Source organism: Anguilla anguilla, chromosome 9 (genome assembly GCF_013347855.1).
Source record: "Anguilla anguilla isolate fAngAng1 chromosome 9, fAngAng1.pri, whole genome shotgun sequence".
NCBI classification, from domain to species: Eukaryota; Metazoa; Chordata; class Actinopteri; order Anguilliformes; family Anguillidae; genus Anguilla; species Anguilla anguilla.
The window spans coordinates 20471105-20593000 of NC_049209.1; the positions used below are offsets into that span (position 1 = coordinate 20471105).

At 43.5% G+C, this 121896-nt stretch overlaps 4 protein-coding genes and 1 long non-coding RNA gene across 9 annotated transcripts; 4 read left to right on the forward strand and 1 right to left on the reverse strand.

The window, feature by feature from the left end:
* The first annotated feature begins 32953 nt into the window (after nt 1-32953).
* Nucleotides 32954-34008, forward strand: LOC118235042. The gene is made up of 2 exons (XR_004766781.1): nt 32954-33140; nt 33618-34008. It is a non-coding gene; the product is annotated as an uncharacterized LOC118235042 (long non-coding RNA).
* LOC118235041 (zona pellucida-like domain-containing protein 1) lies at nt 33788-42445 on the reverse strand. Its single transcript, XM_035432002.1, has 10 exons — nt 42325-42445; nt 41863-42089; nt 40745-40932; nt 40406-40478; nt 39638-39735; nt 39411-39494; nt 38899-39070; nt 38647-38749; nt 37889-37921; nt 33788-36063 (listed from the first exon to the last, which is right to left on the reverse strand). Exons 1-10 carry the CDS (start codon nt 42416-42418, stop codon nt 35906-35908), a joined length of 1230 nt encoding a protein of 409 aa, XP_035287893.1. The 5' UTR covers nt 42419-42445; the 3' UTR covers nt 33788-35905.
* An 11294-nt stretch (nt 42446-53739) lies between these two features.
* On the forward strand, nt 53740-68574 carry hoatz (HOATZ cilia and flagella associated protein). 4 transcript variants are annotated; one of them, XM_035432015.1, is made up of 9 exons: nt 53749-53958; nt 54743-54873; nt 56887-56927; nt 57067-57189; nt 58571-58609; nt 58714-58784; nt 63475-63534; nt 65460-65512; nt 67660-68573. In XM_035432015.1, exons 3-9 carry the CDS (start codon nt 56906-56908, stop codon nt 67724-67726), a joined length of 435 nt encoding a protein of 144 aa, XP_035287906.1. In that variant the 5' UTR covers nt 53749-53958; nt 54743-54873; nt 56887-56905; the 3' UTR covers nt 67727-68573. The 4 variants fall into 4 exon arrangements, with proteins under 4 accessions (XP_035287905.1, XP_035287904.1, XP_035287906.1 ...); XM_035432013.1 differs by having other exon boundaries at nt 53746-53958; nt 56887-57189; nt 67660-68574; XM_035432017.1 differs by lacking the exons at nt 53749-53958; nt 54743-54873 and adding an exon at nt 55427-55551.
* Nucleotides 68575-69029: 455 nt separating this feature from the next.
* layna (layilin a) lies at nt 69030-76893 on the forward strand. Of its 2 annotated transcripts, XM_035432837.1 has the most exons (8): nt 69030-69364; nt 70067-70087; nt 71002-71299; nt 71914-72071; nt 72205-72249; nt 72961-73047; nt 73900-74002; nt 74088-76893. In XM_035432837.1, exons 1-8 carry the CDS (start codon nt 69289-69291, stop codon nt 74434-74436), a joined length of 1137 nt encoding a protein of 378 aa, XP_035288728.1. In that variant the 5' UTR covers nt 69030-69288; the 3' UTR covers nt 74437-76893. The 2 variants fall into 2 exon arrangements, with proteins under 2 accessions (XP_035288728.1, XP_035288729.1); XM_035432838.1 differs by lacking the exon at nt 70067-70087.
* An 829-nt stretch (nt 76894-77722) lies between these two features.
* LOC118236418 (serine/threonine-protein kinase SIK2-like) lies at nt 77723-121390 on the forward strand. Its single transcript, XM_035434780.1, has 15 exons — nt 77723-78237; nt 88010-88126; nt 91809-91872; nt 99039-99200; nt 107077-107201; nt 107706-107829; nt 110552-110778; nt 111117-111269; nt 111584-111742; nt 114526-114763; nt 115202-115486; nt 116354-116514; nt 117391-117504; nt 118252-118343; nt 118865-121390. Exons 1-15 carry the CDS (start codon nt 78100-78102, stop codon nt 119397-119399), a joined length of 2694 nt encoding a protein of 897 aa, XP_035290671.1. The 5' UTR covers nt 77723-78099; the 3' UTR covers nt 119400-121390.
* Nucleotides 121391-121896: the final 506 nt, after the last annotated feature.

Sequence of the window (121896 nt, forward strand, 5' to 3'; positions counted from 1 at the left end):
AAATATGCTAATGTGACATTACTTTACAGACAGTTAGCAGACGCTCTTATCCAGAGTGACTTATACGACATTTTAGATAACATTTTACATTGCATTCACTTATACAGCTGGATATATACTGAAGCAATACAGGATAAGTACTAAGGGTACAACGGCAGTGTCCTACCTGGGAATCGAACCGGTGAACTTTAGGATGCCAGTTTCTTATCAATCACACTACACTGCTGTCCGTCAGTGAATTTGACGACTGAAGTATAGCTGAATAACAGCACAGCAGGAATACCAATGAGTGCAGCAGTCTATAGAATGCAGACCAACCTTGATTTATGTTTGAAAGTGACAGATTTGTAAATCCTCATCACCTTCTAATACAAACACACAGATTATCTCCTCTCTCTCTTTGACTAATATCCCCTACACGAATACATACACATTCAAGCAGTCAATATTTGCTGTCGCCACACAACGTAGTACAAAAGACTTTTCCCTTACGATGCAGGATTAACTTTTTCTACAGCTGCTGCTTGCTGACTAAAAATATTTCTAGCTTTTTTAAGTTGGAATTTTTAGGGACTGGTCAGCGTGCCATCCATTTCTGTAATGCTATGTCCTTTTGATAAGACGACAGCAGGCTAGAGTCCGGCTGTTTCTTGTAATTACAGAAAATATATAACTCTTTCGCCATGCTAACAGGCAAATCTAATCAGTTTATGAAACGAATGACAGATTGTGAGACATATCATAGTCTGTTTCTGATTCTTCTCCATTCTAGGCTGTAGTGACAGAGCTGCAGCAGAGAAAAGATCATCATTAATTATGTCTCTTCTGTTCTTCAACGGAAGTGGAATACCACCCTGAGCAGCGTGCCACATGACAGCTCTTGAGTGCATCCATTTTCATCAACAGTTTGTTCTGTCCTGAGACACATGCAGCCCAGGACTGGATCTGGTGTGCTAACCCGCCATTCAATAATCAACAGCTGAATTTATTACACTGAAATGAGGACTGTAATGAAGACAGAGTTATCTCCTAAGAGTGCTTGAAAAATATGGGGCTTTAACCAAAACACAATCTACACCTTTCAGTTAATCTGCTTTGCATCTCAGCTTTCTGTGTCTTAAAAGGAAGTAAAAGGATGTTATAACATGCGAGGATATCTACTGTCATAGGATGGTCTTGGACTGAAAGCATGCTCAATACAGAGACTCATCAATGAGACCCACACTATGTATTTACAGATTATTCCCCCCACAAGCTCTGCTTCCATTGGCTTACAGGTACTGCTTCAAAAAATTCCCACGTGTCATTTTCACACAGATTCTTCTCCCTATTTTTCCATTGCGCTGATTCATTTAGGTTAGCAATATCAAAAGGGATCTTTCCATTCTTGTATCTACAGCCAAAGCGGGAGAAGTGAGCAGTATATCATGTGTGTTTCCAAGACATAGCAGATCGAGCATAATTAAATAGAAACTGAAGCAAACCGGTCGCCCTTCCTCTCTCACCACCAGTCTGTCCTTTATCACAGACCCAAATCCAGCTTCAGTACCTGACTGAATCAGCCATCCCTTAATTACTGATCAATGCCTGATTAAATAAATAAATTAATGAATGAATTAATTAATGGTTTGTGCATCATCCTTTTCTGCAAGCAGGGCAGCCTTGTCTGCTCCTTGGAAACAAGTCATCCTTCTTTTGAGGTAATTGTGGCTCGACCAGTTGCATTCACATCCTGTTCTGCCTTAGCGATGTGTTTCATCTCGCATGCTGAGTGACATTCTCCCAGCGGATGCATTTACCGCTGCTATTCTGAGATCAGAAGCCTAGCCCTTTCATCATGTACTTCCGGTGTCCTGCCATGCGTCTTTTTCCTCCCAGACCAACGTGAAGAACAGGCCCTTTCTGACACAATGTAAACTCCAGTCCTGCTTGTGTCATTAGCCTCCAACAAATGTCTACAGCGGTGGGACAAAATTGGCTTCCTAGTGTGGGGTCTGCATGTATGAATATTATACTGTACTGTGAGGTCTACACATATTAATATGATGCTTTACTGTGGGGTCTACACATATAAATATGATGCTGGCCCAGGGGGTCTGCATGGGATTATGAGACTGTACTGTGAGGTCTACACATGAATATGATGTGGTACTGTAGGGTCTACACATATTAATGTGACACTGTGCTGTGGGTTCTACACATATGAATATGATACTGGACTGTGGGCTATGCATATGAATTTGCTACTGGACTGTATCGCAACAAGATGAGCCACCCAGCAGCCTCCAAATAGTTGGATCTGATGTGCAATTGGCACTGAGTTCTATGGTCAGGCCCATTAAGGAAAATAATATTATAATATATTATAGTATTGTAAAAGGAACTATGCAGAAGGTCATTTTCGTTGCGGAAATAAAAAGTCTACTTTTCAGCGTAATCAGAAATAAAAACAGATCAATTAATAAATGTGCAAACACAATGATTAAATCATCAGTTTGAAGAAGCATCATAACAATAAAAATGAAAAACATTAATCCAGCTCAAAAGAAGTGTTTTTGCAAGCTGAGATGGTATAGCGCAGCTGGAATGTTGTCATAGACACACCTCTTCACAAAATTGTATTTCTTCGGCACGTCACAATGTGTGTAGGAAAAGGCATCTTTCGTCATTTTCTTTAAAATAAAAGTACATGTGTTGCATTCATGGTCGTTCCCACCCAGGCCTGTCCATGGGAAAATAAAACTGAGTGAGTTCAGTGCGTGAGTGGCCGTCGTTTCTCCGAGTGGAATCTCATTCTCATGTAAAATTGCGTGGTGCATGTGTCTGTGCCTTTCCGAAGGAGCTCGAGGGGAAATGTTCCATTAGACAGGAGGTCAGCCCCTTTATTACAGTGGGCTGTGAAAATTGCAGCCAGGGTTGGTTCTGCTCTCCATATGCCAACCTGCAGGAGCTTAATGGTACCCATCAATCCCTCTCTGTTCTCTCCTGGCTCATCTAAGTACACAGCATGACCTCCAAAACTTTGAAATTTTGCCAGGAACGCTGACCGGGTGAATGAGCAAACTTCAGGTCGCGTCTGAGGACGATGCATTTTGGCAGTGTGGATCAAGGCAGCGTGCTGTCATTGTTATGATCAACACAGGCCAAGGTCGAGACATACGAATAAGACCGCAATCTTTACACTGAGCCGGCTAGCTAACAGTCGGTCATTTACTGTCGTGTAAATGTTAAAAATGTGAATGCCTCTCCTATTTGCGGAAGGAAATTATAGAAAGAAATTCCCTGTTTGGCCATGTTTTACTGCCAGGTACTCGAGCTTGTGCATTAAAACAACCTGCACTGTAAAAAAAACAAAAAAAAAACTTAGGGTAGTGGGATCAACGGAGACAGAGTAGTTTGAGGAGATTTGATTTCTTACACTCCATGGTGTCAAATAGGGATTTAGTCCAAGATTTTAGGACAAATCTAAGCTGAAACTAATTGGAACTTTTTAGTACTAATGATTTTTCCCTTTCCCCTGCAGTTACTTTACATTGCAATCACTCACTTCTAGATAGGTGTGTTCTCAGTAATTCGTTTTCCTTATGCTCTAGTGTTGTTTTATGTCTCTTTTAAGAGATTAAAAATGTATTATAGCAGCCATAGAGGGGTAATGTTGGATTTACATCTGCTTCCCTTTGGCATTTTGGCAGACTAGATAGGGCCCTGGAAGGCACCCAGAAGCCCATCTCCATCGCACAGGAGCAGTCTCCCATAACAACTCACTGACAGCAATCCAGTCGTCCCCAGAGGGAGCGATCAAGGTCCATTGGCAAATGTGGGAAGAGTTTGCTTTACACATGATAAATATTTAGTGCTAAGTAGGCTCTAACAGAGTTTATGAGTCCATTAGGGACTCTTAAGAGTTAGTTAAACTTTTTGCTGTGCAGCTGCATATCCGCGCTTTCAGAAGGGATGTGGTGATAGTCACTGTGATTAAACTAAATCTTTCACTTTGCAACTTTAGACCCCCATACTTTCTATGCACTGTCACCAAAGCCAAGTTTGTGTGTATTATCTCTGGTAATTCAATCAGCTGTCATGTCATGTTGAGGAATATTATTTCATTGGTGATCAAAGGTGGCTCAAACCTCTGGAGAGACTCTTATGAGCCCTCAACATGCAGCACTAAACCAACCCCGGGGTAGGGCAGGAACTTTCAAGGTAATTTGGGCCCTAGAATAGCACAACATACCCAATACCATGCACAAACCAGATACCCAATACCCTTTACAAACCAAAACAGATATATACTGAGGGACCTTAGACATTGCTGCTGTAATTATTTGCAAATAGTAATTGCTCCCTCTTGGTAAAAAAGAGTTTGTCTCTCTGTCTTCCCCATCTCCAAATCTTGATAATCTAACCAAGTATTTATTTACAGCATCCATCAGATAAAAATGTCACTTTGAATGTTTACAAGTTACTAATGACTGCATTGCTATCTAATACAGGTTATAATTAATATGCCTATAAATGTATAAAACCCCAACGTTCATCTTTCCATACATATGTATGAGCAGACTGAAACAAAAGAAGGTGTATGTTAATCACCCTTTTTCCAGAAGTACAGAAATATGTATTTCCTCAAGACATAAATTAAAGGCATAAGGCATAAAATCATTGAGTATATAAGAACACAAATTTAAATATTCAGTGTGTCTACAGTCATAAAAGTTTGCCTAACAGAAGAACAGAATGTCCAACAGTAACTCTTCTTCTCTGTCCCTGTTCAAATAAAAAGGCCTAAAGTGATTTCTGGTTCTGTTGTGTTATAAACAAGCTCTGTTACTCAGCCCCACCCAAACCGATGATCTCAAGGTGTCCTTATATGAACTCTAGACCCCATTTTCTCAAAGTCCTCCATAGCTGACTCCAACCTGACCCCACCTCACACTACTAACATACTGTACATCCATCCATCTATTCATCCATGATCTGTACCCGCTCATACTGGTCAAGGTTGCAGGGGGTGCCGAAGCCTATCACAGCGTGCATTGGGCGAGAGGCAGGAATACACTCTGGACAAGTTGCCAGTCTATTCCAGGGCATGCTGTACATGAACACACATACAATACAAGTCTGAAAACTCAATGCCCAATGCCAAGGATTCCTGTCTGCCATCTACTGGGTAATATATTTTTGGGAGTTTTCCTCCTTTTCATCCTGGGTGAGTGGAAGATTTGCTTAAGGACTCTGCTGAGTTGTAAAAAAGGATGGGGTGGGGGGGAGGCTGCACAGGACCTGGAACAGCTGCTTGCCTCAGAAAACCTTGAAAACGAATCCATTTGAGAATCTCTCAGTTCAGTCAGGACAACTCACTTATTTAAATATTTTAATGAACACACAAAACAATTATTTCAGTTTGGTGCTGAATGGATCTGCTTTACAGTAGATATTTCTTGTGCATGCACCAGTAATAACTGTGGCGACAGTGCTATCCACATAGTTATATATAATGTTAATTTATTTTTATTTAAATTGTTATTGTTTAACATAGTTTTTTATCGTTTGAATTGGTTGCAGTTTATTAAAAAACTGTTTTATTTAACCGTTTCAGTTCTCTGAGCATATTTTTGCCATGTTCTGATATTTTTATACATTATAAAGTAATGGTATGCCCTATTGACATAGCTCTATGATGCGGTTACTCCATACAACCTATTCTTTTAAGATGATATACCTGAATTGACACTTCTGGTTTTGGAGATATACACAAGCGAACACATTCATAGTGAACGAAAATGATTTTTTCCTCCTATAATAGGACCTACCTACTAATCCATATCATACCCAGGCCTAAGCTTGACATTTCCTGATAGGGACACGTCTTGTGAACAAAATGAGGAGTTATCTTTTGGACACACCTGTTTATTCTGTAAAAAATGGAGGGTAGTGAAAAAACGTCAAACATCAAATTCATCAATTAATAACTGACACAGAAGAATGACTTTTGTTAATGATATTGACTGCGGCTTCATTGAAAGAAAAACAGAAAACTGATCCGTTTCCTACGCCAGTGATTGCCTCAGAAAACACACACAATGGCAAGTTCCAAACTGCACTGTTGATTTAACCTCAGATAGCAAGGATTTTTTCATCAGGCCGCTCACCCGCAAATCTTTGCATGAACCCCCAAAACCGCAAGAGGAAGCCACGTCGGTGGAGGTTTGGAAGTTTCGACTAGATCATAAGAACAAAACGCCATTTTGGTGATTAAGCAGCAAGGCTGAGAAACTCAGGTCCAAAGAGCATCCTTCATTTTAAATGAGATTCACCACAATCTGACAGATCGCGGAGTCTAGAGATAAAGGTACGTCATTGGGGAATTACTCTCATTGCAAAATTCGATAGCCTAGGAGAGAAAGCAAATTGCGTTTGGTAATACTCTTGGATGCCACATGGGCAGGGGAGCTTGTGTGAGACTACTATTGAATATATCCAGGAACGGCATGAAGGTATCAGGCCCTATACATCTTCCTCAGATAAAGGGACATTTACCACGTCAAACATTCTTTTGAGTACGACAACGGACCTGGCAGGTGGCAAATTACAGAAATCATCAACAGATGCAACATAAAAGGCAATTTGCAGGTGTTCAGTAAAATCCAGCACAGTGCCTCAGACATTGTATCAAAATGAGGGTAATACTGTGACAACCAAAGTTAAATGAACCGAGATATAGAATTGTAGCGATTTCAGTGACTAACAGACCAGACGGATCTTTGCACGAAGCCACCAGCACATTTATTAACAGCTGAAGAGCAAAGACTCACCAGACAGACAAGACTGCCCACGAGCAGGGGCTGTGAGCACTATTTATACACAACCTGTGGCCCTTATACAACTTACTGAACATTTACTGCCTACAAAGACAGTCCCATAAGATAACTAGACCATAACCTGGAAATAAACACTATACGTGGCAACTGAACAAACTGTGGCATCTAGCTAACTATAGCTAAGCCACCACTACAGAATTTAGACTTAATTCTGAAAGGTTAATTTACACAGAAATTGTTTGTGCAGCAGAAAATACAGAGAAGCACAGGCAATGAGCAGCATAGGAGAGGTCTGAATCTTGATTTAAAAAGGGTGCACCATTTATGAAGTGTGTATGTGATTGGCTGAGTACAAGAACATGTGGTTGCTGAGGCCGACCAATGGTCAGCTGCAGAAAGAGTTTCCTGATCGAGTTTGCTGTGCGCGTTTCATGCATGTTGCTCATTTGTCATGACACAATCAATTAATCAGTCCTTATTTTGATTAATTTGTGTAGCACAATCCACAGTAAGGTTGTTAACACAGTGTTTTAAAACCCCCAATGTCAATGTAAAATCCAGAAATTACAGCAGCAATGCAATATTCTATGCAAATAAATGTAATATTTAAATACATGTAATACAGTATGTGAAAAAATCTTTTTATTTCACTCTACCTAGATTTGTGGGAATGTATCTTTCTGAATATGACCCATTTTCTGTTTGAATTGAATTCATTGTTGATAGCCTCCATCATTTACTGGATAGGGGAGTACACAAAGCATGTGTATGTTCCTTCAGGGCCACGTACTTGTTGTGGGTTTCAGCAAAGTGCAATGCTCACTGAGCCTTTGGTACATCATATACTGAACTTCTCTCAATATTTTAGACTTCATGCATTCAATTTTGTTTCCAGTACAAGATTTATATCACATAGTTCATGTGTCCACGTGGAGATAGGAATAAATCAGAAATTGAAAAAAGTCCCTGTTCAAATATTTGAGGTTATCAATTTTTCATCTGACATTGTCAGCCCTGTGGGGCCCTGTGGGGCCCTGTGTCATGAGCCCCAGTATTCCCATTGTATCTCTCCACATGCAGCCTCCTGGGACAGAGCAGGAACAGGATGAGGAACAGATTCCTGCTCCTCTCGTGACACAGATTTTCAGGTGCAGGGACTTGACTGTGTATATACATGTGTCTGTTCTGGTTTTGTTTTGTTTTGTTTTGGCCCAATGATAATGGTAATCTGAATATTTTTGGCACCAGCAGTGCAGTATAATAGGTTACCGGTTTGATTCCCAGGGCACTGCCATTAATACCCATCAACAAGGTATTTAACCCGGGTTGCCTCAGCAAACGGCTCTCTATTTGGAGTGTAAGTCAAAATGTCCATTTCTCTTTGAGACAAGCCAAAGGTGCAGTGATAAAGGAAACCTCCTCAGCATGTTTGTCATTGTAGCTCAGAAGTCCATCAATAGCATCGCAGGCTCCTTCAGAACAAACAAGCCTGCCTGTTTCACAATGCACAAGAGGACTTAGGGCAGACTTGTCTATGAACTTTCCTTCAACTTTGTTTTGGCAGAGAGATTGACAGAAATGAGCACAGAGACAAAGGGACTTGGACCAGAAAATACTGCAACCATGTTGTTTTATTTACATTAATCTTTAAAAAGTTTCAAGGTTAGAATACTCAGAGTTGCTATATTGCATATATTTATACACTCATCTTAGCAGTGACCGGTGTCAACCTGTCTATCAATCTGGCTATCATGGCTCCCACCTGACTCCTATGTTCTGTGTTCTTCTTCTTGTTATTATTATAATTCAATAAATGGTTTGTTGTAACCAATATATTATTAATAGTGAACTTATACTTATTATAAAAAATATAATGATACTGTAGATGTATTTCTCTGCAGTGAATTGTTTTACTTTTTTCCCCTTCATCTCCAATATTTGGAATGCCTAGTCACACAGCAAAACTCATTACTGGATCTTCAGCTATCAAATCGGGAGACTGCAGACAAGCATATGTTCTCCCCAGAAGTATGCAATGGCAAGTGTCTCTTCCTGGCACACTGCAGCTTACAGGTCAAGCTTGCACAGACATGAGTTGGGGGGAGGACACTTCACATGTGGCTTAACAGGCAGACTTTCATGTGTCCAATGGACTAGGGGTCACTTAAACCCATCCTACTACGGGTGGGACAAGGACACCTGCATCCCACCCCTGCATGTTTCTTGTTGCAGGTCTCTGTATAAATTATTCAACAAAATGACATAACCAAGGCTTCAACCCTAGCTTTAGCAATCAACCTGCAATTGTGAAGAGTGCAACCGCGATTGGAACGGTTTTTATTCTGGTGCCTGCAAATTTAAAAAAGACAGAAGAAACACTGTTTCTGAAATAAAACAAAAAAATGTTTTTTATAATTAACGGTTTCGTGATTTGAAGGTATAATTACATTCTCAGGTACCTGGTCAGCAGGTGTGTAAAGCAAAGAAAACTTACTGTAATGTAATTACATCTGTTCACTTTGTTTTTGTCTTTTGCAGGTGAAATGAAACCTGGAACACAGATGTCAATATTCAGCTCTTTTTTCATTTTGGCAGGAAATTTTGTAATGCTGCTCTTAAACATTTTTCCCAGGCAAATTTGATCTTGCAAATAGGTACTGTATGATAACAGTTTGGCTGAGTGATTAATCAGTGCCTGACTCATTTGTTGCAGGATGCTGTAGAGAATCATTCTGTCATATGTGTCATTTTTGTCTTCTGTTATACGATATAAATAGGTTATATTGTGTGTTCTGGGACAAGCAAGTAACAACATATTTAAAGATAGCCTCTTTTATGCATCTGTCTGCACACACACTGCATAATCTGTCCAAAATGTGTAAATTAGATTTGGTGACAAAAAAGTAGATATACAGTACAGGCCAAAAGTAATAGGCTCCCTATGATTTTTATTTTTTATCTTTTTATTTTAGGTAGAGAATAATTCAGTTAATATACATGTATATGCATTTATTGAATGACAAATTTAATTATAAACACTTTTTTTTCATTTATACCTACAATAACACAAAAAGATGAGGTTTAGCAAAAAAAATTAATCTTAGATGTGACTTTCCTCAGAAAAAAAAAGAATATGGTAAAAGAAGAAGGAGGTAGGCTCGGATGTGCGGTGCTAAGTAAACATATTGTGGCAAGAAGGTTATTCCCAGCAAGAAATTGCAAAGAAGCTTGGGATTTTTGTGTTATTGTAGATAGAAATTTAAGAAAAAATATTTGTACTTTGGTTTGTTATTCAATACATATGCAGAAATTAACTGAATTATTCTCTATCTAAAGTTTTTTTTAAACAACTATAGGTGGCCTAATACTTTTGGTCTGTACTGTATATAGATATAATTTCCCATTAAGAGCAGTTTAATGTGTGTTCTGTAATAGGCTACCAAGGATCAATTTTTGTTGTTTGTTAATGGTTATGATGCAAATATTTGAAAAAATAAAAGAATTTAAACTGTCCAGTCACTAAACTGTTTCAGATCGATTTCAGCCCAATAGGAAGTCATTTATATTATCTCTACCTGTAATATCTGTATGAAATACATTTGTTGATAAGGAATTCTCTAGAATTGCTACTTGGCTCGTCTCCACAGTCTGCAAACACTGAATGCATATTGACATTGTTTACCAAATGTTTTCTGCAACATTTTCACCGTCTTCCTTATTAGAGCAAACAAACAGCAAATTGCCGTTATCTTTTTTAAGCACCTGTATAAATTTAGTGCACATAGCTGCTGATTTATAAACTGAGCAACCCCTGTTCTGCATCATGGTTCATGTGGAGAATCGGAATGGCTGCTGGCTCGCAGGAAGATGGGAGGGAGGTGAGGCCTTGAGGGCAGAAAGCCTTATCTGGCATTTGTTTGTGATGAGCCCTGGCTTCTCCAGCGCAAAGAGAATACAAATGTAACCTGTTTAATATTTAAGGGAATGTATGGGGGGATCATGCAGGATAAGGTGCACTCAGGAAAGCACTGGAGCAATGGCAGCGTTCATCATCTCAGATGAAGAAAAAGGGGAAAACTTATCTCTGCCTGCATTTTCTACCCAGGATCGTGCATTTGCTTATTACATATTTTGGCATGCACACAAGTATTTGGAGGTATCTTGTAATGCCTTTTGGATTCTTCAATTTAGCCCAAAAATGTGCCACTGGCCATAAAACTTCCAAAGTTCCAGTTTTTGTGTTTTTTTGCCCACAAATTAGCTTCTGCTATGTACTTTAAGGGTTTAAAAAAACATATTCTTTAATTACAAATATACGTTGAAAAAGTGTCAATGTACTCAGTCTGTGTCCACAAACAAATGAATGTGGGTGAAGATAAGACAGACTCCCACAATAAATTCTTCATTCCTATCTGAGTACGCAACGCACCCTGGTACTACTACATGAGAGAAGGATAAAGAGACAGACAGAGCAGGAGAGAAGAGATAGAGTAAGAAATTAATTGAAGGAGAGGGAGTTGGACAAAGAGAGAGTAGCAGAGGGATAATTAGTTTATGCATTAGAAGAGAAGGCCAACAGAACTTCCTTTGAAACAGAGGTGGAGGCTTTTCTCTATGCCATGTGTATCATATACTGTGGCCTTACATAGCCAGTCATGTTTATGTGAACATGGCCTCAGACAGTACTGCACTATTTTTGGCAAGGGATGTTTGTAAGCCAGTTAGGGGCTACCTTTCCTCTGAAACAGTCAGAAAACACCCCAGATTGAGAAAGTACTTTCTGAGATGCCTTCTTACGTGAAGCGGAGGTCCCCATTAAAGAATAACATAACATTTATGGCAGCAAGTAAGGGGTTCCCTGGTGTCCTGACAAAATTCACTCCAAAGCACTTTGGAGTTGCATGAAGGGTGTTATATTCTCCTAAGACCCAGTCAGACCCACTGCTGGGGGGTTGGGGGGGGGGTCGAATTGGGTGTTCACACAGGGCCTCGCATATCTCCCAGGTGGCCCTGGACCCAGAAATTCTTTTTTGTCCCCTGTAGGGGACCTTAATCTGGTCTTAATCTGAGGAACAATATATTCTACTATACTGAAAGCTTCATTACAAAGGACATTCAATAAAAAGAAAATAATATCTTTGAAAATTGATGCGGTGATCAGCACCCCAGGAATTGAGATTCCAATGACAGGTTCAATAAGTGACATTCATTGACCAATGTGCACACAGGGAGAGCATCTCATAGGCGGTCCTAGAGAACTCTGGAGAACTGTCTGAGACATCCATCTTTTATTGGCAACAATCAGAATCCCTACACATTGGACACGCCCTTAGAATGTATCCACCAATTACTTCTCATCACTGTGGTCTTCAAACACAGCTCTCCGCTGATTATCTCATCTAGCCTTGAAGTGGCTCCGCCTCTCTGCACAATTGGTCATAGGATAGAGAGGAAAGAATGATCGCAAAGGCTAATACATATGACATTCATGTACCTCTTTACTACTCCAGACCTCTCGAAAGCATTCTCTTAGTTTATATCGGGTCTTCCTCCCTCTCCCAGAGAATACCCGGCCCGCTGCAGCTATGAGTCTCCTACTTCTACTGGGAGGCCTAAACCATCCCCTCAGTTTGATTTCAGTAACTGCACCACATCAGTCCCCCCTTTAGTTCAACTGACCCATTCTCTGTTAAACTAACCTTCATTTGGATACAGTGTCCAATGTGGTAAACGTCGGTCAGAGATAAGAAAGCTATATAGGTATAGTTAAGAGATGGATAGTTTTGACTTTGAAGGTTACTTAAATATTCTAAGAACCCCAATCCTCTCATTGTTCCCCCAAAGAAACCAGACATATAGCGTTCCCTCAAATGCCACCTCCTCTGCGACATACTGTAGCATTTTTGCAACACCTGCAGCGTTGTCTTCTTGAATTTTAGCTTGAGTAGTGGCCTGTATTTTGTGTATTGAGGAATCCCATCCCCCTTATAGTCACCCCTAATTTCCCACATATAAGCCCGTACGTTAAATCGTTTCCCCAGCATTCACCTTTTATCTGAGTTTCACCATAGCCAATTTATCACAAAGACTTTAGCACAACACCAATCTATAGGTATTGGTTGTAGGTGTTTTCCAGAAGTTTCCGCCCCTGATGATCAACAGGCACTTGTGTCTTAGCCTTCAAGAGGATCCAGAAACCCATTTCTCCGCCAAGGATGTGGAGAACAGTACACATCATCTGAATAAGAGAAGACCTCATCTTCACGGTTAGGAGAGGATACTAGCACATCACTCACCTTTTGTTGTTAAGGGGCACAAGTCTATCGGGCCCCTGCAAATTGGTTTGGCCAAGGGCTTGTCCAAATAAACTGTCGAGGTTCACAAAAAAGATGTTAACGCATCCAAAAAATATTAGAAGGGATTTCATGCTAAAAATGCATGCCTCATCATCCATTTCAACAGTAACAAATAGAGTTATAGTACTGGTCTATAATTCTCTGGGTAAGAAGCAGGCTTTAACTGGGAATGGTAAATCCACTTGTCACATCCCTCAACCTTCATGTGCCTCTTGATGTAGACTCTTGGCTGTGGTCCAGGGATTAAGTCTTCAGGCTCCCCTTTTTGGGCTGCTGTGACCTTGAAAAGTGATCAGTGATTACCAGTGCACATTTCTTTCTTTACTTTGCCTGTGAACTGAGCCTTAGTAAGAGATTATGTGCTCAGGCACCCCCCACCGTGGGATGATCTCTTGTGCTTGTATCCGTGCTGTACAGTCCTTAGTACTGTCCCCACATGTGCTTGTCCATGGCAAGCTTCCAGCAGGCCAGCCCGGATTCCCTAAGGAGCCACCACTTTCCCCCCAGGTCCCACCCACCTCCCTCTATTCTGAGTTGCCCCACCCTTTGCCCAGGGTTCTATTCCCTGTTTATCCTCTCTACGCTGCAACTCTTGGAGGTTAGTGATGTTAGGGCCTACGCTGGGTTGATCCTGATGTCACGCACCGCCCTCACACCCGGAGGTAGAAGATTAGCCTCCCACTTTGCTCCCCTCTGGCCTGTAACAGAAGACAACCTTCCAGCGTTTAGTCCTTTGACAAGAGTGTGTTCGGGGTGATACACAACCTCACCTCCCAACACAATGGGCGCTGCAGCCTCCCCTGCCCAGCTTGCGCAATCGAGAGCCTGCAGGCAGCGAAGCAGTCCAACAGCCACAAAGTCCTGTCGTGTTGACAGGTTGGCCTCAGGCCTCGTTCTCCCCCCATGTTCCTGAGTAATCACAGCTGCATAGTGACCCCCCATAGATATTACGATATATGAGAAAGGGCTTTTCACCATTTGGGATTGCCAGGGCTTGTGCACTTCTCAGCATCATCTTCAGCTGAGTGAAAACTCCTGCTTGCTCCTGCCCCACTCGACCACCTGTGTGGTCCCTATGGGGTCAAATAAGTGAGAGACAGTGTAGGCCAAGGCTTTGGAACAACAATTAGCTCATCCTGCATCAGCCACAATCATGCTTATGTTTTGTCCATACGTCCTCAAACTGAGCAACAAATAATCCTATATCGCCCTGCTGTCAAATAACTTTAAAGCCCTGACTGGCTGTTCAGGCCTAAAATAGAAAATATTTTAGATTGACAAAGATTGTGCCACTGCACACCCGCAATTTCGCATGTCAATTACTGCTCCCAGCTCCAATAGTAAATCACAGCCCAAAATGTGACCCTCTTTCACATCACAGATTCAAATTCCTGCTTTAATCCGGACATCATTAATTTCAATCAGCTGCGGATTACTAAGTGCTGCAATTATAGTTTCGCCACTAATTCCCGAGATATTGTTCGTCAGTACCAGCACTAATGTCTATTAACATTTCACAAGGGTGCCCCCTGACCCTTTCTGCAATAAACATTCTTGGATCTGATGCATGTCCAATCACAGGGGCCTCTGTTCCCTTGGTCTTGCAGAGCTGCTGAACCAACTGCAGCTGCTCTCTGTATGAAATAGCCTAGATCTCATCCCTAGGCCTAGCCTCCCTGCACCAGAAGCATTCCCTGCCCGTCTTATCTCCCTATCTGCTCCCTGCTGCCTTCTTATCCTTTTGACCAGCACTCATTGGCCTTGGGGGCTGGCTTCTGACACACATAACACATAACACCACATAGCCCTCTCAAACACAGAACACAAAATCAACACATTCTTTTTCTTCTGTAGAATTCCTAAGATCCCATCCATCCTTCAGCATGTTTTCTTGGACCTTACTGTATTTTGCGCTTATATATTGTGCCAATTTAAAACGCTATACTTCTACATCTGAATCTGCCTGATCCTCTGTATCAGAGGTTGCTGAGCTTGACATGCCCTTGGCCATGTCCAAACTTAATAAAGACTCAACACAGAACTGCACAACAAAGATGTGTACACACAACCGTAAGCTTTGTTGAATTAAGTTTTTTATTAGCCTCCACACCTTCACTCCAGTTCCCCTGCTTCCATCCTCATGGGACCACCCTTATTGTCAGTGGAAATAGAGATAGGGAAATGTGCTTGCACTTGGGCCTTCATTTGTTGTGCCAAAAGGTTGTTTATTTATTTCCCCGTTATTATCAGCTGCTGCCGGTTTATTCAGAGCTCCGTGACTTATGTATGACACAGGAGGGCGAGGAAGGAGCACAGGAAGCTCATCTACATTAATCTGGTTATTTCTTTATTTACCAAGGAAATACTCAGTCCTTGAATGATTCACACTCTCTGCTCAGAGAGACACTGCCTCATACTAAATACCCAAGCTCCTAAAAGAATGCGTGGGAGGGGCCCACCCCGCACCCCGCGCCCCGCATCCCGCTCCAAGCGCTCTCAGCCTCAACCCAAGCCAAATACCGCTGTTTATTCAGTTTTCCCACAAAGCAAAAATCACTTTGTCAATTTTCAGCTTCAACAAATTATATCAGTTCACTACAGACCACAAATTATTGTTGTGAGTCTAAGCTACTCAGTCAATTCTGTATATGCATTTGAATAACCACAGCACGGTCAGATAATGGTGACCCCTACCCACAAATTAAGTAACATGAGTAAACTGCAGATGGTTAATTACTGCTCAGACCAACTTCCCATCCCTATCTTACACACACAAAGGTAGTCCTAGTTGTGTAATCAGAGGTGAATCCAGCAGGACTATAGCAGTTTGTGACAAATGCAGGTGCACACTCATGCAGCCTGCACTACACAGACACATTCCTCTCAGCAATGTCAATCACCAAGGCTCACACACTCTTCACACCGTATGTGTCCAGTTCCTGCCATTCACACCGCAATAAGTGCTGACCTACGTCAGCTTAACACAGGTGCTCCCTGCACCCAAACCTGTAGTAGTCCTACCCACGGTCCTAAGCGAGGTTGTCTCTACCGGGGATCTCTGACCACTGACAATGCCAGCTGGTCGCACAGCAGTGCCTCTGCACCTAGCCTTTCCCTAGTCTGGACGAACGCATGTACCTTCCGGGGCAAAAGGGAGGAGTTGCCTGCCGCTGGGAGCCGGCGGCGGCTTCCCAATTGGTTAATCAAACTGTCTGTCTCAGTGTGCCAGTTCCCCCGAGGAGGAGATGGCAACGGCAGGTTCAATAAGTGATATTGACTAATGTGCACATAGGGAGAGTTTCTCATGGACAGTCCTGGGGTCCAAGAGAACTCTGGAGAATTGTATGATACATCCATCTTTTATTGGCAACAATCAGAATCTCACACGTTGGACACGCCCATAGAATGTACCCACCAATTACTTCTCATCACCTCGATCTTCAAACACAGCTCTCTACTGATTACCTCATCTGGCCTTGAAGTGGCTCCGCCTCTCTGCACAATTGGTCATAGGATAGAGAGAAAAGAATGATCTCAAAGGCTAATACATACGACATTTATGTATCTGTTTACCACTCCAAACCTCTAAAAAACATTCTCTTAGTTGACATCGAGCCTACCTCCCTCTCTCTGGGAATATCCAGCCCGCTGCAGCAGTAAGTCTCCCACTTCTACTGGAGTGCCTAAACCATCCCCTCAGATTGACAGCGAGCCCCAACTGCAGCACATCAGAAATATTTTCACTGCAACATGTTTTTGTCATCCAAGACACTTGTATTTTGTCAAAGAATAAACTACTTACATTTTTTTCTGCCTGGTCTCAGGAAGATATGAAAATGAAATTTATGTTATTAACCATATTTCCCTCAGGCTCAAAAGAAACTTCCATTGTGTCTGCTCTTTTTGTTGTGTTCAAAGTGCCCTCCTTCTCAATGTGAACTTCAGCAACCAGACAGTCATCACATTAATCAAGTAGGAAGCCATAGTGCCTGGGAGCAGGCAGTACAAAGCAATTCTCACCAGTCTACCATTATTCTTGAAAATTAATCACATTTATTTTTGTGAGCAAGACTGCAGGTTCCCAAATTAACTTCATTTGAACTTTCTCGAGCCAGACTCATCTCTGATGGCATATTTCATGACACCACAACAGGTAGGCAATCATCAAGAGATATCTATTTACAGTAAGCGCCCAATTAACACCTTGATCATCCCAGGCAATAAAAAGCTTAACAGGGACAAGTAACAGCAGGCACACCAGGGTCCCAAAAGCAAGATTTGCGTAATGGCCAAATTACATCTTCATTATTCTTTAGGATACGCGGCATATATAAAGCTCATTTGGAACATTTGAAAGCTCCCATGACAGAAAAAGAGCACCAATTGCACCTGTACTTTCCCTCACAAACATGTTTAATATTGCTTATTGCAGATCTGCTGTGCAGATCATTGAAAGGGAAAGTCCATCAATGTTTTGCTCTCAGAATAATTGGTGTGGCCATTTGGAGTTATTATGTCAGTGGGATATAAATCCTTTTTTTTATTGTTTAGAATAACGGAGGTGTCTTTTGAATAGGAGGATACTGTGGACAAATATATTGTTTTCAGAATATTTGTGAAGTCAAAATCAAAGTCTTCTTTTAGTTTATTCTGAACATCAGCCTCCAATCTGAAGGAAAGGGGGGTCTTAAATTAGGGCAGCACTATTTTTTGATGTACAATTCTGTATATTTCATTTGTTGTGGGCTAAAATATTAGGGGTATGTTGAGCACTGCTCTTAAAAGTGAGGTGGGCCCTGGGCTTTGAACCATTTCCATACATCATTCAAATGGATCTTCCATTGATATATCTCAGCAGTTATTTACAGGGAAATGCTACCTGAAAGGGTGGATATAAAAGCAGGGCATGTTTTGTCCATTTCTGTACAGTAGCTCACATATCTGTGTGGAAATAGTTCAACCAGCTTTTTGAAGACACCATTCAAGGTCAAGAGAGAGCAGAGAAAACACAATATCAACCCAGGATTTGACTAGCGTCTGCTTTGTTGGGTTTTTTCTCTTTAGTGTAAAGATGCAGAGAACTCAGACGCTTGTTGAAAAACGGCAGCTGATCTGACACTGCAGACAGAGGGACTCAAATGAGAGACTGCTTGTTCTTAACAGGGGACAGACAACACTCGGGGAGGTTGATTTCTCTGTTTAATTTATACCTTGCTGCCCTGAAGCACTCACTCTTTTGAGCTCCACACTACAGAACATTGACATGGGGAAGAAAGTGCAATTTGGCACTGACCTGAGGGCCCTTTTTTGGTCTTAAGGAGGGCAATGCAAGCATATTTGAATAACTGCAACACTCTCTCTTTCCATCTTTCTGTCTCTATTACCTTCTGCTTTGCCTCCTGCTTGCTCTCTCTTTCTCTCTCTCCCACTCTCTAAATCTTTTTCTCTGAAACTGAAATTTTGCCATTTTGTTTTTGAGTGTTGGTTATTGTTCGCCTCAGACGTTCAAGAGTGAGTTTTCTCAAAAAAGAAAAACAATAGATTTAAGTTATAGTTTTAGAAATAGTTTATGGGAAAATAGTCTTTAGAAATAACTGCAATTCTTGTCAAAAGATGAAGCTCTGTCACTCTTTTGTAACTTTATCACAGCTTATGAGCTTATGTGACACAAGGTTACATGAAACTGTCTCCTACAATGTCAATTGCCACTACCCACCACATGCTCCATAGCCTGCACCAGAGACCAAGGACGTCACACGTAATGATGTGTATCTGGTGTCACATTGAAATGACTCCCCCCGGTGCACAGTACCATGCCTTGACATCTCCTGTATCCAGGAGAGCCCTCAGGCATCGAAGTCATTGAAGTCAGTGCCTCGTGGCATTGTTTGAACCAAAATAACCATCAGACGCAATACCAGTCCTGCCCACAGGGGCAAGCAGAGGAGCAGCATGTGTGTGTCATGAGTGTGGGGAAATGATGAGAGTCTGTATGAAGCGATAAGGGATAAGCACTGAAGCACCAAACGAAGCGGCAGGGTCCACAGCAGAATGAAAGGTGCTCACTGTCTGTCATGACCTCTGACAATGCCTACATTCCTACCACCCACTCTTGATTTTATACATTTTACATTTTTTCCATAGTTTTGCCTGCTTTTGTCCCTCTTCTTTACACCTCACTCTCACAGAAGGACAGCTTGTCCTCTAGTTTCACTCATATGCACTCTGAATATATAGTATATAATATATAATATATATATATATATATATAATATATAGTATAGTATATATATAGTATAGATTTACTTTACCTTTTTTGATTGCCACCGGAATATTGAGGGTTTTTTTGTGTTTTGTTTTTTGTAATCGGCTTTGTACCCATGTGCCATGTACCCAGTATGAATATATATTTATATATGTAATTTTAACCCTAATTTGGCACACCTGATTCCACTTAATATCAGCTGGACAAGACCACTAGCTGTTGAATGAGGTGTGCTTTCTTAGTTGGAGTGAAAGCCTACAGGATGATAGGTCTCCAGCAACACGGTTCGGCAGCCCTAGAGAACAACATCTCTGTAATTGGAAAATAATGCCAGATATTGTGGCTTTTGGGTTCTTTTAAGATACTTTCAGGAAATAAAGAAAGAACATTTCAAAGACTGACATCCAGCAGAATGATCACAAGCTTAATCTGCCCATTTCAGCCCAGGGCAGAGTCTGTTCTGCAGGATAGAAGAGCATGCTCTTGCTATGCGCTCCTTCTCAGACTGACCACAGCTGGAGACATGTGCCCACAGACACACCATTAATGCTCATTAAGGGAAAAAACATTTCCTTTCACTTTTTAACAAAGGAAAAGCAGGAAATAAAATCCAAATAGGCACAGTTAAGTGACTTTACTGCCTCAAGTGGTGAACTAAGTTAATGCAGGAGCTGCTCATTGGTCTCTCAGGAAGCAAAGGTAACTGCCATTTAAGAGCGGCTTTCTTCAGCCACTGTTATTCTCCATTTAGGATTTATTGATTTGTTGTTGATGTTTGTTCTCCGTTTTGTTTTGTTTTTGTGTTTTGATTCTGTATAAGTTGCTTTCCCAAAGACTGTCGTTGTTATCTTTCCCCCTGGCCTTGTTTCTTGTATTAAGCCACAAGCTTTGTTTTACAATAGGTTTTTGTATGTCTCTCTGAATCATTTCCTTATGGATTCTGTGAATAGTTCTTCAACTCTCTTCTGTATGAATAAATATCAATGGTGAGCTTGTCATTTCGCTGACATTCTATCAGAATTTACTGTTAGAATATAACTGTGAGTGTGTGTGTATGTGTGTATGTGTGTGTGTGTGTGTGTATGTGTGTGAGTGTGTTTCTGTGTGTGTCTGTGTGTTTCAGTATCTCTGTGGTGCAGGATGGATGTCTTTCTATTTATATGTGTAACATGATTAGTGTTTATGGCATCACTAATCACCAATGGCATCATCTAATACAACAATACACTGCAAACAAAGAAATGGTTTAAATGTTGTTGTTTTTCACCAGTTTTTGAAATACACCCCCACACTCCCCCTTGGGGAATATGTTTTGTGCTAATTTTCAAACAATAAGCCATTAACATGAAGTTTTACCTGAACAAACATTTTATTATATCCTTTGCTCTGTATATGTATACAAGATCATAAAAATGTATACAAAATCAAAATGTTTTAAATAAGAGATAAGGGGTCATTAATTAAAAAAATAAAGCATGTATGCACATGCATGGCATGGACACACATAGACACACGCATGTACACACACCCATACACGTACACACACACACACAGGCGTAAAAGGTGTTTTGTCAAAATGGCATCAATTTTTGGATTATGCATTTCCTCTCTTGGCTTCCTCTCCCTTGGAGCATGGAACTCATTATCTATCTGGTACATTCAGAAGCCAGGGAATTCATTTTGACCTCAGTTTTGAGGATTAGTAATAATGTGTTAGGTGTGTAATCTTAATTGTTATGGGAACTAAAGGGTTCCTAGAATCCAGAGAGGGAGGGGTGACTTTAAACTTCAGGTCTGACTCACAAACTGAATTCTGATAACTAGTGATTTTGTGACCTTCCTGGGGACGGGAATCATGAAGCAAATTCATTAAAAGAAAATCTCCCACTGCAGAAACTTTGCTACGATGATAAGTGTTATGCTGTGGTAAAACGTGATGGCATATTGTGAGGATAACTCTAAAATGATAACTTCATAGAAGCACTGAAACCACCTCAGAGTGGATCTGACTAAAGCAATTACTTAGAAAAGAATACCACACACATTTGTAAGGCTTTACAAGAAAAAAAAACTCCATTACTTTTGTGGTGTAGAAGCAGTGTGCGATGCCAAGAATTGTGACAACTATTGCATTTCTATACTTCTTTGAATTAAAAAAAACCTGTAACTTCGAGGTAGTCGAAACATACATGGCTTTAATTATTTCATTTAACAAGGTGACTGGCAAAAATGAGTGAAATTGGCAGAAATTCAGTGACCTGCACCAGACAGTCTGAGCTGAACTGGTTTGAGTGGCGCAGGCGTTTTTTCCCATGAGCACCCACGCATTAATGCACATAGGGCAGCAGAGCACTGCAAAGAAACGCACCAATGCAGGGAAATGGAATTTAAGGAAACAGAATGTAATGCCATTGTTTCATTTACAGAAATAATGATGTGCACTGAACTAAAACACTATGCCGCTCAATCAAGTGAGCGACTGCCTTCATATGAAGAGAACATGAAAATAAATTGCTCTTATTGTGCACATCTGCTCTGATTCATGAGCTAGTGGCAGGGATGAGTGGGCACTTTCATTGGCCTGTCTGTATAATTTAAGTAGACTAACAAAATTTGATCTAACACCTTAACACATTAATATTTTCACAGCAGGTTTCACATAACTGTGCAAGCAGCAAATATTGCAATACCCGGGCATGTATTCATAAAACCGGTGAAAAATCTTACACCCAGCCAATAAAGGGAAGATTTTCCTCAAGAGTGGGAGTAAACTCAGTTTCAGGTGAGATGTTAAATCTCTGGTATCATTAAAGATAGTACACGGTATTTACTGAAAAATGTAGGCCAGGAATTACATTGTTATACCCCTGGCAGAAAATAATTCTTCTTTAAAACTGAAAATCCTGACTTGTCCAGGCTTCAATGCACAACGTCAAACCAGCACAGCACTACGTCACACCAAGCTACCCACTGCCACATTTGGCCAGTTATATCCCTTGTCACACCTCCTATAATTATCCCACAATTAAATATCATATAATTATCTGAACCAAGAGCCTCTCCCATTTGGTGCACAATGGTCACAGATGTCTGTGAGGCATGACAGAATCACATGATGCAGCAGGGCGATGATATAAACGTGGGCACATAAAATTGTGGTGATAACTGATAGAGCTTTCAGGGCTTTGTGAGACAAGCAGGCGCTCTAGCAGCACCCCCCACCCCCCCACCCCCCCCACCCCCCACCCCCATCCAGGCCCTTTCCTTCTGAAAAGCCAGCTGAGCCCTGAGTGACCCCCCCCCCCCTCCTCCCCCCCCAGCCGCCAAGCTCGGAGCTGAGAGAAACAGTAAGGTAAAGGTCACAAAGGTCACCCCAACAAGTGTAATAAAAGCACTGGATGATTTGTTGACTTCCACCGGAGCTGAGGTGCCACAGTGGCCAGGAAAACCTACTCTGTACAAGGGGGCAAGCAGCAGAAAGCCCTGTCAGATCTGGTCTAAAGGCACAAGAGTCTTACAGTCTGTGGTACATTTCGACTGGTGACAAGGGGTCAAAAGAAATGCCACTCCGTGTTTGGTCTCTGCAACCCCTGAGAAGATGTCATCCAGAAGACTAGACTATGTAGCTCTAAATCCAGTAGATGCCAGTTGTGTCCCCTGCCACTGGGTGAGTACGATGACACAATCTGGGGTAGGGTCAGGTAAAAATCTGTTACTGGAGAATTTGAGAGAAAAGGGGAGTTTCACATTGCATATCAAGACACTTTGGAATAATCAGTCCAGGCAGGAATGAACAGAAAGGGTTTTGGTTATAGGACAAGGAAAAACCAAAAGCCACTATTAACCATTCTGTTCAGATGGGACAGAGCAAACGGGTCAAAGCCCCATCTGTTTTTCAGTAAAAGCTAACCAAAATCTTAAATCTTAAAAAAAAACTATCGTAAAAAATTTGTATTGATTTTTCTTATGTTTTGCTGAAGTATTTTAAAGTAGTTTGACACATTTTACCCATAAGTGTTTTGTGCAGTTGCTTCAGACAGAAAAGGTTAGAATGACATTTTGAATCATCAAAGTGTTACCATCAAATTTATTTTTAAATATTGTCTTTTTTTGATCAGCTTGTGTGTAATGGTTTAGATCTTTTTCATTTGTTCACAAATATATTTTCTTTCTGTAACATGAAAAAGCACGGTGTTATGCTATTCTGAGAACCTCATGTCAAAGTACCTTGAAAATTCTTGCCTTGCCCTGAGGGTGGGCTATGGCTGTGTCTTGAGAAAGTCCTGTGAGCCTCACAAAGGATTTGAGCTGCCTCGCTGGTGAAATAATATTCCTCATCAGGATAAAATAAATGATACAGTCACATACCATATTTCAAAACCTAAACCATGCATGTATTATATCAGTTTATCAGTTCAGGTTTTACATATGGCAGAGGAAGCTTGGTCCTGCTAATCTTCGGTGCAGGTATTGGATATTGTTATCTCAAAATGGCACACATTGCTTTTTGGTTTCCTTTTACATTTCTTGTTTTTAAAATGTGAGGACGTGTTTGAAACTCATAAAGGATTTGAAAAAATGAAGGACTCAACTTTATCTGGCATTTATCTTTTAAGCATTTTTTTCAGTTTTTTATAAGTGGTTCTTTTTCTACTGGTTTTCTCTGTCTGGTCTCCTCTATCCATCTGTGGTTTAGTCTTCCCAGGGGCCTGTGTTACCCACTCCAAGACCAAAAACTCTGAGCTCGACGTGCTAGCTGCTGCATAGCAGCTCCAGCTGTGCATTTTGCTGATACATTTTCACATTTATCAAAACAATAGGACTCATTTTTGCAGTTGTGACCCAAGGAATCAACATAGGTAGATAATTCAGAGAATGGTGTAGAGCGTGATTAGGTGGTAAAATGTTCAGAGCCAGGATAAAATGTTCAGAGCCAATTTGACCAGGACAGTGTGGCCAGCACAACTACTGTTCTGAAAAGTGCCCATTATTCCGCAGCTGAACTGGTGGCCTGTGGAGTGATAAGAAGTGGTGATTGGCAGTTGCAATTCTTCATGGAGCACATGCTTTTCTGAGCCCTCTTGAACAGACAGAGGATTTGGTAGCGATTAGACAGATACAATTGGGCATATCGAATTAAGAAAAAAATTATGGGTTTAAAATTGATTTTAAAAAATAAACACAATCTTGTAAAGCAAAATAATGAAAAATAATCAAATGAAGAAAGCTATTCTTAGGTCTTGAGAGGTTCACAATGATATGATTCTCAAACTATTTTTGAATTCTTGAGGTTGTGTTTTCACGACTACAGTCCTTGTGTTTTCACCTCCCACTGCAAATAAAAATGTCTGCCTGGGCAGTTCAATTTATATTTGTGCTCTGCAAAAGTGGAGAATTTCTAACAAATCTCAATGGCAAATTATATATGCATCACTAAATGAGGAGGAAGGTGTTGTATATGCCTCCCATCATATGCTTGTAGATGAAATAATTCAGTTATCTGTGCCGCTGCATATTCTCAACCAATTCTGAATACTATGAAAAGACATTAAATGCAGTTAGTCATGTTTTAAGCCTTATTCATTCGATATGTTTTAATAACCCTTCAGAAGAGAGAGACTGTTAATTCAGGATTTTAGATTTTAGCATGCAAGACTTGGCATTTGTCTAGGAGGACTGGTTCTCATAAGGAGCCCAAAGGAGAGACACTGCATTCACTACTGGCTCTTGCAGATACAACAGTGCCCCCTCTTGGTAAGTTATCAGAAGTTAACATTTTAAACCTTTTTATCAGAAAATTTCAGAGAATATTCTGTTTAATTATGAGTACAAGGTTTTAAAAATAAAATTGTTTTTATCTATCATAGTGAAAGAAACCTCAACTTTGTTTTTTGTTTTTGTTTTTTTTTAAGCCACATAACATACATTCAAATGTAATTCAAAACCAGTGACTTCTCAACAGAATGAACAGAATCTGAATCCCAGTTACCATAAACAAGCACGTGTCCCTCAAAATATTCAAATGGCTTGCATTTAGCAATTATATTCCTCAATTAGACAAAAATTGCTTGAAAGTCTGCATACTGGAACTTGACACTCATACGCATAGATGTAATTCACAAGTAAATGTACATTTGTTAACATTCTCATTTTAAGTAAAAAAAAAAAGAATACTCCAATGTGTGTGTTTGCAACAAAAAACACAGTAGGTAATTAGCAAAGGTAAAGCAGTACCACCACCAACTTTTGCTAATCATGCCTTCCATTCCCTGGGGGAAATGATGCCATTGGATGGAAGGTAAGTCTCTACTTCTCACTAACAAATCAGCAGCTCTCACATTTTCTCACGTTGGAACGCTTTTGCCACCCCAGAGTTCTGAATTGAAATGGATCCTTCATCACCATTCAAGTCAGCTAAGCTTTACCTTTACAATTCTCTTTATCTCTCCTCTGCAGTGTGTGCTTTCCTTACTCTCCCTCATTTTAAAAAATGGCAAGGTGAAGCAATTAAGTGGGCTGAAGGATTTTTTCCTTAAAGAATAAAAACATTTAAGCAATGTTTTGGGAGCAAGTGAGCAGTTAAATGGCAATGGACTAGCAGCCATGTGCTGTACTTTCATGTAGCCATGCAGGGCTGAAGCTCAACTGCTTATCCCAGTGTTGGTACTCAACACAAATGTTGCCATCTTCAGCTCCAGTTTCTTTACTGTTCATGCTGGGTGGGCGTATTGGCAGCAATGGAAAGGGTGTCTTTATTAAAAGATTTAAAATTCAGAAGTAATATCATTGCACCTTATGCACTTGTAAGAAAAAGAAATATTCAGCAAATATTTTACAGGCATTCACATAAGGATACTACATAAAATGTTTTTTTTTATATTTTCTTTTTTTTGTTGTTGTAAGAATCCATCCAGATTTCTTGTAAAATCTTAACCAACCTGTCAACTTTACTGTGGCTAGAGCATAAATAAATTGAAACTGGCAGCAGTTTTATTTTTTAATAGCCTTGGAATTTCACATTAAGTCAAGAACCTTTCAAAGTGTTGTTCAAATTATGAGAACATTTCTCCGTTCCTGCACTCAATATCCCTGGGGCAAACTGTATTTTAAAAGAAAAAAAACATACAGTATTCCATGGCTGAAACCAATATATAGGCCAGGGTTCTGCTCCTGAAGAGCCACAGGGTCTTCTGGCTTTAATTGCCACTTTGGACATAACTGATAGTAGTTTATTACACAATTAACTTACCTATGTAGCTTCTTAAGTCAAAATTTATATGGTCCCTATTGAACTCAGTTATAATTTACTAAATACCCAACATTTTGCTGTTTAGGGGGCTCTCCAGCACCAGTACTGTCTAGTCTAGGCTACAGAGCTCAGCCTACTGATTTGTTAATTAACCTTTTTTTTTTTTTTTTTTTTGGAGAAAAATACATGGAGACCTGAACAGTCAATTCAGTTGTCACTATGGACACCGATTTCAATTCAAGGCACTATCAATTAAAATAAAAGAGGGTGAATTGAATGAGTCAAAATATTCAGAAACAAATTACAATTAGCCACTCAGGTTAGTTGACACAAATACTGACTCCACCCAGAGGGAAATTTTACTGCTCAAAGTTTACTCTTCTATGGCTCAGGAAACAAAATTGTGATTCTCATTTAGGTGTCAAGTTCATCTGACATTTCTTCTCATGAATTTTAGGAGAAACATACACAGACAAAGAAAAGACATAAGACAATGAGCAAAAGGAGTCATATTTGAGCTCTAAGATCTTGTAAAATGGAGAAATAAGAGATTTCTTATCTTAGTTAAATCTCTTTTTTTTCTCCTTTGGGAATGAAATAGAGCAATACTACTGCCACGGTAGAGTAATATGGCAGTCTCGACAGTTTGTAGTCTCCCCATCACTGCACTGCAGCATTTTTGACCAGAGGGAAGATCTCACCCTACACCATTTCCAGCAGCAACTTTGTTCTCCCAGGAGGTCTCCCATCCAAAGCATTAACCAAGCCCATTGTAGCAGTACCGCTGGAACAAGTGCACGGTGGTATGTCTGCTCGCAAACTGTCTCATGACAAGTCCTACTTGCAGCTTGTGTTATTTGTACATCAGTGGCTATCCCACACAACATGTGAGGCAAAATGCACACTTGCATCAATCTATAAAAAAATATGCTGTAGGCTCATTACAAAAGAATGAAAAGTAAGCACAATGTAAAGTGTGCCTAAATGCAAGTCATTTAAGGGTGGATGAATAGATACATGATTGACTGCAGGGGGACTTACCTGAGGAAGCAGCGAAAGTACAAAGAAGTATGAATATACAGGCAAATATTCCTACATTATGTATCAGAACATCTCATATTTGGTATATGCATGTAGTATGTCCATATGCAGTGAAAGGTGCACATTTGTACATACTACATGCATATACCAAAAGGTCAGGAATTAACGTTGTTAAAGCCTTCAGAACGGACTTGGCTTTAAGTGAGCGCAAAGGGAAAGCTGCGGGATAAGTGCTTTTGCACATTACAGTTAACAAGTAGCCATTACCTGCTGCTGAAAGTGGCTATGGTCCAACACGGCGATTATTGGATGTTCAAAGCGTTTTTCAGCAGCGGAAATATGATACAGTGGTGTTTTTTTTATATTGTTTGGTTTTCCTGTTAACTGGGCTTTCTCCGTGAATACGCATTGCAACATTAATATGTGGTCCACTTCAGGCCACTGTTCAGAGGGAGCCAGTCGTTTAAACAAGGTAAAAAAAAATTTTGTGCCTGGAGGAAAAAAGAGCAGGACAGCAGGCAGTGACTGATAGGGACACCTAAGCTGCGACTTTTTGTTCTATCTTCCTCCAGTCGTGGTCACACTTAATTTGCTGAGCAATGTCTTTTCGGTTCCATCTCTATTTTTATTTTTTTTTCTCATTTCAAAACCAATTCAGCTTGCTGCGGTTTTACAGGTTCCTCTGAACCAGTCTCACTTTCGGAAGACCTCTCCGTTTTAGAAAAAAACACTAGCTACGACGAGCGCTCTCACAATTTCATTCACTTTTTAACTCTTTAAATCTGCCAGCTGGTCAAGTTCCTTATAATTCATATAGTCTGCACACATTAACGAATAAGCTCACCACACTCACTTTTATTTTTTTATTTTTTGTAACCCAAAAGTGTCCCCAGCCAGCAAAAAATGTATTGGGATCCCTCCGTTGCTACCAATTATGTTCCGGCCAGAATTCAGCCACAACATAGACACACAAGTTTCATAAATTAAAATGGTAATTTTACAGTACTGGGACAGCAACAAGCCAACAGAATAATGCTAAAGCCAAGGGTCGGCTGGACAATGTCCAATCTTAGAGGAGGCTTTGGTCCTTGTCCAACCTAAGCCCTTTTCTAGAGCCCAGCCAGGTGCTTGCAATTACAAGCCACGCCCGTTCAGTCTCACCCCAGCCAGCACATCACCTGTGAGCCTATGAAAGGGGAGGGATCCAAACAAACAATAAAAAAAACAATAGCTCTATTTGCTTAGTCTGAGATCATTATGAGTTGCATAAATTGGGTTAAACTGACAATTATATCGGAATGTATTGAGATCTCTTTTGAAACTCATAATGGGGTGAAATCTGAGATACACCAGGTTTATCAATAAAGGATGGGATGAGAATTGATTGAGTTCATTTGGAGAGCTCTGTGATTGCTCAGCCTGAGATCAGTATGAGATGTATGAGTTGAGATAAGCAGAATTATTGCTGAGAGTGTGCTGAGATCTCTTCTTAAGCTCAAGAGGGCTGATTTGGGATTTTGCTGGAGGGCATTTAAGTCCACTGAAAAAGCAAGTGTAGTGTGCTCTTTATTATTTCTTTTTATTCCACATCAACATTCTGTACGCCACTCATCCAACAGCTTTTCAGAAAGACCTAGCAAGTTTGGCTAGTAGGACAACTAGTTGCTTGTGCTTTTTGTGTTAATAGCGCAGATATTTTCTTTATATGTTTAGGATTTCACATCGGATAATATTCCATTGATTAACGCGTTCGGAATGTGAACAACACACTTGCAGACGCAAGCTCCAATTGTTGCTTAGGTACATAGGTACAGACCATCTCTCTCTCTTACAAAGCTTCTAATGGACAATTTCTCTGGCAATTGGTGGATACGCTGAGTCTATAAACTGACAGCAGATTATGACGCAAACCCCACTGTTACAGGAAATTAGTACACAGAAAATGCTTCCAAATCAACTGTGGAGGCTGTGAAAAAGAAGTACAATATGCATACAGATATACAGCCCACATAACTATGAACATTTTCATATAGGCACATGCTCGCACACATACGCACATATGTATGCAGGTATACTGTACACACATTTTCACATGAACACAATGCTCAAACACCCACACATAACATTCACATAAGCCGTTATAAATAAAGTGGGCTGGAAAAGGTTGCACCTCGATTTTCTGGGTGACAGCCCACCTGATTGTGTTAGTAAGATGACATAGTCCATTGTCTATTGTGTCATGTGTCAAATGATATATTGCTGAACCATACCCAAAGGGAGGATGACAGGCATTTATTTTTCACTGTCCCATTGGACCAAATCCCATTCTTTCAACTTATGTAGAACGAAAGGGGTGAAAATAGGTGCTATGGCTTTTCTCACACTGTGAAGCAGCTCCGTGCTTCAGTCCCAGCTGCAGAGAAGATTTCTGTAGTAGAGAGAAGTAACCAGATCTTGCTCATCTTCATGGATAGCAGTTCTCACATGTACTTTATAATCACAAATGAAATTTTAAAATAATTTTAAAAGGACAGAACCTTATAAATGTACTTCATGATCACAAATGGAATTTCGTATTAAAAGGACAGAACCGGCAGTAGCATTTCAGAGGGAGAAGCAGTTGGCTTTGAGAAACATAAGGAGTTTAAGGCAAAACGCTGTGGTGCACTGATGAGCTCCATGGTCTTGGATTGAATCCGGGCCGTGCCAGTGCTGACTGTGGCCAGTAGCTCCATTAGGAGATGGACTGTTGTCAATTTCATCGCCCAGGATGTGAGATGGCTCAATCCATTATGGCCCCACGTTTCATTGCTATCTAGCCACCCCCACTGGTCAATTAGGTCCCCGTGGATTGCACATTAAAGCCACAATGAAAGGTCTTCTTCCAACTTCACTCTGTGAAAGTTTAGCTGTAGTCAGTTGCAGGGTGACTAAGCCACTTATTTTGGAGAACCGCAGATGAGCTGCAGCTGCAGATAGTAAGGCATTCCAGAATGCTCAAGTCCAAGTTTGGGTCCCAAATTAATAAAAATAAATAAATAAATAAATAAAACTTTCTACTCTGTAGAGGAATTTGATTTTGGCCAATGAGAAAGACAACATAAAACAGAGGAACATCACTGGCTCATCAGATAGTAACATGTTTTGTTATATATTCAAAAGACATTGCAATTTCTTCAAATGTTTCCGTCATGGTTCCATATTCCCTTTGCTACTCGGCATCGTGGTTTGTGCTAATCGACGCCTTTTCGTGCTAATCGGCTACTCAGTATCCCTGTAGAGGAAACTGAGTACTTATTCAGGTAACTCAGAGTGGTAATCTTCAGGACTGCCTGAGGGCGATCCGTAATTGCTTTTGATTATGACCAATTGTTTGCACCTGATTGAAAGCGCTTATATACGCTCACGTGAGATCTGTTCTTTGCTTTAGTGTCTACTCACGTTACACGAAAGCCGGTAACAGTGAAAAGCTCTCTTAGCGAAAAGTGTGGTAAGGAAAAAAAATATAGGATTTTGAATATAGCTTTTTGTTTTGACTAGTAGTAAGAGTTTGGTCCTACTAGCCACTTAGCTTTATTCTTTATTTTCCTTAATACACCTTTTTTGCCTTCCTCATTACGAGGCACCTTTTCTTTTGCTTTTCTCCAGGCTGCACTGCAGTCTCTCCTAAAATTCTAGTCTCTCCTTATGCCTTAGTTTCATTCTCCTGCTGAGACATTTACTTTGTTCGGATATTCTCCCCTAGGAGTTGAGTCATTTCTTTTCGTTACCCCCTCACTCTTACCGAGACCTAGTGGTTTCCACTTCGGTGGTTAACTTACAGAAACCCCCCTTTTGAATTCACTGTAGTTGCATGTGGTCATTAACACTTCCTCACCCTCACAGTTTCACAACAGAATTGCAAAAGATTGGAAAAAATATGAACTGTAAATGGTCACGTTTACATAAACCTTTCACAAACCGCAGTTGTTGCAAGTAAGCAGGTTATACAGTTCTGATGGTTGGGAAAACTACATTTCTGCAACCACATGGTTCTCTTTTCTGGCCATTACAAGACTTTTGTTGTGTTTTCCCACAATTAATACATCTTATTGAGGTGATTAAAATGTATTATGTGGGCTTACAGATTCATTAAAAGGTCATGTCATATGTGGATATGGTAATTCAATTACAGCCTCCAAATTACTCACTGATGATGTCATTTTTAAAAACATTTTTGCTATTTCAAAGGGATTAAAGCAGCTCCTTCCCCAGGATTAGGAGCAGGACCTTCCTCAATCATAGATATCTATGAATATTATTATTACTACTACTACTATGACTAATAATAATAATAATAATAATAGTTCCAACACTATTTTAAAACTATTTTTCACCCCAAATGGGGTGAAAAATTTTATATGATAAAATATATCTTTATTTGTTCTCTCTGAATCACGTAGGGTAATACAGACAGTGACAAATTAAAGGAAAAACCAACATAATCTTAATAAGGCGTTGCGCCACCACAAGCTGCCAGAACAGCTTGATTGATCGAATCAGAAGTGGATTGAATCCAGCCCCATATCAGAAATCGGCATGCATGTTCTGACTCAATGTCCCTGTTCATTTAAGGACCTGCGAACAGGTCAGTTCTGAGAGGTCAGTTCTTTTTCAGTGGGCTCTGTGACAAATTACAGCTTTTGGGCAATGTGAGGCATAACTGACATTGATAAAGGAAAATGGCCCTGAGTGACTGTTTAAGTTCTGTATTTCCTCATAAAGGATGTGAAGATTGCAAGAACAGCAGTCATTTTGCCATCGGAATTACACAATGTATCACCCAATTGCACCGTGTAACACCAAGACAAGCGTTAGAAGTAAAAGGTAACAAATTAGAAGGAATGTGTTTTGGCTTTGTATGAGTAAAAAAAAAAAAAAAAAAATTGCAAAAGAAAGTTTGCTAGCACATTAATTTCAGAATCAGTTTATGCCTCCAAAGTGTGCTGTTTTTATTGTGAAACCACAGAACAGGTGTCAGAAGACCTTAAATTACAGCAGATTGCCCTTGTAGACAGCCTCCCGCCTGGAAGTTCTGCAACTCTCTGCACCATCCTTCTCTTCTCATCAATTGCATACAGAGCTCTTCTCTCCCCCCCCCCCCCTCCCCCCCCCCGCCCCCAACACACACACACACACACACACACACACAAACACACACACACGTACGCATGCATTATAAAAACAGTCCCTCGTCCCTCACCTGCTTACAGCTTCTCTGGGTTCTTCTTTGCCTAGTCTTTGGTTTTGAGAACACAACGATGGACCAAACACGCTCAGTACCTTCGTCGTATCTGGCCTGGTCAATTTTCAACACCCTGTGCTGCTGTCTTCCACTTGGTGTGGTTGCAATTATATTTTCCACCAGAGTGAGTAAATCATCAACTAATTAATATTTAATTAATATTGATATGTTAGAAAGTATGCTGGAACTTGAAACTGACAGTTGTGATTTAATTGCTGTATTTGTGTGTATGGTCAAATGCGTGTACATTTTATTATTTTTTATTTATTTAAATGCAGACCTGGATTTAAATGTGTGCTTGAAATAGTTCATCCCTTTACACTCCAGGGAAACTCCATTTTTGACTATTTTAAAAGCAGAAACCGTTTTCAACAGTATTTTTTAAATTCATTTTTTCACCCAATTTTGTGTTTTGCTTTGAAAAATTCTCTGCAATCTGCCACTGAACATTTTGACATTTGATAGGTTTCTAGAGATTCAAGCACTTCAACTATGTATTCAGCTCAGGTCTGGTTATAAGCTGTTTGTTGCCCTTTCTATTTACTGGACAAGTCACATCTGATAAATGGGAGACCTCTGACTGGAAACATGCGTGTTGCAGGTGAATAACGCAGTCGCCAGCGGGGACCTCACGACAGCAGAATCCGCCTCACGGACCGCCAAAATTGTGAACATCGTCGCCCTGGTGATAGGGCTTATTTTCATCATCACAGTCGTCTCGATCAACGTAAAGAATCAAAAGCACTGAAGCAGGCGCAGAATGGGAATGCCGGGGTGTTTTTTTTTTTTGTTTTCACAGTCCTGGAGAATTTCCATGACATTCCCAATGGCACATTTCCGTGCGTGAATGCACGCTTGCTCACCCCTTGCTTGCCAGAAAAGTGCATTTGTGCGAACAACACCAGAACCATGAGGAGGTTTTGCTTGTCCATCAGATGCGCTTCACTCCTTGTGCATTAAACTGATGCTGTCTGAGCACTGTTTGAGATCCATCCTGTCTCTGCTTGTTTTTTCTTGCATACCCATAAAATATACTATAAAACATTGAACTTACACTAGGTTGTGTGTTAACCACACTCAGAAGACTATTCAAGATTACAACAAGTCAATAAAACTAATGCAGCCATTAGCTGGGGCTGCTACTGCCGATTAAGCACTGCACTGGTCTTTTGCCCTCACTGGCACCCATGGTGCCTGACCATGGGGCATATTCTTAACTAGATGAGTCACCCAACAGCTTTTTGTTCTGTGTTGGACTGATTATTTCAATTAGAACATTCAGAGTGAGTGTTCCTGAAAAATAAAATACCGCTGTTGGGATTAGACTTTTAATGCTACTTTTACTGTTTGCAATAAATCTTAGTTACGAAAACAGCCAAGATACCCAATGCAATCATAAAAGGTGTAAGTATACACTGTAAACAGATAATAGACAACGGTACATTCAAATTACATGCTGATTGGAACTTGAGGGTGAGTTATAATTGTCTCAGCTTGAACTTGAACTTCACCGTCAGAACCTTAACATCTACATTCAAGACATTTTTGAGGAAAGTACATTGTTTAAAAATGAACATCACGTTCAAATAATCCACATTTATTGGTAATATACTTTACAGGCAGTGTATGTTGCCCATCCCTTCAAAACACCACTATTTTACCACACTTCCACCATTAATCAGATGCTTTATGCTGAGTAAACTGAAATTGATACATTTTGCTACAATTGCTGTTCACAAATCAAAGTTGCATGCCAGAAACTGGTTGCCATTTTATTGAGACCACAATATTGTAATAATAATAATCACAATAAAATATTTTATTCATACAGTACATCAATTGCAATGTGCTTAGCTGGAGTTTAAACCTCAGGTTTATACTTTGACACAACACAACTCTATTTCAACTGGAACAGCTAATCCTTATTACATGGCATTATATCATCAAACTCAAAGTGCTCAATATTATAGCACTGGAGGATATATGTCAGTAAATAGTAAACCCATAATAACAATAACTTAGAAATAAAAGCAAATAAAAATGCAAAGAAACACAGCAACAAAAGAAGGAAATTGTGTTTAATAAAAAATATATGTGGAGATTCAATGGCATTTTTTAAAAAGATGACTGTCTGAGCAGGCTAGAATAAATTCAAAATTAGATTGCCAGCCAGTCCATATTACAAGAACAAGGGTAATGTTTTGGTGGTTCTCAATGTTTGTTTACAAACAGGTTGCAGGGCTCTCTACATACAGAATCTTGCAAAATCTAGAATCTAAAAAAGTGCACTGCCACTGAGAAAGTTTCTGTACTCAAACCAAGAAGTGAAAAAAGGGGGGTATAAGCCTTTAATAAAAATGAGAAACTGGAAACTTTTTTAACCTGGGTGTAGAGTATTATTGAACATTGTTCTTGTCTGGGACCAAATAAAATGATCTCAGGCTTGTTATAGGGAAGCATCAGGAGATTCGGAGTCATCCAATATTGCATATCTTTAAGGCTATCTGGGTGTAGCCTGTCTCATAAGTGGAAATCAATAGGAAATCGACCCCCAACCTGCCCCCCATTCCATTACATATTCATACATACATATGGATAAATAGAGCATAGTCAACAGCCAAAACATGCTAAAACAATGTTAGCTAAGGAAGGTACCCCAAGCTGTATCCAACTTTGTCACAAATTATTATCAGTTTTTGCACCAGACATGCAAAGGAGGTAACAATATGTGAAGTGACCATTTTGTATACAAGTGACAGCTTGTAAAAGAAACTACCAATTACATTATGATAGGCACAGGTGTAGTGAATACAAGTCTTCAAAGGGTATTTAGAATTTTTTCACCAATAGTTATCCAAAGCCTCCCAATTTGTTTTGTGTGGGGAGGACTCAGTTGAAGGAACGCAGGAGAGTGCCCCCCCAATGGAGCTTCTTGAACACCAACCACCCTCCTGCACCCACCACAGCCGTGCCTGCCGAGGCCAGGGTCAGCCCTACTGCCAGCGCAGTGTCGCTGGACTGGTCTTCTGTTAGCTGCTTAGCACCACCTACAGGACAGACGGGAGAACAACATGTACAGTACGGTTCCTACTTGTGCCAAGCATGTCTTTCTCAAAAAAATAAAAATAATGATAAAAAATAAAGAATCCTACGTTAACGTGACCTCTGAGTCTGATATTAACCTCTTGACCACAAGCCAATAATTGGGCATGTGCATGAAAATAAATGAAAAGACTGGGTCAATGATCTTGAATTAAAAAATACACAAAGTAATGCAGGCCTATACATTGTATGGCCATACACACTATGCCTTGAATAAAAAGTTTCCCCCCCAGAAAACATCTGTCTGCCCCCCCCTCCCCCCCCCCCCCCCAATCACAGCACTCTAGATCCGAGCATGGTACACAAGCACACAAGCACAAGCATGCACTCTTCAGAAACCACATACAATAAAAGCCAAAAGTATTAGCCAACTGTGATTTTTTTTTTTTTAAATGTTAGGTAGAGAAGAATTCAGTTAATATATGCACATTTATTGAATAACAATCCTAATTATTTTTTTCAATTTCTACTTATAATAATACAAAGATTAGTTTTACTTAATATAATATAATAATCTTAGACACTACTGTCCTCAAAGTAACCTCATTTCTCTTTAATTACAATTAAACAAATTAATGGAAGTCTATCCAATAATTTTGAAAATGGGGTATGGGAGGGAGGTAGAGGGGTAGTTCAATTGACAGAAATCTTATCTATTTTTTTTTAAAACCGCAGGTCGTCTAATACCATTGACCTGTAGTGCAAATAAAATAGGCACTAGAGCTAAGAAATATGGCAAAGAAGAAGGCACTAAGCTTAGATGTACAGGGCCAAGTAAACATTGTGGCAAGGTTATTCCCTGTGAGAAATTTCAAAGATGCTTAAGATTTCCTGGTGTTGTGTTCAGTGCAGGGTCCAGCTGACGGGCAAGAAAAGACCAGGAAGATCAAGAGGCAGTAGACAAATATCTTGTGGTGTCTAGCAAAAGAAACCATTGTAAAATTGCACCACAATTACAGGAAGAAGTCAATGCAGCAAGAGAAAAACCAGTTCCCCTGTCTATAGTGAAACAGCAACTATGATCTGCTGGTCTAAAAGAATGTGCATCTGCCTTTTCCCAATCTCTTTGGTCCAGTGTTGATGGTGCATGGACCACTGGAGTCTTTTCCTCTTGTTAGCAGCACATGGCAAGGGCTCTTTTGCAGAGACATACCTCAGCCTTTTTTTGCCATACTTCTGCCAATTTTAGTGCGTATTTTACTTGCACTGCAAGATAAAGAAATTAGACTACCTGGGGAATTTAAAAAACATGAGGTAGATAAGATTTCTCTCTGTTTAATTACCCCTCCAACTCCCTCCCACCCCTCCGCCTCACATTTGGAAAATGATTGGATAGACTTCCAATTTTTAATTAAATTGTAATTAAAGCCATAAGAGGCTATTTCATGGAAAGTCATGTCTAAGATTACTTTTAGGTAAAAGCCATCTTTTGTATTATTGTCAGTATAAACTGAAATGTCTATACTTTGGTTGTTATTCAATAAATGTGCATATATTAACTGAATACTTCTCTACCTAAAGTCTTTTTTTTTTTACGAAACTATAGGTGGCCTAATATTTGTGTTCTGTACTGTACTCACATGCACACAAATGCACATCCTCATAGCCACATACAAAAAAAATCACATATAACTACATACAAACTCGCAGATGACCACACAAACGCACACACGTGCGCAAGCATGCACGCACACATACGCACACATACGCACACATAAACTGTGCAATGAGAGCTTTTCAAACCAGATTCATTCAAATAAATCAACGTACCTTCTGGAGCAGAGGAGAGCTGGTCAACAGCGTCTGTTGGGAAAGTAGGAAGGTAAGAGAGGAATGGGGTTTAGTAAGGTACAGTGGACATGGTTGTACAGTAGGATTCTAACTTATTTTGACTATTTGCTTCCTCCTTGAGTATGCAGGTAGACTGCTTCTATACTACATTAATTTACTGCATGGGAGATGCATTTGCTGTTTTGTTAATATAAACAAGCCAATAAATCCCATAATTTGTGTTTAATAGTAATATTAATAATTATAATATGTTGCTTTGTATTAAATTTCATTGTATTATTATTATTATTTTTTATTTTTTTTGCAAAAAGAGAAGCAACAATACAACACAATACTAAAAACAACTCCGCTCATTTAAAAAGTCTATATACAGAGGCCCAAAAGCTACATTTCATTAAAATGCACTTGAAAGTCAAAGAAAACAAAATGACTTGGGCGTGGACATTATCCTAACTTTTGTGCTTCCTAGGAAATCAATAAACCCACTGGTTTTCCTGGCTAGGGTTCCTCTTTCTTCATTCCCTTTCATTCATTTGCCCTTGAACATTTCTCATTGTTTCTTCCACCCGCTATTATTCCTGCGTTAATTATCTGATATGTGGCACAATATCACACATTTCATTTGTAAACGTTCCCAATTCTCTCTGCAGGTCCCTCAACGTTCTCAGCAGGGAAAACGCACAGCGCTGTGTCACATGGCACTGGTGGCGCTGGCTGCGTGCTGCTGCAGATCGTACCCAAGTCTCTGGTGTAGATGGGGCCCACCGAGATCAAGGTGGAATCGCTGGCCTCGGACCCAAATGGATCCACGTCCCTCCTCCTCCTCCTATTGCTGCAGGCCTGTGATTTTTTTTTTTTTAAAAAGGGGAATCTGGATCATAACCAATGTAACATACGGTGTGTCAGCGTACGGTCAAATGTGAAATCTAACAGCATCACCTTTGCTCAGCCCGAGTTAATGAATCCATCTGCGTGCATGTTCCACTCACGTTCACCAGCTCCTGGCATTTGCTGGGCTCACAGAGCCGGACGATGCAGTGCAGGTAGAGGCTGGACTTGTTCAGTTCACGATGCTCCACAAAGCGGAACGCTTCAAACAGGAACCTGGCATTTGTGCCGACCCCATTCTGTGCCACCGTCGTCCTCTGGTCCACATTACACCTGCAGGGGCAAAAATAGAGCCGCCCATTCGAAAAAGCAACACAGGCAGAAATCTTAGACCTAAAGTGTTTATGTGAATAATTGTCAATATACAGATTATGCAATTAGAAGGAAATCTGTAAACGTGAGTATATAGTAAGTATCCTTTATCATATATATTCAGAAAAATATGCATTAGATTAATGTGTTAAATAGGCAATAAAGTATTTTCTGCCATTGACTTTATACTTAAATTGTTCATACAATTTTTTTTGACATGTGCTTGAAATTCATATTTTTCTTTTACTTCAAATAAACGCAGACTATATTCCTGTCGGTTGTCGAAAGCTAGTCTCCATACCCAATGAAGAAGTCATGCTTTTCAGTGCTGGAGGCGTTGAAGGCCGAAGGGGTGGCAAAGCAGTGGTCTAGCAACAGGTGAAAACTGGAAAGCAAGAGGGCGTGAAACATCTGAGGAATCATATAAAAGTCTATGGCTCTAGGTCTGCATTATCCTGCTGCTTGATTTGATTGTAGTAAACAGGCTGGTTGAGTGTAAGATGAAAGGTGAAACTCTGAAATGCTTACCTTCCAGTCAGGTTTGTGGCTTTGACCTCCACGTAGATCTTTGTACGCAGGGAGAGGCCTACCTCAGGCACCACCAGCGGATGGCCATAATCAGTGTCCTGAAAAAATAGAGAGAGAGAGAGAGTTTAATCTACAAAATAACAAAATACTATGAACAATAATAATAATAATAATAATATCAAATTTGTATTTTTGGTTCTGAATGTATTTACCATTTTGGGATGATTTCAGATCTTTCTTCTCATTACTTACTTTTTTCTCATTACATAACATTTGTCTCAAATATAGAAATTTTCCATAGAAAATTGACAGAGACACACTTGAACCTCCAAAATAAGAGGAGTAAATGCAAAAGATGAGGAACACACTCTACACACACAATATGACCACTCCATTCAAATACATGCACATAACAGGGGACTCTGCCATAGCCTGCGGAACAGTAAGTGACAAACACACAAAGCACCTTTAACCACAGTCCTGAAATATAACCCCCTACTTCCTGCTGACTGTCATGATACTGTTCTTTTGTTAATTCAGTGTACATTATCTCGTATTTCTCATTTCTACTTCATTATATTTCATTATTGCTTACCATTGCAAATGCATTCTGGAACATGAATAAATGCGTCGTGCAAGTAAAGCAAATTGAAATTGGTACAGAGATATTTGAGAGGTTAAGAGGGAAAAAAGAAAGAAATGAAAGAGATTGTCTTTTCGGCCAGAGTTTATTTCCTCCGTTTGAATGGTATTATATTACCCACTCACGTTGTACACGTTCATGCTGAGGGTGCTGAGGAAGCTGCCATTGTTGCCGTTGGTTGCCACAGAGACTGAGGACCTGTGAAAGAGGAAGCAACACACAGCGTTTAAATTGCATCATACTGCTGTTACTCAAAGAACAACTGTTCACTGTTCATATTTTACTGACATTATGCCATTATTCTTCTATTCTTTCATTAATGGCTTACATAATTGTTTATGTATAAATGTTAAACTGCCTTTTAATTTTTATTTATGGTTATGTTCTATTTTTCTTTGATATTATTTAAGGTTATTTAAGATTCATGCATCAAAGGTGCCCTACAAAGGTGGCTTTTTACTCACGCTACTATTTGAGTGTTGTTGAGCAGGTACTCCAGAGGGTAGCGGCAGGAGAAGTGGTAGTACAGGTCAGTGGTGTAGCTGATCAGCCCAGAGGAGGAGCGTGGTGTGTCGATGAAGCCTGTGATGATGACAGACTGGATGCTGGAGAAGGAGCTGAAGACCCCAGGACCAGGAGTCTCATCCACAATCTGTCCCCAAACAGAGACCACAGCACTGTGTTTAATCCATCAGTTCCTAAACCGAGAGACCAAAGTGTTGTGTTTAACACAGTCCCTGCCTAAACTGAGAGACCACCGCACTGTGTTTAACACAGTTTGTCCCTAAACTGAGAGACCAGAGCACTGTGTTTAACACAGTCTATCCCTAAACTGAGAAACCAGAACATTCAGTTTGATAGTCTGTTCATAAACGGAGAGAAGAGAGTGCAGCGCACAGTCTGTCCCTAAACAGAGAAACCAGAACATTGTGTTTAACACCGTCTGTCCCTAAACTGAGCAATCAGAGCACTGAGTTCACGTGGACCGACCCTAAATTGGAAGGCCAGAGCATTCGGACTGAGAGCTCTGAGAGCCTGGAGTTCTGTATTTAACACAGTCTGCACCAAGACAAACAGCTTCTGCTGCCAGTGCTTTTTAAGCTGCTTAGCTGTTTTTAGCAGTGTTAAACCGAATGCTCCCATACTGATTATACTGTGCTCTACATTCACCTTGCAATACATTTACATGAATACAGCACAGTCACAATTATCATAAAATAGGTCTGAAAAGAAAATAATTGCAAATGTTTTGCACCATAATTAGATGTTCAATTTCTGGCTTGTATCTTAACTTTACCAGTTCAAAGATATTATGTTTATTTGAGCTAATGATATACCGGAACTTTCAAGTCAAATCAAGTCTGCCATCATATTGCCAAATCCTTCCATAAATGTATGACTTACATAAATTACAATGTCACTAAATTGTTATTTTGTCATAAAAAGCTTACAGTTTATTGATTGCTGCCAAGATAACGCATATGAAAGGAGGGGAAATTGTGAACATTTTTTTCTTCTTTCCTTTGTTTCTGAAGAGCACCTTCAGCACCATCCGGTGGAAGCTGCAGGAAGTGTCACCCACCTGGAGGGACTGCCGGCAGGGGTTTTCTTGGCTGTGATTGACAGGCAGCTGGTAGCGGATGACGGGCAGGTCTCCGCTGGTGTCCACCGTGCCCTGGCACTGACTTTCATTGTGCTGGCCGTTCAAGGATAGGTCAGCGGGATCAAAGCCCGCCCACTGCGCTGTGCACAAGTTCACCTCTAGACTTATCAGGCTGGTCCCGCAGTCCACAGTCAAGTCATTATTATCTACGCACAGAGACAAGAGGAAGGTCAGGTACAGCTGTCTTTCAGCATAAGAGAAGCCCTCTCCTTTTACCCATTTTTATCTACTTTATTTAGTCATTTCCAAAAAACAATCTACTTTAATGTTATATACTATTATTATTATTATTAGTATTATTATTATTATTATTATTATTATCGTTATTATTATTATTATTGTTGTTGTTATTATTATTATTATTATTATACAGAGACTTACCTGGAATCCTTTCATATGTAGAGGAACAATTGTACACCACTGCACTCCCCTCCTGCAGGACCATAGCCACAACGGCGAGACACAGGGACAGCATTCTTTCACACTGCCACAGAGACAGAGAGAGCACAGTCACGCACTGCCATAGAGACAGAGAGAGCACAGTCACGCACTGCCATAGAGACAGAGAGAGCACAGTCACACACTGCCATAGAGACAGAGAGAGCACAGTCACACACTGCCATAGAGACAGAGAGAGCACAGTCACATACTGCCATGGAGACAGAGAGAGCACAGTCACATACTGCCACTGAGACAGAGAGAGCACAGTCAAACACTGCCACAGAGACAGAGAGCACAGCTACACACTGCCACTGAGACAGAGAGCACAGTCACACACTGCCACAGAGACAGAGAGCACAGTCACACACTGCCACAGAGACAGAGAGAGCACAGTCACACACTGCCATTGAGACAGAGAGAGCACAGTCACACACTGCCACAGAGACAGAGAGCACAGTTACACACTGCCACAGAGACAGAGAGCACAGTTACATACTGCCACTGAGACAGAGAGAGCACAGTCACACACTGCCATGGAGACAGAGAGAGCACAGTCACACACTGCCATAGAGACAGAGAGAGCACAGTCACACACTGCCATAGAGACAGAGAGAGCACAGTCACATACTGCCATAGAGACAGAGAGAGCACAGTGACATACTAACACAAAGACAGAGAGCACAGTTACACACTGCCATAGAGACAGAGAGAGCACGGTGACATACTAACACAAAGACAGAGAGAGCACAGTCACATACTGCCATAGAGACAGAGAGAGCACAGTCACACACTGCCACAGAGACAGAGAGCACAGTTACACACTGCCACAGAGACAGAGAGCACAGTTACACACTGCCACTGAGACAGAGAGAGCACAGTTACACATTGCCACAGAGACGGAGAGAGCACAGTGACATACTACCACAGAGACAGAGAGCACAGTTACACATTGCCACAGAGACAGAGAGAGCACAGTCACGCACTGCCATAGAGACAGAGAGGGCACAGTCACACACTGCCATAGAGACAGAGAGAGCACAAGTCACACACTGCCATGGAGACAGAGAGAGCACAGTCACACACTGCCATAGAGACGGAGAGAGCACAGTCACATACTGGCACAGAGACAGCGAGAGCACAATCACACATTGCCACAGAGACAGAGAGAGTACAGTCACACAGTCACTAATGCAAGAAAATGGTCTTTTTAAAGGGCACCTTCAGGTCTTTCAATGGAAAGTGATCAGCGCAATACGTTTAAACCAGTTCTCTGAATTGAAATTTGTAATGACACACCACTTTCTTTAAGGAATTAAGTTTTTAACTTTTCTGGGGAAGGGAAACTTCAAAATAATCAATACATTTTGAAAATGAACCACAAAGTTTGTGGATACACCAAAAAAGCGATCTGTGTGTCCAACCAAAGACCTTCCCTGGGCTCTCGTTTTTATGAAATTTATGCATTTACTTTATGTAGTTCTAAAGAAAAGAGACGATGGAAAGACGGGCATCCTACCTTGTGGAGTCTGAAGCAGTGTCAGTGATGGTGGGGTGGAGGGGTTTAGGATTATATAGTGTCCCCTGGGTACATCTCCCTTACATTGGTGACATGGGGGTGTGTGTCCCTTAGCCCACCTCTCCTTTGGCTGAACACAACCACAACACCGTCCCACTCTCGAATTCAAATGAAGCGCAGGCCCCCCACTGACGTCAGACACCCACAGTTCATATGCTGTCAGACGTCCTCCTTGGGTTTTTACTGCCATTCTATAGCCAGTGTCACATGTCACTTTTCTATGCATTTGAAAAGGATGAGTTATGTAATGAGAAAAAAGATCGCAAAACAGGCCTAAATGGAAAATATACATTCAGAACGTAAAATACAAATGCTTTTATTATTATTATTATTATTATTTTTATTATTATTATTATTATCTATCCATTCATTCATTACATATACTCGCTCAGGGTCGTGGGAGGTGTCGCTGGATTCTCTGTCAAATCAATCTAAGTATGTGTCCTTGCAATCAATCAGGAATCTTCAGATCTCTACTGTCTGTAATTCACCAGCACAGTGTTTCTCAACAATATGCAATGTGTTCGTGTGACGGTACGGGTGCTGGGACCCAGGCGCAGAGTGGAAAAAACACGAAACTCAAAGGGGAGAAAATTAACAAAGACTTTACTTACAGAAAGGCAAACACACGGAACAGAAAAGGACACGAAGGGCAAAAACACAAACTCAAAAAATCTAAATAAGGCAAACAAACAGGGAACAGAAAGGACACGAAGGGCAAAAACACAAACTCAAAAAATATCTAAATAAAACAGAAAACAAGAGGAACTCACAAACATGGGCAGGGCAGAACACAGGCAGGTAGCAGACAAGGGCAGGTCAAACAAAACACAAGTCAGAACAAACACAGGCAGGTACATACGCTTGAAACCAACAGATATCGGGAACAAACACAACTCGGGAACAAACACAAACAGGTAAAAAAAAACGCAGGCAGGTATAAAAGGTCTGAACATTCATCGGCAACAAACACAAGGAACCAGCACCCGAGTCAAGGGAACAGAGAACTTAAATAGACAAGGGGTAACAAGACACAGGTGAACTCAAAAAACAATCAAACCAGAAGGAGGGGATAACAAGACACAGGTGGGAACAATGATGGGATAACGAGACAACCAATAATACAATTAACAGGGGGGAACAGAACACAAAACAGAAGTGCCGCCATCTGGCGGCCCAACAGGGAAAACGCAGACAGGAACACCGGAACATGACAGTACCCCCCCCCCAAGGGACGGCTCCTGACGTCCCAGGAGGCCGACCCGGGGAGGGAGTCAACAGAGGGTGGGGGCTGGAGACAGGACTTAGGACTGGACAAGACAAGAACAGGGACAGAACATGGGAACAAGACTCTGGACCGGACTCTGACGGGGGAACAGGACTCAGACAGGAACAGGGACTGGACACAGAACTGGGGCAGGAACAGGACTGGACTGGACAGGACAGGAACAAGACAAGAACAAGACTCGGGGCTGGACGGGAACTCGGGGCTGGACGGGAACTCGGGGCTGGACACAGGACTCAGGGCAGAAACAGGACTGGACAGGAACAGGGCGGGACTCAGGACTGGAACAGGACGCAGGACTCGGGACTGGAACCGGACGGGGGAACAGGACTCGGGACTGGACAGGACCCGGGCAACACGGGGAGACTCAGGGCTGGGCAGGACCCGGGGAGACTCAGGGCTGGGCAGGACTCGGGCGACACGGGGAGACTCAGGGCTGGGCAGGACTCGGGGAAACTCAGGGCCCGCACATCGGGCAACACGGGGAAATTCAGGGCCCGCACATCGGGCGACACGGGGGAAACTCAGGGCCCGCACATCGGGCGACACGGGGGAAACTCAGGGCCCGCACATCGGGCGACACGGGGGAAACTCAGGGCCCGCACATCGGGCGACACGGGGGAAACTCAGGGCCCGCACATCGGGCGACACGGGGAAATTCAGGGCCCGCACTCCGGGCGACACGGGGAAATTCAGGGCCCGCACTCGGGCGACACGGGGACTCAGGAAACCAGGGGGGACTTGGACAGGGGCAAGGCAGACATACAGGACTGGACTGGGGTGAGGTGGACACAGGACTGGACTGGGGCGAGGTAGACACAGGACAGCAACGAGACGGGGCACGACAACACAGGACTGGGTTGGACAAGACTGAGGGGAAAACAGACTGCCAGATACTGGCACAATCGGGAGACCTACAAGGACAGACACAGGGACAAGCAGGCGGGGAGGCACACGGCGACACCGACGGACACACAAAGGGACAGGCAGACAGGGAAGGCGAGGGGGGAGCCCAACAACTGACATAGGGACTGACACACAGGCAAACAAGACAAAACACACGCGGACTGGCACACTGACAGACAGGCAGACAGGCGGGCAAACACGTTGGCCGATGGGCTGATGGCTTGGGGGGCAGACAAACAGGCCAACAAACTGGCTGACACACATACGGGTAGACCAACAGACAAACAGGCGGGCAGACAATTAGACAGGGGGGCCGGGGAACACACGGACACACGGTTGGGAGGACGAACACCAAAGGGAGAATGGACACCAGGGGGAGTGACGAGGCCGGGGGAGGGACGACCACTGGGGGGAGGACGGACTCCGGGGAAGAGACGATCACTGGGGGAAGGACCGACACCGGGGGAGAGACGACCACTGGGGGGAGCGACGAGACCGGGGGAGGGACGACCACTGGGGGGAGGACAGACTCCGGGGAAGAGGCGACCACTGGGGGAAGCGACGATACCGGGGGAGAGACGATCACTGGGGGAAGGGCGAACACTAGGGGGAGCGAGAACACTAGGGGAAGCACGAACACCAGGGGGCAAGGTGTGGACACTAGGGGGAGCGAGAACACTAGGGAAAGAACGGACACTGGGGGGCGTGAGAACACTAGGGGAAGCACAAACGCCAGGGGGAGCACGAACGCCAGGGGAAGCACGAACGCCAGGGGGCAAGGTGTGGACATTAAGGGGAGCGAGAACACTAGGGAAAGAACGGACACTGGGGGGCGCGAGAACACTAGGGGGAGCACGAACGCCAGGGGGAGCACGAACGCCAGGGGGCAAGGTGTGGACACTAGGGAGAGCAAGAACACTAGGGGAAGAACGGACACTGGGGGGCGCGAGAACACTAGGGGGAGCACGAACGCTAGGGGGAGAACGAACGCCAGGGGGAGCACGAACGCTAGGGGGCAAGGCAGGCGGCTTAGCCTGCGGGGCGGCCAGAGCAGTCTGCGGCGGCCCCTGCGGGACAACACATGGGACCGTTGTCCTCTCCGGGGCTCTGGACGGCTCTGGAGGCCTCTCCGGAGCTCTGGACGGCTCCGGAGGCCCCCCCGGGACTCGAGGCGGCTGCGGAGGCTCCCCTGGGGCTTGAGGCGGCTCCGGAGGCCCCCCCGGGGCTCGAGGCACAAGTACAGCCCGAAACTTGGGTGTAGCAGGCGGCCTCCGCGGAAGGGTCAGAGCAGGCGAGGCCTCCGGGGCTGGAGGCTGCTCTGGGGGCCTCTCCGGGGCTCGAGGCGGCTCTGGGGGCCTCTCCGGGGCTCGAGGTGGCTCTGGGGGCCTCTCCGGGGCTCGAGGCGGCTCTGGGGGCCTCTCCGGGGCTCGAGGCGGCTCTGGGGGCCTCTCCGGGGCTCGAGGCGGATCTGGGAGCCTCTCCGGGGCTCGAGGCGGATCTGGGAGCCTCCCCGGGGCTCGAGGCGGATCTGGGAGCCTCTCCGGGGCTCGAGGCGGATCTGGGGGCCTCTCCGGGGCTCGAGGCGGATCTGGGGGCCCCTCCGGGACTTGAGGCAGAGCAGGCCGTGAAGGCCGCTCCGGGACTTGAGGCAGAGCAGGCCGTGAAGGCCGCTCCGGGACTTGAGGCAGAGCAGGCCGTGAAGGCCGCTCCGGGACTTGAGGCAGAGCAGGCCGTGAAGGCCGCTCCGGGACTTGAGGCAGAGCAGGCCGTGAAGGCCGCTCCGGGACTTGAGGCAGAGCAGGCCGTGAAGGCCGCTCCGGGACTTGAGGCACAGCAGGCCGTGAAGGCCGCTCCGGGACTCGGGGCAGAGCAGGCCGTGAAGGCCCCTCCGGCACTCGGGGCAGAGCAGGCCGTGAAGGTCCCTCCGGCACTCGGGGCAGAGCAGGCCGTGAAGGTCCCTCCGGCACTCGGGGCCGAGCAGGCCGTGAAGGTCCCTCCGGCACTCGGGGCAGAGCAGGCCGTGAAGGTCCCTCCGGCACTCGGGGCAGAGCAGGCCGTGAAGATCCCTCTGGGACTTGGGGTGGAGCAGGCCGAGGGCCCTGCCATCTGGGCTGGGCAGGGGACAGGAACACAGACCACAGCTGTAGGGAACCCGGCTGGGCAGCCGGACGGGACCGGCGGGACCCCCGCGGGCCGGACCCTGGGAAGATTGCAAGCCGCGACCCCTCAAAAGGGTCAGGATCCGCCGGCTGATCAGCTGGAGGTCTGGCCGACCGGGAGGCAGCCCGACCACGGCGCCTCCGCGACCGCCCGCCCCGGGCACTGGGAGGTTGAAGCTCCCACCACCCCGATGGCATTTTAAAAAAAAAAAAAAAAAAAAAAAAAAAAAAACCTTGGGCAGGGCAGAACACAGGCAGGTAGCAGACAAGGGCAGGTCAAACAAAACACAAGTCAGAACAAACACAGGCAGGTACATACGCTTGAAACCAACAGATATCGGGAACAAACACAACTCGGGAACAAACACAAACAGGTAAAAAAAAACGCAGGCAGGTATAAAAGGTCTGAACATTCATCGGCAACAAACACAAGGAACCAGCACCCGAGTCAAGGGAACAGAGAACTTAAATAGACAAGGGGTAACAAGACACAGGTGAACTCAAAAAACAATCAAACCAGAAGGAGGGGATAACAAGACACAGGTGGGAACAATGATGGGATAACGAGACAACCAATAATACAATTAACAGGGGGGAACAGAACACAAAACAGAAGTGCCGCCATCTGGCGGCCCAACAGGGAAAACGCAGACAGGAACACCGGAACATGACAGTTCGTTTGCCTTTAATAAGGATTAACTGAGCTGTCCATGAATATTGAACTTTTTAGATCTGCATATTTAACCTGTGGTAAATTCCCCATGAAGCAGATTTACTTCTGGAGAAATCCTTACGCTAGTGGCATGATAATATAAGGATGTTTACTCAAGGGTTTTCACCTTGAAAATATTATAAAATAATTTATGATGCACTGGCAATCTCTGTCTTCATGCGGAATTTGTGCACCTTTACCTGTATTTCCTATTCTAAAATCTTTTCGGGACGTTTCTGGGCGTGGCACTTTTTTCTGTGTGGGTGTGGCTACAAAGCCTGTGGTTTGGAATCCAAAAAATCCCAGATACAGCAAAAAGACAAGGTGGCAGGGCTCATTGAAGAACTAGAATTAACCTTGATATTGCTTTTCCTTGGTGGCGTCAGCTGAAGTTCACCAAGGGGATGTAAAGCAATGCGGAGTTGGCTTGATTTTTGTTGGATCTGTAAGTAACATTAGTGCAGTCAAGCTAGCTAGTGACTTTCGGGTGGATCTGAAATTTTAAAAACAAAAGTCCCAATGATGAGACCTCTATTATGTTCAACATGATGGAATTAATTAAGCTAATCTAGTCAAATCTGCCATCTTATTGTCACTCATTCTACTGTGTTAATGTTATCTCTGGTTAGTTAGCTATGTTATGTTGGTTACTCGGGGTGAGTTGGCGGGATTGACAATGGAGGAGGAGACTTCTTTGATTATAAACACAGAACCACAGCAAGGCTAAAAAACCACGCATAGTATGCCTTTAAGCTTAATTACTTGTTCAAATAGTTTTACTAGGTCCCAGTGAGTAAAGGGGAAAGCAGTGTGAGATCCCAGGAGCAGATGTCAGAAACATTGGTTAGGAAAATTGGAAATCTCAAAAAAGTAGAAAGAGCACAAACCTTGTATATTAAGAAAATTATAGAAAACTTTAAAACTACAGTATGCAACTACTGTATACAAACTTGTGGTGGGGTATGGATTTTCATTCATAAACTTCATCGGGGTGAGTAAAGGGATTGCCACTGGTGCATTCTGGTTACATAAGCATGTACTTGAACACATACTCCTGTGGGTAAATCAGTGTTGCTGTGTCTGCTGGTCCCAGAATGCTTTGTGTCATCCCTCAGAAGACAGGGAGAGAGAGTGTAAATTGTTGTGTAAAGGGTAGAACCTTCTCTTGGGAATGACCCATTAGGAATAATGGAAATTTGATGACACGGACCACAATGCATGTCACTCAGATCATCGGCAACCAAAAACAGTCTTTGTTAACATCAGTTGTATGTAATCCTACTGGTCCATTGTTAGACTGCTGGTGCATGTCTGTCCATCATGGGATTCCAGACTACTGCTTTTTTTGTACTGTAAATGTACTGTAAATCGCTGAAACAGCCCCTTTGGCAAAATAACACGTTTTGTGACATTATACTTGTCCAGTGACTGAAATCTGTCTTCCGTGAGATATTTTTCCCAGAGATACTGTAGGAGATTCCATCATTGCATTATTTTCCCTGAAGTAAATGTTAGTGAGGTTATTTAGTCATATCTGTGCCTGCTTGAGTTTTACATTAATCATTTTCCATGTTGGAATGGCTCAAAAAATAAATGGCGTAGATGAAGATGCATTCAACTCATGTGGCCTGTCTGTGGGCAAGTCTGAAAGTACAGGATGCAGAAACTAGCTGCCCTTTGCAACTCATTCTTCTTAATTCAAGCTTCAATGGATTTGAAAATATAAGGCCTGCACTGTATTAAATGTAATTGTCAGCTTTACTTTGTCTGTGACCCACCCTTTGGTTTCCATTTCAATTAACACCGCTGCCATTAGAGAAATAAAATATAAGCGTTTTGTGTCTGAAAGACTCTGTCAAATGTACAATGATATAGACGCGGTGGGTGTGCTGGGCTGTTGTCCCAGAGAAAAATAACATTGGTATCACTTTCATGCCCATTTGCTCAAAACTTAATAGAGTCAAAAAAAAAAAAGTCTGCAGTGTTCTGTATTGGCGACAGTAAATTATAATGCTATACTCTATGCCATTATATGTCAACACTGCTCTTTCTGGAAGTGACAATGGTTGAAAGGTGAGCACGTACCCCTCACTGTCACGGCCAGCAGTCATGGCAGCTTAAGATGTGGATTTAATTCGGAAAGGAGATACACTGGGAATTGTCACTCAAGAGAGGAGAGGAATTATATGATACCGCTCTGTAAAGTACTGAAGGGTGGCGATTGTTTCTTCACCCACAGGCACAGAAGGATTTCCTCTAAATCCCACATGCTCACTCCCTCTCTCCTCTTTGAAGGGTTCTCACTCTTACCTTACGCTGTCAAGTCTAGGATTTTTCAAGCCCTTTCAAGATTGCATTCCATCAAATCAAGACATAAAAAATTAGCATGCTGCAGAGCACGCCATCATGGGCTAAATATCCCTGAAAATGAATGCATTAAATCCAAATCAACCCCCCAGCCATCGTGATTAGGATGTGCGTTCTGAACCTGGATCAGTTTCAAATGCCATAATTTATGTAAAATGTGGAAATAAAGCTTTTTTTGAAGGTAATCTCCAGTAAATCTCAAAAAACTTTTCCAAGCATTTTAAAATACTTACCATATTTTTGAGAACAAGCATTTTCAAAGAGGGCTAGGAACCCTGTCTTTGACACAACTGTCTTCTCTTGTCAAGATGCTTCAGATCCTTTGGACTGTGCTTATGGACTGCCCTCTTCAATTCAAACCACATATTTTCAATTGGGTTCAAGTCTGAGGACCTTAGATGGGCAATTATAAACTGTTATTTTCTAATCAACTAACCATTTCCTGGTTAATTTTGAGACATGCTTGGAATCATTGTTTCTGGACAGAATGTCGTAGTACTTGCTGGAGTTCATGATTCAGTTGATCTTAACAAGTTCCCCAGGATGCAAAACAATTCCATAACATCAAAGTTTTATTGTCCAATTTCATACTTATCATACATAGATTTCTGATGGTGAGACACTGTGGTTCATAATGTGTCTATCATTTGATTGTCTTTTGCAGGATTTAGCATTTTTCAGCATTGTGTGGACTGCAGGGCCTTTGATAAGACCTGGATTGATCTTATCACTCATCAACAGTGTGCCAGGTAATGGTAATGGTAAATGGACTGCATTTATATAGCGCTTTTATCCAAAGCGCTTTACAATTGATGCCTCTCATTCCCCAGAGCAGTTAGGGGTTAGGGGTTAGGTGTCTTGCTCAAGGACACTTCGACATGCCCAGGGCGGGGTTTGAACCAGCAACCCTCCGACTGCCAGACAATCGGTCTTACTTCCTGAGCTATGTCGCCCCAGGTGAAACAGGAGACTGTAGGATGTCCCATTTGATCTCATCGCATCTCTCTTTCCTCATCTGGTCATATGTATTTCACCAGAAGATACCTGGGGATATCCATAGGAGATATACTGTATGTTTACAGCCAGTAAAAAGATTGGAAAGGTCTTCCATGAGGCTTGTAAATACCTTCTCAAGGTAATATAGATGTACATTTTACAATAAAATTTGAATTTTTAATGTTCTGGTTCAATGGCCACATTTTCATTTGTATGGTGTTTATAATGTTCTGTTGGAGTTTTATAATCAGCCAGCTAAATCAAGGTATTTTGAGAGAGCCTATGTGGACCGCCTATGTACTGCTGAGCTTCAGCATACTGTACCGTGAGCCACTTATTTAGAAATCAAATAGGGGGAGAGTTCTTTTCTTTGAGAAAAGATTGTAGTATGATAGGAAAGGATGCACTGGATTAGTGCAGATTCACTAGTTATAATGCTAGAGAGCAGGGGTGCATGAGACAACCCCACCAGGTTGTAAGTTCTAACACCATTTGGTGTCCCAGTGGCATTGACACATTAAAGAGGTACTTTTGCTACTGGAATTTGAGCACAAGATAGAAAATTGTACAACAAACAAAAACAGTTTAAAAATGTAGTTGGATATTCAAGAAGCCACACGGAAAAATAGGCTAATATCTTTTTTTGTTTGTTTTTTTTAATGTCAACTGACCTGCTTGATTTTCATTAGTCTTGGCTGCCCTCTGGTGGGAATTATTTGAAAATGCTGTTCTATTCGAGCAAAGTTTGCAAACCACTACTGTTACTATGAATTCAAACATCCCTTGCTCAACCAGGGACTCGGGGAACAGTAAGGAGTGCTTGGAAACACAAAGAGGAAGTGTCAAAAGAAACTTAATACATAGTAGGCCTAATATGTATTATGGTAATTCAGTATGTGTTGGAAGACCTTCCAATAGTCTCTGATTACAATCTACAAGCTAATAGATCTATAAATTATTTTTCCCCTGCGAACAAATAGGTTTGAAATAGTTTATTATGACCGGTAGCAATTTATTTATTGTGTTTGATCCAATGACCCATTACTGAAATTTCACCATTCCAAAATTTAAACAAACTGATTCCTCCCGCCATATCATCAAAACTTGACTTTTGGATGACAAGTCGTTGAATTTCAGCACATTGAATTATAGGCATTATGGAAGGCGGTAGATTAAGTAACGTCTTGCGTGTTTGCTCACATAATTGTTCGAACAAACAAACACAGTGCCTGATTAAATTATGGCCTGCCAGTATTGCGCTCTCCGGGCAAGTCCAGACACGACTCCGCGGAGGCAAAGCGTCCGTTCCACAAACACGCGTTTCTCTGGAAACCCCCAAGGCCAACACATTTGTCCACTCGCTAGCCTTAGCAAAATCCGCCCAAAGACAAACAAAAATGACGACAAATAGCGCGGAAGATAGCGCAGTGTAGATTTATTGTTTTATCTTCTGCAGAAGCCTAATTAGTATTGTTTGTTCATCTTTTTTTAATGAGTGACTAGACCTGGCAATATATTCCACAGGAATGCTGGGTTGGCCATCTGGCTTTGGGCTTCTTGATTGATGTGACAGGTAAGAATGATGCTCGCCGGCGGACGCCAGGTCTTAACAAACTCGTCAGGTAACTTGACTCACGGTCCTTTTGTCTTATTAGCTATAACGACCTTACCGACCGATTCGTAGCAGCCATACATTTAAACAGAGCAGAGCCAATACATTTTCTTTTCTTTTCTTTTTCTTCTTTAGAGTTTGCCCAATGCCCAGTTAAAATCCACACGTCATTTTCCAAAGACAAAGATGCTTACGTTAATGTCAGTTCGCAGAATAAAAACGGTATTTACAGTAAGACAGTAGCCTGTGACTGTTCAGTCAACAGTTGTCCGTAACTTTGAAGTAGAGCGACGCACACATTAGCCTACAATTATGATGTTTGTTTCGTAGTTATATATATATATATATATATATATATATATATATATATATATATATATATATATAGATGAGTGACGGGTTGTTTCTAAATTAAAAATACTGATTTAGGGTTTAAAAAGAAGAGGCTTTATCACAGGAGGTCCGGCGAGGGTGGGTCATTTTTGACCCCGTGAGCACGATGCATAGCCTAATATAAAGGCAACGCAAGGGTTAATTTTTGTAGTAAGTTTTCTTTTTTATCAGGGTGAAAATTACGTTTGGAAACGCATTTGTTAAGTTGGAACGTGACGGTTGCCCAACTGTGGCCTGAATAAGAAAAAACATTAGATTACTTCCTTCTCTGTCCCCTTGGTAACCCCATGTAACATCCCTTGTTCCCACCGCCGCCGATTTTCCCGCTGTCTAATGGCTCCCGCTTCCGCAGGCGCTGAAATTTGAAGTTCAGTTGAGAGGCGAAGCCGCTGCTCTCCCTATAAAATCTGCCTCCCTGCAATGGAATGGATAGAGTCGAAGCACGGGATTTCAACGACAGTTCAGAGACTATGCTACCGAGAGGTATGTGTGCCATAAACTTGCGCATTTTCATGTTCTGCCGAAAGTGTTCTTGCAAAACTACACATGCCCAATTAGTATGCTGATCATATAGCCTATTCAAATAGTCTGAGTATATTTTAATTGTAGGCTGTTAATACTTTTTTATTTTTGAGACTAATCTGTGTTTAAAATTGAAAGTGAAACGTTGCCCACCATTGTGAGACGTTTGTTTGCCTGGATATGATTAAATGTAGCCTATCGTTTTTCTTTTTTATTTGTGGTGAATAAGACGAGTTAGCCTACTTATTTGAATCCCATTAATAGGCTCACCTATATAGGCTATTCAAGTCTGAATATTTGCGGCCTAACATCACATGCCACAAGATGAATGAACTGTAGCCTACCTACATGTCAGATCGGAGGCCAGTAAACTTGACCGCAACAAAGTTAAACACGCCCATTTATTTCCATGTTGCGTTAATTCGTAGTGTTTTTTAAAAAGACACCACTGGAACTCCACCTGGCGTTGTGACGTCAGTAGGTCCATGACTACAAGCTAATGTACACAAAAAGTTTCAATTGGAAAACTGCAGTGCTGAATACAAATGTGATGGGATTTGCTTGGTCGTGGAGTGCACTAATTTTTATATCTTAATTTAATTTATCACACTGACTGAATTAATATTTCTTCCTGCGAAGGTAAGATGTTATGAAAAAAACTATTTTGCTAATTGCAAAAGCAACTTGCTGATTTTCTCATTCAATTTAACTAATACATTCCTGGTACATAGCCTATTTGCCATATTATGTTTGTAATGCATGACATTTAACTGAGCCTTCCACACTGCTAATGTGCATTTTCTTAGCATAGCTAGCTACTACTTTGAATCAATACTAAGAAAAATATGTAGGCTAGCTAAGTAATTAATGAGCAGGTTTTTAAAATGATTATTTTTACACCAATGTGGTGTTATGACTTGTTTCATATTCTAATTATAATGTTTTCCCAATATTCATATTTGTCAGGTGTCCTTTGGGGCATGGTGGCTGGCCACCACTGTTGGGGCTTGGTTTGTAGGCAGTGTAGTTAGCTGATTGTTTTTGTGCTAGTTGCAATCACTAACCATACTGCCAACACAACAGGCTACAAGCAGCCACTTGCCTTTCATCATCTTCCTGCACTGATCCAGTGGAAAGGAAACCTGGGATTTTAATTCAGGAATAATTGTTAGTCATTCTATGTGTCTATCAAATTGAATATTCTGTTTGCTACATTGAATTGGGCATTGCTTTGTGAGTCTGGATGGGGTTCAATGTGTCTGTGTGGTCACTAGGCAGTGTAGTTAGCTGATTGCAATATTCAGTAATCACTAACCACACAGCCAGGTGAACAACAGAAAAGACTGTCCACTGTGAGGCTTTCAGGCAAAGCAGGCACTGAGGAAATTTTTGTAGAATGTCTGGAATAACATATGCTTTCAAAAATAAAATGCTTGATTAATTAAACAAAATGTGATTGTGATCTTTCTGTTGTTATGTTTCCATGCATGTATTTTGTGCAGAAGAAATGGTTAATGTGGAATATGAAGGCATACATAGGCTAAACATGCAGTTGTCATGAGTTAGAGCAAAGTCTATGTTGGGTTTATTCAATGTTGCTCACAATATTTGTAGCCTACCATTTTATTCAAAATGAGTCCAGGTAGGCCATATTTGTTGTTTGAGTTATTGGTTGTTTGATCAGCGATATGACCATAGCCTTTTGTAACACTGGCCTAGTGCATTAGTAAATAACCATTATTATGCACAATAATAGTAGCTTAATAAGAAGAAGAAGAAAAAGAAGAACAACCGCAAGAAGAGCAACAAAAACAGCAACAACAATAATAATTATAAATAAATGTATAAATAATAATAATAGTAATACTTTATTAATAATACAATTCATTCTGAGTCGCAATGAGCGCATTCGTCAAGCAGATTAGGGGGCTTATAACTTTGATGTTAACAGTAAATTGGTTTTCTGAATTTCAGTGGCAGTGACTGAACGCCAATGTGTCCCGAGCGTCTCCATGGTAACAAACCACGCGCGTCTCTCTGTTGATTTAACTTCACTTCCTGGAGCTGCAACAAAAATGTCCGAGACCCAAGATAGGCACGGTTTGGAACATGCTGATTTAGACAATTATTTTACTGTTTTTGCTGGATCCTCAGAAGAAGATGTGTCATACGCCAAGGTCTTCTGGAGTTCTGTCACTCTACAGCCACCTCTGGAGTCGCGCCTGGTTTCGGCCGACATCAGTCAGAGGTTGAAAGTAGCCGGGAACCCTCAACATTGTAAGTGTTACTACTAGTAGCTAATAATTTTCTAGACGACTTCGTATATTTATAAAAACAAATAAAATAAAAAAAGATCTGCACTTGAAAGTTTTCTTTATATGTATGACTACCAGTTTTGAGGGCTACGCCTCGTTTAAAATCCGATTTGTAAACGGGAAAATTCGCTGTAACCTTTTTTGCGTGGGGGTGAAAGAATGAGTTGATATGTAGCTAATTTGCATGCATATATTTCTCTATTTGTACAAAATGTTTTTGAATCACTGATACATTCAGTAGCTTACGATACATGGTCTACATCCCTCACGTACATAAATATAGCCAATGGTAAAGTGAAGTAAGGAACTGTTAAGTAATGCTATTTTTCATATAACTGGATATGTATGATGAGTTTCCCTCTACAAGCCTTTAGATAACACTGTGTCACAAACGGTTATGAATGCCACAAACACATTACGTCCCATATTAGTTTAAGGTTAAGGACTTAAGGTTAATTACACTGACTAGGTCACAGAAATGATTCATTTAATTATTAGAATGCCATATGAAACCACGGTGGATTTCTACATTTTGAAAAGGAGTGTAAATCAGGCTACAGAAACATTAACCAGTGCTGTTCAAGGCTTAGAAAATACCATTCAGCCAAACCTGCGGTATGTCAAAATCAGTTTAAGGGTAAAATTATGGGAGCAGTTAATCATGTTTTTAGTAGGCCTATCTTTCATTTATCAAAAAATTGGTCAGAATGAGAACTACCAGGACAGTCAATAGGACCACGTTTAAGATGGCCCAAAACAAAGTAGTTATGATAGGATGCTGCATTCTAATTTTACATTAAATACAGTTAATAAATATAATGTATTTGGGAAGTGGGGTGTGTGCTGGCGATGCAAGAAAGAAGGAAGATCTACAATTTATGTCATTCTGTTTTCCAAATTTATGGAAACACTGGCAGGGAATGCTTTTGCCAATTAGCAAAAATGTTAATGATAACATTGCCTTTGGTCCCAGTCTAGCTCTTCTTGTACAGAACAATAAACTGGTCAATCGGGTGCCCACGGACCGCATGCCAAAGCCACATATGAAATACCTTCCTCCAACTCAGTTCTTTGCAAAATTTACTGTGGATTGCAGTGTGAAAATAAGCAGGGTGGTAACACCATGTTTTTCAGAGGAGAACCACGGATGTCTACAATCTCCAAAACTGGTAGTGGGGATCAGAGCTGTGGTTGCAAATAGTTGGACATTCCAAATTAGGGTGGGAATTGGATATGTTCAGCCCCATTTTGGGCGCTAATATTTGTAATAAAAAAAGTAGTTGTGCACATTACTCTGTATGAGGATATGTAGTAAGCCATTAAATGTAATGTTCTTTCCTCAGATGTGAGTACTGGCAATGAACCCCCTGTCCTGGACCTAAGTGAGTATGAAACCAGATCTGGATTCATACTCATTCATACTTGTACGTGGAGTCAGTGATGTTTGCTGCCCCACGTTTGATGTCAGGCACTGTACCTCATATAGGAAGTGAGGAGAACCTCCAGGCAGCGTATCTGAAGGAACGGGCAGAGGAGAAGAAGAGATACCTGGAGATGGTGAGATTAGTTCTTACATGACACCAGCACATACTGTGTAAGAGCAGTGTTTACCTGACACCAGCACACACTGTGTAACAGCAGCAGTTCCCATTCCATCCCAGCAACAGTCAAGCTCCTTGCAACATTGCCCTCGTATCTCGTGTCTGGATTAATTTAGTTGACCATTGCCGCCACAGCTGGAATATCACTGTCTGTCGGCATTATGTTGTTATTTCCCCATATCCTTTACATTGCAGGCATTTAGCAGATGCTCTCACCCAGAACGACTCAAACAACTTTTTTTTTTTTTACATAGCATCCATTTATACTGCCGGATATATACTGAAGCAATGCAGGTTAAGCACCTTGCTCCAGGCTACAATGGCAGAGTCCTACCCAGAAATCAAACATGTGACCTTTAGGTTAAAAACCAGTTACCCATTATGCTACACTGCCATCCCATCTACTGAAGATAATCACTGCACGAAACAGGAGTTTTTTTAACTGTGCCTTTTAAGCTCTGGTCCATACGTTCATGTGATTAGTAGGCAGTCCCATTCCCTTGTTGCGTAATTAGCTGTAGCCTTAGTAAATAAGATGTTAATTTCACACAGACTACGACCACAGCAACATACCCTCACCAGGCTGCTTTTTGCCCTGTGAGTTTTATGTACGTAAATTGGGCCCACAGTGTTTAAGATCAGCTTTTACCCGATGAGCCTTTACATGAAAGCCTAGCCATTAGGATCAGTGGGCAAGGTTTTCCTTTAGTTAATATCAAGTTGTAGCCATGTAAATGGAATGTATATTATATTGGACTTACAACAAAAAATCAGTCAGAGAAAGCATTGCATTGAAACAGCATGAGGTTAGCAGAAATTACATTGGAGTTTAACAGCTATTCTTAAAGGTAATAGAGAGGAAATCACCCAGAATAACAGTATTAGAAGCAATATGCTTAAAATATGCTGGCCTGGGATTTGGTAGTTAGTATAGGGTGGCGTTGTGGTGCAGTAGTTAGCACTGTTGCCTCACAAGATGGAGGTTCCTAGTTCAAGTCCTGGCGGGTTTGCTCATGAAAATGTTTGTCACAAAAAATGTTGATGGGGGAATCCCCCACGTTTTACATAGATAATAACATTTACATAGGCAGTTGCATTATACATAATGTACTGTGTCCCATTTCAATAGTTACTTTTAACGGCTGGCAGGGGCTATGTGAGCTGGACCAGAGTGTGCTGTGGTTGTAGATGCAGTACGTAGCTGGCGAAGGATGACACCAGATCATCAGTTTTGAGCGTGAGGGCCTGGCAGGCTGGGGGCGGGAAGGGTTCAGCATAAGCTCCGTATCGCGCATTAAGGAAATGAGTCTGGCGGCATCACCCACCACTTTAAGATCCCAGTAGTAAGCTTGATAAAGAGAGAGAGAGAGGGAGAGAGAGAGTGGCAGAGTTAGAGAGAGAGAGAGAGAGAGAGAGAAAGAGAGTTAGAGAGAGAGAGTGGCAGAGTTAGAGAGAGAGAGAAAGAGAGTTAGAGAGAGAGAGTGGCAGAGTTAGAGAGAGAGAGAGAGAGAGAGAGAGAGAGAGAGGGATAAAGCTCCACTGCAGTGCTCTGCATCTTAGATGAGCTGGGGGTGGGGGGTTCCTCAGCAAATTTGCTGAGCTTGTGTGCACATTTATACTGTAAATGTGAGTGCCCTCTCTTATTTTAAAAAATGAAAAGCTTTTTTAAAGCTAAAATCAATTATGATTAAAAGCTATTGGACTATACCATTTACTGCATGTGTTACATTTGCAATCTAACTGGCTGAACAATCCATTGCTAAATAATAGAAGCTTTGTGATAACCTGGTCTTGTGATTTTCACTTATTGTGAAAATATTTTGCGGCCAATATTTGTGTTTTGTCTTCCAGGAATTTAATGGGCAGGAGACGTGCTTTTGTGCTCCCCTTCGCTCCAGCCTGGTTTCCTTTACTCTGGAAACAGCAATTTAAAGAAGAGCCACAACCTTACCCTCCCTTTCCCTCCTCAATCAATCGCTATTCCCAGCAAATGACATACGGCCTCACCCTGTAATAGCCATTTTCACAGAGACACCCCCCAAGATCTCTCATATATTATACAATATCTACATAAAATTGCACATTTGACAATGTTAATAGCCAGTATTTTTGGTGTATGTCCAAAAGCGCTTTCCTGGAACGTTGGTTTTCAAGTCCTGTAATGTATTGTCGCTGACAAATACATTACGTTGTGAGCATGATTAAAGAGAGTGGGTTTTCTGTGGTTACACCGAAGGAGTCTTCCGGCGGAATGGCTGCTCTAACCGGCCCCTCACACCGAACCTGCGTGACCTCATGAGAAGTGGTTTTTGCAGATAGTGTCCCTGGACTCAACCCTGCCCCTTTTCTACCCGTGATTAATGCGTCTGAGGAGCCTCTCCTGAGTCCCACCCTCCCGCTAGCCAACTTAACTAATCTGATTAGCTGGGCGAGGCTGTGTACTCACAGATCAATTCATCTGAAAGGGGTTATGATGATTAGGGAGGCATTGATTTATCCCCCCAGTGCGCCCGTTACCGCCGGCCCAGGGAAGCGGCTCATCTTTCTCCTGAGGAGATGTGACAGTTCCTGCAATAGACTAAATGCTTCCTCGCAGCCATGGCCAGCCCTGCCTTATTGCCGCTAAACCAATATACTAATTGCAAGGCAGGAATTTAGGTAATCGTTGACCTTACTGACCCCTCCATCGTCCACATTACCTCAAGACTAAACGAACACCATTGTAGTTTTTTAGTGGTGCTCTTGTAAAAATTTTCCTGAGTCAGAGACCATCAGCCCCCTGGTCCAATGAAGCATCTGCCCCGTGGGGCCAGCCCACAGGGCGCCGCTGCGTCCAAAACCTGTGATCAATCAAGAGCCCCAGAAATGCAGGTTTTTTTATATGAAAAGTGCTTTTGCACACTGTCTGCAAAACTGTGTGAACTTTTAGTCATTTAATTTTATTATGTAATAAATGGTATGCCTTAGTTAGACCATCCTCATTCCTCCTACTTCTGGATCAGTCTCAAAGGGGCCTCCCTCCAGTTTCTGGAATAACTGTGTGCCCTATTTTCCACATACACAATATACTTATTATATTAGGTGTTTTAGAAAACATACAGGCTATTGTTGTTGCTTTTATATATCATTGGCTGCACTTCACATTATTATATAGCCTACTAATTACGCAAATATTGTGAGAAAGTGTAGTTGTCCAATCTAGGTTCTGCAACTCAGTGTGACATCTTATAAGCAAATATACAGTATTTTGTATTGTATTATATATTTATAAATTATATATAATTAAAGAAATTGGAAATGGATTTTCCAATTTGATAATCCACAGAATATTTGCTGTTTTCATGTAATTCACGTAATGATATGGCCCTTGTATTTGGGGTTTTATATTGTGCCATGAGTGGGCCAGGTTTTCCTTCAGGTCAGAGTTGTGGGTCAGGGCAGATTGATGACTGTTTCTCTGTTCTCCCATTGAGAGCAATCATCCTGCAAGCCGGTAAAGGGTAGTCCCCCGGAGAAGGGATCAATTCAGCCAGAGTCCTCTTAAGTAATTAACCTTCTCCTAGGGCTCTGTGAATCACACCATTCCACAGAGCCTTCTCATTTTATACAAGCAGACCTTTCTTTGGAAAGTCTGTCTGCTCATAGAACCAAGGACACAGAACTCTCCCAAATGTTCATGTATTGCCATATGCTAAAAAAGAAAAAGAAAAAATGCAGTTTAAATGCAGATTTCAAAGTTGTGCTTATTTTAATTTTAAGATGCTTTTATTTGTTTTCAGAATGTCAGTCCAGTCCAGTGTTTCTGCAAAATGGCTTCAGACAAATAACAATTAATGAGGCACAAGGTTTGTGTAAGACTGCACAACCTGATATAATTATAATTCATTATGGTCATTAAGTACATTTTAGTTTGCTAACAACTCATGAAAAAAGAATGTGAATGATTGAAGATAATATTTTGAAAATACAAAACAACATTACAATAACCAATTAACTTGCTGTACAAATGCCATTTGCTTGTCAAATTTGTGTCTTTATAACAGATTAATCAGGCACCATTGAACGTGAGTGTCCATTCTGTCTGCAACCCCCAGCCAAACGCTAAATCAGATTTATGAGGCTCGTTTAGTGACTTGAGGGATTTGATTGGCCCAGACTGACAGCTGCTCACTTCTCAACAGGGGGTCAAATCAGCCTCTGTGTGCCTTTGAGCTTCACTGAAAAACAAGCCACACATTTCTTTTATGAAGGGGCATCTCCCTGTCTCTTAGGGAATTCTTTATCTCCTTCTGCTTCTTCATCTTCTTCTTCCTCCTGTTCTTTCTGATTTATCATCAGGCCACTCCCTCTGAAACTGGCTGCTGGTTGTAAGTAGGAATTGTCATATGATCAATCTCCTCTGTCACATGTCTCTAACAGACCTGGGTCAACTACATATTTGTTTTGGATTCAAATACTTCTCTGTGCTCTATTGATCTTTCCTGGTAAAATTGAGCCTGCCAATATGACCAGAAGGCAGGGTCTGCTTTTTCTGACAGTATTTCATTGGTTCCAATACATCAGACAAGATCAGTAAAGCTTAGAAAAGTATTTGAATCCAAAACAAATACGTATTTGACACGGGTCTGGTTCCTAATCTGTTACAGGCCAAACATCGAGGCGAGGTCATCGCCCTTCTCCGAAGACAGAGGGAGGAGCGGATCAAGGTAGAACATTTTGTGCCTAGTCAGCCATTGCAAGAAAGAATAAATAAAAAGTTTTAAATGAGGATCAACGCAACTCTTTAGCGTAATCTACTTAGATAATGAATTCTGGTTTTGAAAGATAAAGCAGCGAGGTTAAATCACCGCCCGGTCTTCTGCTAATACAGTCATTTCAGATGATAATGGCGGAGGCAGAAAACCCCATTTCCTCTGCGGCAGCCAAGTGTTTCATTTAACGTTCATCCATTAGAGCGTCCATCCCTAGCCCTCAGCACTTTTCCCTGAGGGCTCAGCACTTTGAGAAGACTGTGCGTGTGTGTGTGTGGAGGGGGGAGGGGGGTCAGTGAATGTTGTCATGAGGGAGCCAAATTAAATCTTCATTTCCCCTGGGGCCCTGGCTCCTTCCCTTAGGGATTGTTTTCTGTTGTGTGTGTGTGTGTGTGTGTGTGTGTGTGTGTGTGTGTGTGTGTGTGTGGGAGGGGGGGCAAGGAGGGCAGTGTCAAAAGGGGCTAGCAAGGAGATCAGGGTGAGCCAGACCACTGGCCTGCACGTGTTTCTTGTTCCTGCATCTGCCATAACTGGTGAGCGAATGTGACTGAGTGGACAGGGTGCTGAGTGGGCAAGCTAGCTAAGCAGATGTGTAAAGATGAATGACAAGGCCGGAGCAACGCCTGTATCATGGTGGTGTTTTGCTGTAACAGACATCCATGCTGCATTCTCAGCCCGCTAAGTCCAACTGGCTATGTCCAATCCGTCACATTAGATTATTTTGAGAAAAATGTTTGATATCATTTTAAACAGTCGTTATACTGTTATACTTATATAAGCGTAGGCAGTGATATTATTTAATTCTTTGTTTGCCCATTCAATGTGTGTGTGTGTGTGTGTGTGTGTGTAACATGAGCGTGAAATGAAAAATGTGTTATTGGATTTTTGTAATCCAATTCACCTCTCAGTTAGGTGCCATTACAGGGATTCTGTTTCTGTTGATGCTTTGCATTATCTGTTATACACATCAAGTAATACTACCTGATATTATAGATACACTAATTTGCTTTTTCCCAGAGAACACCCTTAGGTGACATTTACAATCCACTGCAATAAGTGATTCAAATAACACAGACATCAGTGCATCTGCAACAATATCTGAAAGTAGCGGATGCTCTACAGTCTGCCTATAGACACTGTCCTCGTGTTTATTTAAGACATGCTGTATTTACTGAAGGTTCCAAACAGAACAAGACAGCAAGTGTGAATGCAGCCAGTGATATTCTACCGTCATTATAAAATAATGAGTTAATTTAGTTGTAATTAACTTAATTCTTTCATTTTCAATAATTTTCTCATTTAGCGCTCAACCAGAAAGTAATTCATTCAAATTTGTATTTATATCATTAAATACTGCTCCGACAGATGTATTTTCATTTTCAGAAAAGAAACTTATCGCGAAAAACATGGTCAGTGTAGTTTTTACCTAATTTATTTCAAAATGGAGCAAATTGTTCATTTCGATGGGGACTATTTTCAATGTCGATGCCACGCATTTGGATAAATTTGATATTTTCACATATTGAGAAAGTAATCACTGTCACAAAGTTGTTTCAGTAAAAAGTACAAAGGCCAGGTCCTTTGTAATGAGGAATTATGCTGACCAAAGCAACAGTATGTCTCTGACTTGTTTTAATAGTTTCATGCACAACATTTGAGTTCCATGATTACTGGGATATTGGCTATATCTGGCATTTGCTAGATAGACATTACTTGTTGGTAGGATAAATTCATTGTATGTTTTAGTCTTTTCATAGGAAAAGTTGATCATAAGAAAAATATAAAATTACACCAGCTTTATCCTTCAACCAAATTTTTTTAATTAATGATGATAATTACTTCTTTTTTTTGACAGCCAAAATATGTTCTTGTTTTTTCAGAAAGAGATGATATCCTTGCCGTATAAACCAAACCACTGCAATGTCCACAGGAGGTAATTCATTTGAAATGTGTAATTTTAGCAAATAGTTTTTTTTTATTTTTTTATTATGATTCTTCTTTCTAAACATAGGCAATGATATTATTTAATTCTTGGTTTGTCCTTTCAAAGTTTATGTGTTTATGTGTGTGTGTGTGTGTGTGTGTCTATGTGTAACGTGAGCAAGAAATGAAAAATGTGTTATTGGATTTTTGTTTCTGTTGATGCTTTGCTCTCTTCAGATTTACTTTATTTGAACTCCAGGCAAGGTATCATAGGGGGAGGAAGAATGCGGTTATAAAAGCATAGAGCATCTTTACAGAAAGATGGAGGGGCCTGTGGTGGTCATAAAAGCATAGAGCATCTTTACTGAAAGATGGAGGGGTCTGTGGTGGTCATAAAAGCATAGAGCATCTTTACAGAAAGATGGAGGGGTCTGTGGTGGTCATAAAAGTATAGAGCATCTTTACAGAAAGATGGAGGGGTCTGTGGTGGTCATAAAAGTATAGAGCATCTTTACAGAAAGATGGAGGGGTCTGTGGTGCACAGTAGGGCACGTATTGATCTGTTCATCAATGAGGCAGTAACCCTCACCAACCAATAATTTACCACCACGCAAAGTGTGGACATCGCCATTTTGCTGATACTGCTGGCATAAATCAACAGAAATTAAGGAAAAAGACACAAATAGGTCTTCTTACAAATTCCTGGCAGCGGATGATATAATCATGTGTGTGAGTGTGTGTGTGTGTGTGTGTGTGTGTACTAGCATGCATTTCAGAGGAAGAGCAAGAGAATGTGTATGCGTGTAAGTATATTTGTGTGAGTGAGAAAGACTGTGAGTGTGTGTGTGTGTGTGTGTGTGTTGGGGGGGGGGGGGGGGGGGGGTGTTTGTTCAACTGCCCATGAGTTACAGAGAGTTTATGTGTGTAACTTCGAGCACACACATGTGAAAGAGAAGGAAATATTGTACCAGTCTAGTGTTTTTTTTTTTTTGTGATTCTCCAAAGCACTGACATCACTGCGGTAAAACCGAATAGTTTTTGTTGGTTTGTTTGATTGCTTGCTTTAGTCCTTAAACGATCAATGTGGCTTCCTTTTAGCCTCCCACTTATCTTTATTAAGTCTTACTGCAAACAGTCTGTTGATCCGTTTAAGGCAGACAGGAGCGAGAGCAGCCGTTTGTCCGGGCCAGAGAAAATGGAGAGATGCGGGGCGTTCTTGTGGAACGGTGTTGTCCGCTTGCCCGTGTTTGTCTGCGAGCGAGCGGTGTAACGCAGCTAATGAACTTTGGATAGATTGGGCTGCGGCTACACCGGAGCCTCCCGAGCGTTGCCTGGCCGACCACCGGGAGAGACCCTCCAAACAGAGAGTGGCTAGCCGTCCTCGCGGTGCACTCTCTCTGGAGACTGCAGTAAATGGCCTGTTGGCGGAGTCGAGGCAGGGCTGGTTAAAGCGCATCGATTTGCTGCCACGCCACATTAAATAGAGCCCCCGTCGATTACGGTGTAGGCCCGGCTAATTTAGCTTCATTGCTGGGTAGCTTTCCCTTCTCGTCCGTCATTCATTCATACTTAATGGCCTCTTTGTGTTTGTTTACGCATAGCGGGTAAAAAATGAAATACAAATCACAGGCTGCAGCTTAACTGCTGATCTGACACAATATTAATGTGTGTTGGCCAGTGACACAGCTTGCTGTTTGGGGAGCTGGCAGAGAGAGTCGGAGTAAATCGTTGTTCAGCGACAGGCCAGGGGACTCCTGCAGCGATTATTACTAATGTAACAATGAGAGCAGCATGCGCCATGCTCCCTATGATGTGCTTCGGACAATACCATTTACACCACCTGTTTGTCTTCTGAGTTGCCCAAACCACGTATGCATAACCTGGTTGGTCCATTACGGCTGTCTAACAAACGCTAAGCATTCTTGTTTATTCTTTGAGTTGCCAACACGCCAACCTAACACTGGCTTTCTGATACAAGTGAAATAAAGCCTGAAACAAGTGAAATAAAGATCACAGCTAAATGGGCTTCTTTATGGGAATGTACACCAATGCTTTGGGTTTTTTATGACAATTTGTGCAACAGGCGTAGGCTACCTTTCCAGTTTGCGTGGTGCCTTGAATGTGTTCCCACTTGATTGCGCATTTGTGTTGCACCAGGCCACCTCCGCTCAAGCACCCAGAAGACATCCAGCAGGACATCGAGGACGTTCGAGGGCTGGTCTAGTGAGTCTGCTGTGACCGAGGGACACGTTGCCAGCCCACTGCTCAGCAACACCGGGAGAAACACTTACACTGCAGCATAACCGAAGAAACAGAAAGCATTCCAAAGTAGCATGCTGCGCTAGAGCTAATAGTCCAAACAAAAACAACAAAGGTTTTCACTGGTTCCTACCAAAACACAAATCTTATTCACATTTAAGATACCGCTGCGTAGACACATCAATGAAATGGAGATAATGAAGTCGTGTATGAAAAAAGATATACATTTTAAAAGGAGGCAGGCAGCTATAGCCACATTCATCGGACCAAAAGCACAAACAACAGTATCGTTCTGCCAAAGAAACGATCACAACATTGCACAATGGCCTTTCTAACTGTACAGAAAAGTGAGCTCATTCTGGCTCTCAAATGGCTGAATCAATCCAATGTGTTTTATTGGTCAGGTTAGATCCTGAGTGATGTATGTTATGACTGCGGCCTTATTCGGTTACATTGCTGAAGGTTTCATTTGGCTGGCACCCCCTTGTGAGCGGGAAAGAGACAGTGCGAAGAAGAAAAAGCCATACAGATGCACAAAGTTATTAGGTCATGATTGCAGCCATTTCTCAGTTGTTTATTCAAGTAAATAAGGGGCCTTCTGGTAAATGAGGGGACTTTTGTTATTTTCTAAATAGCTGATTTATTTTTATATTTAAAAACAGATCAGTTTCTCACAACATTGTGCTCATTGGCATTTGAACACAAGACATTGAGTTACTTAAGTCCATTGCTTAGATGTCATTATTATTATTATTATTATTATTATTATTATTATTATTATCAGAACTCTAATCCACTCCCTGAAACTTGCTGTTGTTTGTGACTGGAAAATTTTTCATGTTTTCTTTTAAACTGCATTTTTCAATAAATACATTTTTCAATAAACATATGATACGTTTGTTGTTCTTATTATTATTAGTAGTAGTAGTAGTAGTAGTAGTAGCAGTAGCATATAAAAAATCTGAACGTTTTGTAAATGCATCCGTTTTCTGGGTATTCATAATGACATAATTTCATATTAAAAAGTAACTTAGAGATCAATAAATTGTATGTACACAATGGCCGACGTTTTTTTGTTTTTTTTTGAATGGGTGCGGGGTGCTTTTCTTCATTGTTTCAGAAGTCATATGAAGAGACCGATGACCGTGTTCTGCGAGATTGTCAGCAATACAGATTATAAACGATCACTTGTTTGATTGTGCATTATCGATTGCGGATGAAGTGTTCGCTCTCTCTCTCGGTCAACAGAAAGACTCGCTGCTGTAATGGATGACGCTGTGACTTGATCCCACGCGGCTGTCTGGCTCCCCTCTCTCGCCTCTTTTTCTTCATTCCAGTCTGATCGGATGTCCGCAAACAGGTCCGCAACTTCTAACGGGAACCACAGCTGCTTCTCTGTCTTTCAGATTTCTTTTTTGTGTATTGTATACTTTTAATGACCATGGCTAAAACGACAGTTGTCACTTTTCATCGCATATAATTTATATGCGCTTTGCTGGCATCCTAGAATTATGAAAATATGAAGAAATGGATTTTATGAAACTACTCGGGACTGTGCTCTCTGTATGTTGCTACCCAGGCACCGCATTCAAACTCCTCAGTGGTAAGAAGCAGCGCTTTCAGGAGTCGCTACAGAATTCGTTGTATAATATTGTGTACACTGTCTACCGCTGTTGGCTAAATTTGAAAACTTCTATTATTATTTATTCTGTATTTTCTGTACAGCAGCTAACCCAGCAGAGGTTTTTGATTTTGGGTCTATGAAACATTTGTGTTTTCAATTTTCTCAAAATCTTCAGCTTTAACGTTTATTTAACAGGGCTCCTTGTGGCAGTGTTTTGTGTGTTTGTGTAGCCTACAGAAATATAATTTTCTCGGCAACAGTGGAATCTTTAATTCAGGATAACCTCTGGGGTTAAAATTAATTTAGAAACTTCGCCACTGAAATTCAAGTTAAAACAGGCTAAAATTGATTAATGTGTTTTTTACAGTTTCGCCACCAGCTTACTCTCCCAAGCTTTGCCCAGCTTTGTCCAGCTAGAGACCAGCTTTGACCAGCCACAGACCAGTTATGACCAAATAGACGTGTTTTTAAACAATTCTTAAACCCGCTTAGAATCCTAGGTGGTCTTAGCTGGATTTTTTTAGCAGGGTTCTTGTCAGATCTCTTATTTTGTTGTTTCGTAAACTCCGAAAGAAAGCACGAAATTTGTATTTTGAACGCCGAGCAAATTGTGTCTCTCGTTTTTATGTCCGTACTAGTTTGCTAATGTGTCACTTGTCACCTCCTGTTCTCCCTGTGAAGCGGACTTTTATGAGCCCAAAGGTACGTATAGGCTACTTACATAGAAGCTCTTGCGGTTTGAAAGTGCTACATGAAGTCGAATCACTGTCTCTGAATGAAGCACGGGGACCGCATTCTTAGCACGTGGGATGGGGCATTCCAGCTGCGGATAGTGGAAAACCATCAGTGAAATGCTTATTCGTTTGGAGCAAAAATGCATGTGCGCAGTAGCCTATTCTTGGTCACTGAAATATCAGTTCCCTCAACAATTCATTAGTGTAGGCTAAGAATTGTTGTTTTTTTAGTAGTGGGATATGAACGTTTGGAATTTCATATTTCAAAATCATTACATCGTTTTAGATTTAAGTTTATGTAAATATAAAACTAACACAAAAACGATGCTATGATTTTGAAATAGAAAAAATAGTTCGGCCCCAACATTTGTCCAAATTCACGCGCCAAAATAATAAAGCAGTCAGAGCATGCAGCCGCAGCACGTCAACCAGCTGATCTCCCAATCAATTAAAGATAATACAAATTAAAAGGCCCCAGCATGATAGCTAGTCCCGTACTGTCTGTGCTTCATAGAGCCGTCTACTGCACAGGTTTGGTGTTGCCATATGTTCTGCCTATAACATTAATGGAATACCAATTTGCACATAATCTCCCATTTTCTTTTAACTCGGTTGTGGTCAGTGTCATTGTTTGCGGTGTGTGTGTGTGTGTGTGTGAAAGAGAGAGAGAGAAATAGTCACACAATGAAATGTTGAAGAACAATAATAAATAATAATAATAATAATAATAATAATATAAACAGATCGGCTCCCGCAGAACAGACTGGCCCACCAGGAGTATTCCCGCCCTTCCCGATGGCCAGCCTGCACCTACTAGGTATCATTCTTCTTTCAGCACCTTGCCAGTCAGTCTCTCCTTCCCTCCCACCCCCACTCCCACAGGCCAGCGCATCTGCCGGCGGGGCACAGAGAGGCCCTGCTACAAGATAGCGTACTTCCAGGACATTCAGCGCAAGGTGAACTTTGAGGAGGCCAGCCGGGCCTGCCACAGCGATGGCGGAGAGCTCCTCAGCATCGAGACTGAGAGCGAGCAGCGGTTCATCGAGAACTTCATCCAGGAGCTGCGGGCCTCCGACGGAGACTTCTGGATCGGGCTCCGCAGGAGCCAGGGCTACCAGGAGACCAGCAGCGACTGCCCCGCGCAGTACCACTGGCTGGATGGCAGTCAGGCCACCTTCAGGTGTGCAACGGAGAGCTAGCGAGTAGCGCATAGCGCCAGCAGGGCCGAGGCACTCCGTCCAGCAGCAGGGGAGCAGAAGCATGTAATCGATATGTGCATGGCTCTTCCGCACTCTTCTGCAACAGAATTTTAAATGCCTTACCTGCAGCAACTAGGGCCGACAACACTGGCAATTGGATTAAGAGTCAGTGCTGTATTGCTGTGTTTTCTGTGTCATAATACACCCCTGCTATTACCCTCAGAGGTCAGACCAAGTCCCTGGTCTAAAAGCTGCTAATTTGAGTGGTCGAGATAATCCAACTATGACTTAATAGAGGACTCTATATGGAGTGCAGTAAATGCCTCATGGTGGACCTTGATAAAGCATTTGTATTCGGTGCAGTGAAGCACCATGTGATCCAGAATAGAGTACCTGACCATCCCAGTACAAAATAAACCCAGTGCTACTGCTGGGTGGTGCATAATTGGTAATAATGTCACCCAAGTAGAGAAGGCTTCATTCAGCAGCAAACCTCCCTATGATGGGGATTTTTTTTTTTTTGCTTCTTCTCCAGGCTTTTCATGGTTTATACAGAGTGTGTGTTTATATGTGTGTGTGTGTGTGTGTGTTTTAGGAACTGGCACTGGGACGAGCCTTCGTGTGGGTACGAGGTGTGTGTGGTGATGTACCACCAGCCCTCTGCCCCGCCAGGCCTGGGGGGCCTGTACATGTTCCAGTGGAATGACGACAACTGCGACACGAAGAACAACTTCATCTGCAAGTACACCCGCGGTGAGCAGCCGTCTCCTCGTCACGTCTGCTTATGCTTCTAAATTGTTTAGATGATTAAAATGATCTGTTTAAACGTTTATTCATATTTGTGAGAGTTTAACTTCCCTGCGTAAGCTCTTAATCTTGCTTTCAGAAAAACAGCCAGACTCCACAGCAGCAGGGAACCTCACACAAACAGGTAAACACCTGCAAAATCTGAGAAGGAGTCCTACTGGGCCTTCAGCGAAATGTGAAGAGTATTTTTCTTTTCAGGGATATTTTGTTAATAATTCCATATTTCATAGAGTTCTGATGTTAGACTATCAGGTAAAATAAACCTTGTCTGGATTACACATTCTTGGTGATATTGTGATATGATTGTAGTTATTATATTTCCATGTTGTTCTGTATGGCTGCATGTCTTGTGTACTGTAGAGTTGTGGTATAATGATGATTTAGAGGTGCTTCCATGCAGTGCGGATAAACATATAGGGTTAGCCAGGTGCCAGGTGCCAGTCTTCTGCCACAGAGTTGTCATTTTCAGGGAACCTGAGATAGAAAGACATTTGGAAACATTTTTTGTATCTGTTTCTTGCCTTTGTAACGGCACCAGGAATGCTGACTGAGGGACTCCCAGAATTGCTACAGGATATATATTAATGTTTCCTTGTCCATATGTAGATTTAAAACTCTTTGGTCAGACCATTATTCTCATTGAAGAATCGGTTGTTAAGCAATGACACCTAGTGGTTATAGAGAGACAAAATGAATTGGTTCTCTCTCTCGCTCTCTCTCTCTCTCTCTCTCTCCCTCCCTCTCTCTCTCAACAGTGGATTATATTATTGTAAAGCATTTATATGTTTTGTTTCTTGTAGTTGCAAAGTGGTTTATGCTTATTAATACTTTTTAGATTCTCCAACCGTATCTCTGAGGCCAAAATACCCAGCAGTTACTGTTGACGATCCCAAAATCAAAGTAGAAGTGTCTCAGTCCAAAGGTACTAAAATACTTTTTACTTTTTAAATAAATTGAATGACAGAAACATTTTGATTTGTTCCTGGAATACAAAAACAACATACATAGGTAAGCCATAAAGCCTTTTGAAAACATCAATAATTGTCCATTTGAGACATCAAAAAAGGGTCAACTATGAAATATTAAGAATGTGTTTTCTAACATCTATGTTTGACTATTATGTACATAATATTAATTTATATTTCTTTCAATAACATTCATATTTTTTACTTGTGACAATTTCCTTTTTAAAAACTGTTTTGTGACAATGTCAGATTAAAAGTCAAAGCAATGTTAATAAATGGTCAAATATGAAATTCAAAATATTAATGTCTTTTCTGACATTTTATTAGAAATTAAATATATTTAATATCAATATATTCCGTTTTAGCTCTGATATTGTATTTTATCATATATATATATAATTCATCTTGGTCACCCTTCTTTTACTTGAAAATATGATTGTGTTCATATTTAATTTTTTTAATTATTGCATTCAAAAACCGCATTCATTCATTTACTAAGTCACACATTCACTAATTCACTCATTAAATAATTTAGCTTCTCTCTCACTCACTCACGCTTGTGTATGTGCCCACTTACTGACTAATTTAGTTACTGACTTATTTACTCAGTGACACACTCACCTAATCATTCGCTCACGTACGCGCTCAATGACAGGCTCTTGTATTATCACTGTTTTACCACTAGAGGGCACACCTCTTCGGTTAATTCTTGTAATCATTTTTGTGATATATATAACAGCTCATTTGGCCACACAGGTACAGATACAATTCACCTGAGTCTGATTGTGCGTCTCACTCCCACCTCTCAGGCAGTGCCCTGAATATTGCCTACATTGTCCTCCCCACCATCCCTCTGCTGTTGCTGTTGCTGGTGGCATCGGGGGTGTTCTGTTTCAAGCTCCTGGCCAGGAGGTATGAGTCACCTGTTTTCCACTGTCGGGGCTCCAGCTGCCTTCCGTGGGGCACGTCATGTTCACTGTGTTCCCTGTGTGAGCAGGAAGAAGGAGCAGACCGAAACGTGCCCCAAGGAGCCAGGGTACTGGGTGCCAGCTGACCGCTGCAACAGCCCCAGCCCGGACGTCTACAACGTCATCAGCAAGCAACACGAGGCGGACCTGGCAGGCACTCGCCCGGACATCAAGAACACATCCTTCCTGGGCTCGTCGCCCGACACTCCGCCCGGCGATTACGACAACCTGGCGGGCAGGGACACGGAGAGCGGCTTCGTCACGCTGGCCAGCACGGAGAGCGGCTTCGTAACCAACGACCTCTACGAGACCTATCAGAGCCGCGGCCGATACTACCGTGAGACGGGGTGGGTGGACAATGACATCTACGGCTACTGAGGCACTTCCAGGGACCTCCGCTGTGCCCCAAATGTGTCTGCTTCTCCCCAGACTTCCGCCCCACTTTGCCCTGTGGACAGGTTCACAGACATGGCCGAAGATAATCGGACTTGCAGGCTTGCCCGCCCATTGGCTGGGCCCAGTGCCTCCAGTCCAGCTCGCCCAGGCTCACGGCAGAGACCATCTTCCCTGGCAGGCATCCTGTGTGGAGGCTGGGGGCTGGAACTTGGACACGCTAGCAGGAAGGGCAACACAAAAAGCATGATACCAACTTTGATAGTCCTCTGAACAATACTTCTTCTTTCGTCTCCCTCTGTGAGCCTTTCTTCAAAAATGCACACAAGGACACACACACACACACACACACACACACACACACATGCATGCACGCACATAAATGCACATTCATAAACTTTCTTGTATAGCTGGATGGCTGGACATGATTTCCTACTTTGAGCAGAACTGCCAGCAGAGACCTGCCAATCAGCGTGCTGTTTTGCGCAGGTAGCACGGGCAGTACTTTTCTTTCTAAAAAAAGAAAAAAAGAGGCGTGTAAAATGTACAGTAGCAAGCAGGCTGCCAGTGAATCATGTGCAGTTTTGAACACTTAACATAATTTGGACAGAAAAGGTGGTAGCACGACTTATAATGGGTTTGCATGGCTCAGTTATACTGCTTTTGCCTGTGTTTGGACAGGTGGGGCTAAGGGTAAGATTGTGTCCACCTTTACTCAACCCCGATCCCCCCACCCCCGTAGATAACTTGTGCCTGACCAGTTATTTCCCAGAATCCCTTATGCACTAAGCTAAACTGGAATGCATTTGGTATGATGCAAGTCATGTGTATGAAACATCAATAAACCAGACAAAAAAAATGATTGTGATTTTTATCAATTTTTGAAAACTGATGTTAAAAAGCTGCTGAAATTAAGAGTCATAGAAAACCAAGAATTGCTAATTGAGGCATGCAGGTTTGTTCCAGTACTGCATTGAGTTACAGTTGATTTTATGGAGGAGAATGAAACAAAAAAAAGTGGTGCAATTGGATTTAGAACTAATTTTCTAGCAAGCTTGAAAATTGGCATAAATCAAAGTGGACTGGTGTCCCCCATAAAGGCCTGTCCAATTTAAATGTGCCACGGACGTGTAAAGTGACATATTTATCTTTCTTCTGAGTCAGGCATTGAACACCATATGGCATATTTAACGTCAAGTCTTCATTTTTGTGTACAGGTGGTATTGATGTTACTACTCAAGGTGCATGTCTCAGAGATTTGGTCATAGCAAAATCGAGGATCTTCCTAACTTGTGCTGTGTGTGAGTGCTGGCCAGTCTATTCTTTCGGTCTGGAACAAAGAGGCTTGCACTTAATTCCATGCAACCAATAATATGAGACACTGCATTCTGCTTTGAAAATGAATTTACATATTGTCAGCATGTGGAGCCAAGGTATATCATCCAAGTACTGTATACCGTTGACCAAATATAGGAGAGACTAGCAGCAGAGAGTATTCAATACTACACAATGTACTGCGCTGACCAATATTTAAAAGGATTCCTATGAACGTTCTATTCATAGGAAGATTCCTCCTGTGAATAGTAAATTTAAATTCATGAAGGAAAGGCCATTAAACATCGACTATAATTTAGATATCGATGTAGAGACCAAGTTTTGGAGAAGAATGTTTCAAATTATCCTGAAGAAACAATTTCCTTAGAAATCAGGAAACCATAAATACAGTTTCAAGACAATACGAGCCTCCAACCGTAGGGTCGCCGAATCCTGACGCCAACTAATGAAACATTAAAAGCCTGTACAAAATGAGCCCGAGCGCGCGGGGTTAAACCCACTCACTATGGGGAGCCCAAGTAGGATATATCCTTTATTGTCTTTCGTTTCGAACTTTTGTGCGCACGAGCTTTGTTTTATGACCTCATGATAGAGCTGACCAGCCCAACATCTGCGTTCTCGACGGTGAAAGAAATTGTCAGTTTTCAAAAAAATAAAGAAAGAAAGGTCGACTGTATATTACCGTGCATGCAAATGCCCAACGCGGACATTCTGATCAGGTTGATCTTTAGTTTTATGGTACCTAAACGTGGATCGCAGAATTTTAACCGTTAGTGTCCTTTGCACGCGGCTTTGGAAAGGAGTCTGAAGCCTGAAAGAAGTGTTGTATTTGGCTGAGACCAATCAGAGATAGCGGGGGCGACAGAAGAAACAATTAATGTCAGGGGAGGATGCTAGGGGAAATGGAAGGAAGCACATCTGGAACACGCATGCAGGAAACGGGTCAATGATAAGGGACTCGCCGCGCACCCAGCCATGCTGTAGCTTAGCGCCAGGTCTATATGAATACTTAATGATGGCAAAAGCAAAACTGTGTGAACGATATGATCTATAGCTGAGGAATCGCTTTAGGTCTTATTACATGAATTTATCACATTAATTATTACATTCATTATTGTATAGGCTATGTAACTCTCTGAATAATTTTATATCTAATAAATGTTGTGTTTATAAAGAGCCACTGTGTTTGATTGAAAATGCCTTCTTTTCTTTTGTGCTCTGTACAGCTATCAGAAAGGACAGTAGATGACGCTGCTCTACTGCTGTAGTGTGGTAAAAGCAGTCGACTATTGTACAGACAGTTACGTCGACCCAACCGTCACGCTAATCAGAAAACATTTACTGACGTGACAAAACATGCATGCATTCTTTATTTGTCGCTTGCGATTTTTTATTTTGTTTTATTCCGTTTTTAAATTTCAAAGTGAATAAAATATTTCACATATTAGCTGACACGTATAGATTATTTAGGCTTCAATGCGTAAATGTGGCTACATGGTTAAACACCAGCCAACGTCAGCTCGGTAGCCTATTGGCTGTCCAGCGATTTAGCAAGCTATTTGCTTTGTGGAAGTCTGAGATGATAACTTGTGTCTCATTCGAAAGGACAATATAACGTTAGTTATAGGCTACCGAACTCGACTGCATATGTTGTCGGATCTCGACATTCTTAGCTGAACAGTCCACATAAACCATGAGTTCATGCAGCTAGTCAACACGTGCGTATTTTATCTTCCTCCTATCTTTCACTTCAAACCCTACAACAAAAGCTTTTTATCAAAAGCTCGAGTCGGTAATAGTCATCATATCAGCGCTGGTCGAGCAAACAGACTGACAGCTGATTGCAATAGCTGGCGTTTGACGTAAGCGGTGAATCTGGTTGTCTTGGAGACGAATTGGCACTGGACTGTGGAACGGCTTCAAAGGTCCGCCCCCTGTACAAATACCCCCAGCAGCTCTGACGTCAATGCACGCCGAGTGGAGAGAACACGATGCCGTCTGCAAGAAGTCATCCCGTGCCCCGACGCTAGTAGAACTGCAGACCATACTGTCAGCCTATAGCGCCTTTGTACTGGAAGGAGCTATGTGACTGACCGCGACACTCGATAATGCCGGCTGTACCTCTGTTGCACTGAATGCGCCCTCCGCAATGTTCAAGCTGGCTCGCGAATTGAGCATTTTGCATTGTCTGTTTTTAAGAGGCAGAGTTTAGCGGACGGTCTCTTCCCCACTTCTGTTGCTTGCAAGACTACAGTCTTCAGTAGTGGGTCACCCTTTCCTTTCTGAAACCCTCCCCTCCACCCCCAATACAGCATGGTCATGGCGGACTGTCACCAAAAACCGATGCTTCGGGGTCCAGTTCGAGTGGGCTTTTACGATATCGAGCGCACTTTAGGAAAAGGAAATTTCGCTGTTGTGAAGCTGGCGAGACATCGCATCACTAAGACAGAGGTGAGTATAGTTACCTGGATAGTCGGTGAACTACGACTTGCTATCTAATGTACATTTCCACAGCAGCAGTGTACCACTTCTTTCACTTGTCATACAAATGTTACTGACCGGACTGGATACAAGTCAGCAACTATCTAACCGGTGTCACCTTTCGTAAAATGCGCTAATAGCCCCAGTGCACTCTTCAGCGTTGTCCACAAACCTGACCGTGCCGTATATAATTTTACGTTAGTATTTATTATTGTATTTGCATTTCTAAGTCGCCAGTGACGCACATGTCACGGCAACTAGCTATCCAACTGTATCTTGCATGTTCACTAATGGGAAATGTTGCGCCTTGCAAAAGTTTCTTTGTTACAACCTTGCATTCGACACATGGATCTGAGTTTATGGTCCAGACAGCAGTTGCAGTGCGTTGACATTGTCAGTATTAATTTCAAAGTCATCAGAATATACTGTTTAAGGCAGTGTAAAACCAGATAAGCAATAATTCTATAATTATGCCTGAACAAGAACAGAAAGGTAGCCTATAGTTTGTTGATATTAAAGATTATGTAGTGCAGTGTGGTTGACAGACAAGGTATTGTTGTAGTGAGGGTATAATAGCATAGTGTGCAGGAATGGTTGGCAGGCACTTACTGTTGGTATGCTTGTGAGTTGGATTTGCATTTAACTGTGATTGTAATTCTCTCCTTTACTTTTTAAAAATAAAGGTTATCGGGTATTGGTTGGTCAAGATTTTTTTGTAATGACAGTGCAGTACTATTCCTCAGTTCAGGAGTGTAAGGAGAACACAGTACAATTTTTAAAAGTGTTCTACACTGTATGTACTCATCTGTTTTACCCTTAAATATTGGGCAGCTTCGGATAATGTATTTTCTATCGAGTTTATTTCATGTAGAATAAATAAAGGAAAAGAGGAGGTCGCGCTCCTCCATGGTGTTCAGTACACATGTAATCATGTTAGCTAATGCAGTCCGAATGACAATGGGCAATTTCATTTAGAACGAAAACTCAAATACATAGGTTTTTTTTGCAGCTGTCAGCCTGCCACTTCTGTGCAGTGGTAGGGATTCATTTGGTAAACAAAAATAGGGTGTCATTGTTCAGTAGCTGGTTAGAATTCAGATGAATGCATTATTTGTAAGGGGATCAAAGGAACACAGAAAGGCCAGTCATAATGTGAAAGAGCTAATAATTGGTGGTGCGTGTCAATTAAAGATTTTCAAAATCGATACCAAATATAGGCTAGAGGAAATCATGGCAGCAGGGGAAGGCATGAAGGGTGGCATTTTATGACATTATATACAATATTACATTACAGCATCTGTACCTTGCCCTTCACAGGCTGTAGGTGAGATGAGCGTACCTTATATCCCAGTTATCCAGTTGTTGTTTTTTTGTTGTTGCTCTTATTAACCTGGCTAACTATTGCCCAAGTCGGTATGTTGCAATGCATACATATTATACATATTACCATTGTATTTATTTGCTCCTTTTTTATTGCCGTTGTATTTCTTTGTTCTTTTTTTAAAACTCTACTTTGCTAAAACAGGTTCTGTCACAAAACAGCCATCCAGATTATTCAGTATATTACATTTGTGGGCCTGTGTATCATATATATTTTCCCCTACTGAAACGCTAGTTTTGACCACCTGTTAAACCACTACTGCCTGGATTGTCTGCACATTCCAGTTGAGACAGCCTCATTAAGAGGAGAATCCATTTTGTGGTGCTTTATTGGTTGGGGAAAATGTGAATGAGGTTTTTTTTTTTTTACTATGGCAATCTAAACACATTTTTACTCAGTTGAAAGCATACTAAGGAAAACATAATCTTCCCTAAATTCTTGTAGCGCCACTTTATTTTACATAATTTTGGTGTGCGGGGAATAGTATTAAAGACTGTGCATATAGCAGGCTTAAGGCTATGTGCTGAAATCTGCAACTTGAGGTGTGTGCTTGTGGGCCTCCGTGTTCTGTACAGTGTTCAGTTCAGTGTTCTGTACAGTGTGTCACTGCACTTTTATCCATGCCTATATTATGGTTTCGGTTAGCTAGCTTGTCATTATGGCCTTTATGTATTACGTAAAGTACTAATCAGGACGTCCACGACAGCCTTTCTTTCAATGTTTGTACAGCCCGCAGCCTTTAAAAGTTGTTTGATTGATTATTCAGTTGCATGTATTACACTACGTGTTAAATCGACCTCGGTGCCTAATTATTTTATGCGCAGTGTTTTAGACTTATGTCTTTATTTTCGAGACACAGACCAGATTAGCCAATAGGATTTTAAAAGTCTTTTTAAGCGTTTCAGTATACATAACAAATGTTAACTTGGCTAAAATGGCTTTAATGGCTTTAATGTTACCACTATTTTAGTGTGAATTTTAACAATCACGATTTACTATTCTTGTCGTTGAATGGCTAAAATAAACTGTTCAGTCTCACTTCTCAAATTAAACTGTTGAAATAACAATTACCTGTTAGAATGTATTTTAGATTTATTAAATGATATGTTTTTATATCCTGAAGTAAATATTAGGGCTGTTAACTGTTTAATGAAGTGTTTGAAAATTGAATGTATTCTGGGGTGGGTTGATCATGATTGGATATTGGATGCAAGGCATGTTGGGATATTAGTTTTTACTTCAGTGACACAAACATGTAAAGTTAATTTGTAGCCTGTTACTTGCATTTCCTATTTTTTCTGTGTCACTGCAGTAGTTTCGAAAAAGTCTTGTTTATGTGTTTCACCTGAGAGTCCCCGGAGTATTTTAGCAATGGAACTTTAAATGATTACAACTGAAAATCTACCAATTGTAGGTACTAACAGAGCACATACACTAAAGATCAATATATGGAGGACAGTATTCTCAGTGATTTTTTTTGTTTTGTAGTACTTTAAGGAGTAGATTATTCAGAACGGGCATATTGTGATACTAGGATATTTGTTCCAAGCACAATCTAAAAAGGCAATAGAAACAGGCTCTGATTTGTGGTTGTTGTACGGAAATGCATTGTAAACAACAGGCTTATGGGGCTGGCTTGCGTTTTTGTTGCCTGTGGATGGGTTACATAACCCCACCAACAATAATCTTGTGTGTGTGTGTGTGTGTGTGTGTGTGTGTGTGCACCAGTTCAATAATAACCTTCAGAGTATTCTGCAAATTCCAAACACACTGCAACAGAAGGGCAACAGGCAGGTATTCAAGGTAGTAATTCAATTTAACAAACGCTTTTCATAGCCAGCTACAGGTTTACTCTCAAACAGACTCAACAGCTCTTGACCTCTCTGTTACTTGAACCTATCATAGTATTCTGTTATATTGCATTGGGGAGATGGTGGCTATCACATGAAAAGACCTCCATTAGCACATTCAACTCCATTCAATTTTAAAAAAATCAATTTCCTCTCTGGTTTTTCATAATGAACACTAAGACTTCATTCTTCTTCTAAACAAAATTCTGCATGCACTTGTCATCATTCAATTTGATTTCCCACTGCTTACTACTGTCCTGGTTGATACATTCAGGAGTGTTCACATTTGCACCTTCATGTATGCTCAACTATAATGAATGGCAGCGATGTAGTCACCGAACTGTGGTCATGTCCGAAATGGCTTACTTGCCTACTATTGAGTATACATTGAGTACACAGGATGAGAAAGTTGTTAAGTAGGCAAAATGTTCTCTACATGTAGTGTAATTAAAATCCCCGGTTGATATACTTATGTCTGGGGTTTTACGGAGTGTATTCAGAAGGACACTTTTCAGGAAGTACTTTTCAGGAGGTCCCACAGAGAGGAAGAGGTGAAAGCCATCTTTGGGTCTCATAATTCAGAGAGGAAGAGGTGGGGCCTTTTTACTACAAGGGCAGGACGTCTTACAACACTTAGTACAGTTGGAAATAGCATGGGGGATATTTTTTGCATACTGCCCATTGCATACTCAAAAATACCTGCTAAACAGCAGGCAGCATGTTTAGTAAAGGGTACATATTTTGAGGACACAACGGTTAGGAGGCTGTTTCAGACACGGCCCGTAGCTCAATGGGGACTGAAATGCGGAAGGCTGCTTTGTTTCTAAAGGAGAGATTCAGTTCTGATTAGGCTTCCCCTATTGGAAAGGACATGCTGCTTGAATTTTACAAGCCAGACCTGTGTGAAGGCTCATTGCCTGACATTTTTTTGTCAGACATCAGTTTGAGAGGACTGTTAACAGATCTTATTTTTCACGGATGCTTAGTGCAGTAATCCGTGGCCGTTGTTGAACACACGAGCACTGCACACGCATTCAAAAATCACACAGGGGCTGATATTTCCTCACCAGAAAATAACTAATCATACAAAAAAATCATTACAAAATAATAATCATTTTGACCTTTTGACCATACGGGTGAGCTACACTGGACATTGACTCTTGCACTTATTCTTGCGCAGGCAGATTGTGTCAGTCACTTTGGGTGCATTCATTGTTTTTTTTCCCCGAACACTGCATTTCAAACATTCAAACAACAGTAGGGGTCCAACTTCGTTTAGATATTCTTTATCCATAAGACACTTCAATTGCTCCATTCTTACTGTTCTCAATTTCTTTTTAAAATCTTTCCTTCTTCAGCTTCCCAATGATGGAATGACCTGCCTACCACCGAGAAACAATTTTAACGCTCGCCACCTATTAAGAATGCACTTATTTCAAACAATAGCTCATCTGATCTGAATCTTCTATTAAACCCATTGGTTCCTGAATACCAACCATTGGCTGTTTTTACATTTTTGCTGTCCTTTGTTTCTTTGTGATCGTTGTTGCGGTTTTGTTTTAATTTCTCTACAGAATCAAACAGAGGCCACCACATTAGCAGAAGGATTGTTAGCCATCATCCCCCCTGCTTTTTAGAGGACAGTGGCAGCATCGTAATATCATAGAGCTCCACCACATTCGAGGCTTGTTGACGTACGGAGACTGTGTCATTTTAGGTTCTGTAGTCTTTTCGAGTTCTGTAGTCTTTTCATGTTTCTCCCCCTACATGAATGCCATCATTAACACCTGAATGTCATGGCTACACGCATCTTATATCTAGCATATGTTTAAAGCACTTGATGTAGCTATATTGTGTGAGGTTTTATGTTTTGATTAATTTTGTTATATGCATTTAAATCTATTTTACTGCTGCCACGCAGGCCTGTAAGATAGGCTGATAGGCTTTAAAGTCCAGGGTTTATTGACAGTACTGAATCCACAGATTGATTGTTTGGTACATTAATACTAAATATTTTGCCATTTGATTTCATCATTATTTCCCAGATAGATAGATACCAATATATAGTAGTGTTCATAGTAATAATGGTAATAATCATCATCATGATAATCATTATCATCCTTAAGAATATATAATAATAATAATTATTATTATTATTATTATTATTCTGTATTGAATATATTGAACTTTTCTGGGCCTCACATTTTGTCTGTTAAATTGATGGGGGATGCTCCCCTTAGCCACCACTGGCACACCAATCTGGGTAAAGCATGACTGCCTTTTAGAGCAGAACACTGGCCACTGCAATGGGAAGTGGGGCTGTGTGCTTAATGTCCAGTGTATGACTGAGGGATTGATATTCACTACTTTTCCTATGCTATGAGCAGTAATCCTTGGTATTTCTTAGCTAAGTTTATTCAGGTTCATGGAAATGATCCTTCTGGCATCTCCCCTTCAGTGCGATCTAAGCATCGGTCAGGTTTGAAAAAAAGTTGAATCTACAACAGAGGTTAGCACAGGAAATCCAATATGCGGTCTTTATGTAACTGCCACTAGATAAGTGACAGTTGATTAAATGAGCAAAATGTGTCTATTGAATATGCCACCATCAGTACACGTAACATGCTCAAAACCTGTTAGTGGAATAATGTATAACTTATGTTGTATTGACTTCCTTTGGTTCCTGGGAGCTACACTTCCCATTTTTTTGATTTCATAATTTTGTTAGACCCAGCTGAAATGGAATCGGACATGTTCATTCTCTTTCATTTCATCAGACTGGGTTTGAAACCAATACTTTGGTATAAAAAGAATTAGGTAAATTAAGTAAACAAAGCGGTGTGGTTAGACACCCAGCCATGTAAACCAAATTCATTTCAGGGTTTATTCCCTGATTACTTCTTGCTTTGCCAATGGTGCGTCCCATAGCTTCATCAATAAAATATCCTTTACACATGTAAATATCCTATGTCTGTACAAGGGGATATGTGAAATATCAGTTACCCTGAATAAAGAAGCCTGTAGATATATATTAAGATGCAAAATAGTAAGCACTTCCAGGCACAGGAGAAGGTTAAGAACATTATGGGCTATGGTGTTCCTTTATGGGACTAATGATGCACCAATCCTGGTTATCATACAGTAAAGAAGTTGTCACAAGTGAACTCTGGAGTTGGAGGAGGCTGAGTGGCATTGTTTTTAGGCCCTCTGTTTACTTGTTCTGTTGCTTTTATGCTGTAATGCTTAACTTTTATTTACATATATTTGTAATGGAAATGAGCGCGTGACTGCTGTCTCTTGAACAGGTCCCTCTCATAAAAGAGCTTTTAATCTCAAAGAGACAACCTGTATAAATAAAGGATAAATGAAATGAAAATAAAAACTGACCTGACAGACGGAGGAAAGAGAAGGCAGGCGTAGCCCGGCTGGGGGAGGCGCTGGCAGGGCCCCAGTACTTGTTTGGTTGTGAGAGACGAAGGTTGTTCTCCCTCACCTCTCCTCCCCTCCTCTTCCTCCTCCTCCTCCGCGGCTGGACGCTTCCCTCCGGGCCCCTGGACACAGTGTCAGGGATTTCACATTCAAGTTGTATGAGAGCTGAGAGGTATTGTATACTGCACAGTGCAGTTTGCAGGCTTCTCCTTGGCTGTGTGTGTTTGTATGCAAGTATAGAATATAAAATGTAGGTGTGTATGTGTGTGTGCATGTGTATGTGCGTGCGTGTGTGTGTATGTGTGTGTGTGTGTGAGCACATATAACACACATGCATGTGTATGTGAGAAATAATACCTCCCAAAATGTGCTTTTAACATAGAAGCTGTCTGTAACTGCGTGACTGATTTAGGTTCCCCTCCACTAGAGACGTGTTTTTGGTTTAGTGTTTACAGGACATGCATTAGTCGTCCATCTAGTGTGCTCCCACACGTGGTGCAGCATAACTGCCTGTGGTCGCACTCAAAACTTTCACATGCTGGTGCGTCTAGACTGACATTCGCACGCTCATTGTCACAGTGAAAACCACTTCACCTTGTTATTATCGAGCTGTGGAGTTCCCTGTTTGCATGGCTCTGTATAAAACAGCATGCCGAAATGGCGTCATTTTCCAAAGCACGGGAGCCCTTTCAAATAACATCACTGCACTCCGCCCGTGCGAACAACACGATTCCTCGGTCCAGGTGAACATTGTGCGCTATCAGGGTTAGCACGTTCACGTGCGTAAATGTAGCACTATGAAGACTTTGTTCCGTTCATGCTCTGTATCATAAATGTTGGTGAGGAGGGAAGGGTGGGGGGGGTGGGGGCGGGACAGTGGTCACAGCCTAGCCCAGGGAGTTGTGATGCCTGTGCTGTTCTTGTGTGTTTGTATGGAGATGGATCTTCTTCCATAAGGCACTGCTGGGGCGTACCGTGTGCTGTGCTGCAGATCTGCCTGGTGTCTCATGCAGGTGTCAGGAATAGGCCTGTGACTAAGCCCTGAGGTGGTGGGTGGTCCCTGAGCTTCTGTTGAGACAACTCGTGTGAAGGGTGGGGGGGGCCTGCGGGCGCATCCGGGAGCTGTGTGTCCCACCAAACCACCAAACCCCTTCTTCTTTTTTAAAATTTACTCCACAAGCAATATTAAACATGTTGATAAGGTTTTTTAAAGGAAAAAGATGAAAGACTGTTTTTAAGAGAACATATCCCTTTGAGCTGAACAGGTTATTTTGGGTGGGCGTGGCGTCTTTTTTTTTCACGTGATCTGCCTTGATTGGTTATTTGACTGGGAATGACGAGAGTGTCCCTCCCATTTCCTGCCCACTGAACTCCAGCTCAAAAAGTGAATATGGCGTCCGTAAATTATCCAGCAGGGATTAAACCATACGCGTTTGAGCCAGAGTCGGATCTCCTCTTTTCGACACCAGCCTTGCTGCAAAGCCAGCATGGCACTGGGCTTGTTTAGGAAGCACTCAGGGGCAAAATGAGTGAAGTGCACTAGCAAGTGGAGGCTCACTTTTGCTGCGATGTGTCCCTCAAATATATAAATGGCAGCCAACCAATTCTTGCCCTCTCTTCCTTTGCAAGGTCATGTGTGGTTAGCTGAATGGCAACCAGCAATTAGCACACCTGATGCGACTTCCGAGGACACACAACATTTCGCTCATTCTCTGCTTGTAGGTGGCTTGCTAATGGTGCGATGACGCCACGATCATGGTAAAGATGTGCGGGGGAGTGTTTATGCAAATACCTGATCAAAGGTTGGCTGCTCTGATTGAAATACAGAACCTGTCAGATCTGGAGCCAAATCTAACAGGCTTGTTTTGTCCAGTGAGTTTTTTTTTTTTCTTCTGGGAGCAAATGTGGCAAAATGTCATGTTTTACAGATTTCATGTTTTGCCAGCTTAATTGGGACACATTAGACAATGCAAGCAACCAAGCATTTAGTAAACCTTCTAACAGATAAGTGGGGGCCTTCGAGATCGCTCACCCCACCACCGAGTCTTTCGGGAGCTTGGGGGCCGTTTGAGGTTCCTGCAGGGGACAGTTGCACATGACATTTAGACCAAAGATCCCTTTTCACAAAGCAAGACCCCCTCTCCCCACTCTCCACTCTTTCCTGACTCTTTCCTTACTTAAGGGTTTATTTGAGGACCCTTCTTCAGAAGTCCTCTGGCTGCTCTCAGCAAATGCTCTTGCCATCTAACTTTTTTGAGGATCTGTCTGTCCTGACTGTAGGTCCAACTATGAGTGAGAGAATATTCCGCACACGGCGTATAGAGGTGTGTCATTCAGCGTAAAGCACATAAGAGTTAGCATTCAGTGTAATGCACTTTGAGAGAGAGCATTTGGCATTAAGCACGTTGGATCCACACGGAGCGTAAAGCACACAGAGCTGGCCGTGTCGTCATGCCTGATACAGTATCTCTGGTATGCTGCGGTGTGCGACACGCTGGGCTTGCAGAGGCTTGGAAATGTCTCCAGGTCAGTGCGATGACAGAAGTGCAGTGAGAGGAATGGAGGTATGGCGTGTCATGGCATGCAGCTGACCCGAGGGGCCGTCAGGTGCCAGCCCCACTCTCAGCTGAGAGGGCCTGTTTGCATAATCTCTGTACGCTGGATGCATTCACAGTCATACAGGGGGCTGACGCTTAGTGCAGGGTGTGTGTTTGTGTGTGTGTGTGTGTGTGTGTGCATGTATGTGTGTGTGTGCGAGTGTGTGTGTATGCCTTTAAGTGTACCTGTGTGTATGTGTTGGTGTCCATGCATATGCTGTGTGTGTTTCTGTGTGTCAGCTGGTTTTTGTGTGATTGCCTTTTGACTACAAGCCCCTGAAGCGAGGCAGTGGTCTGTGTGTGTGTGTGTGTGTGTGTGTGTGGGGCACTATGCTTACACAACACAAGGCTGAGGTCTAAATTAAGGTCAACAGCAGGAGAATTCAGATGGCAGGAAACACATACGGTGACTATTAACTGTTCGAAAATTGCAGTATGAAATAGTTCATATTGGCCGCTTCCACAAATTGTCCTCTTTCCCACAGGTGGCCATCAAGATCATCGACAAGACGCAGTTGGATGCGGTGAACCTGGAGAAGATCTACAGGGAGGTGCAGATCATGAAGATGCTGGACCACCCGCACATCATCAAGCTGTATCAGGTGACCACTCCCCTAATCCCCCTCTCTCAAAACCTCTCGGCTTTCCCACCTGAGAATCTCTCTTCTCTCGCTCACTTTTCTCAGTCCCTCCTCAGCTGTCAGATTTTTGCGCGATTAGTAATCAGCCCTCTACTTCTCCTCGTCTCCGCCTGCGCAAACCTAAACAGTTAGCGGTATTTCTCCTCAGAGCTATCTTTTGATAGTGATCTCGCGTTCGCCTAATCAAAGCTTCACGCTTCCTTTAAGTTAGGGGTTTACGGTGCATCCCCCGTCCTGTAGAAGTCCCCACCCAGCGGTACGCGGGCAGGTGGCAGAGGCTGCGTGCCGCAGATGGGCCCAGAGTTCCCGCCGAGCTGCCCACGCCTGCATCTGGCTGCCTGCGCTTCGTTACGTAAGGCTTTTTAGGTCACTTCGGATGTGGGGAACGCGAGCGGCGTTCTCGGTATTACACAACCCGCCGGTCCGGGGGCTAGGCCACGCAGTCCGCGCTGCGCCGCTCCGCGCGTTTCCCCGGGGCCTTCTTGCGCTAAGACCAGGGTCTGCCAGACATTACCCCCCACCCCCCACCCCCACCCCCCCGGGCCATTTGAGCACATGGCTGCTGCCCCACCCCCCAACCCACCCAATATCCCATCAGTCAAAGTCCCAAGTCCCTGTGCCAGGCCTTTAGTGTACATCTGAGCACAGCTGCAACACTTGACACATGATGACACATAAAAACAGTAACTCTGCGTATACAGTACACTTTCCACTATCATTCACATCTGTCAAACTCTGCAAAAGCTAACATGCATTTCCCTGGTTACACTGTACATTGCAGATTTTCACACATTGTAAAAATTACAATTCCATATTGGAACATAATGTACGCCAGGCTACATTTTAGAATTCATATACTCAGGAAGAATTGGAACCCCTGATCTGGAAGGATAGCAGCGTTTCCTTTTCAAGTTCATGAAAAGGGAGATTAATTCAATATCTAGACACTATTACTATTACTAGTGTTTCAGAATCTAAACGGACCCCCTACACTTTGTTCTTTGGCTCTTCTTGACGACAGTGTTACTGTGAGCCTTTTAGCATAACTACAGAACAGCCTGTTTGCTAACAAATTGCTCTTACAAAGTTTGTTGCCTCCGGGTAAGAGCAGAGGTGTAATAATTAGAATAGACAACCGCATCGTACTGCGACGTTAAGTGTGCGCTACTGTATGTGGAGCATTTCTGACGTGTGCTAAGTGCAGTAGAATTTTGCATTCTGCTGCTTTGGTTATTATCTCAAGGGGGTGATAAAAATGCTCTGTATTGCCTCTCAACGCAAGGTGAAGTAACCTTGGTGTTTTTTGTCCAATGAGCGGGTTTGGCATTTTGATAGCATTTGAAACAGAAATTTGAATGAGGCAGGGTTCCCAGGCATTCCTTTTTGCATATTTGATCGTGTCTTTCCTGGGCAACTTGTTTGAAAGGCGCTCCGTGGGGAGAGGGGTCGTGAGGTGTTCAGAACTGAATGCTTGGAGGGGGGCCAAGTTCTTACTGAGCTTTTGAAGAAACACCTTGAGCCGGTCATAGAAAGAACCCAGTCCTAGACATTAAGTGGACACTACCAGTGTGAATGGCCAGGATGAGAGGGTGGGGGTGGGGGAGTGTGGTGGTTACTGGTGTGCTTCCCACACTCTTTCCACAATTTGCTCTTTTTTAAACAATGCGTCCTGTGTTATTCCAAGGAAATTATCAGCTAGTTAACCAGCTGCTTAAATTGCTTTTCCTGTGTATAAAAGCAGGATCATCACTGGATTTTTAAAAGTTCCCTAGAAAAATGTGATGAGTTGGGATGTTTTCACAAAATAGTTGGCTTTTACGAGCAAGATTTGTATATGCTTGATATTCTCCATCCAAAAAAAGGCGTTCCATGTGTTTTATCATGTTTGGGGAAGAATCCATGACCCTCCTTGTGTGTTCTCTGGGGTAAAGCAGAGCTTGTAAAAACTGTCCTGATGGGATGACTTATGCTCACTGCGTATTATATTCTAACATCCTTTGTGCTGTTAATGCCTTTGTAGTGAAAACCAGTGGCTACGTGCATACAAATGTCAGTACTGAAAGTTTAGCTGTTAGTGTAATTCTATTTTTTTTTAATAAACTGATGTACAAACTCTATTCTGGAATTATGCTGTCACTCATCTTGCTGAAAATAAAACTTTTTTAGATTTTTATTTTTTTTAATTCTCTAGTGTATTAGCCATAGAAGCAGTGAAAATACATGGCTTTCTTCCTTCGAACAGTCAGAATAAAGAAAATGCAAATGTATCCTGAGATGTCAGGTATGTTCCTCTGTGCTCTCCCACAGGAATCCAGAGAGCAATATTGGTGTGAGCTCAACAAAAATGACTCTTTGCTTTCAGGATGAGTGAAAAAAATATTTTAAAAATACATTTACTGGGGCACGATTAAAAGGATATATCACTTTTCTTTAAAATATTTTCTTAGTTTTAGCGATGTTTTTTATTGGCCGAGATTTGCGTGCGATAAAAGATATATTAGATGCTTACAGTTTCCTGACAACCTGCTGGCTTGTCAGGAAACTATGGCTACTGTAGGGGCATTGGTGGGTTTATTGTCTAAAGCAAGAAAATGCATTTCCAGTAGCTCCAAGCCTGTAGAATGTGTTTCATGGTCTCGTAAAGCAAACCAAATACTTTATTTACAGTTCTGGAATGCACCATACATCAATAAATCAATACATCAATAATTAATAAAATTGCTGCGATATTTATTTTGTCTTTCTGTGCCTGTTTGTCTTTCCAGTGGCTAATTTCATTTTACACACAGTTGCCTGTCTCCATCTTTTCACACTGAAAAATGGGCCTGCATTTCCTGGCATCACCAGTACTGTTCAGCTATATGACAACACTATTATTACAGTAATCATTGGGCCTACTGCAATTACTATACATTTGTTATTTGTAAATGCACATAATTCCTTTTCATTATGTTTTTTTTTTATATTCAGCTGTTAGTTAATAGAAGCCCTTATCCATGAGAACACAGTAAATATGATTTCCCCACATATTGCTGGATATGCATGGAGGCACTTCCAGTTAACACCAGTTCAGCCCGGATTTGACCATCAGTGTGCTGAAATCTAACTCAACCTCTGCCCACAATGCCATCGTTGTTCTGTGCCATTTATATCAGTACAGAGCATGTTCCACTGTTGCAAAAGATGAAGTCAAGGAATACCTTCCCAAATCAATTTAGCAATCAAACACTAAGATCTGATGTAGAGTAACTACAGCAGCAGTCCATTATTGGTGCTGTCACATAAAGATTTGCTAAGCGCAACACAAAGGAGTGATTGCAATCGCTTAAATACAGCTCCGATTACGAGGTTATTAATAAGCAAATAGGATGGAACCATGGAGAACATTAAATGAAGCCACCGAAACAATCTAAAAATGAGTCTAAGAATGATCAGTACAAATTGTCTAAAACAGTTATACTATGCCTAATAAAACCCAATTACAGTCATTTAGTAATTTCCTCATAAAAAATGAATACTCATACGAATTCACTTAAATTGGCAAGTGTGCTTGGCACGGTAGGAACAAAGTGTCTGCAGATGGGGATGTGTTACTGAGAGTGAACTGTCTGTCCCTACCCCCTCTCCCGTCTCGTCCCCGCAGGTTATGGAGACCAAGAATATGCTGTACCTGGTGACGGAGTATGCAAAGAACGGCGAGATTTTCGGTGAGTGCCTCTCAGAAATCAGCCTGAAATCACATGAAGATTTACCGTACAAAAACGGATTTAAACTATCAGAAGCTTGATCGGCACCATGGCCGCACAGGGGACAGGGAAAACCCCGCTTCGTGTTTTGCGATAATTTCCACATGCGCCCTTCCTCATCGTACCTGAGAGTGTGGAACGCTGGTCAGCTGCCCAGGAACAGGTCTCAGAGCGCCATTAACGTGTGTAGTGTGCGGATCTGCAGCCAGTCAGAGGGGCACAGCAACGCTCTTCGCTACGTGCTGTTTTGCCTTTCGCGCTGAAGGCCTGGGAGGCGTCTGTGACGCTTCTCCTGCCGTGGTAAATGATCTGAGGCGCTGACGTGGCTGGTTGGTGAACGAGGCCGCTCTTTCGCAGCGTGGCCGACTTACATAAATGTACTGTCCCGGGGCAGCGTTGCATGCTTGTTCGTTGGTAACGCATCAGATGTTGTGAAGCGACCGTTGTGGGCCGATAGGGCGTGCCCTGCTCCAGTTCCTCAGATGTGTCTGCTGATGTTATGACCATATAAGTACTGCTACAGCCACCATTGAAGTGGAAAACATGCCAATTCAACTGTTTAGTTCCAGTCCAGAAAATACAGTGACGAGATCTGAAAGCACTGTGTTCCAGACCCAGGGTCCTCTCCGGCATCAGAATGGTGCTCCATGGCTTCTGTCTTATCAGACAAGCAGTTTTTTTGTTCTTTTCTTTTCCTCTTCCTCTGTATCTTTCTTCTCCCTCTCTCTCATGTCCATCTTGGTCTGAAGGATTTCATTTCAGCCTCCCACCTATGCAGTGCTATATAACCATATACTGCAGATGTAGTGTTGGTTGATCCCCCATGTGAGTCTTAAACTCTAACTCTTACTCTTGGGCATTGTTTCATTGTGACCATTTTGATCTCTGTTGCTAAATGTGGGTCTGACATCTCTGTTACCCTCTGGTTAGCAACACCTTGGTTTGAAGTTCACTCTCCGTGGCAAATTTCACAGGTCCGCAGTGCCCTGAACCCTGAAACCCGGCCTTTTTCAGGCAGCAGCGCAGGTTGTAAAATGTCACTAACAGTAACCCTAGGGTTCAGAGTTTGAGCTGTGTATTGTGTCCAGCGTTCATGGTTGAGCACCTCTACTATCGGCTCCTTTAAATACCTTATTTTATAATTATGAAAGTCAGGACAACCAGAAACGAATTTTAAAGTTGTGTATCAATTTAAATTATTGAGGATAAGACAATAAAATTGAATGTTTATGTCCATTGTTGTCCTCACAGGGCTTGTACCCTGTCATACTCCTTGTGTGAAAAACCATCTGCATAGAAATGACTGGACTTTATTTAGTTTGTTCCTTAATTTGCCATACTGTTTGCGATGTACCATTACATAAATAGTTTGTATATAAATACTTATGTGAACAGCATTTTCAGCACTGCACTAAAAGTAACTTATGCTTATAGGAGAAAAAAGGGGATTTTTAATAATAATATAATAATAATTTGATGTACATATACACACTGAAGTACTGTTGTGCTGTACAAGCCCTTGTGAAGAGAAGCACAGAGCACACAGGGTTCACATTTTCATCTACCTGACTGATGGGTGGTGGAGACGTTCCCAGCTCTTAGCCCGCATGGGTGACGAAACTACGCCACTGCTTTCTCAGTGCGCCTCAACGGGGGGTGTGAAATGGAGGACGCTGGGACCAGGTGAAGAAATAGGCGCAAAATGCGTCTCTAGCCCTTCAGTCAGTGTGCGTGCGCGAGCGTGCGTTTAGGCGCGCGTGAGGAAGTAGGTCACACTTTAAAGGCAGGCTCTGCTCTGTGATTGGAGAGGGCACTGGTGACTAATGTGCGGGTCATTTGATCGGAGCAGCCGTTCGTCAGTCCCGAATCGATACGAGCGGAAAAGACCGACGGCGTCCGGATCAGTGGACATTACTTAATGATAATGGATGGCTATGTAGACATGACACAAGAAGCCTGTGTAATGCCTATGCCTGTGGTCATTTATCTGCTAGCACCTGGTCGATACATGTTTATATGATATATATTACAATGACTGCATTCAGCACTGTTATTACGGACATTCTGAGTTATAATGCAGCGCATTACATTATGGAAAAAATACTTTACGAAAAAAATACTTTTACATTTGTACTTCATGCAGTTTTCAAAAGAGCACTGTGAACTTTTCTCTCATTTTAAAATGATTTAAAGGTCGAACGAGAAAATATTTTAAAATTCGATATCTCAGGTACTTAATGAGTAATGTCACAATTTTTGTAGTCTATTAAAAATAAGTTTGAATGGGCAAAGATGCAGAAGATGTGTAAACTTTTGTCTGAGAAGTTGATTTGCTGCTGTCACAATATAATATTTTAATCCAGTGTTTCACTAAATAACATTATTCTAAGGGGTACAAGATAAATCACAAGGACTTTTTTGACACAAGAATGATATTTTCACAAGGCGAGGGAAGGTGTTGCGTTCGAGAGAGAGAGGGAGAGAGTGAGAAAGGGATATACTGCATGCGAAACAGGACTCCAGAATCAATGGGGCTGGACTGTTTCTGCAGGAAGTCTTGGGTAATGGGACATGTGTTAATGGCGATCGATGGATCAGAGATCCGCCCTGGGCCGGGATGCCTGTGACATCCGCTGTACCGTAATGCAGACGCAGCCCGATTCTGTACCTGCAGTGTACCGCACACACACACACACACACACACGCGGTCACTGGTGGTCTCTTCCCATTTCCACACACACACACACACACACACACGTATTTATATGCATAGTCTGGTTTAGATGTCCTACATGGCAAACTGACATTCTTTAAATAGGTTGTGGGTATTCAACACTTGGTAAAAAGATTTTGCAAAAAATTCAGGTTTGCACTTGCATTTGCAGATACACATTTATTTATGCATTGTGTATGCACAATAACCCGTTTTTTTAGTGTTCACCACTGTTAGGCTTACTTACTGATGCTTTCATCCCAGTATGCATTGCATAGTTAACTTCTTCCATATTAACTGTTTGTACAGCTGATCATTCACTGAAACGTATTCAGGCTATAGTTTAAGGGCAAGCCTCAAACCTGCTGGTTAAAAGGTGCAAACTAACTAATACATAATGCACTGATAAGCTGGCCAAGATAGCCAAAAGCAGTCAGTTCAGGGAGCAATGTTGCGGTTCTTGGGGTAGAACAAGTGCCTTGATGACAAGATGGATCGTAATTGGAGTAAATTGTTATGTTTTGAAACACAATGCCCAATGAAACACAATGCACAATGAAAACAACAATGGCCAGGGACCAAAACAATTCTTGACTCTATTAAATGTCTGTCAGAAAGAGGACAGTACGGCAGAGGAGAGAGTCCACAACATAATTTATTGTTTGCAGCTTTAAAGAGACAGTTCACTTTCTAGGCTTAGCATTGCTGCTCTTTGAAGTTACTTGTAGTGTATTTTTATTTTCTTGCTTTATGCCACAATTCCCCCAGATGACCCAGTACAAGCTATTGTAAACTTGAGGACAGGCTTGAAGGGCATAAATTCCATGTAGAGAAAGGAGGGGGCCTTCTGTGGAGCCGTACGGAGGCCCGCCTGTCTTCAGAGCGTGGCGCTCTCTGTCTCCCTGCTGCCCCGGAACGGCCCGCATCCGGCCGGGGAATTTACGGCCAGCTGTCCCGCTCGGATTCCCCCTAAAACCTCAGCAGCTGTTACGAGATTACAGCTGCATTGATTGCCTGCGTTTTTCTGTTGTATTTAACACCCCCCCCCGCCCAACCCCTCACCCCTTCATCTCCTTTGCGGTCCATCCATCCCTCCTCCCCTCCCTGCTGCCAGTGAATCAACCATCCGGAGCTTACCGGTCGCTTTGGCTTCAGGCCTGCATTGGTTGCACCATAAACCGGTGAACCAGTCACAGTCGAATGGGGTACAGTTCGAGGCTCTAATCATAAAGATAAATAAATATTGCTTTGCCAACTGGCCTGACCTACAACTTAAAAAGAAACCAAAGCGCAATGTCTAACAGAGCAGCTGATGTCGTCCAGCTCAAAGTCCAGGCATTTGTCTAACCTGGAGAGAAGGGTAGGGTTAGTTGAAAGGCCACTGTGTTTATCGCAGAGGCGAACAGTGTGACAAACACTAAGGGGGGGGGTCTAATTCGGGGCACCCCGCTACATTCCCACACCAGATGTCTTTTTTGATTAGCAGCGTGGCTCCAAGAAGCTTCTGTCACCGAGAGAATGCGCCGCAGCCGCTGCGTTCTGGAATGTTGCGCCTTCTGTCTAACCAGCGATCACATTCTACCCCTGCAACACCTCTACATTTTCCCATCTGGCAGAGAGCTCTACCTCCTGCCTAAACACGCGCATGCATGCGTGTGCCCATGTACCGTACGTACGGACACACATGCACACACGCATATGCATGTATAGACGTGCATATGTGTGTACACACACACGCATACACACACACACATGCTCACACACGGACACACACACACAAACACACACACGCACACGCACGCTCTGTTTGCTGGGCTCCTTGCCTTCTCACAGGGAGCCAGATTGGAGTGTTAATGTAAAGCAGGTGTTCTCTTCTCTCAGTCGCTGTCTCACACTCTTTCTCCACAAGCCTGACTCTGGACCCTTTCCCGTTCCCTTGAACTGACAGCATCGCCTACTTCCTCTTAACTCTCATCGCCGCACTCCCAAACCCCCTCACCCACCACCCCCCACCCCCGCCAGGCTGTCGGCCAACGCCAGCCAGCACCACCACAGTCTCTAGAGCTGCCCAACTGTAAAGTGAAGCCAGTTCTAATGAACTTGCTGAAAGAGTGATTGCACCTGTCGGGCACACACTGTGGGCCTGTCTGGTGCCCCCCTCGCCCAATTCTTTGTGTCCGTATGGCCGTAGTGAATAAAGAAATCCCACACTGATGAAGTGTGAAGCGTGTTTGTACGTAGCGTTGCGCGATGGATAAAAATGTTTGGTATAGGCTTGCTGTACAGTAACTGTTATGTGTGTGTGATCTGTAGAAATGTGAGGGGCTGGCATTGACAGGGGCGGCTCTTGTGTTTGGTAAGGATGTGAGGTGTGGGCATTAACGAGAGCTGCTGGTGTGGAATAATTGGGGATTATGTTTTATTATTATTAGTGTCAGGGGGCAGAAAGGCTTAGTATGGAAGCTGGATTTAGTAAGGGGCTAACAGGCCGGCTACATTGTGCTATAGGCTTGGTGCCGCTTCTGTGTGGCCCAACAGCTGCTGTTTCCAACAGCCAGTCTTTAATCTGCGGCAAATTTTAGAAAAGGTGCGTTTGTGTGGAAAAGCGAGTCTGGTAGAGCTGTGATTTCTGTGCCCAGAGTGAGGAGGTGCGATTGCTGCTGCTCTCCTGCTCACATGCTACCTTCCCCTCGCTCGCTCTCACGGGGTTTCCAGCTAGCGCCCGTTTGTTTCTCCAACCTTTATTCCCCAATAAATCGCCCCCAAAAAAGAGCTGATTTTGATTTTGCTTAAATACTGGTTAAATAAAAGTGCATTTTTAATAACCCTTTAGTATTCTCTCTCACCTGATTTTCTATCCATTAGCTTATGTTTGATAGCCCCCCATCTCACCCATCACCTGCAGATACGGCTACATAAATTAACTCAAGCTAGATGAGTTGAGAAACTGCTTCAGCGGGTGAATTTTCACGTGTGTGTGTGTGTGTGAGTGTTCATGTGTGTGTACACGTGTGTGTGTGTGTGTGTGTGTGTGTGTGTGTGTGTGTGTGTGTGTGTGTGAGAAACTGACCCAGTTACAGGGGACACTGTTGGAGTGCAGTGGCAGGGGGAGAGCAGCTTGCAGCAGACCCGAACGCCAGCGTCTCGCAGTCTCACAGTCACTGAGCACAGCCGTCCTTTACGCAACAGGCTGTGGTCAGGACAATGATGTCATGCCAACCGCCTGCCGGTCTCACGCACGCAATCAGCCCGCTGCCTGGCAACCCCACCCTACTGAAAGACTGGCTGACAGCGAGAAGTGCCTGCAAATTAGCAGGGGAATGCAGCCACGCACACACATCAATGCACATTATGTATGTACCCATGAGCAGTTACTCACACATGAGTGCTCGTGTGTGTGTGAGTGCGTGCGTGCATGTGTGTTTGCGAACAGAAAAATGGCTTCGTGTTGGCAGCTCGTAGCTCGTATCTCCAACAGCACAGCTGTTTCCTGAATAGAACCATGTTCCTTCAGCCATCTTAATTCCTCTGAGTGTTCCTGGTAGGCTGTAATGACTGCTTTATGCAGTCTTCACCTGCACATTAAGCCGCAGTGTAACAGCCCTCTCAGACAGGGGCTCTCGAGCAGAGCTTTGAGCGATTAGCGGCTTACACGCTACGCGCTGTCTGGGGCGTGTGCATTAATTACACCTGTACACTTGTGCCGGGGCCCAAGTTTTGGAAAGGTTCTAAATGCGTGAGTACGTAAACGAGAATCCTGTTTTAATGAATTAATCGCGGCAGCCATGGTCGACCTCACCCACCTTGGATGCGCAGATGAATCCTCCACCAAACGCGTTCCCAGCTTTTCGTATTCCTAAAGATGGCGACAGTAGAGCAGGCTGGCTGGACAGGGGAGGGATTACGCCAGACATAAAGGCCAGCACAAAGACCCAACGGTGTCCTCTTCCTGGAAAGGCAGTGAGAGAGGCAGGAATGTCCGAGGGGGGTGGGGGGGGAGGTTGGGATTCATGCGCCAGCTCAGCTTTGGGAGGCTGGGCCCTGCGCCCCCTGAACGTAGCCAATAACATCACCTCCCCACCCTGGGGGAGGGGTTTGTTCGGTGTCCTCCCACCTCTTTGGACACCCGTGACTTTCAGCTACGTGTAGCTATGAGGGAGCGTGGCAATATTAGCGCTGGTCGGTTGAGAAATCATGTCGGAGAGATGCCAGACTGCATGGCAGCCCAGCAGAAGTGTCCGAAGGCAAAGGTTAGAGCACGCAATGAACGGAAGGAACGCGTGTGAATGCTTGGGCTGATGAAGGGTTTACATTAATCAAATTGAAAGATTAAGGGTGTGAATTAGTGGCGAGTTAGAAAGTCCTCAGCCTTGATGTTTTTGTGTGACTGTTTAAATCCCCCCCGCCCCCCCAGACTACCTGGCCAGTCACGGGCGGCTGAGCGAGCCGGAGGCGCGGCGGAAGTTCTGGCAGATCCTGTCGGCCGTGGAGTACTGCCACAACCGCAACATCGTCCACCGCGACCTGAAGGCCGAGAACCTGCTGCTCGATGGGCACATGAACATCAAGATCGCAGGTATGAAGTCCCCCCCCCCCCCCACACACACACACACATGCGCACACACCACACTCACGCAAGCATGCGCGCACGTACATGTACACCACTGCCGCTCCATTTCAGCTCCCAACCCCAACCACACTCACCCCACTCTGGCCTTGTCATGTTTCAGAAACTGTTTGTTTTCTCTACCAAACACTTAAGCAAAAATATCCAGAATGTAAGCTGTCACTATTCATTTTTTGTGCTCCCCCCCTCCTTTTTCTCCCTAGAGAATGCCCAAATGCCCAATCATATTTTTAACTGCAGTCTTTTATTTAAGCTCTACTTGGCTTAGTAAGTAAGCAAGAGCTAGACTAAAAGAGAGTAGCCCACATTTGCATGCTTTGTGGATTTCCAGAAATAATTTAATTGGGTCAATAGAGATCTCTTATCAGCTTATGAACTGATTTGTTCTTGTGTGCAAGGAAAATTTTACAAGGCTTTTAAAGCCTTATATAAAACTCCTGTCACATGTGTGCAGCTAAATAATCTTAATGCTGACTGGTTTCACACTCAGAAAATTAAGAGATGTTCCATCTCCCACCTTATTTGTACTTTGTGTTAATTATTTAAACTGAAGCTTAAGGAGGGAAATTAGGAGTGTCAATTGATTAAGTTAATATTAGCATTCCCGCCTAATATTAGCATTAGCTTTTCGCCTTTTTAATATTACTGTTGCAGCAAATTGGATTAATTTACAGTATATGTTAAATATTTAGAATCTATGGTGCTCTAAGTGGAGATTAGCCATTAACATTGAGAAAACTCAAGTCTGAAGTACCCTTGTTGATATAAATGCCTTGGTTTAGTCCTCCATGATAATCTGAGCTTTAAAGGGGGGCATAGAAGTATTAGGTGATTTTGCTGGGAGAGCACTGCTTTCTGTGGTAAATTAAATGAAACTATGTAGGGACCTTGGATTTTTAACTTGCACTCTACTTTATACTGCTGGTATGTGCTCGATTTACTTTAGGTTGCAGATGTGTGGGGCAGTAATGATTATTAACTCCAAAATTAACTTGAGCTGAAATGAACTGAAATTAAATCGAGCTATTGGATGTTTTATTGGAGTACATAAGTTTGCCCCTAAACTAGCCATTCAAGGTGATATAGGGTGGGTGCCATGCCTAGTTAAACAAAAATGTGAAATGGAAATGTAATGGAATCACCTACTTCAAATGCATGAGCATTTGAACAACAAGATTTTCAGTACAAGGTGCATCAGCCTTGGTCAAAGGAGGTAATTCAATATATACTGATTTAGATCTACAGTACATATTTGAAATTTATACTTAGCATGAATTTCATCAAAGAAAAATGTTAGCAAATTATACAGAACAATGGAAGAAGGATGTATTGAACAAACCAAAATTGAGACTCTAAATTTGAATCTTGTTTTAGTTGAATTAGTTGTAATCTGGAGAGGGGTCGAAGGTCAGTTTGTGCTGAAAATAGGTACCTTTTTCAAGAACAGCAGTTTTGTACACTTTGTAACATTGTAACAAAATTAAATCCACTTTCTGTTTCATTGTACTAGTCATGATGATTTGAGAGAATCTATTTTTGGTGGTGATATTTGGCTGGTGATTAATCTGTTAAAATTACTTTTTGAGGAGGAAATTTTCCTTTGACCAAAATTTATAACTAGTGCTTGGAAAAGAAAGTTTATTTTATGTATAGAATTAAAACATTATACCTATTGTGTTATATATGAATATGAGGAATTATGACAATCCTTTAGTTTTTCTCATTTGTACTCTATTGGATGTGTACTGTATGAGTTATGGTGTCTAGAATGCCTGTGTGTTCTGGGCATCTTTCTGATGTAAAACACTAAAATAAATCATCATCATCATTATCATCACCCCCAGTGCCACAACCGCCACTATCGATCGGAGAGCACAAACAAGCATGTAGTCTTGCGTATGTTCAGGTCTATAGGAAGCATGTATTCTTGCATATGTTCAGGTCTATAGGAAGAATGTATTCTTGCATATGTTCAGGTCTATAGGAAGCATGTATTCAGTTGTGTTCAGGTCTATAGGAAGTGTGTATTCAATTGTGTTGAGGTCATAGGAAGTCACTTTTGGAGCACAGTATGACAGCATCTTGTGTGGAGCAGTATCTTAGTGACAATTCTACCATCATTGGAATATTTGTTCATGAGGTGAAATTTCATTGTGTCATTGTGATTGATAGGTCATTGGGGTCATTGATGACAGTCCTTCTGCTGTTTTTGGTTCCTGTGTGTGTGCGTGTCCCACAGTCTTATATCAAACGCTGGCAGAGCCAGTGCCACCTGTTGGTGGCAGCCCTGCAGGGCAGCACGTAATTGGTCTAGGTGTCGCTCAGGGAGGGGGGGAGGGAGGGAGGTTGGGTTTCAGTAACGCTCGCTTTCTCGTAGCCCACCAGTGATTAGGCACCTGTGCTCTGTCCCTGAGGTGCACTCCTCTGCTCCGATACATGACCTGCACAGCTCAGCTGTTGGAAAGGAAGGAAGTTTGTAGTCCTCTAAAATGAGAACAGTGCAGTAATAAAAACACCCTGTGAACACAAGTCGGCATTTTTGATTGAGAAAGAAAGGAGAAATCTGGTCTTTTCTTTTCTAAATCTGAAAATAAATAAACGCTGTGTAGCGCTGGTGGTGCGGTAGCTGTTTGGCGCGTGTGAGAGAGCTTGGCGGAGGTGAACAGCTGAAAGTCCTGAAGCGAGGCCAGGTCACGACTCAGCTGTCGGGGAGATGACGATTCGAGCAGCCCGGTGAAAACTCCCCCCCTCACAGGGCAGTAAAAGCCAGGAGAGGGATGAGGGCGGGGCGAGGTGTGGGTGACCAGACGTGGCGGGGGACGTGCGCATGCCGTGGCGTTTCAGCGTTCTTGTTCCCGGCGGTCACATTGAAGGCAGCGGGGGCTCACAGCAGCGAGCCCACGTGGGACGGGCTCAGCTGGCAGCAGGCCTTCCCAGGAACCCTCCGAGCCCTGATCCTGGCCTGGACATCCGATCGCGGCTCGGTTACCGCCGCGTATGATCGCAGGCTGCGGCAGCGGGTTGTGAAGGTCGAAAGGTCAGCCTTGGACACCGGGATGCCGCGTCCATGCCAGTGTTTTTGCAGTAATACCAGTCCACGTTCAGTTAAGGATGGGCATTGTTCAGATTTTTCCAATACTGATGCCAAAACAATACTTTTAAAAAGGTGTCTTTGCCTATGTGGTGCCTGAACCGATACCTTCGTTAAAAGAGCAACCTAACCCTAGGTCCAGTCATGTGACACTGAACCACTGAGCCACCTCTGCATCTCACTACCTCAAACTGTAAAGCCCCACCCCCTTTCTCCCAAACCGCCTACCCTCCCCCTGCAGCCCCCCCTAGTGTGCCAGCTGGCTCCTGCTCCCCCTCAGCCCCACAGTGCCCCCCGTGCAGCTGTAGGGCTGACATTTCACCAGTCTGTGATTTGATCCCTGGGCTCACCCTGATGTCCCGTCATGGCATGCGGCATCAGCGCCCTGCCCCGTCCCGACCCCCCCACCCCCTCCCCAAAGCTCGGCTGGGCGCTCAGCATTTAAAGTGGGGCTGTGTGGGTACGGTGTGTGGGCGCAGGAGGCTGGCGCACCCTGGCAGTGCACTGGCCGTTGGGAGGGTTCAGCACAATCCTGCATGTGCTGCGGGGTTGTGGGGGGTTCGATTCAAACACCTCCCCTCAGCCTATGAAATGAGGGCTGTCTGAGAGCAGTCACCCTTGAGCTGGAACACTACTATTCAAAATTTCTATTTGTTTTGGTCTGTTTGGAGGCGTTTGAATGGAACTCAGTGTGAACACTGATACCAGCAGTGGCTGAATTATAGTAGTACCTGGTATTATATGTCACATCGAAAACAAATCATTTCTTAAATGTCAGAGAATGTTCATTTGCATAGTGAGTTCATTTGCATGTGTTGCGCGTCCAAGAAAAGGATCCCTTTGAGAGCAGGAACCTACCAACCTTATTTACACACAGTTCATAAGTGACTCCAGCTTAAAACAGTCAACAAGGAGCATGTTACATTCACCTTGGGCCTGTTTATTTGTTAGTGCCTCTGTAAAAGTCATAAACGTCCCAGTTTAATATTAACCAGCACTATCACATCTGTGTGTGTGTGTGTGCACGTGTGTGTGTGTGTGCGTGTGTGTGTGTGCACGTGTGTGTGTGTGTGTGCGTGTGTGCATGTTAGGTTTCAGCCCCTCAGATCAAATACTAACAAATCAAAGCCAAGTTTGCGAGCCTCCTTGCGGAGCTAAGATGTCATTAGCACCAATATCACATTCCACGTATCAATGGCCCCTGCCCTCACCCCCACCTAACCCTGGTCAATACACCCCTCTTGCTTACTGTCAGTCAAAGTGTACCGCTTCCTCCTTCAGTGTCAACCAGGCTGTGCTTACTGTCTGTTCTCTCATGAAGAATCTGGTTCACCACAATGCCTGTGAGACTTCATTACCCAGAACACCCAAACACCAGAAATTATGCAAGTGCCTCCTTACAAATAACCTGGATGTTTTTGTCAAAATGGCTCAATCCATTGCAGTCCTGCATTCTGAAGCATCCTAGCAAGCAGGAATCCTGAGTGCTCGTGGTAGAGACAAAATAATTGCCTTTTTAACATAGTTTCAGTATCAGTGGAAATCAGCCTTTGCTAGCCCATATTGTTCATAGTAGATGAATAAAATGTGTTGTATCTCTTCTCGTTCCAATGCATATGACCCTTGTTAGTCCAAATGGGTCTCTCCTTGTTCCTGTACATTTAACATGCAAATTAATAAATGGGTTAACTGAGTGAGTGACACAGCTCTTCAGATACACTCAGATTGCCTCTTCATGTTTCAGTTAATGGAAATGTTTCAAGGAGCAGCAAGGAATGATCCACACCAGCGCCGTGTTTTGTGTGTGTGTGTGTGTGTGTTTAACATCATTTCTTTGGCCTACTCGTCTGTCACGGCTCATGTATTTCGAGAGCTTTTATCGGGAAGCTCCTGCATTCCTCCGCAGAAAAGCTTTTTCAAATCAGAAGAGCCAGGTGTCGGCACTCATCTCTGCCGTCGCCTTTCTTCTTTGTCGCCGGCGGGTATCGCTGCGTGTTCGCTGGGTAGAGTTTGCACGTGAGGGAACCTCCTGCCGGAAAGTCTGCGATCGGCGTCCGCGCTCCGTCCGTCGCCTCTCCCGAACCTCTCAAAACCAGAGAGCCGTTCGCAACACAAACTGCCAATAGCCTTATCTCAAGTGAGCTCTAAGCCTACTTATTTACTCAAGTGCGCTACTAATTGAAATTACAGGAAACTTTTTTTCTGAGATGTGAATTTGTTAATGTGCCTTTCAGTCCAAGCACAGACACGGTTTGTGGCGACGCTGCAGCTGGATGTACCGTATTAGCCTAAATAATACAGTAGCTCGTTTGTACCTGCGCTCTACGCGTCGCGCCCGCTCGTGCTGCTCCCTTCACGAGCTCGGTCTTATCACCGTTCCACGCGTAACCTTTGATGTCATTATCACGTGCTCACGGAGATGGCTTTCCTGCGAGGGTCCTCACGCGTGCACATTCCTGCGCTTCAACGGGCCCCCTAGTGGAGAAAAGGACAATAGCAGCGCTAGATCGATCACCTTTGCCCCGATATGAACGCTTTTATAATTGAGCTACAACGGCGTGCCTCCAGGGGTCAAAGCGCCGGGGAGAAGCGGCGTCTGCAGGTAAGAGCTTGTTGTGCAGACGTTTTTCTTGTCAGCAGAAGCTTAAGTGCACAATATCGACAGTGGGGGCACAGCGCCGGGACGCACACATCTGCGACTCTCAGAGCGGGAGACTAGTCTGGAAATGTGCGGAAACCCCCACCCCCCCCCTCCTCCCCACACACACACGCACACAGCCAGCTCTGGGCAGCGCTGGAGCATTGACGTCAACTGGCCTGATCAGTATTCAGCCCATGAATTGGGTCAGCTTCTCTGATATGTCCTCCATACGCTTGTCTCTCACCTTGCTATTGTCAATTTGACCCACCCCCCCCCCCCCCCCGTACAAACTCTCACGTACTCTGCCTCTCCTTCCCATCTGAACACATTTTTCTCTCCTTTTAAGCAAGTTCTTCTCAATAAATGGGGGTAAAATAGCAGACAGGCCAGTGACAGTAGGGTCTGTCAGGGCTGTCCGTTATCATTTTGAGGAGGACTTAGGAGAAGAATGGAGTGTTCGCTTCAGGAACACTCTGTCAGTCAGATTTTCCATCCCTAAGAAGATGGGCGTGGAGGGGGGGGGTCTACCTCCTACCCTGCACTTTTGGCAGTGTGCAACCAAAGCCCTCAGATCAACGCTGTCTCAGAGAGCTGCTTTAAGACCTTTAAGAATTCCCTCCCACTGCTCTGAGAGCAACGGACAGCAACCTTTATGGAAATGGAATGCACTGAAATGTATGCTATTGAAAAATATATTTTACAGCAGTGTAATATATTTCAGTGTCTTAAAGCAGTCATAATTTTTATATTTGCCAGAATATTGTGAAGTGCTGTAATGTGCTGAAAATATATTGGACAGCATGACGGGGTTTGAGATGGTCAGTGTGCATGTTTTTGCTATCTGGGTGTGCGTATAGTGGGCGGGACCACGGCCCTGATACAGCCTGCCCAGTGCCCAGCATGCAGGAGGAGGAGTGGTAGAGAATGAGCCAGAGATAAGGATGGTGGGGCATAGAGATGGAGGAGGGGGGATAATAAGGAAGAGTGGGGGGGTGGGGGGTCCTCCGAGACACTCAGTCCAGCCTTTGGCAACATAAAGGACTGAGTGCTAACAATGCAGGGGTAAGGAGTCTGTGTTGAGGACAGGGAGAAGGAGAGAGTGCAGGAGGCAGAGAGAGAGAGAGAGAGAGAGAGCGTAGTATGTTGAGTTTAAAGAGCATCATGGGCACACTGAGCAAAATAGCAGAGAGGCAAAAAAAAAAGCAGGTCACATGGTCATGGCAGCCCACTATAAATGTGAATCGGCATATCTTTACCTTCCGATATTCAGCCACAGAGAAAGCAAATTAAAGGAGGAAATCAAGTTCATCTTATCTCACTGATAAAAAAAAAAAAATAACAGTTGTAGAATGTTTAAATTCTACATTTTCAGACAGGTGTGTGGCACAAATGCACAGAAGTACATTGGTCACGTGCTGATAAAATTTTACTAGACAGCCGAAAAAATTGGCGGAATTGGCTAAATGGAGTTTTGGGTTTTTTAGAGCAGAACAGATGGACGCTCTGATTGCCCATTATTTCAAATCCACAGGTGATACATCCTTTTAAGAAATCATTACCAATTACCAATTTGCTATTTCATGAAAATGGCCAATAGCAAAACAGAATTTTGATGCTAATATAGTCCAAAGCGCTATGATCATAGTGTTTGAATTGTCCAAATTGGAACCTCAGTTGGTTATGTGGCTAAGAACGCTTGTGCTGTATTTCTCTCTCTCTTTTCCTCCTACCCTCTCCATCATTTTCTCTCCCCCTACCTCCCTGTCCCTCTCTGTCTCTCTATCCCTTTCTTCCCTGCTGCTGTACCTTCCCTTTCTTTCACAAGGATAGAAACCTTCGTTCCTCTCTTTCTCTGTTCCTTCGGCAGCTCGAGCGTGCCTGTGAGTTAAACCCTCTCTCTGTCCATTTCACAATTCTGAGTGGTTCTGTTCTTCTGTCCTCTTTTCCTCTCAAGCTTTTCCTTTTCGGCCGTGAGTAAAACCAGCTGTCACAGTTATTTCTTGGGTGTTTAGCTGCCGGCTGACACCACATTATGAAACCTAACTGCGGATCACCCGCCCCTCATTCCTCCCTGTGTTTCTCCTCTCCCCCAGATTTTGGGTTCGGTAACTTCTTCCAGCCTGGGGAGCGGCTGGCGACGTGGTGCGGCAGCCCCCCGTACGCAGCCCCAGAGGTCTTTGAGGGCCAGCAGTACGAGGGTCCCCACCTGGACATTTGGGTAAGGCCTGTTCTCTGTCCCAGCTGCCCTACTGCTTTCCTGCTGTTCCAGTTCCTTCCGTGGCGAGCGGAGCGGGTGCAGCCCATACCCCGAACGAAGCGGGTGCAATAATAATGAGGACTCGAGCCCTGTTCTTTAAAAGGTGCAGGGTCAACTGAACCGAACCCGGTTAATCGATTTCAGATCGTCTCCGTGCGCAGAAGTGCAGTTAGCAACGGCAGCAAACAGTTCAGTCAGCAAGGCACAGCGATCTAGGAGAGAGAGCCCTTTCTGTGTTGCTTATCTGCAAACTTAAAGTATGAATCATCATGTCTGATATGTTTAAAACTTTTACTTCCTTATAGCTTCTGCTGTGTCACCCGATTACGTACTCATCTCTGGCTTGCTGTAACACACCATCGTGTCTTAAAATATCCATTTAATGGCATGATGAGACACTGCTTGTTATCAGCTGGGAGATTAGGCTGTATTAAAGGTGTTTGGCTCTGCGCTCGTGTCTTGCAGAGTATGGGGGTTGTACTGTATGTGCTGGTATGTGGGGCCCTGCCCTTCGACGGCCCCACACTTCCAGTACTTCGACAGCGGGTCCTGGAGGGACGATTCCGCATCCCCTACTTCATGACTGAAGGTAGGACAGCTCATACAAGCCATACTCTGTGCACCATACATACACTACACACCATACGCCACACTCTGCACACCTCACACACCACGACCCACACTCTGTATACCACACACACCACACAGCAAACACTGTATACCACACACACCATACCCCACACCCTGTATGCCACACACACCATACCCCACAATGTTTATACCACACACACACCATACCTCACACCATGTAAGCCGCACACACCATACCCCACAATTTTTATACCACACACACCATACCCCACTCTCTGTATGCCACGTAACATACCCCACATTCTGTGTAACTCACACTGAACGCCATACTCTGTATACCACACACCATACCCCACATTCTACATACCTAACACTGTACGCCACACACACCACACACCAGGAACAGACCCAAACATCTTTGCACACCTGTTCACCAAAGGAGGCGGGGGTGGGGGGGGGGTAATTCATTGTGTCGCCCCAGCCCTGGGCATGGGTCCACAGGCACCCAGGAATGCGGGAGAGGGGGAGTGGATGGGGGAGAGGGAGAGAGAGAGGGAGTAAGAAACAAAGAGCAAGAGACGAGGCATGCTGTGCAGATGGCCCAGGGCCAAGATTGGGCAGGATCCTTCGAGGAGACAGGGGTGCACTCGTCAAAACAGTCAGGATGTCAGATTAGCTCATTCTGCTTGAGCGCTGCCTGTAGAGATTAACTTCAGAGAGGAACCCGGTGCGTTACGTAACTCGGGAAAGAGCCGTGGGGGTGGTGGGGAGAGTTTGGGGCTGCAACAAGGCGCGCCCGCTTTGTCTGAGACCTTGAAACTATTTAGCAATGTGTGAAACTGTAACTTAATCCTCCAGCCCATCCACAGATGCACATAACCCCCACTCAACACACACGCTCACGCACACACGCACCCACACACCCACACACACCCACACACATACGGGCACACACACCCACACACCCAAACACATCCACACACATACGGGCACACACACCCACACACACACACAGATGCCAGAGGTAAAAAGAACAGAATGTGCCCAGAGTCTTTTAGGGCCCCTGCCCCACATTTTCTCAGACTCTTGCTCCAGAATGCAGGAGCCCGTAGAGACGGTGTCTGATGCTGTTCCATCCTATCAGAACACAGTTTCCTCACCAGCTCTGGTTACTCGGGGCAGGGGTTCTGAAAGTAGGGTACAGGGCTCTCATAACCCCCCCCCACCCCCCCACCCCCCACCCTCGCACCTTAAGTAGACCTTCAGTAAAAAAATATTTCCCATTTTTAAGAATACGTTGTGTTTCTTTAAGTAAATTTTGTTTTTAAATATTTTGATAAATGTTTTGGTAATACCATAACCACTGTAGCTTATTGCACTTATACATTGCAAATACATTTAATGGTATAGAAATGTAATAGAATAGATCTTTTTCCCAGTTAAGAAAGATTGTCATTTTTTGAAGAGCATTGTGAGAAAATCTGAAAATGTCAGGCAGTGGAAAAATGCTCAAAAGGCAAATCACAGTCAAGAAGTAGGTGCATTTAGAGTGCTTTATAAATAATATAAATATCAATAAATGATCACTTTTCATGACTCAAAGGCTGCTCCTGCCTAAATAAATAAGTACAGTCTGGCATAGAATACCCCCAGATGTTCAGAGACATAGCCAGGGCGTTGTAGGGTGATGAGTAACCCTAGCTTTGGGTCACTGCCTGAGAGAGCATTCTCTCTCTCCCTCTCCTACCCTCCGTCTTTCTCTCTCTCTGGAACCTTATTGGTGCAACAGTATGTTTATACAATCAGGGTTGATAAATGGGGCCAGTAACTGCCAAGACACAAGAGAGGGAGTGAGTGGAGAAAAGAATGGTGTCATTAGGCCTGTCCAGTGCGCCTTGGCATTGTGGGTACTTTCCGGCATGAAGTCATCACTCCAGTCCCTGTGGCTCCCCCTAGTCTGGGAACTCCAGCACATTCCGTTGGTCGTTAGATTAGCAGACACACTTATCCAAGGTGACTTTAGCTTACAATCTGTATAGATATTTTCTGAAGCAGTTCAGGATAAGTACCTCGATCAAGGGTACAGCGACGGTTGTATGGCAGACCACCCCCCCCCCACCACCCCCCCAGCCAGGACTGGAACTTTGAAGATTGCTCCTGAGGCCCACTTGGAGCCCTGACCTTGCAGCACAGTGTTGCTCAACTCCTCTGTTTCATTTACTGTACAGCCCTTTCCAGCAGGAGGGTCAAAGGCATTCTTTTAAATCTACAAAAAATGCTTAATTGAGTGTAGAATCAAGCTTTTACAGTGGCTGTCTCAGGTCCCAGACCTAAACAGCCATTGACAACCTGTGGGGTGAGCTGAAGAGGAGAGTTCACAAACAAAGACCGAGGATGCTCTGGAGAGATTGCACATGGAAAAGTGGTTTCAGATCCCTTGCTATGTGTTCACCCACCTCATCAAGCATTATAAGAGAAGACTCATGGTTCTGTGCTGATCAGGGGCGGTTCCTCACACATCCTTTCACAGGGATGTGGGTGGGAGGTGAAGTCCAGGTCTGATGTCACTGCATTCCAGCAGTTTGCTTCTGATCCCATGAACTGCTCTTGTGTGGGGCCACGTTTTGCCTGTTGAATTGGCTGTGGGAATGGAGAGAGGAGGCATGTGACGAGGGGGATGAGAGTCTCATGTGTTCTCTCCCCCCCCCCCATCCCCGCAGACTGTGAGCACCTGATTCGTCGCATGCTGGTTCTGGACCCCTCCAAGCGGCTGTCCGTGGCCCAGATTAAGGAGCATCGCTGGATGGCGCTAGATGTCCCCGTCCAGAGGCCTGTGCTGTACAAGCAGAGCGCCCCTGAGGAAGGGGGCGTGGCCGTGGGTGAGCACAGCGAGCAGGTGCTCCGACTCATGCACAGCCTGGGCATCGACCAGCAGAAGACCATCGAAGTGAGAACCGCCCTTCTGTCTCAAACACACACACACACACACACACACACACATTCATATATTCATGTACTAACATATTCACACATACACAAGCATTGTGTTCGCTCGCACTTATAGTCACACAAACACTATGTGCACGCATGCATGTACACACACATACACACACACACACATTCATATATTCATGTACTAACTTATTCACACATACACAAGCATTGTGTTCGCACACACATATAGTCACACAAACACTACGTGCACGCATGCATGTACATACTCATACACACACACACACACACACACAGTCACACATACCCATACTCAAACGCTGTGTCTCACAGTCTCTGCAGAACAAGAGCTATAACCACTTTGCTGCCATCTACTACCTGCTGGTGGAGAGACTGAAGGCTCACCGCTGCAGTTTCCCTGTGGAGCAGCGGCTCGATGCCCGACAACGACGGCCCAGCACCATCGCCGAGCAGACTGTCGTCAAGGTAACCTTGCTTTTAGCCCTGGCACTGCCTCCAAGATGAGAGAGTGAGGCAGGAGCATTGGCATCTGTAGGTGATCCAAGTAATATTTCCTTAAATGACCTAGAGAAGCAGACAGGCTTGTTTGATGCTCTTTCAGATCCCTGTCCTTATATCTCTCCCAAAGATCATATGCATAAAAACATAATTAGAATTATAAGAACAGTAATTGTATTTGCATAATAGAAAGGTTGTAGACAAAATGTAGTCTAATGTAGTGTTAAATAGATGTTAGTGCTAGTAGTTACTCTCTTCCCCACCCCCCCCCCCCCCGGCAGGCGAGCAACACCGCCCCCCAGGTGGGGCTGCTTCCACAGAATGTCCGGCTCCTGCGCTCCCCCCTGCTCCCCCAGGCCTCTACAGAAACCTTCACCTTCCCACAATCCCCCTCTGCTCCCGAGCACAGCCTCATGGAGGAGGACGTTGCCACGCCTAAGGTCTGTATAGGTCATGTGACTTGAGAGGGGGCATGGGAGGGGTGCATACTGTAAAATCTAAATAATGTCATGTATTCATACTCTTGATGAAGGTGAGCAAAGTACAATAAACAATGTGGATATGAGCAACATGGCATACTCAAATAAATTTTATACTAATACAACTGTTTGTATATTCAGTGCAAGTCCTTCTTGCACTGCTCTTTTCTGACATTTACTCTTGCAAAACAGAGGGATATGCTTGTTTTAACTCTGCTTTGTTGGCTAGTCAGACCTGTGAATGTAATAGTATAAAACCCTGTGAGCAGCTGTTCAGATTGCTATGGCTTGCACTGTGGTTAGCTGATCAGATCGTTTGGCAAGTTGTTTAGCTCCCTGTAGCTGCTCGTGACCCCTGTAGCTGGATGCTCGAAAGCTTTTGTAGCTGGCTGCTCTAGCCTGCTGTAGCTGGATGCTCTAGAGCCCTGTAGCTGGCTTCTCTAGACTCCTGTAGCTGGATGCTCTAGACTGATGTAGCTGGATGGTCTAGACTAGCTCTAGACTCCTGTAGCTGGCTGCCCTAGACTCCTGTAGCTGGATGCTCTAGACTAGCTCTAGACTCCTGTAGCTGGATGCTCTAGACTCCTGTAGCTGGATGTTCTAGACTCCTGTAGCTGGATGCTCTAGACTCCTGTAGCTGGATGCTCTAGACTCTTGTAGCTGGATGCTCTAGACTCCTGTAGCTGGATGCTCTAGACTCCTGTAGCTGGATACTCTAGACTCCTGTAGCTGGATACTCTAGACTCCTGTAGCTGGATGCCTTAGACTCCTGTAGCTGGATGCTCTAGACTCCTGTAGCTGGATGCCTTAGACTCCTGTAGCTGGATGCTCTAGACTCCTGTAGCTGGATACTCTAGACTCCTGTAGCTGGATGCTCTAGACTCCTGTAGCTGGATGCTCTAGACTCCTGTAGCTGGATACTCTAGACTCCTGTAGCTGGATGCTCTAGACTCCTGTAGCTGGATGCTCTAGACTCCTGTAGCTGGATGCTCTAGACTCCTGTAGCTGGATGCTCTAGACTCCTGTAGCTGGATACTCTAGACTCCTGTAGCTGGATGCCCTAGACTCCTGTAGCTGGATGCTCTAGACTCCTGTAGCTGGATGCTCTAGACTCCTGTAGCTGGATGCCCTAGACTCCTGTAGCTGGATGCTCTAGACTCCTGTAGCTGGATGCTCTAGACTCCTGTAGCTGGCTGCTCTAGACTCCTGTAGCTGGATGCTCTAGACTCCTGTAGCTGGCTGCTCTAGACTCCTGTAGCTGGATGCCCTAGACTCCTGTAGCTGGATGCCCTAGACTCCTGTAGCTGGCTGCGCGCCTGTGAATAAGACAGGCGGTGGGTCACCCTTTTTCCAATCGAGAGAACAGGAGACATTATGTAATGTGCCCCACGGCAGTGAACAACCTCAACCTTCAACATGACCTGGACACCGTGTACAAAAGCCCCATCCCTCACAGCGAGACCGTGGGGAGGGGGGAGTGTCGGGGGGGGAGTCGGTGGGTGGGAGGGAGTGCGTACGGGGTTGCGGTCTTTCACGTGCGTGCTGAGTAACAGGCGCTCCTGGCACCGCTCACTTCAGAGCGAAAACTGGAATCACAGATCGTATAGCGCAAGGCAGGCCTCCCGTTTCCCCGGCAACGCATCCAGATGATTCCTGACAGTTGGAGAGTGGTGTGGTGGGAGGGGGAGGTGACATTTTTATGTGTACACTCCTGTCGTGTGTGTGTGTGTGTGTGTGTGTGTGTGTGTGTGTGTGTGTTTGCTCTTACCCTGTGCTGGTGGGACCGCTCTCCCCCCCCCCTCCCCCCCCCCCCCCCCCACACACACATCTCTTGCGATGTGACGGGAGAAAGATGAGGGAGGGACTGAGGACATGCTAGTTTACCACACATTAGGCTGCAGCCGCTGCACATTTTATAATCGCCTTTGTGAGCAATGTCAGATTGGTGTGTCATCTGTCCTCTTGCGAGAAACCCCCCCCCCCCCGCCCCCCCTGTCCCCACTCTCTCAGCACAGAGAGTCCTCAGCAGAGCAGGATGTAGCATGCCTGCAAATAAATCCGCCAATCAATCCATCGGTCAAATGTTACACAAGACCGTGACCGGAACAAAAGACATTGCTCCAGAGTGTACTGCGGAAAGCCAGGACACGGCTTTTAACAGCTGGGGCGTGGAAAGGAAAAAGCCCAGAGTGATGGCATTATGAACAACAAAGGGATAAACTGTTTTATCCAAGCTGCTCTCTAAATAGGAAGATGATATGAAGCGCAAACTCTCATGAGAGTGTGACAAAGGTTAGCACGTCAGCTCCTGAAAAGCGGCATTTCAAACATCGCAGAATCTGCACTTCTCTTTATGGTGCCCGTATGCCCTGGTTGTGGGCACTAAGAAGGAATCTATATTTCGCAGACTATATAAAAAGAACACAACCAGAACATGCAGTTAACAGAAGTCATTTTTTAATCAAGGTTAAGACTGTATCTACAGAGAATCCACCACTACCCCCAAAAAACAAGGAAAAAAATCCCTGTTAATCCTTCTCATGGCAACCCTAGCTGATGTTTTGTTAGATCAGAATTTTTTTTTAAATGCCAGTTTCATGTCTGCAAACAGCTAATGATGAGGCAAGCACACAGCACTGGAGAGAGTTTGAATGTCCTCCATGACAAACCAGCCCCACATCTGAAACCGGACCAGAGAAGCACTCACGGTCCGTCCTCTGCGTGTCCTCGCGTGTCCTCCGCAGGTGAACGGGTGCCTCCTGGAGCCCTTGCCCCCCGCCTGTGGCCGAAAGGTCAGCGCCTCGCTGCCGAGCAACATGATGGAGACCTCCATAGACGAGGGCATCGAGACCGAGGAGCCGGAGCCGGACGGGGAGGACGACCCCGCCCAGGTCTTCACCGCCTTCCAGACGGCCCGATTCGGCCAGCGCCGGCACACCCTGTCGGAGGTCACCAACCGGGGCGGGGCTGTGCCCAGCTCAGGTTAGCTCTATGACATCATCAGCAGGGGACAGTCGGTCCAGCACACTGCTCCTACTGAGAAGTCCATCTGTACCAATCGTATATATGAATTGAGTAGATGATGTACAATTAACATATTGATATTTTGAGTATTGGTGTGGTACCAGCGAGAGGAAAGCATGAACTCTCCAGAATGTCTCAGCAGTTCAGTAAAGAGTGCAAATCAAAAGCATGAGATCATAATGTTCTGAAGAAGAGTCATGTGGGGTCAAAACTTTAACCAGCCCAGTGGGCTAACATATCAGGCTTATAATGGAGCATATAGTAAGTGTGAGTCTTTACTGTTCTTTTGTATTGATCAATCAGGGAAGGGTGATGTCAGCAGCGGTGGACAGGCATTATAGGGAATATATGAGTGGGAAATATGAAGAGATGTGCGTGTGTGTGCATTGGCCACAGGGAAGCTGTACAGTGTCGGCCATAACCCGTCCCTGGGAAGCATGGACTCGGAGTACGACATGGGATCGGTCCACAGCGACGCTAGCCTCCTGGAGGATGCCCCCTTGTTCAACGAAATGGTCCTGGCCGACGCCTCTATCACCCACATGACCCCTCCCTTCACTGGCGTGAAGCCCACCAACCCCGCCATGCAGGCACTGAGCTCCCACAGGAGGGAGGCCCACAATCGCTCGCCAGTCGGCTTCCGCGAGGGCCGCCGCGCCTCCGACACCTCCCTCACGCAAGGTAGCTCCACCCCCTTGCTCTCTCTTCCGTCTGTGTGTGCGCATCTCTCTCTTTCCATATCTCTTTCTCCCTCGGTCTTTCTCTGGTCTGCTTTTTCCCTCTTGCTTGTCTCAGAATCTGGGTCTCTTTCTGTCTCCCTCAATCAATCTCTCTCTCTCTCTCTCTCTTCTATCTCTATCTCTCTGTATCTTTGGACCTCATTCTCTGTGTGTGTGCCTGGCTGTTGTGGAATCATCTCTGTCATATCTGTTAAACAATGTTAATCTCCTGCTTGCGCGTAGGTCACAACCAAACTAGTCATTCGCGTTGTGCATGCTGGGGTATAACGCCCCTCTCTGTTGGAACGGCCTGCTCCCCGGAGGGGGTCTGAGCGGCTCTGTGTATTTTGTCTAATAAAAGAGAAGCTGAGCGTCTCCAGCTCTGGCCCTTTCACACCTGAACGGGCACAGATTACCAGCCTGTGAAATTATTATTACCCTCAGAGGACTAATGGTGTGGAGCAAATTGGGCTTTAAAGACCACACCTACACACTTCCCTGCAATTCTTAATTTGTGCACACTTTATAATCGCTTTCTATGGTTAGACTGCTTGGCGCAGGAGGAGGTTTCGCTTGTGGCTGGCGGCTGTGTGTGTGTGTGTGTGTGTGTGTTGTGCTTACTTTGCTGAAGAGCAGAGAGCACCTCTCGCTCTCTCTCTCTCTGTTTCTCTCTCTCTCTATACGAGGGGATGATGGCCATGGGTGGGCAGGGGGGACTGGCCTATACCGGGGGGTCCAGTGGGAGGGGTGACTCAGTTCTCGGTGTTGTGTGTGCGTGTTGAGCTGCAGCGCCTCGCTCATGCCACCTGTGTGCGTGCTTTGGTTCCAGGGCTGGTGGCGTTCAGGCAGCACCTACAGAACCTGGCCCGGACCAAAGGCATCCTGGAGCTCAACAAGGTGCAGCTGCTCTACGAGCAGATGGGCACCCAGGAAGACCCCTCCCTGCTCCCCGCCAGCCCCCACCCGTATCTGCTGGACCCCCAGCTACAGGTCAGTCCCCCCCCCGCCTCCCCCCCCCCCTTCGCCTAACTACAGCCCACACCCCCTCTCCCTGTACGCAGGATGCAGGGAGGGTCACCCCAAACCCCAGCAGAGCCCGGGTGACTCACCGCCCGGGCTGGTTACATAACGGGCGGAAGAAGTGGGCGATTGTCTGGGGAGTGTCGACAGTACGGCGGGGCATGGTGACTGCAGGCATGGTAACAAGGCTCTCTCTGGTGACTGGGCCCTCACAGAGCCCCCGTTCTGGGCAGTGGAGGGGACGGGGATCTCTCTGCAGGAGCCTGGCCTTGCGCGTGGGGCCGGATGATGACGCTGCACCTGGGAGGGGGAGATTTCCCTAAAAGGGGGCGGGGACACGAGCGTGCAAGGCCTCGGCGTTTGAACACAAAAGGGCCTCTGTGCGATAACGTGCCGGCCCTCCACCGCGGCGATAAAGGACTCTGGGATTCTCTGAGGTCACGGCGGGTCACGGGAGAGGGTGCGCTCTGAGTGACCGTGCCGCGGGACGGCAGTACAGACAGAGCACTGCACGTCCCGAACCGCGGGAGGCTAATGAGGGTCAAACCACGCCCCAGTGTGTACGTGCCTGCGTCGGTGTGATCAGAAAGAGGCAATAGACTGCGTGTCATTAAGATCTTGGCTGAGTGGGTTGTTTGTGGCACGGATGTGGCACAGTGAGTCTGTGTGCTTATGGGCTTATAGATGTCAGCCAGCAAGAGATTCTTTCCCACTATTGCGTGTCTCTTTCTGAGTGTGTGTGTGTGTGCGTCTCCCTGCGCTTCCACCTGTCTGTCTGTGTATTGTGTGTCCCTGAGTTAATTTGCCTGTATTCATGCCCACCTGTGTCTCTGCGTGTGTTTCCAGGGTGACGGCTCCCAGCTGCAAGACAATGTAGCCGCGTTCTCCAGCGGAGGCCAGCAGCCGCTGCTGTCGAGGAGACAGAGCCTGGAGACGCAATACCTCACGCACAAGCTGCAGGTAGAGCTGCGGGATCCACTTCTGCACAACACTGCGGGGGATAATGCCATTGCTCCGTAGCGTGAAAGGGTTAGTTAAACGCTGACCGGTTTGCCCGTAGCATTACGCCGGTCTGGGCACTGGAGCCGACTCCAGACTGGAAAGCAGAAGAAAGAAAGGCAGTAAAGCAGTGGGCCGTCAGTCTGCTGAAGTGCTGGTTTAATAGGTTCTGGCGCTGAGGCCTGGTACCTGACAGTACCACTGCAGGCTGGGGTTGGCAGCCCCACCCAGAGGCTCGTAATTAGCCATAGCGTCACCCTGAGAAGCAAGGCTTCAGCTGGCAAGGCTGCCTTAGTCTAATTTGAGACAGCTAGCGGACTGAATGAAAAGGAGGGCTTGTTGGTAGAGTGCATTTTTTTTTCTGCGATATCCTTAATTGATGGGCGGCCCTACATAGACGGTCTACAAATAGGCATTCCAGAATTGGCAAAAAGAATAAATGGGCAGTGATAGCTGGTTTAGAAAAAGCCTTTACGCACTGAGGCAGAGGCAGTGAGGCAGCTTTCTCAACTAACTGATTGCTAAATGAATTCCAACGTATGCACCTGACCACAGGTAGTGGCATTCAAGGGGGTTTCTGGGTAATATGCTCTTTCCATGCGCTGTAGCAATGGCAGCCATGACCGCGGTCAGCAGTGAAAACGGCCGTGCCTCTGTTTGGCTTGAGCCTTGTGTGAGAGACGGCTGACCGCTCCTCTGTCCTCACAGACAGCCGGTCTGATGGCCGCCGGACCGGGCAGCTGCCACATGTTCTGCAGCGAGCTGCCTCGGAGTCTGGAGCAGCAGCTGCAAGAGCACAGGTGGGTGACCCCGCCCCCGCATCTCTCACTTCCTCTTCCCCTTGCCCCTCGTTTCTTACCTTTGAGATCTTGCCCTTCACCTCTCACCCCTCATAGACAAATTTTCATTTTTCACCCTTAATTTCCTACCTCTGACATTTCGCCTTTCACCTCATTACATTACATTTATTTGGCAGACACCTTTATCCAAAGCAATGTACAATAAGTGCAAAACAAAGGTCATTGGAACAACTACAAATACAGGTCCAATAAGGTTAAATACTCATTTTGTAGTTATTCATAGCCATGAACACAGTAAGTGCAGTTCACACAGTGAACATTACTCTGACCTAACCTTCACACAGTTCACACAGTAAGCATTACTCTGACCTAACCTATACTAAGTCAAACTAGGAGGACTTCACCCCTCATAAACAAATCTTTACCTTTCAAACTTAATTTCTTACCTCTAACATCTCACATTTCACCCTTCATTTTTTACCCCTGACATCTCTCTCTTTGCTTTCTGGGTCCTCCCACAGGCTTCACCAGAAGAGGCTGTACCTGCAGAAGCAGTCCCAGCTGCAGGCCTACTTCAACCAGATGCAGATCGCAGAGGGTGCCTACCCACCTCACCCAGCAATTGGTCACCCAGACTCTGTAGGCCCGCCCCCTGTGCAGGGCATGGTGCCTCCAGTACAGCAGCAGCCTCCCCCCACCTTCACCCGGGCCCAGACCCTCAGCCCCCTCCTGGAGCCCGGTGCCGAAGCCCTGCCCCTGTCCTACGACCCCTACGTGGGCCTTTACCCCACAGCACTGCCCCCCAGCCCACATGCCCTGCCCTCCGAGCACCAGTACACCTACCCTGCCTGCGACCTGTCCCCCTCCACGGAGCCCGTCTCCCAGGATCAATACCAGTACCCCCTGAACCCAGTCCAGCCACCCACCCAAGGCCAGGCTGAGGTGCCTGGCGCTGGGTATGTCAGCCTGGCTCTCCCCGAGCTCCACAATCCCTTCCTGGAGTGTGAGATGATGGATACAGTGGACACACAACACGGCTTTGTGCTGGTCAACTGAGCAGGGAATTCTGGGATATGACCCAAGATGGACTTGAAGACTTGGAACAGCAGTGGTTGGGTAGAAGAGTGGAGCCAGTGGGGTGGAGGAAATGAAGAGCAGAGTTTTTGTATCATTCACATTGTGAACCTCAGAAACGTCGTTTTTTTTTAAACCAAATCTTCCCTACCTCCCTCCCTAAACCCCACAGCCCCCTCTGCCCTAAACCAAGGACACCTCCCTCTTCGCTGTAGTGATGTCATCGTACGTCTGTCTTCATGTGTGCGTACGTGTCTGTGTACATGTGAGAGAGATGGCATTCTACACGCCAGAGAAGAGGAGAGTCCGACAGCTGATCAAAGCCTCGCGGATCAGAACTGTCTGCTGCCAAAGCAGTGTAAGAGTCGGGTTGGTGAGTGTGCGCAGGCCTGCCTCAACCCAGCTCGTTAGCAAGAGCACAAGTTTTGTATTTAATGGAGGAAGGTAAGACTTGGCTCTCAAACTCCTCTATGGATGTGACGTTTATAATGATACAAGTAATAAGCATGTGATGCACGCTTGCAGTGCAGTCACAGTGGATTACTGGAGCATACTGAAGCAATATTATCTTGTGGACCTGGCAGGAGCCTTAAACAGTTTTTGGTTTCTGAAGAAACGTCTGCTGCCTTTGATGTAACCTACATTGTTCACAAACTGCCGAGTGGAACCTTTTCCAAGCACACTACACTAAGTCACTTAACACTGGATACGTACGAGTCAGAAAGCTTGCTGTAGCAGAATATAAGCTTGGTTCTGGCTTTCTTGCAACAATTGTAATTGAAAGTTTGTTTTTTCTTGCAGTGTTAAATGAACTTACTTTTAAAAATAAAAATGAATGACAGCCGACTGCTGAAAAAGCACAGCTTCTCTGGAAACAAGACCAGATTAAAACCTAGTATGTGGCTGGCCTAACACACGTGATTCGGCCGACCAATGGTGTAACTTCATAACTCGGCCGACCAATGGTGTAACTTCATCACTCACTCAGTCAGTCAGTCAGTCACAGACATTCGCGTTTGTAGGGCTGGCCCCGCTGTTGCGGTCCAGCCAAAAATAGAGTAACAAAAAAAAAAAAATTGACTTGCAACACTGAGACTGGAGGAATACCTGGGCTGGACATTTTTCTGAAGCACTTTTTAATGTAGACAAAGGAAGAGGAAGGATGTTTTACAGAGTGGTGAACGGGAGATCAAGTCCAGAGCTTGTGTAACCCCAATTCTGTAGCCTCTAACTGTGAACTTCATTTCCCATCAGCTCCTCAGTGAAATACCTTCCCTACAGCTACCGATCCCGGTCATCTGGTTCTCAAGAGGGAACAATACCGAGGAATACACACACCTGTATTCTATCCTCAGTGTTTTTTAAAAGAATGAACTAGCAATCCCTTAAACGTGTGAGAGACTTACACATCAGTGGTTGTTCATTGCGCTGTTGTATAAAAGTAGGAATTAGAGATATTGTGAAGACACAAACCTTTCACCAGAAACAGCAAACTGATGTGTTTGGTGTGGTAGTGCTGTGCCTTTTATTTCATGATGTCCTTTTTAAGTTTAAATGAAATAGTTTTTTTTGTTTGGTTATTTTATTCTTTTTGTTGCCATTGTTGTTTTTGGTTTCCTTCCCGGAAAAGAGTAGACCCAGTTTTTACCAAGGTACAAAACCAAAGTCTCCCTTCAGATGAACCCTCGTGGAGCCCACTATGTGGAGTTTAGAAGGGGTCCTTAGTTAGCTTCTTGACAGTGGCGTGTTGGTCCATCAGTATATTCAGTACAGAAGTATTATAGCAATATTGATAAATTATTACAATGAAGTAAGGGTAGTAAAAATGTGTCCTTTCATTTGTATCATTTCACAGTCTGTTCAGAAATCCAGACTCTGACATTTACATTCATGGCTGTTGACCACAGATAAGCTAACTTGCTGTTGAGGATTTAAATAAAGTTAAAAAATAAAATAATGTTTACCTAAGTTAATATTGTGTCTTTCTTCCTGCATGTGAACTGCCACGTTGTGGTGTTTTAATTGCCTCTGCCTTGTGTTTGAGGCAGTTTACTAGACTTGTATTCTCCTCTAATTATGGGATGCCTCAATGGACTGCACAACAAGTTTCATTTAACCAATTACGTCTTTACCTGAACAATAGACGTGCCTCCCCTGAGCCACATTTACACAGAGCTCCGATGGGATTTCTGATGGGTTGTTTCTCAGAACTTTTTTCTTAGCCATGCCTATCCCGTACAACGAAAACCCAAACTGATAGTAATTCAATGCTATTAAGGCCATCTTCCATAGCATACAACCTCCCTGATAAACTGCTCACAGTGAGGACAGCTCTTTTAATATAATGTGTATTGTTCCATTTCGTACAACCTTTTCTAAAATAATTAATTAGCTATTTATTTCCTTGACCATTTTGAAAAGTATCCTTGGAAGTGAGGGCTTAACTTTCACAGATGTAATACTGTTGGATCCCTGTTTA

Excerpts from the sequence above, each read along its gene's own strand:
- layna (XM_035432837.1), top strand. The coding sequence starts at position 69,289 with ATGGATTTTATGAAACTACTCGGGACTGTGCTCTCTGTATGTTGCTAC. Across the intron at positions 71,300-71,913 it reads GGCAGTCAGGCCACCTTCAG|GAACTGGCACTGGGACGAGC; the intron begins GTGTGCAACGGA and ends TGTGTGTTTTAG. Across the intron at positions 74,003-74,087 it reads TTCAAGCTCCTGGCCAGGAG|GAAGAAGGAGCAGACCGAAA; the intron begins GTATGAGTCACC and ends CTGTGTGAGCAG.
- LOC118235041 (XM_035432002.1), bottom strand. The coding sequence starts at position 42,418 with ATGCTGTCCCTGTGTCTCGCCGTTGTGGCTATGGTCCTGCAGGAGGGG. Across the intron at positions 42,090-42,324 it reads TACATATGAAAGGATTCCAG|ATAATAATGACTTGACTGTG; the intron begins GTAAGTCTCTGT and ends CTCTGTGCGTAG. Across the intron at positions 39,071-39,410 it reads AAGCATGACTTCTTCATTGG|GTGTAATGTGGACCAGAGGA; the intron begins GTATGGAGACTA and ends TTGCCCCTGCAG.
- LOC118236418 (XM_035434780.1), top strand. The coding sequence starts at position 78,100 with ATGGTCATGGCGGACTGTCACCAAAAACCGATGCTTCGGGGTCCAGTT. Across the intron at positions 107,202-107,705 it reads GTCCCCACCTGGACATTTGG|AGTATGGGGGTTGTACTGTA; the intron begins GTAAGGCCTGTT and ends CGTGTCTTGCAG. Across the intron at positions 115,487-116,353 it reads CGACACCTCCCTCACGCAAG|GGCTGGTGGCGTTCAGGCAG; the intron begins GTAGCTCCACCC and ends CTTTGGTTCCAG.
- hoatz (XM_035432013.1), top strand. The coding sequence starts at position 54,816 with ATGGATAGAGTCGAAGCACGGGATTTCAACGACAGTTCAGAGACTATG. Across the intron at positions 58,785-63,474 it reads AGAAGAGATACCTGGAGATG|GCCAAACATCGAGGCGAGGT; the intron begins GTGAGATTAGTT and ends AATCTGTTACAG. Across the intron at positions 63,535-65,459 it reads AGAGGGAGGAGCGGATCAAG|AAAGAGATGATATCCTTGCC; the intron begins GTAGAACATTTT and ends TTGTTTTTTCAG.